This window comes from Microcebus murinus, chromosome 8 (assembly GCF_040939455.1).
Source record: "Microcebus murinus isolate Inina chromosome 8, M.murinus_Inina_mat1.0, whole genome shotgun sequence".
In the NCBI taxonomy this organism is placed as follows: domain Eukaryota; kingdom Metazoa; phylum Chordata; class Mammalia; order Primates; family Cheirogaleidae; genus Microcebus; species Microcebus murinus.
Window position 1 is genome coordinate 79,617,756 of NC_134111.1, and position 144,179 is coordinate 79,761,934.

At 41.4% G+C, this 144,179-nt stretch overlaps 1 protein-coding gene across 3 annotated transcripts; it reads right to left on the reverse strand.

Moving 5' to 3' along the window:
* Positions 1–32,606: 32,606 nt before the first annotated feature.
* On the reverse strand, positions 32,607–116,845 carry KLF7 (KLF transcription factor 7). 3 transcript variants are annotated; one of them, XM_012769126.2, is made up of 5 exons: positions 116,734–116,845; positions 116,289–116,528; positions 73,998–74,628; positions 40,466–40,589; positions 32,607–33,513 (listed from the first exon to the last, which is right to left on the reverse strand). In XM_012769126.2, the coding sequence occupies exons 2-5, from the start codon at positions 116,388–116,390 to the stop codon at positions 33,462–33,464; spliced, it is 909 nt and encodes a 302-aa protein (XP_012624580.1). In that variant the 5' UTR covers positions 116,391–116,528; positions 116,734–116,845; the 3' UTR covers positions 32,607–33,461. The 3 variants fall into 3 exon arrangements, with proteins under 3 accessions (XP_012624580.1, XP_075861988.1, XP_075861987.1); XM_076005873.1 differs by having other exon boundaries at positions 74,200–74,628; positions 116,289–116,841; XM_076005872.1 differs by having other exon boundaries at positions 116,289–116,832.
* Positions 116,846–144,179: the final 27,334 nt, after the last annotated feature.

Here is a 144,179-nt window from a genome sequence, read left to right on the forward strand (position 1 = left end):
CCCCAAACTTTGGGTGTTCTAATTCCTTGATATCTAAGTTAAAGATATTAATAACTGCTCCATTCCTCCCATCCATGTTCATGGCAATTGAGGTGCTTCTGAAAATGAAGACAACCTGCGATGATCCTGAAATATGATCTGATGTGACGTGCCACACAGTAAAATTTCTGATTAGTCATCATCAGGCCACCTAGACTTTCAGTTTACTTCTAATTGTGTTTCAGATAATGCTATTCCCAGTTAGGCAGATGATCATTGTAATTTCTGGTAATGAAATGGCTAGGGAGCCCATTCTGTACTGGGAAGAGAGCCAGAGCCCAGCACTTTATAAGAAACAAGGGTTATGGTCTAGGACAGAGAGATGAAGCCAAGGTGCAAGTTGAACATTTACAGCATGTATCAGATTGACTTCTTATCTAGTGCCCTCTCTCATACGTAAGATTGATGTATTTTCAAAGGGACATCCCTCAGCTTGAAAGCAAATCTGTAGAAAGCAAAATCACCAACAATTTCTCTCTCCCCTTTGCACTCTTTAATGTGCCAAAGAATCACTGTTGGCCTTCCATGATGGTGAAGTCATTTTCCCTCACCATGGTCAACAAGTGGTTTGACCAATACCATATACAACTGGCATTGGTAAATAATAATGGAGCTTTTTATGGTGAGTTATTAATAGGATTGTGGATGAAAGCTCTCTAGATGAAAAAAGAAAAAGAAGCAGCAGCAGCAGTTTTCCAAAAGGTATGGGATTATCAGCTTTTCTTCTTTTCCATGTTTCTTAAGATCTTATGCCTCAGGTACCTTTATAATGAAATAATCATCCAGCTTCAAACTTTTGCATCTTTAGACATTCTCACTAAAACTGAAACCCAGAATCTAAATGGCTTCTTTTCCGTATATCAAACAGTTCTTCATTGAACCTCATAGGCATGAAGAGTTCATTTTCCTTCAAGGTCAAAATCATCTCTGTTGAGTCTGTAGATATTGATGACTCTGTAAACTGTTCCCTAGATTTCTTTGTCAACAGGTTTCTGGCTAAGGTTCCTTTGGAAGGCACCAAAGGGCAGGAGGAGGGGAGAATCCCTCTGCTCTTTCTGCTTAGGTGACAGTATACAGTAATGGTAGTCTCTCTATATGGTTTGAGCTGCTCTCCCCCAGCCCCTCTGAGGTCCCAGCTCCCCCCAGCTGGTCCCTGGTTTCTGGCCTCTGTAATGTCACCTTTTCCCTGTATTTCTTCAGTCCTAAAAGTGGCAGCAGCCTCCTGCTGTTGTTAATCTCTGGGTTCTTCGCCATTTCCTGTTTGGCTTCTCCTCTCTTTCATTACCTGCATAATCAGTTCTTGCATTATTATAAATCCCCTCTGTTAAAAACACATAGCAGGGTTTTCCGCTTCCCTGACTTGACCCTATCTCAGCCCATTCTGTTTGTTTCTGGGAATCTTCCATGGATACAGTTACAGATACAGATTAAACTTTTATTCATATTTTGGGTCATCTCACCAGTAATCAAAATCAATAGTAAGAGCGAAACAAAAGCAGCAGCATCTCTCGTGACTCCACCGTATCTGTGGCATCCTGGCACATGTCCTGTGCTATGCCGAGCACTTTCCCCACGTTAGCTCCTCTGGTTCTCTCCCAGCATTCTGAGATATGTGTTATTATCATCCCCATTGCATAGATGAGGAGACTGAGGCTGAGAGAGTTTAAGTAATTTGACCATAGTCCCACAGATAACAAGCGTCAAAACATTGCTAGGAAAGTATGTTCATTTCAAGCCCCTAGTTTTTAACCTCCTGGTCATACCGGCCCTCAAAACGTTAATGACACCAATCCCACATTGTGAAGGCACAGCAGCTCCAGGGTCACTACTAAGGAGTCCAAGCAGTGTGCCTTTGAAAAACATTGCCTACTTCCCACCTTAATCTTCTGTGGTTATTCTTTCTGCTTAGGGGCATTAAAATGGATATTTTCTATGTCTCAAAGACACAAGGGAATGAACAAATGCCCAGAGTTGTGGATGACCATTAATCTCCCTCGGGGTGCTTGTGAGGGATGAGAAAACCGCCTTCCACTCCGGGCGGGCAGCCCGGTGCCTGCAGATGCCTGCCGGTCTCCCGGTCCCCCGAGCTCCCCGCAGGCCTGGGCTGCGGAGAGCTGCAGGCTGTGGAGCAGGTGCTCAGGCTCTGATCTCTCCCCACCTAAGGGCTCGGAGATAAGCTGCAGAGAAAAATTAATAAGAGTGAAGGAAGGAACAGTTGTAAGAGGAGGAGGGGAGGTTTCTGCAAACAAAGGAAGATTGTCTAGACTAGACACATGCTGCATCTTTCTGCTGGATTTTTCCCTCCTTTCTCTTTCTAAGCTTTGTTTTCAGACTGATTTTCCTAAGCATTTCTTTCTTAGCCTTTCTTTCCCCTTCCATGTCTAAATATTGGGGGTGGGGGGTTTCAGGAATGAGGACTGAATTAGCCAAATGTTTTACCTTCAGTACTGAGTGATAAAAATAGCCACCGGGTTTCAGCTCTCCGAGTCACTTTGGTAGTAGGGACGCACGCAGAGCAGCTGGACAGGAGGCAGAGCTGGGAGGAGAGGGGTTAAGACTCTCACCCTGTATTAGAGCTTGATTTATGGCATGGATCAAGTGCGTGTTCCTCTCAGGGTCTGGTTTTGAGAAAAGAAATGACAATCTGCCAAGTATGAAGTCCAAAATGGTCACATAGTGTATTAACATGCCACGCCGGGCTCCGGGAAATAGGCGTAAGTGGGAACCTGCAAGCCCACAGTTTGCTTTGAAGCGTGCGAAATGTCTTTGGTCCCTCAGCCCAAGGGTGTCTCCAGAAATAAGCATGAGCAACTTTCTTTTATCCAGGGGCAGCTTACCCACTTTGTGGGTGATGAAAATCCTTTGATTTTCCTGTTTCCTTCTGCTAACTACTTGCCTTCAACACCCTTTTTAAAGAGGTGGGCAGTGGGAAAGAATTAGGATACTAGGAAATTGGCCAGTCATTATTGCTGGCTTCTAAGCAACACTGATGCTATTTGCTTAGCTGCCCCTTTTTATTTTATTTTACTTTATTTCAAGTTCACAAAAAGTTGTTTTGAATATCAAAAAAAGCAGGAGATAACAAGGAACCCTGCAATTAAATTCCAGTTTAGGTCTCTGTGTCTAACAGATACCATGTTTTCAATCGGACTGCATGAAGGGAAAGAAGGAAAGATAGTCTTGTTTACCTTCTTGCACAAACTGGTGAATAGTCTGTGCTAGCGCTTGAGAAACCACATGTACACAACATCCTTTTACACCCAAAGCCAGCAAATGACGCAATGACTTAACACGGCAATCATAAGAGCTGTTGAGAATGCACCTTTTGTGAAAAGGGGGTATTTCAATATAAATATAAATGATGGTGTGACATGAAAAAGCAAAACACATCCAAAGAGAAAAGGTAAGCATCTGCTAGTTTAATTATTATTAAAAAGAAAAAGAAAAATAGCAGATGGAGAAAATGGAAGACACATAAGTGTGGTTTGAAAGACAAAGGAAATGGTAGTAAATGATGTCTTAACATCGAGATGTTCACCTCGGCAGCAATTATCACTGGCAAATTCTGCCCTGACAAGAGGAGACACAGGTTGATATAAAAGGGCTTTTTCATTTTTACTTCCTGGAGTTTGTGAATTTGTAGGTGACAATTACTCTGCTTCCTCCAAACACAATCCCCTACCCCTTTTGACCTCTTGTAGCATAAGCACTTAAGAAATAAAAACCCCACTGGGTCCTCCTGTGCTCTTCTTTCTCTGAATTGCAAGTCTGGCCTTGATGGTTTGGAATTTGGAGGATGGGAACAGGAATTGAAAGGCTGTGTTTAAGGGGGAAACTTCTTTTCAAAATCAGGCAGCCTTCTAACATCACATGGAATTAAACACATATTCCCTTGCCACCCTGCTCTGTAAGCCTGTCAATCAAAGACCCAGACAAGGGGCCTCATGCTCCCTTAAGCCTTTTCAGCCCTGCTGGAGTACCCGACTGTCCACATCCGAAGGTTCCTGAGGCAAGGAGGAGCTACTCATCTTCGGGAAGGTGCTAGTGCACTGTCTGGCCCCGCGTAGATACCGTAAGGTATCCGCATCTCCTTTCACGTAAAAATCTCTCCCCAGCAGTGCCATAAATTCCATCAAGATTAATTTGTAGCATTAGGGGAAAGCAATGGGCCATATTTACACTTTGTAACAACCTAAGGAGACATGATCTCAGAAAGACTGGGCTAAACATTTCTCTTTCCCCAAAGAACCCTTTTTCCTCTTTTAAGATTCCAGGATCACAGAGGAAGCTGTCATCATTAGCAGCAAGCATCCTAGTGTGAATTACCTTGTTCAAATGACATTTTTACAAGCACAGTCTTATGAAATAACATACCAACTCACTTTTTGAAGTTGCTGGAAATCTGTTGGGAGAAGGTTGGGGATGACTGTGGTAAAGGTTACGAAAATATAGGACAGTATATCTGTAACAAATAAATTATATAAATATGAAATGCTACAATTCAGAGTAGGGGTACATCATGGAAAGCCTCTAGGAGGGCATATGACTTGAATTGGAAGGAGAGATAAAATATAAGTAGAAAAAATGGTGTAATCATACAACTTTTTGCAACATTTACTATTTGGAGACTTTTCTTTGAGGGGATAATATCATGTGTGCCAATACTCTAAACAACTCATCTGGAATGCACTGGCACTGTCCTGGTTCATGCCACCAGCATCTCTCCTCTGCATTCTTATAGGCTGTCCAGCCCTCAGCTCTACTGTCTTCCCATCCATACTACAAAGAGCAGCAGAGGGCTCTAAAACTTCCACTGGGTCCTACTATGGCTTCTCCTTTGTTTCAGGAGAAAGTCCAAACCCATACACACAGTTTACAAGGTGCAACTCCAGCTCCCCCCTTCCCCAACACAGAATTGCAGCCATTCTCTTTGTCCTCCCAGCTTAGAACAGTAGCTCCTCCCTTCCTCCCACCACAAACCTAGTTAATTCCTATGCATCCTTGCAGCCTCAACCTAAAGATTATTTCTTCCAGAAACCTAATCTGACCCTCACTCCAAGACTCACTTCCGACTGTAATTTCAGCACTGTGCCGGGCCCCGTGGATGTGCTGCTGACAAGGGAGTCATGGTCCCTGCCTTTGGTGGAGCTTCCATTCCCATGGGATAAGACACAAAACCAGCAAGTAAGCACATAAACATACATGCTAATTTCACATAGTTTTCAGGACTACGATGAAAATAAAACAAGATGACAGGCCATGGAACAATGAGGGCAATGAAGGGGATGTGCCCTGCTTCAGTGGAGTGATCAGGGAATCTGGGGCCTTCCCACACATTTCTCTTATACCCTGAACTTCCCCGCCACAGGTGATAATGACCCAATGCGAAAAGAGCCATTTATTCATGAATATTCCCCCTGAGATTATAAATGCAGGGCCAAGGTCTATCCATTTCCTCATTTTTCTCTAGTTGCTAACATGGTGCCTAGAATAAAGTGCTTGATAAATATTTGTTGAATAAATGAGATATTAGAAGGGGGAAAGGCTAGAGTTGGGAGGCCATTACAGCTGTCCTGTTAGAGCTCATGAGGGCCCAAGCCAAGATGATGATGTACTAGGGGAGGGAAAGAGAGGCTGGATGTGACGAGTGCTCTTGTAGAGGAGTACCAACAGGAGCTGGTGACTAACTGGAAGAGGGAAGGTAAGAAGAAGGGACACCTCCTTCGTGTCTTTGAACACAGGTTACAGAGAGAATGGGAGACAGCTCACTGCTCACTAAGACCCGTCTACTCTCGGACACGCAGCTAGATAGTATTACCCAGCCTCCTTTGCAATTAGCCCATGTGACCATGAAGTTCTAGCCAATGAAATGTGAACAAAATGATGTGTGTTGCTTCCAGGGCTGGCCCGTGTAAATCTCCCACACGAGACTCTCAATGCTCTTTCTCCTCTTGACACCAGGATGTCAATGCCTGAGACCTCCCTGGAAGCCACACATCAAAGAAGGCAGAACCTCCATCAGCCTGGTCTCTGCATGACAGAGCAGAGCACATGGTTCTGCCATCCCTGCACACCAGGAGCTACCTGGAGCTGTTTCTAGATAAATAAATGCTCAGAAATCAAGAAATGTATGGAAATGGGGAAGTTCGGAGAAAAAGATGGTTTGGGTTTGGGTTTGGGCATGGGGAATGCTGATCAATTTAGTTTTAGAAAGTAGAGTGTGAAGTTACAGAAAGTATTCAGTCGAAACTATCTCAAAGGAAGTTGCAGAAGCTAGCCCAGAGCTTAGAACCAGGTTGGGGACATGATGTGTAGACATAGACATAGTTTAAAATGGGTGGGGAAAGTTATGGGCATAGACAAAGTTCAGAAGAGGGAGGGAAAAGAGAGAACAAATGGGAAGAATCTTTTAAGATCACTGGGTTTAGAGGTCAGGAAGGATAGACTCTGAAAGGGACAGAAGAGCAGTCTAAGAGAACCAAAATGGTAGACATTGAGGAACCAGAAACTGAGTGTCCCAAACCCTGCAGTGAGGCCCAGGAGGAAGAGGGTATGATCAGGAAATCTGATGGCGCTGGGGCCAGCGGTGGCATCAGAGCACAGTGGGATTTGAAACCAGATTGTACGCTGGTGGCAGGACAAGTATTTGGAGGCAGTAACTGTAGAATCCTTTTTTCCTCCCCCAAAATATGACAGTGACAATTTGAAAGCTATGTCAGTAGCTAGAAAGAGTTGCAGAGTAGAGAGAGAGAGTAGAGAGAAGGCTGCTCCCACTTGAGTCCTGACGGTATATGTGAGCAGAGGGGACGCTACTGAAGCCATAAGACAGAAGGAATGAGGAGTTTGGGTGGGAATGGGGTGAAGGCCATGGGTCAGGGGTGCGTCTCTGTCCACAGAGGGACTCTTCATAGGCAACATCAGTGAAAAACACACTGCTTAGACCCCGAGAGGGGGAGGGAATGTGGGAGGGCAAGGTGTCTGGCCTAGGAATTGGTGGCAGAGACTTGGCGCCACCCCCCAGGACCAGATTCTCCCTTGAGGCTGCATACTGGCAAGATCTCTGTCACTCCCCTGTTCTTGGCTCATTTCAAAGCACCTGTTCCCTTTAATTTAGAGTCTTGTTCCCCAGATCCAGGTACTTTTCTGATCACCAAGTCTCAAGATTGTGTCCAACATCGTCCGCTTTGGGCCTGAACGGTGCTTGAGTGCCCTATGAGAGGTGCTAACTGTGTGAAAGATGATACACTGGCTCAAAGTGTGGAAAAGAACCAAGTTTCTTCACACCTGTAACACGGTTCATCTGCAGCCCGTCCTGGAAAACAGACTACATCTCCGACATTGTGAAGTCTCGGGACACCACCGGGAGTAGAGAGAAAAGCTATGTTCTGCCCCTTAGTATAGAGCCTGAAACATAGGAAGAGCTCAGCTTAGGGACTCTTATTAATATTAAGAACTCTCCCGTGGGGGTAAGGTAGTCAGCCAAGAACCGTTATCACCAACATTAGAGCAATGGGGTCTTGGATTATTATAGCGGAAACCCAGGACTTCCAGGGCAGGGAAGAGGAGGCAGGACGACCACTGGGCCTGGGCTTCCCCTTAATGGAGAGGATCAAATTTACACTTTAATGATTTCAGCAAATGAGGTGGTATCTTCAGCCTCAGCGATACCCTGACAGGCCTGAAAGAAGCCATTCATCACACAACCTTAAACTCGTGTTCCATTTTTGGATCACACTGCCTATGGTTCCCTGCGAATTAATATCTTTTATGAATCTTTTAATTATCTTGTGAGATTAAATTGTATTGTTATCTTATAAAGCGTTAGTAGGTTAAATGTAAACAGAGGTTATGGGATTCAAAATGTGCTTACCTGTTTAAATGATTTTTAAGCCCTATTTTGATTTTTTTCTTCATTTTTTAATTACACGGAAGCCTAATACAGCAGAAATGAGGCCTTCTCTTGACCCATGAGTATTCTGGGCTAGAGATTAACCAGTGTAGTGATTCGTAACCAGAGTTGTGCATCTGAGTCATCTGTGGAATTTCTTGAAAAACAATGCCCTGCCCAGCCCAAGATTCTGATTCAAGAGATCTGGGGTGTGTCTGTCTATTCTGAAAACCCTCGGGTGCTCTGATCCGCAGTTCTGGGTAAGATCCACTGGTGTGGGCCGGCTGTCTCCCCTGCCTCTGCCTCGCTCCACCCACGGCTTCACAGCCTGCGTGCCATTTACAAACATATGCCCTGACTTGGAGGGCCTGGGGCAGGCGCATTTGCATTCTTTCAATATCAGCAAGTGAGTCGTTTGTTTCTTGCCATCCTTATTAAATCAGAGTCCTGAAGCAAGACCACAATGTGGTGCCTCCTAAAAGCCATGTGCATCTGGCTTCAGAAACAATTTTTTTTTTAAAAGAGCCACCTCTCTTTCCTTTTCTCTCCTTCTGTCTCTTCCTATCCCTCTTCCTCATTAAATTTGGTGTGGGAGGCACAGGTTCAAACCTTTGAATTGCTGATAAATTGCAAAGTTTGCTTTGTGGGCTGGACTTTAGTTCCTCTGCCACTGGGCATAGAAACGCAATCAGTGAATTTCTGACTTTCTTAGCATAGCAGCCCCTGAGTCCATTGTAGTTTCTCTGGATCCCAGAATTGTGCATGTCACTGTAGGGCCACTCCTCCTAAAAAGAAGCTGGAGTCAAATGGTCCTGCTCTTCCCATCCAGGACACAGAGGACGCTGGTACAGCTGTGCCTCTGCTGCTCCAGGAAAAGACCGAGCATTTGTTGACATGCCGTAGGCTCCTGAGGGACGGTGCAGGACACAGATGCTGCCTATAAAGGGATTGACCATGTGTCATCTTTGTGCTTCCAGAGGGTCATGGCACATTAGCATTGGGCCTGGTGCCTCTTGGAGGGCTAGGGCATTCTATGTCCAGATTTCATTCAAATTCTGGACTTAATGTCTGCACATCTGACACTTAATCATATCCTGTCTCGTGAAATCGATGATCTTGTCTTCTGTTGTTCTAAATTTTATATATGAGTGTATCTCATCTCCCGCACTGGATTGCCATTTCACAGGCAGAATTGCTAAGCTGCGCATCTATGTGTCCCCACACCCCATTGCACAGTGTGGGTCCAGTGATTTCAGATCAAATAGACAAAAGAGTTCAGGAAAGTCGTCCAGCTCTAATTTCTAGTTGCTGGTGCTATTAAAATTAAGTCACACCCAAAGATTAATGATCTTTAGGTCTTGTCCCTAATTGGGAGAAAAGTAAAGATCAATAAAGATCATTGCATGCACCCCTGTTGTTAAGGGTAGCTCTACAAATAAACAGACTGGGCCTTGTCCATTCTCAGGAAGTCATCTACAAACATCACCATTTCAAATTTCTGAAGTTTCTTGAACATAGCATGAAAGACAAGAATGAGGATACGCAGCAAATGAAATATATAGCTGTGGATTTTTGTCATTTTCTTGTTTTTTAAGCTTAAATAGATAGTATATCAATTGCTGAGGACTTGAGGAACTATACACTCTGAAGCATAACCAGTAGGAGTGTAAATCAGTATCAATTGGTATAAACAGGATTTATATACTTATTTAATCTGTCAATTCTTTTAATTCATTAATTAATTTTAAAAATTGACAAAAATGGTATGTATTTATTGTGTGCAACATGCTGTTTCAAAATACGTATACATTGTGGAATGGCTAAATGGAGCTAATGAACATGTGCAATCTATCAATGCTACTTCCACGAATTCATCCTGAAGAAGTAATAAGACTAGTGTATAGAGTGTAGAGATATACATTAAAGAAGTTGATGAAAATGTTGAAAAAAACACAAATGTCCACCAATAGGGGGTTGTTAAGTAATTTATGATATGGCCATACAATGCAATATTATGCAGATTATGCAGCTGTCAAAAGGTTAAGGTAGGTTTTTAATACTGTCTTCCATCATTTATAAGATGCTTCTTATTATTTTAGCATTTCTGAAATTAGAGTGTGTCTTATAAATCAGAGGAGTCTGCCGATTATAATCAGCAACAATTTTTCCTTCTTCTGGGCACATCATCTTAAAATTACAAGTGTCTTCAATTCAGTGAAGTATGGCATATTGACATGGAAATATGGCCATCGTATGTTAAGTTAAAAAAGAATCCTACAGAATAGTCCATAGATAAGGTCCCATTTATGTTAATATATTAATATATGTTGATTTCTGGAAACAGGTACATCAAATTCTTTATTGTGATTGTCTCTGGGTAGAGTTATGAGAGCTTTAACTTTCTCTGTATTTTTTTCTAAATTATTTACAACATCCATGTATTATTAGGAAAAAGAAAAGTATTTTTAAATAAGTCCGCTGCTTTGTCTCTTTCTTTCCACCCACTATGAGGCTATTACTCAGAGTGAGAAGAATTTTAGGACTGACTGCCCATAAAGGAGCCAGGGGAAGAAAACGTTGCCTTTTTTTCCTCCAACCACAGCCAGCAACGTGGGCATGGCCACGAGTCTATGGATCTTGGCTTGCTATTCCTCCATCCAGACAGCCTTTTGTGAGGTGCACTTTCATGGCTGAGCTCCTGTGAGGACCTATTTTAAGTTCAGCCTAGCAGGATTGATGCCATGCTGTCTCAGGATGAGGGAAAGGAGGCGTGGCCGGGGAAGGGCTAACTTCTATTCTGATAATGGACTAGACTAGAATAGAAGCCAGCTAGTCTGATAATGGAAGAATATGGGATGGAGAAAAAAACCAAGACATTTAGAAGCTAAGTTTGCCATTTTTCTTCTTCTGCATAAGTTTGGTAAAGGTGTGGCTTTCAGGGTGATATTACCTCCACCAGGACTGCAGGGCAATGCAGTCAAATTCTTAGGAGAATTCCGGACATGAAAGCGATCACTTAAAAGTATTAGGGCTTCTTTTTGTTAGCATTTAATTATATTACATTATTTGAACAATCATAATTAGATGATAACTGGAGTCATTTAAATTTATTTAATGTGTGATTTTTAAATTCCTAAGCATTATGGTAAGTATAATGTTGTTATCAGTGAAATTAGCATTCTTACCACTTCTGTTCTCAATAACTTTCAGCCTTCCATTGCTATTATCTGGAATTTTAGTAGCATCTCATCCATAAAGGCTCACTGTGGCTGTCCTGTCCATTCCATTAATAATTTTCTAATTAAATGAGATGACAGCTGTCCCTCCTTATCCTCACTACCTTGTCACTGTATTTCTTTCCAAAGTAATTTTTTTCTGATCTTCATTTTTGTTCCTTATTTTTTCCCCCACAGACAAGCTTAGCTCCTGGTGTCTTTCACAAATGGATCTGGAATTTCTTCTCTGATCCTCACCCCGCCTACCCCAATCTGTTCTCTCTCTGTCTTCTTGATTTCAGTTTCATATTCATTTTTCCCTTTCAAAAGATTTTCATACTTCTTGTATCTCTTGTCCTTAGTCCTTGCGATTCTCTCGGGTGCCTTTTCTGCTGAGCTCTCATTTTACCCCCCAAACTATGCAATTATGTTACCTTCCTTTTCTGTCTATTTTTCTGTGTATTTCACCTTACATTCTAAATATCCAGTCATTGGAACACGATCCTTATACAAAGAGACAAAATTAGTGCCAGCTTCATTGTGGAAGCCCCTTGTGACTTTGCAACTGTCCACATCATATAAACAATCTCCATCTCAGCCATTCGTTTATTTATTCAATTTCAAATATTTTTTCCCTAGCGATTTTTCTTAATGAGAAATGGAGAATGTTAACTTTGGAACAAGTAGTCTACCGGATTCCCAACTATAACTCCCAGGAGACTATGTTTCTCAAGTAGTTCATCTTTCAGGATTGCCTTTTACTTGAGACTATGTTGTCATTGTTTTGAAGCCTTTCCTCATGTTGGTAAGTGCACCAGCTAGGAACTTTTTGAAACATGTCTAGGATAATATTCAACTTGAGAATTAAAAAAAAGTGACTCAGGATTCACTTACGTTATCTAAATTGGCTTATCTGTTTCTGAATTGCATATATAGGAACATAGATAGAGCCATGAAAGACCTTGGTGGGTCCATGTTTTATAGATAAGGGCCCTAAGAAAGGAGAGCACTTGAACTTGTACTGTTCAACACAGTAGCCACTGGCCACATGTGGGAATTTCAATTTAGATGAATTAAAATTTAAAAATAAAATTTAGTCTTCATTAGGTACACTAACCACATTTCAGCTGCTCAATCACCACAATGACTAGTGGCTACTATGTTGGACAGCGCAGATATACATTTCCATTTTAGCAGAAAGGTGTATTGGGCAGTCCTGGATTGGGCCATACAAGGCTGAGGTTCAAGAATCTGGGACTCCTGCAAGCTAAAGACCCCAGTGCCCTATAATTAAATTTATTTTGTCATGTTGTCTTACAGCATAGGAACCTGAGAGGTCACATACAAAGGGAAACTGAATTAAATATAATTTCATAGAGTTCATCGCTCATGAAAAGATGCTTTTCAGCTTACAAGGCATTTTCACATCTATCATCATATTTGAAGCTCACAACAGCCCTGTATGATAGGAAGGACAAGTGTTCAGCCTCTTCATTTCACAGAGGAGGAAACAGCAGCTCAGAGAAATTAGGGCTTGTCCAAAGCCACAATTATTTTAAACTAAGATGTAAACCCAAGTATCCTGCTCTAAATCTATTGATCTTTCCAACATGTTAAAATGCACTGGAAGAATGGGTGTTATTTAAACAAACAAAACATGTGCTTTAAGAACATTCTAGAAGCCAGGTGCTGTGCCAAGTGTTTTCTGTGTGTTATCTTATGTTACCCCAGCCTGAGCTTTACTTTTAAATGTACAACTGTCTACTTGATCTCTCCCTTTGAAAGTCTAACAAGTTCTCAAACTTAACAATGTCTAAGAGGTAGCATCGCAATAGCCTAGACAAGAGATGGCAGCTTAGAGGAAGGTGATTTTAGTGGAAGTGAAGAAAAATTGAGACACTTGGGAGATAGTTTAAAAAGTGAGTTCAAGTTTACTGCATTTGCTTATTTGCTTGTGGGGAGGGAGAGGGAACCCGAGGAGCCAAGAATGACTCATGTTTTTCACATGAGCATTTAGATGGACACTGATGCTCTTTACTGAGAAAGAGTGCTTGCTTAAAAGTGTAAGTCAGATAAGGGCGCCCCTCTATTTAAATCCCTCAGAAGCTCCCTATTGCTCTTAGAGCAGTCCTCACCTTGCCCTACAAGGCCCTCCATGATCTGGCTGCCCTCCAGCCTCCCTTCCACCAAGTACCATTTTGCTCCCGTGCTCTGGTGCCAGGAGCCTCCTCTCTGCTTGGCTAACTGTGCAATCCAGTGCCTCTTGGGCTCTGCTCTTGCTTCCTCTGCCCAGAAAGTTCTACCCATGGGTGCGCATTCTCTGCTACCCAGGTCTTAGTTCAAACGTCACTTCCTTAGAGAAGACTTTTCTCTGTCCATTCTATCTCAAGTGCCCCCATGATCACCGTCAAGTTCTCATTATCCTGTTTATTCCCTTTGTAGCACTGCATTTGTAACAACAAATTAACTTTTTCACTTATTTTTTCCCCTTGTTTCCTATCACCTTTGCTTTCTGAGATATCCCTGGGAACCTTGAACAGTGCATATTAGCATAGTAGATGCTCAATAAATATTTATCCAATAAATATTTATTCAACAAATAGACAACCTTGGGAGTAAGTACCACCATTATTTTCATCTCAAAGCTAAGGAGACAGAGGCTTAGATAATCACTTGCCAAATGTTTCACATTTAGTAGGTGGTACAGCCAACAATTGATCCCAAATATATCTGACACCAAGGCCTATTTTTACTCACAGATCCATATTGTAACCTTATTTTTAAAAATTCCCTGTGTTCGTTTGTTCATTCATTCATCAAACATTTATTGGGCACTTACAAAGTATGAGGCATACACAGCAGGCCACCTGGGCAAATTCTAGCTTTTGAAAAATGTGATACATTCCCTGTCTTTATGTGGCTTAAAATCAAGTGGGTAATCTTTTTGTAAGATGAAAAAATGACCACCAGTTCATTTTACACATTTATGTGATTTGCATAAACCTGCATGTACTTGTCATAACAAAAGGATCACAGAAATAAGCTAGTTCTTGAAAGGTCATTTCTTTGTCCCCCTCCTTTCCCATTCCAGATGAACCTCTTCTGTTAGAGAATTTTCTGGAATGGATGTTTCAGAAATTTTTCGAATAACTGACCAAAATAAAATATATATGACTTATTTAGGACCATCCAAGTGGTTTGCCATAATAGGCTGAGTTATTAGTGACATAGATGTTATGTCTTAAATTGGCATTAAAGGAAACCCTGAGGAGGGGTAGAAAGAACAGTGAGTTGAGAATTGAAAACCTGGATTCTAGTTCCAGTTCTAACCCCAAACTAACCATTCCAAGTCACAATCCTTTAAAAATGTATTTCCTCATCAATAAAATGGAAAGAATATGTGGGTGTCCTATCTACATCGTGGCAAAACTGTGTGTTCGTGAGTTCTTGTAAAGGTGCTCTGAAAAGCCAGAAGTTCTATGCAATATGTTTCCATCCTTTCAGGGCCTCATTTGCTCCTCAAAGGGTGGGGAACGTGGATGAGGCATAGGTACAAAGGGATGTGGAGTGCTACGCCCTTTCCCAACCTCATCTTTTCCCTCCTCCATGTCATGGTTCTATGCCTCTGAGCCTCCAGACATGCTGTTCCCTCTGCTTGGAATGCCCTTTCCTCACTGATGATTTTCTTGCCATATTTCAAGACTCAGCTTGATCCTTACTTTCTCTAGACAACCTCCCTCTTTCCTCTCTCTAGGTGGAGTAATTGCTCCTTCTTCTGTGTTTTTCGAGTAACATGATAGACTCCTCTAATAAAGCTCGTGTTATAATTATAGTGTCATTTATAGACCTTTTTATAGGTCACTAGATTGGGAGCTTCACAAGGGTAGGGGCTGCCCAGCGTTCACGGGATTGTCTTCCTCACATGCCCCTTCCAGTCACAGCTCCTTTCTCCTACACCCGTGTGGTTATCACAGAATCCACCACACTGGTCCAGTGCGAACACACACCTTGCCCTGCTGATGGGTTGCGGTATGCTCCGGACAGAAGCAGAGGGTCCCACCCCACGGGCAGAGTCATTTGGTGTAGCGTGAACTCCTGGTACAAACGGAGCCAACCAGTGGCTTTCCTTGGGCATTCTGGAATTGGAACTGAGAAAAGAAATTCAGTCTCTGATTTTGAAGTGATAGGCTTCGGAGATACTGTCAGCCATGTTTTATGACAATGAGGGCAAAAGGAATGGAAGTCTTTAGAAAGAGAAGAAGGAAATAAGTGAACTGAGGGGAAGAGAGCTGAGATGGAGAGTCCTGAGCCATTGAATCCCCCGTTCTAGTTGTTCCAGAAGTCGTGTTTCATTCCTAGGGTTCCACAAAGAATGCCTAGTATCTGTATAATGAATTATATCCTAGAATCTTTATAACAAATTCCCCTTTGTGCACAGACTACTCCAAGTTGAGTTTTTATCACCATCAAAAATAAATAAGTAAATATAAGTATACAGTTCTAACTAATATAAATTGCCCTGTGCATCTTTGAATCCCCAATGTTTAACACAGTCTTTAGCTCATTGTATACTCATTAACTAAATTAGCAAATTAATTAATCCTTATCCCAATTCCTGTGTCATATGGTCTTTAACAACACTAAATGGAAATGCCTGATCTTGTAAATGACCAAATACAATAATGAAGCTATGTTTTAACTTTTAAAAATGGATTAGTAACTTTAATAAAAATGTATTTCAACTCACCTTTTGAAAAAACATCCAGAATACTTAAATAACTCAATTATAAACATAAACATCTACCAAATATTTGGACATACCAACACAGTAGGGTAAAAATTATGAATTAATGAAGTTCTGGTTAGCCCAGGGTAGATGAAAAAGAGAGTTAGTAGAAGAGTGATGTTTTCACCTCAGCTCTACTGCTTAGGATCTTTGTGACTAAACTTCCCTGGGCTTTGTTTTCCTCATTCACAAACCAGAGAGGTGATAGAGACATCGTCTTAAATAACATCTGTCCTCCTGACCTCTCAGGTTTGTTGTAACTGTTAAATGAGATGACATATTGTAGATCTTGGAGAGCTGTTAACACAATAACCAAAAGGAGTATAACTTTCGCCATTAACAATTCACTATTATTATCCTAGTATCACTAGTGATCACTTAGACAAATAGTTTTTTCTTCATTTTATACCTGTGAGAGCTATTATTAAAAATCTAAATCAAAGCAGCTTTACTATTATGGCACTGTAAGTGCTACCACCTGTGATTGGTTTGTGACAACCAATATAAATTTCCTTTTAGGAGGGGTGAGGGGAGAGGGTGAAGAAGGGCTCTGAATGCTCTTCTGAAACACTCGTCCGTGTCCTTCCCTTTTCTCTTGGCTTCCTCTCTGTCTTCAGCTTTCACTGAGTACTACTTCCCAAGACAGAAGCCTTTTATAATAATAATAGTGTGTTAGACTTGCCTGACATTTTATTTTGAAGGAAATCCAAGTCATTGAACAAGCAAGTATTGTCTCCTTTTAACGGCTGAAGACACTGGCCCAGAGAGACGGCGCTCCCAGAAAGCCACACTGCCGAGGAGTGACAGAATCGAAGGGAAAGGGCCGAATCTCCTGCTCAGCTCATCTAGAATAGGTTAACAAAGACCCTGTGCTCTCTACACGAAAATAACCGACGCCTGTCTGTGCCGCTCTCGCTGCAGCTGGGCAGGAAAGGGACGGAAATGAGTGGGCGCTGAATCACCGCTCCCCTCTGTGCCCAGGTTCCTCACCCGTCTTCCTCCCCGTGCTCTCCAAGAATTGCAGGAAATCAGGCCCCTAATTTGGAAAAAACAACACTTAGCAAGGAAAATGGCAAACATTCCCACCGGGGTTCTGTTTTCTGAGAACGCATTGATTAGCTTTTCGAGGATGCGGCGTCTGGAGAAAGGGCAGGCTGGACGCTGGAAAGCACAGGCGCTCCCGCCTCACCCGTGGGCCCGCCGTCAAGGGGTGTCTTGGCTCAGTCAGTGGGGGGGAGGCACCACAGCACAGGGGGGCCCCCAGGAGAGGAGGCGCAAGAGAGACCGTGTGCCACGAATGGAGCTCCCACCGCTGTCTCTCCTGCCCTGAGCCCAAGCCAGAGGCCGCCAGTGAGAGCGAGCAGCATGCCCACTTTCCCACGGCCTATGATCAGCTTCAGATCTAGAAACCCCTCCCCACAAAGAGTAAAGTCTCTATTAGTAACGATAACGACAGCCAGCACTTAACATGCACGTTACATGTGCCAGGCCTGACTCCCCTCATGTCCATGTATTAACTCACGTAATTCCTGAAATGGTCTTCAAGGAGCTAACAGAGCTCAGACAGAAAACATGGTGAGGAATTCATCATTAGCGCCTGGTTGCGTTTCACAGCATTTTCATGTTTATCTTGGAATATGAGGCTTCTGATGTTTTTGCACGTTATTCCAAACCACAAGAGGAAGTCCTGTCAGGCAGACCTGACCCAGAAGGGTAGGGTCTCCATCCAGTGGTGTCCACATTTCTCTGTAGCAGTCCAGTGTCACGGTTTCCATGGGTTTCCCCAGGAGAGCGAAGGCTCCAATCCTGGTTAGGGCAAGGAGAAAGAAGTCACATGTCACCCGTTTCGTAGGAGAAAACAGCATTAAACATAAAAGGAAAGTTTACCTCAGAGATATTGCAAAGTAGATGATAGAGATTTTCCTTAACATCCTCAGTTGTGCATTCCGTGAGGAATCGGATCTGTTCATCGCTGTCTGTATGCTCAGAGCCTCGCACAGAGGCCAGACAGCATGTAAACAGCATCCTTAATAAATATTTGTTGCATGAATGAATAGAATGTCTGGGAAGATGAACAATTCTCTAGCACCATTCCAATCCTTCTGCTGTTCTATATCTTTGATATCAAATATTTCTTGAAATTATATTAGCACAGAATTTAAGAATAGAAAAGAACTTTACCATTCATTTAATCCATTCTCTTTATTCTTCAGGAAAGAACCAACAAGGCCCAGAAAGGCTGAGCGATCTGCTTCAGGTCACAAGCCCATCAGAGGCCTAGCAAGAGCTAGGATGGAGATTCCTCACACACCACCCTTTCTGCCTGTGCACCAGCCACACACGACAATAAGGAAACTCACCTTTGTCCTTACTGTGATGGAATTTCGTGGTTTTCTCACTCACTGTGTAGCTTTCCTCTTGCTTCTCATGGAGCTGCCTTGGAAAGTGCTCTGATTTTTTTTTTCCCCTCCTAAATCTTCTGCAAGGAGATGCAGCACGAGTATGTAAGAGGAGGAATTGGTGATTCTGGTAAAGTGAGTGGGACAATGCAAGTGTTGAGTAGATTATAAATTATGAACATAAAAAATAGAACTATCTGCAAGGCCATGTTGAATATTCAGCCGGTAGACCCCAAGATGAAGAGGTAGGGCTCTGAGGAAGTGCACTGAGCTGCCTGTCTTTTCCTTCTTGCCCATGGCTCCCTCCAGCTCTGGAGGTGTGAACACACATGCTTTGCCTGTGCCTTGCAGCAGCGGATTCAGCCCGTGGGGAGCCATAGACCGGGGCCTGGCCAATTCAGTTCTTTCTCACGGGGACCCAGAGACTGTGTCAGCTCCTGTGGGGAGTCAGGTGACAGGTCCTGTGGAGGCTGGAACTAAAGGGGCTATTTGGAGGCAGCTGTGGTGGGAGCAACAGTGGACCATACGCAATGCGTAAGGAAGCAAATGAGTTTGTTTGTGAGAGAAAGGGCAGAACAAATATATAAAGAAAAACAAATGAAGAGAGAGAGAGAGAGAGAGAGAGAGAGGTCCTGATAAGTCTCAAATTCCCACAGGGATGATTTTTTCCCACATTAGGGTTTTCATGAAATCACTCTGCCTCTTTTTATTCATCGTTTGATCTTGATACAATTGTAGCACATTTTTGTTCTTTGCAAGGAGATGTTGATTTCTGAGTTAGAGAATCCAATAGAGCAGAGGGTCCATTTTGCTTTTAAAGGGGCAGGTGAGCTGTTGCTGGGAAGCAAAGGCAACTCTGAGAGTGAGGGAAACAGAAAGAGGCCTCAGAAACAGGACAGGGGACTCCAGAAGCCCAAGGCCTCGAGAGTGCCACAGCACAAGCCTGGCGAGGCCGACGGGAGTAGGTGACATGGCTGCCGTCCAGACTCCTGTTGACTTAGTGCCCAGCCAGTCACATTTTCTGTCCCGGAGAGCCAATCAGCTGTTCATCAGCACTGCACAGGGAGAGCATCAGAGGGATTTAATAATGGTTGGCAAATGTCAAATTACACTGAAACTAAACCAAATTCCAGACATTTAGGGCTGCGCAGTCATTAACAATCAATTAGTGCACTAGCTTTTCAGTCAAAGCATTTTTTATACCCTCTCCTTTCCATGGCAAGCAAACACATGCTTCCCCCGTACCCACCCTGCGGCTGAGCAGTGCGCCCCTCCTCCAGCTCAGTCGTGAAGGAACAATTTAGACCCTGCTCATTGTGGTTTCCTCTCCTTGTTTGCACTTCCAGGAGTGGAAGGAAGCGCTAAGTGGCATTTGTACAGCCCGTCCTGCAAACATGAGCTAAGGAAAGAGAAATCAGTCATTTTTCTCTCTTTCCTGGGAATCATGAAGTAATAAAAGGTAAAGACATGTAGAGAATCATCCAAAACCTTTTCTCTTTAGTGGGAAGCAAGGGACTCTGGATTCTGCTACCTTGAGGAGCGATGCATACCAATTACACAAGGAGGACATTACGTGAACTCATTTCACCTCTAATGGCCCGTGTTCTGATGCAGCAGGATTACATTCCAGCAGCAGAGCCGGTAAACATTTACCACAAAACAAGACGTTGCTCTATTGATTGCTGCGTATCTGCTTCATCTTCCCTTTCCAAATTAGCTCAGATTTATGGCGATTCCCTTCCTGTTCCCTGAGCCAACCACATCATCTCTGGGGTGCTGCAGGTCAGAGGAAGGAGATAAGCAGGGATCTGTCTCTGAACATTTGCAGGAAGAGCTTTCACAATCATTTTGAGAATTCCTCTTTTGCTCATATTTTTCCCTGCGAGGTCTTCCGCAGGCCTATTTTTAGAATAACTTTCTCAGAATATAGAAAAGCCCATATTCTCCAACTGTAACATGTATTCCTTCTTCACATTCAGTTGATAAAAAATCTGGACATAAAACTGGTCTTAGCTCAAAGAGCTTTGTTGACAGATAGCTGACTTACACAGAGTCCTCAATTTCTCAGTCCCAGGGAACTTCTGCATAAAATACAAGATTTTAAGCCAGGTGAGATGGCATGCGACTGTAATCCCAGCTACAGGAGAGGCTGCAGTGAGAGGAGCATTTGAGCCCAGGAGTTCAAGACCAGCCTGGGGCAAGATAGCAAGATCCTGTCTCTAAAATTAAAAAAAAAATAAACAAAAAACAAGTAAAAGTGAGCCTCAATGGCATAAAGATGGCAGTAAGGAAAGGGCAAAGGTTTAAAAAACAAGTAGGATTTTACATACAGACAGTGTCATTGGCTTCTCAAAAGCCAAAAGCAAGGCCCAGACTGCAGTCTGACACCCCAAAGAGGTAAGCCCTTTGGTCTTGGTGACAGATGCTTCTACACGCGGGTTAGGGCCTGTGCCAGGGAGCACCTCAGTTCAGGGCAGGAACTGTCAAGTCCAAAGAAATAGATTCAATCAAAACCAACAAACTAAAAACTCACTATCTCCAAAGAGTTAGCACCATAGAGATCTTTTCTAAGACAAGATCCAGGGAAAGTCCATTTCAGAGAACTCGCAGGAATGGGTTCTTAGGACTTTGCCTGAACAGCTGCCTCCTTGGAAGTTACCCAGTAGTGACTAGTGGTAGGGCAATTTTTACTGTGGCAGGCCCCAGACAAATGCAGGCCAATGAAGGACACAGCATACTCTTATAAAATCATAAGTACAGATGTTTGAAAATTCATATTTTAAAGAATAAAAACTAGAGAACACATTTACTTTATTAAAATGTTGCTTTGCTTTGCTTTACATAATGATCCTTCTACATAAGTGTTTCTCAGACTTTGAGGTGCTCTGGAATGACCCTGAGAGAACCTTTTTAAAAGGTTGCATTTTAAATGCAGATGTCCAAACCCTACCGGTAGAAGGTCTAATTCAGGTCTGGAATAAAACTGAGAAATTGCTTTTTCAAAAATAACTCTCTATGATTCCCACGCAGATGGTCATTGGCCTACCCACACCTTGAGAAACATTGCACACAGTAGGCTTCTGCATGCATTTAAGCAGAAGTCAATTTCTATTTGGAAAACAATCATGGTGTATAAATCAAAGCCCACTGATATTGTAATGGAAAGGACTATAAACTAGGGAGAAGTTTCATATTTTGTATTTTACCATCCTGACTCCCTAAGACTTATAAAATAGCTATTTTATTATGATGATATTTTTATTGCTCATGTGGCTTGTTAAGAAACATTGAAATCTGTATGTATGTGGTCAACACATCTTATATAACATGCATCCCAAGAGGATGACCCACTGCCTGGAATATCACAGTGTTTAACAAATGAAGATGTGCTGGAACCCTTCATGTCATCTAGAAACTTTTCTGTTTCTAACTGTACCAGAGGAAACCAAGAAAACAGCACAGAATCATTCTCTTAGTAGCACCGTTCTAAATTATGCTGAAGAATGAACACCCTCCAGCTGGGAGATGGTGACACCCTAAAGATGCAGTGGAAGAGGGGAGAAGGAAGAAGGAGAACCCTGGGCAGATGGGGCCAAATCACTGGGACAACACTGGAGAAGGAAGCCCAATACAGGATTCCGAGCCAGTTCTTCACAGGGATTTTTTTCTTTTTTTTTTTTTTTTGCAGACACCAGAAGGTAACGAGGAGGGAGAAAGGAAAGACAGGAAAAGAGAATAAATAGAAAAAATGAAAACAAAGAAACCAAGATTGGGAACAGAAAGTTCTCAGAACCAAAGACAACATTTAAATGTTGGCCATTCATTAATATTGTCATCATATATTATGTCTGTTTGAGTGTTCTTGGATGTTTCTAAGAAGAGATGGAAAACAATTTTTTACAAATTTGACACTGACTCAATTCATGTAAGGTTTCAAGCAGCAAATCTTTTGGTCTTTGTTTCCATGAATTCAGCAGAGTATGTAAATAAGATAAGGTTTTTTTGTTGTCATTTGTTTGTTTCCAAAAGTCTGGGTTCTTTGACCAGTAATCCTGTAATCCTAGCTTGTGCACTTCTCAGAATAGTCTGCAAACATAACCCCAAGAACATGTGTTGTTGAGCTGAAGAAAATATATCATCATTTCTTAGGTTCTGATGTTTTTTTGGAATCCACAAGAAATGAACCTTTAAATATGCTCCCAGTGCCTCAAACACATCCTCATTTTTATAAAGGGACTGTTGACTTTTTGCTCACAATAAGACCAGAACACCAGAAGTTGTTGCTCCAAAAAACAAAATTGAGGCCAGCAAGTAGGGATCTGTAATGCCATTATTATCTAACAAGAGGCCACCATTTGCTAGTAGCTGTTTCTTGTGATAAGTAAGCTCTTCAGAGTCGGGTTTCTGTAGACTCTCATTTTGATCATTTAGGAGACTTTGCCAGCAATAAAATTTTGCTTCAGACTCTTTATGAAGTCATTTGACCCTCCTGTGGCTCTGCAGTGACAGGCAAAGAACTGTCTGCCTGACTCCTTATGCTTCCCACCTCTTGAGTCCCAAAGTTGGCCCCTTTCTTCTGTATTCTTTTCCTATCCATAATCTCCATATTTCTCCTCTTTGCACTTAAAACTTTTCATATGAAAGGATGGAATAAACTCATTCCCGTATGACAGATGAGGCATAAAGAGTTACCTCTTCCTAGCTAGTTGTAGTTTAAAAACAGGGAAGCCTTTAGGCAAAAAAATAAATATTTCATAGTAGATTGCCAGCCGTTTAGAAGTTGGTTGGAAAAATATTTAGGGGGCTGAGTTATGTGCATGTGTGCACATATAAGCAGTGATGTCCCAGAAGCATACCACAAATGTGAGCACATTTTGAAGCTGTGTTTCACAGCATGGGTTAGTTTCTAGGCTGTTGATTGGGGAACTCCAGGAAAGAATAAAATGTCCTTGGAAATTAAGCAAATTTTCCCCCCCATTTCTAAGCCTCAGATTTCTCAGTTGTAAAATGAGAACTAATAAATAGTATCTATTTCAGAAAACAAACAAAAACTTCCTTAGCAGCCAATTCCTAAAACTCAGGGCTCCATTTCCAGAAAAATGGCAAGAAGTGGCCATGGCAATGAGCCCACCCACCAGGAATTCCTTTCCCTGAGGGTCCGGGTGTTCTAAGGAGGGAAAGCAAGGCAGAGAATGCACTTTACTCACAGGCCACATTGTCTTCCTCCTAAGGGACCTCTGCATCCTTAAGTAACTTCCCAGTCATCAAATCAGTCTTTATTAGATTTTCACATGCACTTAGTTTTAGATTCAATTTGAAATGTGCTCTGAGGAGCATCATATGGACTAAATAATTAGCTAAAGAGAAATGGTACTGTATAGATTTTAGAGAATGGCACAGAGCAGTGTCTCTCAAATGCCACCAGTAGTAACTGAGTGTTTTAGTGCAACACAAAGACGTGCATTTTTATTTTGAGTTATTTATTTATTTTTATCTATATTTAAAGGGAAAATAGGTTATGAAACCAGTAGTTTTGGAAGTATTTTTGCTTAGGACAAAGCTAAAACAAATATTTACGGTTTTAAAAGGTATGTCACTTTAAAGAAAAAAATACTAAGGAAGTAATTAATATCACAAGGATATCACAAGAATCTTGAAGGTTGCACTCAAGTGACTAAAGTTTAAGGAACACTGCCAAGACCAGTGGAGCATCACTGCATATCAACACTGCAGGGTTGACTCCTGTTCTGCCAAGGACATGCTGTGTGGCTGTGACCTTGGGCAAGTGGGAACTTCTCTGAGCCTCAGTTGACTCAAGTAGAATGGTGGCATTGAAGATCTCCAAGATCCCTTCCAATGCTAGCATGTGATGACTCAATTATAGGTTACCTTCTTTACTAGCGGGGAGGAAATGGGGAGAGGAAGTTAGTGTTGTCAGTTGTGATACCATGGTTGGAGACGTACATAGGCATGGAGTTAGCTCCTGGTTACCCTGAAGCAGTGGGGGGCAGAGTCAAGTCTGCTGGATGGCAGTCAGGGAACCTGAGGGCCAACTCTGTCACTGACTGTGTTCCCTGGGCCTTGACCGAGTCACCTACCCTCTTCAAACCCGGTTTCTCTATTTTTTTAAATTGTTTTTTGATTAACAAGTAAAAATTATGTATATTTGCCATGTACAACACGATGTTTTCAAATATGTATACATTGTGGAATGGCTCAATCAAGCTAATTTAACATATGCATTATCTCACATATTTATCATTTTGAGGGGTGGGAATATTTAGATCTATTCTCCTAGTGAGTTTCAAGAATACAATACATTGTTATTAACTATAGTCACCACGTAGCACACTTGATTACCTGTATTCCTCCTAAGAAAATTTTGTATCCTTTAACCAATATCTCCCAACCCCTTCCCCCTGCTCTCCCCTGCATCTCCTGGTAACCACCATCCTACTTCTGCTTCCATGAATGCAACCTTTTTAGATTCTACATATAAATGAGATCATGGAGTATTTGTCTTTCTGTGTCCCCAGTGTCTCCATTTGTGTGGGCAAATGGTCATGGTGGTGACTAAAACCTATCCAGTCTATGCAGTCTTGTTGGGCAGCTCAAATGCAGTGTGTGTGAAAAGAAAAGTTCTATGAATAATAAATAAACGTTTCCAGAACAAACATAAATATTGTTCTCTTTGTCATTTCATTCTTTTAAAATATAGTGTTATGGTATGTATAGTTATATTATGATCAGGCAGAATGTTTAAAATAAGTAATAGGTTATGTTCAAACTGATCAATATTGATAGTTTCAAAAATCACAGATAAAATATTTAATGTTGGAAAAGGAATTGTGAATTGGCTTATCATAGATAAACCAGAAAACCATCATCTACCAGCAATCTGAAAATCTCACTTCAGTTAAAAGTTTAACCATCTCCTCTTCTGAACCTGTAAGTGGAAGATGAGCTGAAAATACTAAATTATTTATCAATTCCACTGAATTCTGCTTTTTATAAGGCTCCTTTCCATCAGCCCAGCACCCCCACCTGCACACACAACCTCAGATTACAGCTGGTGCAAGGTCCGTGCACCTCACTGGGACATGCAGCTTACACTTGCAAACTGCTACCTATTGGATTCGTGCTTTAGTTATTTTTGCACTTAAGGAGTCACCAAAATTGCTTATTTGATCTGCTAGATGACAAGGAGATAAATTTTGCTTCAAGATGACACACAAAGAACTTGCCACTTCCAAAGAGGGAGAACACAGCAGACAAAGTAGAATCACCCGATAGAAAGTGTAAAGTCATTTAGTGCCGGGCAAGCAATCCTGCAGTCTGGAGTCATCCCTGAATTTACATTATATTGCAAAGACGGATGCTTAAAAAGGTGGTAAAGTGGGCAATGTATATTTAGACCTATGTTGAGCAAAAATTATGTTGTTTCTAAATATGTAAGCTTAAGTCTTCTAGAATATTCACTTATATAAACCATCTCATTTCCGTATGCCAACTAGACTAGACTTAACCACCCTCTCGTCTGAACATTTTAGCACAGCGCAGTTTGATCCCCACCTAAAATGCCCAATTCGATATCTTTTCACGAGTCAGGGAAGTGGAATAATAAACCTTATTCTAGGTAATAATGCCAAGCTATCTTATCCTTTCTCACGCAGAGAAATTTCTAGGTAAAAGATTTTTGTTATAAGAATTAAATTACTTAGCTAGCCCTGGAGCTACTGAAGGATCAGGGACTAAGAGGTAGGTCTGCATGTTTTCCCCGCTGGATCAGGAAGTTTCTTTTACTCAGCCGTGGACTGTCGCCTGGCCTGCCTGGGACATGCGGCAGCTGATATTTACATTTTCAAAGCCATTTTCCAGGCCCCTGCAGCACCCACTGTTCTGTTTACCTGGAGTGTTAGCAGGGCTAGGACAGGATCACCCAGCCTCCCTTCCACACTCTCTGCTCCACTTACAGCCGTTTTCCTGTTCAGAGGCTGAGAACTGTCTGTCCCCACACAGCAAGTTCAGTCACAGTGGCCACAGTTTCTAACGTGAAAATTTACTGAAAAGTTTGTTGGACTGATTTAATGAGGAACAGAAGTTATTTGCCGTCGTATCTGTTTCTGTAAGTCAGTCCAAAGAATGAAAAGAGAGCTTGCACAGCGCTGTGTCCCCTGTGACAAATGTGTTTAACTGTTGCTTCCCGTTAATGGCACTGCGTCCCTTGGGGGATCGCGGAGCGAGGGATGCCGGGATGACACCGCCAGTTGGATTCTCTGCCTTCCTCCTTGCTTTGATGCTCTTTCTTGGAAGGCATGTGTGGCAGAGGAGATGTTAGCATTGTTCTTTTCAGTTCTAGGAATTTTTTTCCTGGGCCTTTCATCTCCCTCTTTTCTCAGTGTCTGAGGCTGCCTGTATTCGCATCTGCCTTTTTGGACTCTGCGTAGCGGCCAGACTTTCCAGGCCTCTGGGTTGCCATTGTCTCCCCACCCTGCCAGCAACCATCTCCTGTCATTTTACTCCCCTCCCTCACCTATTATTCCCTGCGACCTGTGCCATTCTTCCCTGCGCCTGCAAACTGCTCCAAATGGTCCTTTCCAAGTATGCCTCTATTTAACGCCATCCCTGAACAAACGACCCCGTTCTCTCACCAAACAAACTGCTTTCAATAACCCTCTCCCAACCCCCTAAACAAATAACATCCCATAATCTACCTCATTCTAAAATATTGCTTTTCATAACCTCCAACCATTTGCTCCTTTTCTCCCCTTGAAGAAATAAACTGCCTCCAGTGTCCCTTCTTATTTGGGCATTGAGCCACCTCATTGGCACCATAAAATACACACACGCACCCCTTCCCAAACAAAGAAAAATGACCCAATACAACCTTTTACCTTCCTTTTCTCCAAGAAAGAAAACTTTCATGAGGCATATAAGTACCCATTTGTGTCTCTTTGAGGATTTTTTTTCCCCCTAGTGAAATCAGCTAAGGAGAAATACAGTAAGTCATTCCAAGGCCAAACACATTCTACTGTTTATTACACATATTACATTCTTAAATAAAAATGCGTCACATAACATTTTTTTGCATAGATATCTTACAATATACCAATTTAAAAAAGAATTATGAAACAGACCAGTAACAAAAATAAATTTTTTCTTCATTAATAATTTTGTAACATTAACATACCACCATCATATAATACAAATAATAGTTTTAAATCTTAAGACTTTTGTACAGCAAAAAAACTTGACAAAGTAATATATTTATATATATATATATAAAAAGCTTAAAAAAAATAAAATGTCAAAAAAAGGCATAACCGAGGGCTATAAGACTGGGTACTTCTGTGATATATTATAAATACCAGAGAAGGCCTGAGAGAATGTGACGGGGGGAGGTGGGGGAGGGGAGGGGCTGGGAGTAGGTCTCTCCAAACACACTTGTTAGACACGTCTGGCAAAAAGAAAATGTATAGTGCAAAAATAAATTTCTTCAAGCGGCTAAGAGGATAAAATAGATTTGTGAAAGGAAAGTCATGGTGGCTGGGAAGTTGTGTGGTGGACGAGGAAGTGGGAGAAGGAGCTTGGGGGAGGGGGCTGTGGAAAGGAAGGGGAGGCTTCAAAAACATTAAACATTTATTTTTGCCTCTGTGTGTTAGCAAGGAGATCTTGGCCATAACAGGTGTATTTTTCCTCCCTGGAATGAAGCAGAAGTGAAAGATAAGGAAATTAAACTAAGTATGGGTTTAGATAGGAAATGCATGCTAGGAAGAAAAAAAAAAAAAAGAGGTTGAGAACCAGCCAATGAGCCCCAAAGCCTTCAGGACCTAGGTGTGCAGAAATCATTCTGCCTCCAGTCCAAAGGCCTAGGATTAAAATGTCCCCTCTCCCCACCCACTGCCCCTCCCCTCTATGTGGAACTCCCAGTGTGGTTTCAATATACTGGCAATTATAAGCATCCATCCCCCCAAAAAGGTATTAGGCACTGGTGGCTACTCCTGTGAAACGTCAGTAGCCTGTTTTCCTTCTGCGAAGGTACAGCAGGTACATATGCACACCTGTCTAGGTGTGTGCAGACATACCACCCTCATTATTCTGACGTGGGGTCCATGTTATGGCAGTAGACAGAAGCTGGAGTCAAAGCGATTTACGATTCCAAAGCTCACAGTTGAAAAAAAAATTGTATAAACAGTCCCCACCAAAGAACGTATCAACTTTCCCTCATGACCACTGAGAGGGAGCCCTGTGTGAAAAGAGTATCTTGTTTGGGATATTTGTAAAGGGATGGCCCGGGATTTCTCTCGCCATTTTTGATACCTGTTTCCCCGAGGACTTTTACGTAAATGCAAAACACCTGCAGAATACAGTACTATATTGGAAGGATGCACATGAGAAAGTTAATTGCAGCTTTATTTTTTCCCCTTTCTGGGATCTATTAGGAACCAACAGAGGAGATTTAAGAGAGTGTTAAAAGCAAGAGAAAACCCTGAAGCCTCAGGCAGTTAGTCATGGGTTGTCACGTTATTTACAAGCAGTTTTTGCTTCTTTTGACACATTTCTGTTGTTCCGTCTCAAGTATTCCCAAAGATCCTCATTGAGGAAAGTAGGCCATCAAAAAGGCATTGATGTATACTCAGAATAGGACCTCTAGTTTTCAAACTGAGATATCACCATGTTTACCGAACTTTAATCCAGACACCCAAAATGCAAGTCCTCCCCTCCTGTCCCACACCCCCCAACTCCTGCGCTCGACAGATGGCCACTTCCAGACTATACAAGGGGAAGCCTCCAGGAGTAAATTTCAACCAGGTTCTACTTACTGGATGTTCACTTTGGCAATGTTCTGGGTGCAAAATTGCAGCCAGAAATGCTGACCATGGTAAGATTTTTTTTTTTAAAGAAAGGAAGAACAAACCTGATTTTTGTATTTAAATGTACTGAAGCTCTCTGACTTTGCCCTACCTTCTCCTAAAAATAACTCACGTGAGAAAAGACAAAAGCACTTCCCACTAGATTCTACATTTTACGAAGTGACTTCCATTGACGAAATCATTTTGGACCACCAAAACTAATCATCCAGTTTTGTTGTTCCTGCAATTTGAGTTTCCTTCTTTTGGCTTTATGGTAGAATGCAGGAGCGGAGCTAGAGGCAGAATGTTCGCGAATGCACTTAGACGAGCCACCCAAAAGTGCCATTTATTTCCCCTTTGATAATCTGGAAAGTGGATCCCAAACTAAAGTCCTTAAAAAATCTTCTCTGGCTTCAAAGAAGATTTTTTAAAGCTAGGAATCAGTTCTGCTAATCATGCATGAGGTTGGCTGTCTTTTTACCCTGTTATAATCAGGCAATCAAAGATGCGAAAGGGCACAAGAGGTGCAGGTGGGGAGGAGGTGGCCTCGAGAGAAAGGAGCATTTGAAGGGCGTTGCAAGGGAAAGCACATAGAGAGGAGGAAAAAGTGAGCATGAAGTTCATTTGGGGGTTGCCAATGTTTTTACAAAATGCAGCTTTGTCATGGAATCTGAACATCTCTTTTTCTCGACATAATACTCATCACCACCAGGTATTAAGCTGAGCCAATGAACCATTTGTGGGGCAGGAGGCCAGTAACTAGGAGCAGCATTACGATTTCAGGTTTCCATGTCTCTGACGTACAGCCATGTGGTAGGAGAAAGAAGTATGACTTGAAATAAAGAAAACTGTCCCTGGCTTAGAAACTCTTTTTCTATACGTCCAACTCTGAACCCTGGATAAGGCGTACTTGTGAGGACAACCACAAGAAACACCAGACTGGGTTCTTTCAAATCTGGGGTCCCCAGGAATGTTAGGAGGCAACAACTTAAACACGTGTGTCAAATGTCCATGCAGGTACTTTTAAAAATAACCAGCCCTCTTTGGAGCAAAATGTCTTCAGGATATTTCTGGGAAAACCTGTTTCCTCCAGAGGCTCTTAGCAACCATCTCTATCATTTCAGAGGTGATGGACATTTTATCACAAATCCATTCCCAGAATGATCAAGGCTACCCCCACCCCAGGGTTAGGAATGACCATCATTCTCAGGTGTCATCTGGACTAAAGAAGAACAGTTTCAAAGCCAACCACTTAGCACCCACCAAATTCTTGGGCCAATTCACACAGTCAATAAATGCCTCTGAAGCAAGCAAGCACCACCATGGAGCTCCAGTGCACCCTGCTCTGAGGAAGTTCAGGAGCAGATTACAAAGGACCTCACTGACACACAAGAGAGAGAAGTTACCAAACATTTCAGACACTGATGAGGACCAAAGGGTCTTTGTTCTGCCACATTCAAATGAGACCACAGATGACAATAGGGAGCAAACAAGCAATGATTACTCTTTTGCATTCTTTCTTTTTTTAAACTTTCTTTTTAATAGAGCCTTGCATTGGTCAGTTCAAAAATTAAATTAAGTATTATAAACCCTTAATAATAGCATTTCGAGAGGCAAGAGCAGCTCCAGCTTGGGAGAGAACATTTGCAAATCATGGCAGCCACGGCTCAATGCCATCACTGGTGTGTGCGTGCATTCATGCTGGAGGCTGCTAGAGAAAGGAAAATAAACCAACAAAACTTGGGGTATCTAAAGTTTCATCTAGTGCACTGACTGGAGGCGCTACAGTTTAATACAGCTGAGGTTCAAGGTTCCTCACACATCCTTCATCCGGGAAGGATGCACCACACATTCAAATATAATCCCATGGTACGCCCTGATGGACTGGCCACAAAATGCACTCAAATGCAGTAGAGAACTACGAGATTGTCAGCAAGCAGTGCTCCAGAAATTGTTTCTAAGTCATGTCTAGTTTTAAATCTTTGGAATAAAATGGATTTTTTTAATACCCTCCAACTAACATATACATAATTGCCTCTGGCAAATGGACAGATTTTATGTGTGTGTTTGGGGTGTTTTTTTTTTTTTTCTTTTCTTTTTTTCTTTTTTTTCTTTTTTTGTTTTGTTTTGTTTTTTTGGTCTAAATTGAAAAAAGGAAAAAAGAGAGAGAAAATTCTTAGGGCCAGACCTCAAAATGCCCCAAGTGTCCAATTGGCAGCTACAGCATTTGTGATAAGGAGGTTCCTTTACCCTCAGACGAGTAGTTTCGACATTTCAGTGAAAGCAAAGGTTGCAGAAAGCTGAAAAACCCAAATGCCAAGGATCTTGAAGGTTGCTGTCATATATGTGTTTGTGTTTCTTATATGATTATTTCCTTTTAAAGACTTCAGTTTTGCATCCCAAATATGTATGGGGTGGCATTTTAACAGTCAATGAGTCAAACAGTCAAAGGAGGACAGGAGAGAGCCAGCTGGTAGGGAGAAGCAGCAACCATGTGCGGACCAAATGCCATTTTTGTGTTTTAGACGTGTCTTGAAGGGATGGTCCCAGAATATACAAAATATACAATCTGTCCTAATAACCACCCCGCTTGCTTGCATAGGCCATTTGATGGTCCTAAAGGCAGTCTTTGGAGTTGAGGCCAGTGCCAGCTAGCTAGGAATGCGGGTAGATAGAGACCAGTGTTGGGTGTGTGTATGTGTGGTATGACAAGGACTGCAGACCCCCTTGGAGTCAGCTTGCAGAGTGAATGTGAGGCCTCTCTTGATCCTGGGTATTCTAGGTCGCGCGTCGTGGTGGGCCTAGCCAAAAAACCAAACAAACAAACAAACAAAAAAAATAAGAGACATGTCTTTCCTTTTAGACAGCCCATGAGAGAAACACCTCAACCCTTTCCTTAAATGTCAACCCTTCGATACCATAATGGCATTTTGAATTGTGTATCATAACAAGTGGGGTAATATGAGCTCAGTGGGTATGAGAGAGGAAGATTGGGTGATGTTTTGTGAAGCCACTAGACTTGGAGGCATCCTCAGTTTTCCCCACTCCTGGAAAGAGTGATATTTTTGGCTTTTTGTCAGGTCATAACCCAGAGTTAGATTAAATACGCAGCTGCCCTCTGACACTAGCGACATCTACGCCGTAACTGGTTATGGGGTGGCAATGACACACAGCACAGTGGTTGATCACCACGAGCTGAGCTCATCATGCCTCAGGGAGGACGAGAGAACTGTGATGTCCCATCTGATCGGCTGCTTCGAGAGCTGGACATCCAGGTGCCCGGAGAGTCCTGGAGAGCTTTTAGTCCATGGAGAAAAGATAAAACATCTAAGCTTCCAAATAAGCTTTTCAAGTTTTCGTTAGCAAAAACAGAGAGATTAAAAAGAAAAAATCTAGCACTGGCAATAAGGTGAGGCTCAAGGGATATACTGTGATTTATCATCAAGGACTTTATTCTCTTGGCCACTTTGCAGTCATGCTAGAAGTTTCCAGAATCCCTAGTGCATATGGTGTGCAAGAGTCAAAAAGTAAGAAAAGAAAACTCCTCCCTTGAGAGTGAAGTCTAGAGAAATGCAGGCCAGAAAGGTATAATAAGGTGTTATTCCAGAGTCTGCCGCCGCTAAGGCCGTTGGGATCGACGCGAAAGATCTCAATAGTACTAAGAAGAACCAAAACCCATCGACAGTTCTGTGAGGAAGTCTGACGCATGGAATAGTAGGACTTTTCACACACAAAGGACAAATAAACCAAGAGTTAATTTTGGCTACCAAACTGCAATTTGGTTTTCTAGGTCATTTTCCCCCAACTATTTAGAAAAGAAACATTAGTGCTACACATATGCAACTGTAAGACGCTGGATTCTCCTATCAAGTTGCACTGGGAGGCAAGTTAAATAAGCCCCTCGGACTGCCGTCCACCTGCAGAGACGTCACATCCATTTTCTTTGATTTCCATTGGCAACAGCGGGAAATAATTCCAATCGTGCTGAAGTGAGCAGCCAGTCTGCCTTGCTGAGTTCACCTGGTCTCCTTCTTCGTCTTCCACCATCTGGCTAGGGCAAGGCATAACGAATAGACGTATATATTTTAAATATAGTTGAGTGCATGACAGTGTGGGGGGTCTGCGTGTGAGTGTGCGTGTATGTGTGTGTGTACACAGAGGTTTATAAGTGAGAACTTTCTTCTGCGAGGCAATGGGTCCCCGCCTGAAGTCCAGCCCCCTGCTCACGGCATTTGCTTCCGACATCGGCTGACGCCATGGCAACTCTGGCCTTTCGGTTTTTTAGATATGTCTCTTCATATGGAGGGCAAGGTGGTCAGACCTGGAAAAACACCTAGGAAATAGAAACAACAACAAGGATATTAGCAAGGTCCCAGGAAAGAACTCGACTTCCATGCCTCCTTAGGAAATGATTACCTTTGCTTTATGGAGAGACAGTCACATGTGTTGGGAAACAGGGCAGTGTGTTGGGAAGGTAAGCTCACGGGTCAGACTGCTTGGGTTCCAATCTCAGCTCTTCCAAAAGCTGTGTGACTCTGAGCACATTAACCTCTCTGTGCCTTAATTTCTCCTCAGTAAAGTGGGGATAACTACAGCACTTCCCTCACAGGCTATGAGGATTAAATGAGACAATCTATGTAAGGTACTTAGAATACCGCCTGGCACATGGCGAGATCTCAGGGCATGTGAACTCTTATGATCATAATCATAATTATTAAAAAAATGAGTAGGAAAGTGCTTTTGAAACCTGTGTCATGCCCATATGCTATAAATACGGTAAAGAATAATTACCCTGTACCATCAAATGGTGCAACTCTGATGTTTCAACACCCAGATTTCAATGCTGAGCTTTACAACAAAAGCCCAGAAATACTGCCTGTAGTACCTACAGATCTATGCAGATATTCTACATTCAAGTCAAGAAAAAGAATGGAGAAGAGTGTTCACAGTTATTCTGTTACCATATGCAGGCACTTGCTAGGGCTTTCCCCAGTATTACCCCATAACATCCCCAGCGACCCGCTGCTGTAAGCATTCTCACACTCTGTGTGTGTGTTAGTGGGTTGGGGGGTAAGAACACCGAGGCTAAGGTCGTGTAGCTAGTGAATGGCAAAGTTGGGATTGGAGCCCAGGAAGATCTTTGAGCCTACTCTTTTCAATGGTTCCCTGGTACCTAAGATCCATAACTGAGTGGCTTCCTCAGGGTCCCAGTGGATACATCTTCCTTCCTCTCCTCTACCACCAGCAACATGACATCTCTTGAGTAGCAACCTTTCTGCATCCTCATTTGTATGGGGCTAACATTCCTCCTAAGGCTGAAGTTGTGGTCACAGTCATGTGGCCACAACAACTGGCCAAATAGTCATGTGACCCTTAAAGGCCAATAAGAGCCAGCCTGGGACATCTGCTAAAAGGACTGGAAGAGAGAGGCTCTCTTTCCACTGGGGCAGCTGAGATGGAAGCCTGGAGCTGCTGGTGTCCACACTGTCATCATGGGGAAGAGCATGCTTGGGAGCAAAGGCAACAGAGACAAAGGGACCGGGATATGGCAAGAGAAAGGAAGAGTTCTGATCATAACTCTTGAGGACCTGGATCCAGCCAAGTCTGAAGACAGATCTAATTCTGCTCTTCTCAGTTACCTGAGCTAATAACTAAATGCCCTGTGAAGGTAATACCAGTCTGAGTCAGGTTTCTGTATCTTAAAACTAATAGCATGGGCGTTTCCGTATCACTGCAGCCTATAATCTAAGGTTTTGGGTAGAATTCCAGTAAGGTCAGCATATAAGACAGAATCATTCTTAGCTCTGAGTGTATACTCTCCCTACAGACCTTTCTTCTGAAACTGGCCACTTTCTTACTGATGGGAAAGTTTCCGGGCTCTCTTGAAGCCTGAGATACCCGCCCTGCCCAGTTCAAAACTCTTATTAGAATGTCAGCAAACTGCCCTGTTCAGGTTAACAGGGTTTCCTGTTCAGTGCAGGATTTCCCTGTGTTTGTTCATTCTTAAAACAAACAAACAGAAAAATCCACCCTTTCCCCTGACCTCAACATTCTCCACACCCTCTGTTTGTGTCCGTTCCTTAAATAGGTACACATGCAGGATAGAATCTCAAGGAAACGAAATGAAATGGGACAAAGGTAAAATGAAAAACACATAAGAATGGGAAAGGTATGCCAGAAAACGATCTAATCCGATAATACACTGAATCACAAACATTTTAATTCCACTCCCTTATTTCAGGCCCCAATTTGGTATGAGCAAAATATTTGGATAATGCCTCTGAGGGATTTGATTTGGTATAAAACAGTGATAAGTTTTCTTTAAAAGCAAGTACTTGCTGTCAATGGTACGCAGAAAAAGCAATACAGCCTTCGGGGAATTTAGCATCTAACTTGCATAACTGTGCTGTCCTGAGGGCTCAGCACTGCCCACTGCCTGTTCTCTTTCCCTCCCTCCCTCTCTGCCTTTCCTCCTCCTTTTTCTTTCTCTCCCTCCTTTTTTTATTTAATCTCAACAACCTAGAGAAAGAAGATCCAAATTGGGAAGTTCTTTTTGTATGTATTTCTTTTTTAAAGTTAACATCCTTCCAAGAACCCTATAAAGAAGGTGTCATTCTTATCCCCACTACCAGATTAGATATTTATCAGAGAGAGGCCACGCCAGGATTTGAACCCATGTAGCCTGACTCCCGAGCCCATGCCCTTAGGCACATCTGCTTTCCAGGGCTAAGAAGGAAGGAGAGCTGAGCTATCAATTTAAGGAGCTTGTGGCAGGCAGAATAATGCCCTCCCCACAAGTGTCTACACCTAGTCCCCAGAAACTATGTTTTGTTACATGGAAAGGGGAAATTAAGGTTATGGATGGAATCAATTTACTAATCAGATGACCTTAAAATATGGAGATTAACCTGGATTATCTGGCGGGGCCCAATGCTATCGCAAGGGTCCTTAAAAATGAAGCAGGAATTGAAAGAGAGAACCAGAGAGATGACAGCGTGAGAAGGACATAACAGCTGTGGTGACGAAGGAATGAGGTCACGAAGGCAAAGAAATAGCTCTCCCCCCGCAGAGCCTCCAGAACAGGATGCAGCCCTGCCAACACCTTGACTTTAGCCCACTGAAAAGACACACGACGGTCACATAGGCATTAAGCAACGGCAATCCTCCAGGGGACCAAGGGGCTAAGACTTCTAACCTACAGCAGTGTAAGAGAATAAACTTGCAAAGTAAATAAACGTGATACTGAATTTGTGGCAACTGGTCATGGCAGCAACGAGAGAATTAATGCGGAGGTTACAACTGGTCAGGCCTGAGCAGTGAGGACCTGTGAGAAACAACAGGGCAGGCACCAGGCATCCTGCCTGACCAAGGGGGGATGCAGGAATTTGAGATCGTGAGGATGAAGAGAGGTCCAGGCAGTGCACAAAGGCCCTTTCCTTTCCTTTCTATATCCTGGCAACTTTCAGAAGAATAGTGTTCTTGATATAGAACTTTAGTTGAAAAATACCATTCAGAAATGTATGTGTTCAACTTTAATTCTGCCTCTACCAATTGCTAAGTATCTAGCAATACATGTACAGGCAACCGCCTTTATCCCTCAAGTTATTTCAGGAGAAACAGTGGGAAAAACACATCAAATCTTTAATGAGCATCATTATTTGTTCAAATTCTAAAACATATGATGTTTAAAATTAGACCAGGTTCCTCCCTCATCATTGAGGTTTTTACTTAAATTCAATATGTCAGCGAGATACTTAGCCATGATTAATTTATGTGTATTAATATATGCTGACTGAATTCCACATAGGAATAATAAAAGGTAACAGATAAACTTGGCATCTAGAAATGCAGAATCAAATGGTCTTAAGGGTAATATGCCCCCAGAAGGTATTCATAACTGTACAGCAGCCAGATGACCTCCAATCAGAAGGTCCTTAAAGATTGGTAATTGTACACAATGGACAACTAGTCAAACCCCAGAGTCATTTCTCTCTCTTGCTTAGGAAAAAGGCACACTAAAGTCACACAGGCATTAAGCAACAGCAATCCTCCAGGGGACCAAAGGGATGCTGGCTGTATTTCTTACCACCAGTAAATGGGCTGACAACGGTCAAAATGTCCCCTCAACTGCCCACGATCTTGGATGTCCTACATTGGTAGCAGCCTCCCTGGATTATAACTATGCTGAGTCACCACAACGGTGGCCTGCGTGTTACCCCTAATGGAGACAGAGGCCCATTTACCTTCAAGAGCAGCCTTCTGCTCTGTGGGCTGAGAAACGACCCATGCCTGTAGCAGCCGGTCACTCAGTGGGCTGCACCATCCAGTCTGCTGGTGAGGAAAGGGTACAGCCACCGCATTATTTTTTCTCCCAACCCAAACCTGAAGCCAGAGGTCATAAAACCCAGTGTCTGCAGGGGCCAGGCACATAAAGTAAGTGCATGCAGCAGGCCAAGCATAAGGAACACACAGCACTCTTGGACTGTCTCTTTGTACTTCTGCTAAGGCATGGATAGGAAGAAATATTGCTCTTCTTGTAAGACTAAAAGACGGAGCAAGTGTGATAATACTTGGCAACCGATGGCTTACTGTCTTGTTGTGGAGGCCATAGGAAGTGGCAGCAATGGTGGAAAAATAGTCATCACATGGCCATTGCAAATGGGTAGTGATTGCTATTCCGTTCCAGCCAATTAGAGCCACATGGGAATGTGAGCCCACTGTGGCCAGATCTGATTTTTCCAGACAAAGCCAGAAATATAGACTTTTTTGGTGTGACATTTAACGATTTTAAATGTTGGCCAAAAAACCTCATGAATTTTTTAAACTACCCTCTAGGCAAAATAAAAGCCAAAGTTAGACTTGGTACATGCTTAAGGAAAGGAAATCCAAACCCTATTTAGTTTCTAAATAAGGTAGTCTGATTGTTCAAATTTTAAGAGGCAAGAGGTAGTGCACTCACATATACTGTGCTACCAGTAGGATGCAGTGTCCTGCCAAAGGCCACAGATGCCCTCTGATTCTGAAGGTAAAAGTCTTCTAAGGAATGCCAACTCCCCGGTCACTCCAAGCTTTCCTTTCATCTGCTTTGGGACTACTCCAATTCCCCATGCACCTCCCAGACCTGCCTATTCTTAGCACAGTCGCTGCAGTGGAAACGCAAGGTGCTGCCTGTCATGAGACGCTAATGAGAGTCCAACCCCTCCTTTCTGACACCGTTGAAAATGCACTTCTGGCCTATGTCACAGGACTCTGATCTACTCAATCTCCCCCAAAGACCATGTTGTGGAATTTGTACCATTTGCTCGGCAAATTTGCAGCTCCAGAAATCACAGTATATTTTGATGAAGAACACAAAGAAAAAGACTAGCCAAATTGCCCATCTCTGACATCTCCTTCACGGAAATACCCCGTGGGTTTGCAGAATTTCTCCATATAAGTCATACAAGCGGCTAGATTTAATTCTACTATATCAACTGCTGGAAGATTGTAAATTCCTCAATAAGTCAGTTGATTTGAAGAAAGGAATATTAACGCTGGCAATTTCCCCATAAAAACTCTTTGATCGTTTCCAGGGATTATGACAACCCATAACGCTCACAGTTGCCAAGTTCACAGCCTCAACTGTGTGTACCTACTACCATTGTACTCTGACAGCTCACAAAGAGCTCATCTTTGTCTCAGTTGACACAATGGGACACTCTCCCTCCAAGGGCTGGGGACAGACAGTTGCTGTCTGTGTAGCTTCTTTATCAGCCAGGGCAGGAGAGGAGTGGACCAGGGAAGCTTGACATGGGAGTTGAAGGAACATGTCAGATAAGGGGAAACTCTACTGGAGCATACCCTATAGAACATAGCTGCTGATGCATGAAAATTCAGGAGGACTTCTAGGTAGTGACATAGAAGTTAAACACTGACTTATATTTTTGGGTAGCAGAACAAAGTTCCAAGGGACTGGGAGACAACAGCTGCGTGAACTGTACTTCCTTAGCCCTGGGTGGGAGGTTATCTCTGGGCTCCAGGAGGCATGGGGTCTTTATTTAGTTCTTAGAGAATGAAGATAAGAAGAAAATAGCCTCTTCAGGAAGCAGGAAGGAAAAAGGAGAAAAGATACTATTGGTTCTTTATAAGCATCTTCAAGGAGCACCAAGCCAACCTGTCCACCCATGAAACCTGGACGCCCCTGCCTTGCTCTCCAAACAAACACTACTACGCAGGAAGGCCTAGGGAGAGGGCGGTGCACGGCACAGGGACTGGGGGAGGCAGGATGTGAACGTGATCGCATTTCCTCCCAAGAAAAGCCAGGCCCCTGCTGCCATCCTGCACACCCCCCTCCTGCCATCCTGCGAGCTGCTGGCCCAGCCGGGGAAGCCTGAGGCTTTCAGGGGCTTTTATCGTATTAGAAGCATTTTTCTCATCATAACCGAGACCTTTAGTATTGCATTAAAAAGATGGTTAATTTTCTTAAGCTTCCTTTTAAACACAGAAATAGGATTAGAAGGATAACACGCTCAGATGCAAGCCCATTATTTGATTATGTCTAAACCTAATCCTGCCTTCACCTTGGCCTGCAGAGTCTCCATTTTGGGGTTTATTGGTTGATAATGCCAGGGCTGTCAGATACTATTACTTGGGTAGTATCTGTTGCTACGTGCTCTTTCTTCCACTATCAAATGCTGAAGGCTTGCAATTGAATTACAGGGTAAGTTCTCAAAGCCTTGCCATCTTTTGCACCCTTGTACCAATTTTCAAGGAAGAAGGAATAGTGCGCGCACCCAAAGAATGGGAACTCTCTTTGGTACAATTCATTTCCCACAATGCTTCAGAGAAAAGCTTTCTAACTAACCTTCCTTGCATTGGACAAGCTTTCTATTCTCTCATATTTTTAAGGATGAAGGAAAGTGGTATTGATGTAGGTAAAAACATCAGAAGAAGTAGCTGTAGGTGACTATTTTCTATCCTATTACTTTTCATGTCACATTAATATTAAAATGATCTGTCACATCATCTCCCTGAGGGTAGCAACTCTGTCTTGTTGATACCCAATGATGAACACGCTTCGTGGCCCAAAGCTGGTGTTTAGCAAACACTTGTATAACCGAACCAAGAATTCATACCAGCTCTTGGCTACATGCAAAAGGGGACCTCACTGGTCTTCTCTGTGGCGAAGGAAAAGGCATTCCCAGGCCCAGCACCCATGCGCCAGGCTTGTAACAAGAGCACACAGACAGCTCACTCTTCAACCCCATGTCCCCTCCCCCGACCCGGCAGCCTTCAAGTCTCTTTACCTGTCGCAGTGGTTGCATTTAAAGGGCTTTGCACCTGTGTGTTTCCTGTAGTGCCTTGTGAGCTCATCGCTTCGTGCGAAACGCCACTCGCAGCCCTCCCACGAGCACTTGTAAGGCTTCTCACCTGCAGAAAGAGATGGAAGGTCCCCGGTCAGCGAAAGGAACAAAACAGCCTCACACCTGATCAGGCCCTGCTGCCTGGTGGCCAGTCTTGGAAAAGGGCAGTTTAAATCATTCTTGAAAGACTTAGATTTCCTAACAAGGTACCCCACTCTTTTTTTCCCCCAAGTCTCCTGGTGTTTGTTGTTTTTTTGTTGTTAACCTTCAAAAGCGGTTTCACAAGATCCTCAAATCTGGAGCCGTCATTTCAGTTCCCAGAGTCAGAGCATTTCCTTCGGCTGGTGAGGGATCAATTTTTATTTATTTTCTATTCCCCAGAGCACTCTGACCCCCACAGTCCAGGCAGAAAGGAAATGTGCTATTTTCATCTGAACCACAAATGCTTCTAATTCTATTTTTCTCCAGAACCTACAGTAATTTGCCATTTCAGGCTTTTTAGTCTTCTCCCACCCCCTTTCCCTCCTGCCACAAACTGCAGCCAGGTAGCTGGCTGACAAGGCAGCAGCTCAGGCCTCCCAGAACCACTGAGCCTTCCAGTAAATGTGATGGATGGACAGCCAGGAGAAAGGACTCCAACCTGAGAGTAACACAACAATCACTCGATGATTCCTGGCACTTAGGAAAAACACTGTCACAAAAGTCTGAGTTAGAAAGCTCATAACCTAATGACTCACAGTGTTCATATTAGGGAGCAATATACATTATCATAAAACATTTTTAAAACCAATTTGTAGAGCAAGGTTTTAGCCACAGGAAAGCTGCTTATAAGCATGAAATTCGAACACTTGTGCTCAAGTGACCTTTCCATACAGTAAATACAGATGGAGGAATATGTAAGAGAAAGTACATGGCTTTGCCTTAGACCTTTTTTTTTTCTTTCTTTTTTTTTAACCCATCACGTCTGTCACCAAACATGGCAAATATTTATCCTTCCAACTGTATGGTGGGCTGGTTCTAATTAAGAGGAAAAATAATCTTTGGAATCCCGTGAAATCATGAGACTGAATTACCAAGCCCTGTCACTGAGGGGTAGGTTAGCACATGCTTAAGAGCTTTGAAGCCAACTTTCCTGCGCTCAGCTTCCAGTTTTGTCCTTAATTGTATGACCTTGGGCAGATTCATAAACCTCTCTGTGCTTCTGTTTTCTTAGAGATAATCATAGCATGTACCTCGAAGGGTTTGGAGAGCATAGATCAATGTCTATGCACATTATATATTAATTAGAACAATGCCTCGCACATATAACATTCACATAACTAGCAAATATTATAAACTGCCAAACTCAAAATTTCAGGACACACAGGTGCCAAAGTACTTTGGCTGTCCCATTATGTCTCCATTTTTAATAGCTAAACCTTTACTAGGCAGCCCTTAAGGAGACATTACCGAGCTACTATACTTGACCTATTTTTTTCCTTCCACTTTTCCCCTTCTCTTTAAACCTGACTACAAAGCATTCACAATTCTTTATTTGTATCACCTAGAATCAAACCAAACATGCTTGAAAATTTTATTTCATTAAATCGGTGCCCTAGCGAGCCACTGCTCTGTAAAACCCGCAGAGAAGAAAAATGAGAAACACAGGCATTTCTTTTAAAGAGAACCAAGGGGACATGAAGGAGGGCTGGAAGCACAGGAGGAAACCCATTCAGTTTTGGAAACCATGGAAAAAAATGAATCAATGAGCAGTGTTAAAAGTTCACCTTCTGGCTCCTGCAAGCAAAAGTTTAGAAAAGATGTGCTGGCTGAAGGGAAGGTAGCCGAGGGCAGGTGTCACAAAAACTTTGGAGTCAGCACACTGGGGATCTTGCTGAGTTCATTACAGACTTTAGGCCTCAGTGTCTTTATCTGTTAAATGGGTGAGCTTATTAATAAACCCATGTTTATTGTGAGGTTTCAATAAGTTGTGCATGGAACACATAGATTGAGCCTTGCACACAGTAACTGTTCAACTCATCTCAACTCCCTTTCCTCCCCCTGTGCTTGGGATGACAGGTCTAGGATGACAGGTCTAACTGCTAGGATGACAGGTCTAACTAGCCGTCAATAAAAACTTTCAAAGCTCACGGCTCCAGACAGTCAAGCCTGGAGTCACTCTGGATGGCCAAAATATTGGGAAACAGAGAGTCTTTTTGAGGTTTTAAATATTTTCTCAGTATACTGATGGAGAATGGATCCGAAAGACTGAGTGTTTTTTAGTACTTCTCTGAATGAGCAGGATATGGAAGGTGCAGGAAGAGATCCTGGTGCCCTCTTGGAGAGAGGTGTTGGCATCACTTACTTAATGTTATTGATCACCCACCAGGCTCTGTTATTTCAAGGGGATATCTGGCACAAACAACAAAAAAAAAAAGAATGAGGCACCTAAGACTTTATAAAGTCAAAATGCCCTGCACTCCAAAGGCCTGAAAATGTAAGTAAAACTGGAGGTGCCTGGAACCTTAGAGACCAAACAATTCCCAGATGCAGCAAGGCACCTAGGAAATCCCACGAAACTCTACAGCAACACGCAGAGATATCCAGTCCCCCAAATTAACCCCACAATCGAAGTGACCCATCAATCACAGGCAACCACATTCTGAAGGATACAGGAAAGGCAGAGAAAATGAAGAAGACTGAAGAGGATGTCTTTGGGCATTTTTTTCTTTCAAAGTGTTTGCTTTCCCTCTTGCTGAATTAACTAGTTTTATTTTGGTGAGCAATATCAAGGATTTAGTTATTTCCCAGAAAATGATGTAGATGTTTAGTTAATTCCCAGCACAAATCAATTATCCTATCTAGAAGCTATTCCAAGTGTCCTAGAGGCCGTGTCCACTGGAGAGTAATAGCAGATAGCTTGACTTGGCTCTGAATCTTATCATCCAACATTGCTTCCTGCTTGCGGTGAATGCCATGCAGACTAATAACGACGACAGGCTCCTTTGTGCTCTGATATTTTAGCCATGTTACATTACAGTGATTTATCAAACCATTTTTCCGATGTCTGGCTAGTCTACCTACAAGTTGACATTTCTGCAAATACTCACTAACAAGAAATTTAAAATAATCAAGAATACCCAATGAAGGAGCAGTGCCTGAAACAGGCAGAGTTCAGAAATGAGAAGAGCAGAAAAAATAAAAAGCATTGGGAATATGACTTCATATTTAGGGCACAGGAATTGTGGGGTTAGGCTGGCCTCATTTTCAGGTTCTATAGCACTTCCATAAACCTATTTCTACTCGAAAGGCAGGTCAGTGAAATTCTTCTGTTAGTATTTTCAGCATGGCCAAGACCATATCTCCCTAGATACCCACAGCCATGGCTTGATCTGGGGGGTGGACCCACCTCTAGCCACCATGCATTAGTTTTTGTTTTAATAGCCTACCTGAAGATTTCTATTCATTTTATAAAAACCCTAGGTTTCTTTTTTTATATAAGAAAAGAAGCAAGCCTTTCTTTCTTTGAGGGGGGAAAAGAGAGGGAAGAAAATGGCAGTTCAGTGATAACTGGAGCAAGTTGCATACAAAATCAGTTCTTCCCTCTCACTTTCCCTTCTCTTTCGCCTTCCTGTGTCCCCTTCCTCCATTCCAGATACTCCTCCCTCCTGGGCATAAAACAGAAAATGTCATAACCCTGCACTTGGAGTGATGCACACCATTCAGCTTGCTGCACCACTGGACTGCACAAAAATAGGCCGGAGAGGGCTATTTGAGACAGGCAGACAGAAGAGAGACTTAAGACTGAATGAAGGTGAGCACCTCACAGAGGCGTGGGGGAATAAGGCATGCCGCATAGCTCAGCTCACCATGCCACAAACAGAGGATACCCTTCAGGACCTCCTGACTTTCAGGGCAAATACCCAGAACCACTTTTCCTGTCTGGTAACAACCCCAGGAAACTAGTTTCCCTGGGGGAGTACATGCCACCTTAGAAGTGACAGGGGGTCTACTCAGGTGTAAACCGATTGACAGCCAGATGAGAGCTCTTAAGGAGAGGTAAGGGTACTTGAGAAACATGGCTGACATTTAGCAGGTTGAATCATGGCAAGAATTCAGTTTTCCCACAACATGGATCTGAAATGAAATGTCTAAAGCAGAGTGGTATTTTCTTAGTTTCTTATAGGGTCGCTCTCCCTGTATCAGGATCATCAGAGCTGAACAACCAAAAATCAATGTTATAAATATTTTGTGAGCATGCATCTCCGATATATGTCAATTTATTCATGAACTATGTAAATGCACTAATGTCCTAAAATAGTAGGATATTATAAAACATATACTCAATGGAGCAATTAAAAAGAATGAGGGTAAATTAAACGTAAATAGAAGTTATACATTTTTCTTCTTGCCTTCAAAAAGATTACTTCCAAGGCCACTGCCCTGTAGGATAAATAAAACAGCTTTGCTGTCCACCCCACCATCTTACTGGTCCTGGAGATTCCATTCCTGGCCCCTATAGACATTCTCCCACAGCAATCAGAGCAACCCTTTGAAAATGTAAATCAGAGCATGTGTGTCCCTTACAGGGGAACTTAATCTATGTATTTCCATATAAATGGTTTCTTTGACATCCACTGGACTTCATGCATTTAAAAACATTATTCCACAAAGGGCTCCACAGGTTTCACCACACTGCCAAAGACATTCAGGACCCACAAAAGGTTAAGATGAAATTAAAGTGTAAATGTTCCAATGGCATTCTATTATATCATTCTCAGAATAAAAGTCAAATGCCTAGAAGGTCCTAGGCATAGAGTCTACATGATCTGCCTGCAGGCTACCTTTCCAATCTCATCCCCCTGGCTGATTCACACACTGCTGTCCTGCCTGCAGGCCCCACCTCAGGGCCTTTGCACTTGCTACTCCCTCTCTGGAACACTCTTGTGTCCTCACTTTGCTCAGGGCTCTGCCTAAAATAGCGAGACCTACCCTCACTGTCTTCTGTAAAACAGCAGATTTTGTCACATTCTCCACATCACTTAATCACTTTGGGAGGAGACTGAGAATTGTTTGTGTGTAATATTGTCTGCTTCTCCGACCACAGCATTAGCTCCATGCAGGCATCCTTTTTTGCTCTCTGTGACACCGCCAGCACTAAAGCAGTGTCTGGTTCAATCCTGTTGAATACATCCAATAAATAAAGCACCCTGATTTGCAACAAAGAGCTGAGTCCCAAAGAGGGGCAGGGAAGCCTGTGTGATTTCCAGTCCCTCACTTTCTATGTACTGAACTGGTTTAAGAGTAGAAATGTTTGCTTGGTTGTTCAAACCTGACACCCCTCTTTGACAGGGCTCAAATGCAGTACTTTACAATCAAGTAAGTATTCTTTCACCATTAAAGGTTACTTCCACTTCTTCCCTGTCTCCTGGAGCCTAAAAAAAAGGGGATCCTGAAAACCCTCCTACAACCTTTATCTCACAGGTAGGATTTCAGCAACGTCCCCTCTGGGAAGCAAAGTGCATCATTATCTTATGAAACTCACGAAACTCATTGTAAAGGTTCTCTCTGAAGATGTATTTGAGAAAGCATAAGTGATATGTCAAGTGTACTGTGCTATACATTTGCTTTTTAAGATATAGACTGTAGCATGAAATGTGAACACGTGGCAGAATCTTGCACTCAGGTTTAAAGGTCCCTCATGAATAAACGTTGCTGATACAAATTTTCTACATCCCTTTCCTGATCCGCAAAATTTCAAGTTTCTAATCCAAGTCCTAAAAGAACTAGGACTCTGACATGCCCAGATTTCTGTTAAAACCAATTTTACATGTTTCCTTTTATTTATTTTTCTAAGGCGGTTCTGGACATCTGGGCATGTCAAAGTCCTAGTCTCTTTAGGACCTGGACTGAGAACTCGGACATTTTATAGATCAGGAAATGGAAAAGCAAACTGGAAAGGAGGAATAATCTGTGTCATGGGTTTATATTGCCACTGAGTACATCTATAGGGAATCTGCAAAGACCCATCAATTGCCTTCACATCACACTCAGCAGCACTAGAGGATTTAAGCAACCTGGGGAATGAAAGATGTTGTAGAGAGATGTCAATAAGCTTTCTTAACTCTAGAAATAGAGTAACCGATAAATATCACTCCATATCTTATCAGTGTCTTCTCAGGGTGTAGATGCTGCAAATGAAAAACACCCATACCAAGTTATTGACTCTGCTTTAGAAAGCTGCCTCAGAGTTCCTCTTAGATTCCAGCTGAATCTTAAATATTTTCTTTTTTCAAGGTTTTTGGCTTATCTGATTGATGGAAAAATAAGACAAGGGCTTTATTTTCTAGAATTTCAAAAGCCTTTGCTACCACATAAAATAAAATGTGTACTCATTTATGATCCATGTGGGTTTTTCATTCACCCATTACTTGTTCACTCAAAAGCCTACTAGATACTAGGACCTGAGTTATTGAATTTCACAAAGCACCACTCTACAGACCATACAAACATTTACTTTATTGTTTTTATTCTTAAAATAACTAAGAAAACAATAACTGGACTAGGACAGATTAACTCCTCAGAGTCTGGATCATCACTTTAAAATGTTTGTTCAAAAATCTATAATACAAAAATTCAAACCTTATCCTCAATGAGGTACAGTTTCTACTTCAAAATATGGAGAAAGGTAAGAAAAGATTCTTACTTCACCCCACAATTGTGGGCAATTGTGCTGTCCGAGACAGTAGCCACTAGCCACGTGTGGCTATGAGCACTTTCAATGTTGGTAAGGTAACTAAAAAATTGAACTTTTAATTTAAGTTTAATTAATTAAAATTAAGATTAAAAATAAAACAGTATAAAAATACTCTCGCTTTGGTAGGACTACATTCAACTTTCACCTTTGAAAATCTAGCATATGGATTGAGACATGCTGTATGCATATAATAAACACTGGATTTTGAAGACAGTGTTATAAAAGAATGTAAAACATATCTCATTAACACTTTTTAAAATATTGACTTAATGTTGAAATAACCATATTTTAGATACATTGGTTTAGGTAAAATATATTATTAAAAATAATTTTACCTGTTTCTTTTCACTTTATTTTTTAAATGGGGTTACTAGAAAATTTTAAATTTTATCTGTGGTTTGCACGTATTTCTATTTTGGACAGCACTAGGTGAAAATATATTTTCTACGCAGAGAACCCCACCATCAACTTAAACTTGAGGGCTCATCCTTCCTAGATTTTCCCCACATGCAGGCCATAGCCTGGAACGTCAGTGTTCCCATTTCCACGTTCCTACCCATGGCAGAAGCGCTCTTCCAGACGCAAAAGCTGAGCGTTCTTTTCTCAACTCTGAGAAAGCTAAGGAAGAGAGACTCAGTAACAAGCCCAGTTACTCCCTCTTTGTGGACTCTCTCATCTCCACCCCTTTCTTTTTCACTCTCATCACTATCAACCTCACCGTGTACAAGGCCCCTACTGTCTCTGGAGGCAACAGCAGCCCTTCCCTGTTTTGAGGGTTCCTCTTCCTGGTGTTGCATCAGGGTCACCCGAGGCACTTGTTAAAAATACACATTCCTAATTCCCATCTCGGACCATCTATATTAGAATCTTCTTTTAGAATCTCTGTGCATGGGTTCAGGATCTGAGGAAGTGACATTTAAACTGTGATATGAAGGAGGAGGAGTTAACTAGGTGCAGAGGAGAAATCTTTGCAGCTTTAAAGAGCAGTACATGCAAAGGTCCTGGGGGCACAAGGAGCTTGGAGATTTTAAGAAACATCATTAAACCCAAAGGCTCAAAGAAGCCTTCTCTGATTGTCATACTCCATCCTGGAACTTAAGGGTATGTTTGGGGTCTCTCTCCCTGGCCAGGATATGAACTTCATGAGGGCAGGAGCCACATTTGACTTGTTCTCCATTTTACCCACAGAAGGTAGCACACACTTTATGCATGGTAGAAGCTCAGATGGTATTCTTAACTTGCATAGATCACCCATGAAAGTGCCATAAGAAACCCAAAGTAATTTCTATCTTTAAACAGTTCTCATCGCCTGTAGCCACCTCTTTTATCATAAGCAGTCTTCTAGCATGCTGGTTCTAAGACTTCAGCTCCTATTAGAATCCTCTAAAGGGCTTGTGAAAATGCAAGTTAGTGGACCCCACCCTGAGAGTTTCTGATTCAGTGGGTCAAATTCACTAGGGGAGGGCCCAAGAATCTGCATTTCTAACAATTTCCCAGATAAGGCTGATGCTGCTGATTCAGGGACCACACTTGAAGGACCACTGCTCTACTGGGAAAAAAAATGAACTAGTCAGCAAGAAATAGATTATTCTAGTTCTGACTCCGCCACATAATAGCAATGTGGGCTTGTAATAGCAGTTAACTTCTTTGGGACTAATGGTTCTTAACTGCATGGGGAAGGAATTTAAAAAAAATCTATTCCACTTTCCTTGTAGTTAGGAAGAGTCTATGGAACCTACTAGTACATGAAAAGTGATTAGTCAATTAGAAAGCCCCAGATAAATGAAAGGTGTTATTATGATGGTGTTGATATCAAAAGGGAGTTTGTGGACAGACAGGAGGCCAGTGAGCACTGTGGGAACAGAGATCTCTGTTCCATGTATGAGCCAGGCAAGGACACCAGGGCTTCTCTATGAGACTCAGACCGGAGCCCAAGCAATGCACTGAATCCCTTCCTCCGCCTACCCTGCCTTGTGAAGCACAGCCAGGGAGAGACACAGGATTAAACAAATTCTTTGGGGCCATGCTCCAATTTTAATAACTCTTAACTTTTTATAAAATGTTCTTTTAGAGGCAAAGTCTTAGATTCTTTGTTTGAAATGTTGGAAGAACACTGGGTTGGTCATGAAAATTAGTAACCAACCCAGATGCTGAAGTAAGTTTAGCTGTTCAAAATTAAGAGCTTTTGCAATGTGCAACCTGTGATTCCAATCCATGTGTTTTTATATTCTGTACCGTGTTTTCCATAAGCCAAAGAATGCCATAAAATTCTTAAAGTTATTTCTTTTTTTTTTAAGTTAAAAATATGTGTAGTATTCTAACAGTTTCCAGTGGGCTGAGTAAGGTATAACCAACTGACACCACCACCCTCCCTCCAAAAAACAAAAACCTACAGAACTCTTAAGGTAGATGTTTGGATTTTTTTCTTTGTTTTACTTTGTTTTTATTCTTTCTGTGGTTGTTTTTCAAGGTTAATTTTAAAAATCATTCTTATCAGCTCTTTTTAGAGATAAATCTAAAGAAAATTTAATGCCAGCTAGAAAATTTATATATATTTTGATGAGCACCAGTTACAATCAAGCTAAAAGCTAGGTATATACTAAATTTGAAGAAAAAAGTTACTAAAACATTCACCTTTCTCCTTTCAGGATGCCAATTACACCATGTGAATTTATTTGAAACCCATTTATAGGACATTTTTTTCCATTTAGTAGCAAAGGTCTTATTCTGTAAGCCAAGTTCCTACAATTCAATTTGATATATTTAGATAGAAATTTGATTGTTAAAAAATATGAATTTTAAACTCACCTCTGGTCAATCTCTGGTGTTTTCATTCAAATGTAAAGATGGCCATATTGCAGAGAACATATGCAGGAACAGACTTACTATAACAATGATCAAACTATCAGTTTCTGAATCACTTTAAAACATTTTAAGAATGAAGAGAAAAAAAACTTTTACTTTATCTCCAAACAACATCTTCTAAGCATGGATAATAACAAAGGCATCACCAAGCACTCTGAAAGTGACGATATTGCTAAAGCACAAGAGTACACCTTTTACAAATAAAACAACATAGAACAGGAACCTTCCCCTAAAGATCTAATTGATTTCAGAAGTTGGCAACTCAGGTGCTCAACTCCATGTGAGCAGAGCAAGAAATATATTCTTTTTGCACGGAGTCTGGTAGAAAGTAAAACAATAATTGTGGAGCATTCAGCTTTCAGAAAAGGTAGGCCTATGAGACACCCTACTGGGCAGGTTTTTGGGGGGGCCAGAGACAAAGGATTGGGTGCCTGGGAATCATGAAAAACGGAAATGCATGTAGGACCAGTACAGGTACAGAGGGAAGGACACTAAAACAGATCAGAGCCAATGGTGGTCACCCATTGGAACATGTCACATTAGTTAAAGACACCTAGTTTACTGTCCTGGACACACTGAATTTTTCTTTTTTGCGAACTAAAGACTGGAAGATATAAGCCTGAATCATTTGTTACATGGATGAAAAGTTAACTTTCTGCTATATATGTGATATATATGAAAAGAGATGGACCAATGGTATAAAAAAACCCATAGGAGAGGATAATCCAAAATTATCATCTAAGATCTGCTTTTGGAAGCTATAAAACAATTGGCTTCAACATCCTGAATTTGTTTTGATTAGCTAATGATTATACAGATGCAGATGGTGGAGAAGTGGCCAAAGCATATCAATAGTTCATAAGGCAATTTGCCCTAAAATTAAAAAACACAAAAGGGAACTTTAGCAATCTTCAAGAAGGCCAAATGGGATAATTTATATACAGATAATGCAGATGAGGGCCCTCCTCTGCACTGGCTACCATTCGAGCAGAATAGATATGGATCCAGTTCTCTAGAGATTTTTAGAGGCAAATATTAAGGCAGTGAAGATTTGAAACATCAATATGTCTACATAATTCTCTTCCAACATGATCAAACATTTTTTTTCAGAGACTGAATTTCCCCATTAGCTGAAAGAACCCAAATGTGTACCTTACCCAAATATAAAGTCTATAAAAAGATTAATCCAAAAAGAAAATTTTAGTTTCTTATTTTGATAAATGATCACCCAGGACAGATGCTCTTCCCATATATTGTCTATGTACTTAGGAAAAGATGTCCACAACACCATGTCACCTGCATTTTTCTATCTTATTGTTCATTGTTCCTGATGCAAACCCTTTGCTCCCCAACAATCCTCCCCAGCTTTTCCCACTTGCTGAGATGTCCTCTACTCAGAGTGTGCCTGTTTTCCACATGTCACCCCATCCCCCAGGTATTTCTCCTCCTCTGAAATTATAGTCTTGTCTAAGTTTTCACTCTTGGGCCATTTATTTACTATTCTCTGCAGAAATGTATCTTTTTATGCCTTGATCTCTTGCCCTGCTTTTCCCCAACCCACAGTAGATGAAAAGTGCTTTTAAAACTAGGACACCTTATATCTCCAAGTGAATAAATATTGATGAAGTGTCTACTGTGTATCCAGGCACTGGACTCTCATTTGCCTCTTTGTATCACCCGCAAGTCTAGCACAGTCTCCGGCACACTGCACGCGCTCAGTACGATGTCTGCTAGTGAGACATCAGTGTTCCATCCAAAGCCAACAGTACAAAAAGCTTTGTTACCACCTTGCTTTCTGGTGGTAACCCTAACATATGTCATCTCTGAAACGCTTCATCTCTGTTCATGGGTGAGCGGGCAAAGTCAAACTTCTGGACTTCTGGTTTAATTCAATGCCAGTGAAAAGATACAGTCTCGTCAGTGTGACAAGTTGAATTCAACCAGCATTAATTGTTGGTTCTATTATAACATGGACTGACCAACAACATTGCTAGAGAGTAAAGCTGAAAGGCAAGGCTCTCTGCAGTAGGGAGTCCCCGGTGGGAAGGCGCCCTGCACGCATGCAGACAGCACCGGGCCAAGCGTGACTGATAAACCTGCGCACGCAGGCGTGTGGAGGAGGGGATCCCTAAGACTCAGGCAGAACAATTACGGGAAATGTCCCAGAGATAGATCAGCCTCCCTGAAACCTGGAGGATGCCAGGGACAAGCGCAGTGGGCGCTTCAGGGAGAGGGAACAGCATGTGCAAAGGCCCGCAGATGAGAGAGCTGTTTCTGGCCAGGAATATTAAGAATGGATTGGAGAGGTGGAAACAGCCAGACCCTGAGGGGCCTTGATGACAAACTCGTGACTCAAGAGTCTGACTGCCTTGTGACCAGAGCCTGTCTCTGTGCATATCTGTGTCCTCAGGGCCTGCCACATTGAGGACACAGGGCTTTTTGAAGTATGAGGGCCACTGAGGATACAGATATGTGGCCCTCATACTTCAAAAAGCACATCATATCTTCTGGGAAGTGGCTCCAGACCACCTCTGGCAGAGTTGGGTGTTCCTTCCTTTTGCTCATAAAACTTCCTCCGGAAGACACTGATCATATTCCTTGAGTAATTTGTTGACACGCTATAGCCCACAAAACCAAACGTTCCCTTCAAGGGCAGAGGCCAGGCTTACTCACCTTAGTAGTCACAAGACTTAGGATGCCCCAAGACCCTCGATGAACCTGGCTGAACAAACATACACACGTACGGTCCATCTTCCAACCTGCCTTTTTAAGGACTGTTGCCTGGATCTTCCTACCTCCTCTTTCTGCTGCTCCCTAATAGGAATCATTAGGAATAAAACACTATGATTGAAGCCGCCCCTGGAATCCACATTAACACACACACACACACGCACACGCACGCACACACAACCTGCCCTTCCCCCCAAATCTGCAAACAATTCAGCACAAACATATTGACACCCACATATGCAGAAACTCCCCCACACAATCTGTCAGCCCATATACTTCTAACCTCAAACAGCCTTAATTTTGTCTCTGCTAAACCCACAGCTACAAAATACTTTCTCTTCATTCTTCTATTGCAGAATGAAGGCATCCTGGGAGGAAAATGTCAATGTGATGTGACTTTATACTTCAGAGGTGGGAAAAGGTGCAAGAAATATTAAGATGTGGTTAATTTGACCCTACATGCTTGCCATCTCAAGTTATTAATTTCCCAGTCACTTCATATTATTCCAGTAATGCGATATCCTCATGAAAGGCAAAATATAAATTAAGTTTCCATTCAGAATTCAAGCCATCCCATAGGGACCTAGTTCTCACGTAGTTACGCTGATTTTGCAATATGCCACAAACTAGAATGTACTAGGATGTTCCATTCACCAAGTCATATATTTCAAATTTCAGAACTCAAATGAAATTATGTAAATTTACATTTATGTGCAAATGTCTACATTAACGTAAGGAACTATTCTTATGGCTAAAAGCCTCTCCAAGTTGTCTCCCCTTATTCAGTTTCTTCTTATCTAAAGTGGGAGAACCCCTAGATTTTAGCTGAGCTCATGGCCACCCAGAATAAAGGCTATACTTCCCAGTTCCTTTGCAGTTGCTCATTGACATATGACTAAGTTCTGGTTGATGAGATGTGCGTGGAAGAAACAAGGGAAATTTCAAGCTGCACTTTTAAAGGTTGGGACACTCCCTTTCTTTCCTGCTTTCATATTAGCTAAAAACTAGGTTGCTGGACAGCAGGCCTGGTGGCAGCCACCTTGAATTCAAGGACCTGGGCAATTCCTCAGGAATAGAAACCCTAGGGACAGGGACCAACAGTCAGGAATTTGGACTTTTCAGAACAGAGCTGTCTAAAAGTCTGGACTTTACATTAAAGAAAACAAAATCTTACATCTTAAAGCTTCTGTTAGCTTGGGTCTCTGTCACAAAAGCTTCTTTTATGATCTAATTAATCCAAAGGATAACAGAAATTTAACAAATAAAAATTCTACATGCTCCAATGGCTAATACTTGCAACATAAAAGGTATTTCACATCTCAATCTCACTTCTTTTTTTCTAGAAAGCTTCTAGAAATAGTAGCTCATGTATACAAGGATAGTTCAATGGAAAACACACGCACACACAACTTGTCATCAGGAGACCTGTGCTCTAGTCCTAGCTCTTGCTACTTTATGCCTTTGGAAAGTTACCTACTCTTTGAGTTTCACTTTCTTCCTCTGCAAAATGGAGCTAACCCCTTCTTTGATGTAGGCCTCACAGGTCTATTGTGAAGTGCAAAGAGAGATGATTTCTGTGCAAGTGCTTCATATACTATAACCCACTATATAGGCAAGGTGATTATTAAAATACTTCACATAAAAATCCTTCCTGCAACACGACTCATATCAACATGCAGTGCCTGAATAGACCTTGCTGGGGAATCCTAGGCCTGCAATCACCTGTTTCTAGCTCAGAGGGTTAGAGATCACTGTTGAGGTTTTAGCAGCAGACCACCTCCTGAGGCTGGTGTTTCACTTAATCATCAAAGATAAGACCCCAAGTCCTAGCTCCTCAACTTGCAATGTGTCCTTGATTAGAAAGCCAAAGAGTTTTGAGCAAATAGCCCAACGGTGCATATATCACCACATCTCATCCATTGAAATATGTTTGGCTTTTTCTGTTGGACATACGGATATATGAATAGAAGAATCAATCCCAGATGAGATGTCTATATTTTCCTTCCTCAAACAGATATACATATAGTAGAAAATGATGTGTGGGAGAAAGGTACAAAGTGTTATAAACAAACTAGACAATAAACGTATCTCTTCAGAAAAAATACCTTGCATGGTCATTCTGAGCCAAGACTTGTGGCCCAATTCCACCCATCTGCAACAGATGATAGTGTTTTTTTTTTTTTTTTTTACAAATACAGGTAAAATGGGTTGGCTAATATTTATAAAACCCTTACTCCATGCTGGGCACTGTAGGACCTAAGGGCTTTATGTACATTCTGTCCCTCAATCCTCTCAATGGCCCTATTATCGCAATCTATTGTCCTCCCTCATTTTCTAGATGGGGAACTGAGGGTCAGAGAAATTAAACTGCTCCCCAGGTTCACCCAACTTATCATTGGTACCATCCAGGTTTAAACCCAGGCAGTCTTACCTTGAGAGTACACATGCTTAACCACTACCTCACTCTGCCTCTTACTTAAGCGCCAACAATTAAAATAGAATCGATGCTCACATTCCCTTTGGAAATATTTTCTGATAAAACAAATGTTTCAACTAGAAAGGATGTCAGAACTATTTAGATGCATCTATATAACAACTGTCCTAACTTAAAAAAAAAAAAAAAAAGAAAGAAAGGAAGAAGCAGCAGCAAAGGAATATAATCTACCGACACTAGAAGCCAGGGGTGTGAGCTATCACTCAGTCGCCCTCCCCTAGGGACCCCAGCCTCATCTTCAGCTCACAGAATGGCACTACTTCCTGCAGGACCTTAGTGTGGGCACATAGTCAATTTTTCTCAGAGGAAAATACCCTGTATCAATTTCACCGGCATTTTTTCACTTCATTCCCTTTACCTTCTCTAAAAACATCTGTGTCACCCGACACAGCTCTAGAGAAACCAAAAATGGAAATCCCCAAGGCCAATTACAAAGCAAGGGCCTCATTCTCAGCCCACATCTAAAGGTCAGATGAGCCACGATTCATTTCCACCTGCTGCCCCTCTCTGGGGGGCGGGTCCTGACTGAGCTGGAGTGGAGGAGAAACCTGAGTGCTAACAGCTCATTTCCGGCATGTTCTCTCCATACAGGCAGCCTGATGGTGCTTTACCTGTATCATTGCACTGAATCCTTACAAGGTAAGTGGTGATTTTCCCGCCTTAGGGATGAGAACATGGAAGCCTAGAAGGGCCCAGCGATAGATATTCAGCTAATGAGTGGCTGAGTTGACTCTGAACTTGGGATCTACTCCCAAGCCCATTCTCCTGAAATATTATGCTGGAATTTCCCAGGGAAATCTTCACTGGAATGAAGACCCCACCCTCCTTCCACACCAGCCCATCCCACTTGCTGTGCTGGAACACCCTGCAGAAGTGTAAAACGGGGATGGCTCAGTGTTGAGCTATTTCCTCCAACGTTTTAGCAGGGGTGAGGCTCTCTCATCCCTCTGCTACATTCTTCTCCTGAACCCAGCCCAGAAGCTGGGCAAAGAGAAGGATCAGAGTGTGTGCCCTACAGGGACAGAATGACATCATGTGGCTAGAGAACAGGCAGGGACCAGACTGTGCAAGGACTCCCAGACCTGCACAGTCCAGTCTGGTGGCCACTGGCACAGGTGGCTCCTGAGCACGTGAAATGTGGGTAACCTGAATTGAGATATACTCTAAGTGCAAAGTAGACACTGGATGTAAAAGACTCTGAAGTGGAAAAAAAGCAAAAGTTCAAAAAAGAATCTAAAATAGCTCACTAATAATTGTTTACATGGATTACAGGTTGAAATGATAATAGTTTAAACACATTGAGCTAAATAAAATATAGTATTAGAATTACTTAGTACAATTAATTACTTTTTAAATGCAGCTGCTAGAAAACTTAAAATTATTATATGTGGCTCACATTATGTTTTTACTGAAAGTGTTCTTATAGACCATGTTAAAGAATCTGCACTTCCCCCTATGAACAATGGCAACCATTGTGAGTTTTTAAGCAGAGGCATAACATGCTCAGAACTGACATATTAAAACATCACTCTGGCTACAAAATAGAAAATGAGGAGACCTTGTAGGAGGTGCTACAACCACCCAGGAGGGAGAAGATAGTGGCTGGAACATGGATGACATTGCTCATAGCAGCAGAGACAGAGAGAAGTGGACAAATGCAAAACATATTCAGAAAGCAGTGCCCATGAGACATGGAAATTGATAGAAAGAGTATTCATCGGGGATGTCTCCCAGGGTTCTGCTATGAGCCAAGTGCATGGGCCACTCGGCATTCATCCTCTGGTATTTACGTATCTATGGAAAACATGGTCCATCGAGTATCCTGATAGTCGTAGTAGCCTGACTGCATAAAGTTCCCCTGCAAAGGGCAGGAACTATAGATACTCGGGGGACGCTGGAACCAGTGCATGCTGTTCCAAAGTGCTTTCCTTCTGAAGAGCTCCCACAACAAGTACCTCAAGATTCTGCCAAGTCAAGAAACACTTTGGAAAGCTATCGGAAATGATGATGGTAATTGATGCTAAGACCAGGAAACGGGCTGAAAGCACAGCAAATGGGATGGGACGGGTGGGGTGGAAGGAGGGCGAGGTCTTTGCTCCTGTGCGCCTTTCCTGGCTTCTTCCCTAGGAATTTCCAGCATACTATTGTAGGAGAATGAGCTTTGCAGTCATAACCAGACTTGTAAGTCAGCCTGGGCACTTACTAGCTGGGTATCCCTGGGCTCTTCTAGGCTTCCATGTTCTTGTCCCTAAGATGGGAAAAATCACCACCTGCCTTGTAAGGATTCAGTGAAATGACACAAGAAAAGCACCAGTGGGCTGCCTGATACGTAGAGAACAAGCCAGAAATAGGGGCTGTTATCACCCAGGTTCCCCCACCTCCAGCTCAGCCAATACCCGCCCCCCGCAAAGAGGGGCAGCAGGTGGAAACAAGACTTCAGCTCATCTCACCTCTCCCAGGCGCAAGCGCAGCACATCTCAAGCAAGGCTGGGCAGGCTGTTTCAGCGTTAACTGCACAGAGAGCCACACACCCACCACCAGCCCGCCGCTGCTCTGACATCGGAGGCCTGCTCCTTCCAGGGCAAGCATTATCATGAATAATTAAAGCGAAGCTCTGCTTATCAAAATAAATGAACAAAGGATGTCTCTGACATAGCAGTCCCTGCCTCCCCCCCCCCTTTTTTTTTTGTTGTTTTAGGAGACTTATTTTTTCTCAGCTACTGCTCCTACCAATTTGATCATCTCCGGAGACCTCCCTATCAATTTGGGTAAATTAGCAAGCTTCTCCTCCATATGGAGCTGAGGCCGTAAATCACAAATATGAGTGCGTGTAAAATTATATAGCATAGGCCCAATGTAATAATAAACACATTTATATTTTATAACTGCTGTTTTCTCCACATTCAAGCGGCCTCACTGCCTGGGCCCCAGAGGCTCCCAAGCACTCCCCACCGGCTCCCGTGTGCTGCGGTCTCTGCTTTGTGTGCACTTTCCTTCCCCTCCTCACAGACTGCTATCTGCCAAATGCCAGCCGGCTCTTTGTGTCGCTGCCTGCAAGGAACCATACCAGCTCCCAGTTCTCCCTGCAGCAGAACACAGACACAAATGAGCAGGTGACCTTTCAAACCGTGTCAAAACGGGCCCTTGACCCAGAGACCTCAAAACTTCAGTGGTTTCGCTGTCTAAATCACCCAACTGAAAAGACCTGTGTTTGCACAATGTGATTGTGTTTACACAAAGATTTAACGCCTCAATAGAGCAAAAGCTGTTCAGTTAATTTTAATTATTGCCTTATTCTTCTCACAACAGATTTTTTAAAAAAATGTTTCACAGTGAGCTTGCAGTAATTGATCCCATAAGCTTTGTACCTATGGTCCTTCTAGCTCATACGATGACAGTAGTGGGGAGGATGTATGAAAAGTTTTCCTTGGCTGGAAAGGATTCTTTCCAGTTTCTGGCTTTGTTCATTAAACATTCTTTTTATAGAAGAGGTACATCAAGGAAAACCACAGAAAAACTTCCAGATCTGACTGTGGGAGCAAGGAAAAAGATACACAGGTGGGTTAGAAAACAGTCTAAATGCTTAGCAGCCACTTCTAAGCAAGCAAATGCTTTTGCCAATTATAATGATGATTAAGGTTATTTCCTTGGCAGGTAGATAAAAGAAAAAGAGGAAATAAGTTTGAAAACACAAAGATGCACAGGAACACGCACACACAAATCTATAGACATACAACCCTCAAAAGAGTCGAGCATTGAGGGGTAATATGTGTTATTCCTTCCACCTTCCAGGAATTTGTCTCTTGGTGTTAATCTTTTCTTTCTTTAGAGCTCTGGGAGACAACGTAAGTGCACATTGCTCGGAGGTTCCTGTAGACCCTTTTGGCAGAATGCTAGAGCAGCTATTCTTCTTCACCATGTGCTTTTCTGAAGACAGAGGAGAGACCGCTGCACATATCAGCAAAATCATAACCTGAGTTTGGGATCGTTGCCCACTAGTGGACTTACAATTCATGTATTTTCTAAGGGTTTTTCTTCTTACAAATTTTAACCCAGCCATAAATATAATTTTAAAAAGTGGCCAATGAAAGGATAAAACAAAATTATTCTCCATTCCGCATTTATCACACAAAGAAAAATAAAGGAACAGAAATCATTTGTTCAAACTCACCCAGCAAAGCTCTGGTGTCCCTAAGACAAGAATGTACAACTTATATACTAAGATCCATCCGTCCAGAGCTTCCTTCAACTTCTTTAAGGTACTTCCATTTGGATTTTCCAATTTAATAATTAATAACAGAGGAATGCTAAGGTGCATTCTTTCAAGGGGTCAGGTATAAGTTTCTATTTACTATTTATCATCATGAATTCTCTAAAATGTGCAAATGTACTAATATGGAGGTATCATTTTGAGAATCAATACCTTGCATTTGTTTACATTCAAAATTAGCTTTCTTTCTTGAAATAGGGAAAAACAACTAAGATCAAGGATTCTTAAGTTCAACCAAAATAGAGTATAGGAATATATTAAGACAATTATTCAGTTTTCTTAGCTATTCTTAATTTGTAGTCATGTTGGACAAGTAAAATAATAAATAACTCACATGTTACCTGGTGTATGTGTGAACTTAGTAGAATGACAAACATTAAGCCATTTATTTTTCTGAATCATAAACAAAATTAAATTTATTCATATCCTGTTTTAGGTGAGGCCCCCAAAAGAATTACTGATCTGTAAAGGAAAAACAGCGCGAGGCAGGCTCTGCTATAGCTCAGCAGTGAAACCGCTGAAAAATCATTATCTGAACCCTCAGTTCCCTCATTTGTAAAATGGGTATAATGAGAATACTTACCCCACAGGTAAGTGATGGTTAAACAACGTATGTGAAAGCACCTGATAAGCTATAAAGATCAATACACGTGACACTGTTATTGCTTACTTGAGTAACGCAATAATGCAGAGGCTTGACACCCAACTGCCTTCTCGCTCCCAAAGCTGACAGGAATGCCTCGGCCTATCCTTTCTCCAGCACATCTGCTCTGGGGAGCTGACTAAATAACCATTGTATCTTCAGGTCATCAAGATAAAGATTACTAATTCCCTCCTGGGTCTAAAACTAAGGTCCAATAACAACTGTGATCCAAAACATGGCACTTACCATGACCCCACGAGGCCAGCTCGCTAATGGCAATCTCTCCAAGTGGCAAGGGATAAGCTAATCTGTGTGAAAGCCACAGATGTCACGTACTGAGGAATAAAGTCAGCAGTATTATCTCCAAACAGCAAGGACAATGCAGTACAATTATAACAGCATATTGTCCATTGTATCCGGGGATGATGCGTCTGACAATGCTATTTTCTATGCATGCGAATGTAGCTCAAAGGGCCAATGCATAATTCACAACTCCTGACAAAATGCAGGCATAAAGTATGTGGCCATTAGATAATGCCATTTAAATCCTTTTACCTGAAAGAGCAGCTTTCTCCCTAAGAACTCAAAAAGCTTCCAGTACTTTCCTCGTGGTGCCGGTGTGAACCAGAACAGTGAATAACAGGAAATGCGCTGAAGTTGCAAACATCAGGGCCATAGACAGTCTTCCCAGGAAAAGTTCTATTTTCTGACTGAAAACACGTCACTCTCATTTCTGCACTAACAGCTAATCTTCTTTCTGATAACAAGGAAACAACTGCCATAATTCACCGAGGCTGCTGCCGTCCACGAGAGGACAGGTGGAGAACGACAGCGCCACGTGCTGATGCAGACCCTCAGCGCCCGGTCAGCAAGGCCCGTTTCCTGGCCCAACGCCTCCCTCCCACATACCAGCCTGGCAGCGCATGGGATGCGAACCCCTGCCTCAGCAAAATCTCAAATTATTACAGGTCAGGAGCCTTCAGCGAAAGGGGAGGGAGGGCACGGTGCCCACGAAGGGCTGCGATCACGAATGTTCCATATGGAGAGCTAAGCATTTGGCAGAGGTGGGGACGCATCCTTCATATCATTAGGGAAACGCGGCTCCTCTTCCAGGTCCTGGCAGAAATGATAAATCATGCAATGCTTCTACTTAGTCGATATTGTTAAAGATCATAAAAGGGAAGGCAAGCCCCGGTGGGTAGTATCGGAAGGATAGGGAAATATTTTGCAAGCGGTGAGACCAACCCAAAGAGGAGGACGGCTAACTCAGCTTTCGGCCCAGGTTTCTCTGCTCGGCACTGCCTACACCGGGGCAGATGATTCTTTGTTGTGGGGACTAGCCTGTGCATTGTAGGATATTTAGCAGTATCCTGCCCTCCACTTACCAGCTGCCAGTAGCACAACCCCTCCCCCAAGATGTGACAACGAAAAATGTCTCCAGACATTGCCAAATGTCCCCTAAGGGGCAAAACCTCCCCTGGTTGAGAAGCACTGCATTAGGCCACTAATGGCCTCACATTTGGGGAGAATGGCTGGACTAAAAGGTTTACTCTCACATGTAATGGCCTCTTCAGACAGTGAGAGGCGGGTCCAATATTCCCCTTGAACTGTTCGTTGTGTGACTTCCGTGTTCCTTTGCTACCCTCACTAGTCCCAGAAGTTCTTAAAGGGTCAGGGAAGGCCCACTGGGGTGGATCGGTCCCCGGTGAGCAGGCGGCCGCCTGAGGTTTCGAGCACAGAGTATCCAGCAAAGGCCTGGGTGGGGGAGGGAATCCTGCTCTGTCCCCGGGTGCAGGGCTGCATCTGCACACGGAGAGAGTACCTTCTTCTCATTTGCACAAAAGCGGACTATGTATGGGTTAGCAGCAGCCCCGCTGGGGAACCGGCAGCTATCAGATTCCTCTTTTCCAGGTTTCTCAACGGATTTACCTGATATAAAAGGCAGTAGCTTTTTGTGGCAGGTTTTCGGGACTGAAGAGACCCCAGAGGCTGAAGCAGAGATGCATGGAATCCCTCCTTTCACCTCCCCAAGCAGGCCTGCTTGTCTGCTCCACTTTCACTCTGGCTTTGAACATGGACACCTCCAAAGAAAGAAGATCTGCTCTCCCAGAAGAGTATGAAGAGTAGCTTAGAAGTGTGCACTGACGTTCTTTTATCACTGGGACTAGCCGTGAACACCTCCAGCCTTCAAAGACCCCTGGCTTGGGGTCCCTGGGTCTTGCCAGAGCTGTATGAGGCACTGTAACCTCATCCAATCAACGGGGGAAGAATGGAGCTGGCAAGACAAACACCCAGGACTTCTCTGGATTTTTTCAATCCACATCCTGCTCAAGTTAGATAGGGATAACCCATGTTATACTTGAAAAGTTGTTATTCTGACAACCTGCTGTCCACAAAGACTAAACATTTAAATAATCAACCCCCCTCCCCCAAGTCACACTATAAGACTCGTATATTCTAACTTTTGGTAGTTCCTCATAACCGAATGGCTAAATCCTTTAATGGACAAATACATTCGAATGATTAACAACTCTGTAATTCACAGAGATAGCAGAAATAACATACCTGCTCTGCAGTTGTCCTTTGATAATAAGATTTTTCTTTTGCAGTTTGAATGCTACTGAATTAGGCTTGCTCGTCTGTGGGACAGACAGCAATATTTGTTCAGACATCCAAGTCTAGTTTGAGGCCTTCCACCTATGTTAAGGATACTTTAAGCAGAAATGATTCCACAGAGCCTGGTCTTAGCTTACAGTGGAAGGGCTTGTATCTCAGAATAGGGCTCCTCCTGCTTCACTTTTGACAGAGGATGGTACATCTCATTAGTATGGAAAACCAGTACCAGCCATTAGTGTCAAAAAGAGTTGCCTTTGCTAACTATTTCTGTGCACAGTCACACAACATGCTCTGAGTTTTCTCAATAAAACAGCTCTTTCCCAGGGGGATCAAACTGCCTCTTCAAGGGGCCCTAATTTACATACACTTTCTCAACCATTTAAAGTAAAACCTCCTTGGAGCATCACTTGACTTCTGAAGAGTCTTCCTCTTCTCACTTCCAGTGAGAATTTCAATAACGATGAAATGGAAACTTCTACTTAAACAGGAGATAACAACTATATGGAAAGTAATTACACTCTTTACATTTTAACTTGTTCTTTAAATCACAAAATTGATTTCAGATTTATTTTGCATCACATTTGTTCATTTGCTGTAGGAAAGAAGCTACGGTATAAGACATGCGTTATTTCCATGTAAATGTGATATACTGACAAAAAGTATCAAGATACGTGCTGTGCACATCAGAGGCATAAAACCCATAATGGAAAGTCCAAAGTAGACGGTCTAGAAGCCTCCCTTTACTCCTTCATAATAAATAAAATAGGAAAATCCCATTTTCTTTCTTTCTTTATATTCTGATATCAAGAAGAACAACCACAAAAGAATTTGGTCTGTTTAAGAGATAAAGTGGCACTATCCTTAAGATGTTAAAGATGCTGCCTTGTTATTTAGTTAGCAATTTTAATGTTTGCACAAATTCTATTAGTGCTTATGTCAAATATAGGGGTGCAATGTTTTGCCAGTTTTTCTTAAGAAGACAAAAATCTATCATTTAAGTGATAGAGTTTCAACTGCCTCACTTCTTTTAAACTATATTCATAAGGTATGCAAAGAAAGAAAGAAAGACTTCAAGAGTCTAATGTGTTTCCATAGCTAAAGGATTTAGTTGAGAAAGCAGGATGAGGGGCCGCAGGTGCCAGACATTGTGTAGAATTTGCACTTATGCTCCATTAATTGCCAGCATATCTTCCTCTCCCTTTTCCTCCCCTCCCCCCCAACACTGAATCCCTCCGGAAAACAGCAGAGCAGCAGGCCCAGACTGGTACCCAGCAGCAACACCAGGAGCAGAAGTAGCCAATTACCCTCCAGAATACAAAGAAGGGGGGAAAAAAATGACGCAGTTACCTAGCAACCAGAAAGAGCAGAAACAGCTGTGTAGCAGGCCCAGGCTGGTACCCAGGAAGAAACAGGATAGCCAATTAGCACACTGTATTTAATGCTGATGTGGTTTCCTAGTAACAAGCTGTACAAGTCTGTCTGTTGCATTTCTCCCTCCCTCTCTCACATTTTCCTCAATCATGCACAGTATTACTATTTGCCCTAATTACTGTTTCTCCACTGCTTCAAGCGACCATTATTTTGTCCCCAGAGAAATTGGAAGAACTCAGAAAAAAATGTTCTATAATGACAGTATTTAGTTTCAAATTCAGTTTAGCTCTAAGCCTTGAGACACTAAATAACAAAAACAAAAAATGAATAAACAAAAAGCCAGCAAATCATCCTTTGCCTAAATTTAAAAGTAGCCCATGATACCTTTTCTACATGTTACTATTTATGTGTAAGTGAAACAAAAACAATTTAATAATACATACTGTCATTTTGCTATACACTACATTTTCAAATAAGTTGGCTCCTCTGTGTACTTGAATTTATTCATATTGATTTTCTGACACTCTCTCCTGAACACTAGGAACATAAAACGTCTTATTACCCATATCAGGGAAGGGAGATGTATCTTTTGTTGCTCTTTTTAAAGTACCAATACTAGTTTCAACAGGCTCATGACCAATTGAGAATTCAATATGTGGAATCATTATTTCCTTTCTATAATAGAAGTTGAGTACATGTGAAGGATGTTGCGTGTCCCATAGTAAGAGGATTCAAAGCATAATGTTATAAGTTTATAACCAAGGAATGAATTCCATTGAGATGACATTAAAATACATGAACATACAAAATGAAGACAGAAAACTTTTAAACATGACTACTACACAGTTATTCTAAAATATCTCCTACCATATCCTGCTACTCTTATATACTGGAATATGTACCAGAGTCAACCTTTTCCTTTGGTGTTATTCATTAAAACACAGATGACATAATTCTACATTTTTAAGGCCTCCATTAGACCGCTAGTACCTCTCTCTCTTAACATTGACTTCAATATTGATACAATCTATGGTCCTTCTTACAAAACATCCCTGCTAGGAAGACAGCAAGGGCTCCAGAGGAAGATGTTAGTCACCATAACACACCTAACTGGGCAACACTCTGCCATGGAGGAAATGACTTTCTAAACTGAGGATGGCTTCTGACTTCCTGTCTGCAACAAAAGGACTAATAGCTTTTATTATCTTTAGTTCACCTAGTGAAACAGATAAAACTATTCGGTCCCAACAGCATGAACATTTTTAAAAAATTTTACATTGTTCACAATATGCACCACTTTACTGAATTCCATAGATTAAATGTTAATTATGGTAATGGAAAGAGAATACATTCTGAAGGTAGAAACAACAAAAGAAGCCTAAGTATATGTTTCATGATACCAGAGGAGTACCTTATAATGTAAAAAGAGTTTTAAATTATAGATTCATTTTATTTTGCAAACAAAATAAAAGGGGTCTTACCTGAATGCAGATAACTTTTGAAGGGAAGAAAGAAAAAGATGAAAGGTCCAAAAAGAAGGGGTTCTGCCAATGAGGCCTAGTTTAGGACAAAGCTGGACCTAGGCTTCATAAAGGATTGGAAATGGGGCAGGCTGATTTTCCATCCCTAAAAGTTTATGGGGTCCAATCCTGGGTCAATCCCTACCTCACCTACCTCCGTAGGCATAGATGGTGAAGGAGAAGGCAAGGTGAACAGAAATATGGGACAGACCGTGGTAAGCTTATTCTCACTGCAGACATCCTTAAATAATTTAAGTGGCTTGACCTGCATTACATAAGCTGCCACTGGTGACTGAACATGGGGACACTGCAAGAACAGGGAGTAACTCCACCACTGGTTCACATTAAAAAGTCACTAACTTTTGATTACTTTGAATGGTCTTACCTCTACCAACATTTAGCTTTAATAACTGTCATGCCAGTATATTACTGTAACAAAGTGTTGAAAAGAAGCCATTCTTAGAAAATGTAGAAAATCCAGCAGCAGAGAAGGGGAACAGTGCGGGGATGGGGTGGAGTGGCGAATGCTACCTCAGTTTCCAACACTCCCCCATCGTGTCTCCCTGCTTGCTGGTAGTTGCCTGAAATTCTATTAATGGTCTCGTAGAATTGGAGATTAAAAAACTAATAATAAAAGATGCAAGTGTTGTACACTGGTTGATGGATGTGTAATCCACCACCACCAACAATCCATAGCGTATTGCCACCAGATCCTTCATGATGCAAAGGCAGGAAGTGACAGGAAGTTTCAGGTATCAGGTTCTTGGGCGGGGAATGCAGAAGAAAGGAGCTGAGGTTTTAGGGAATGGGTCTGCCCAAGGCCATCCAGTTTGCCTTCATTAGGGTGAGCACAGAGAGAAATTGCCCGGTCCAAAGGGTCAGGCTTTCTCCATTTGGCACCTGCGTAGCCTAGCACAGCTTAGTGACACATGACACGTAGTGACCACCCATGGTCAATGGCATTCCTAAACAGTCCTATTTGCTTACCAGAACTCACTTGCTCACGTGAGAAGTTTGTTTCATGATGATCCATTATGAAGGTTTCAACTGCAATTTCTACTAAATTCAAGCTGGATAATTTCCAAAGGAAGATACATCATTTTATAAATATTTGTTATCTGTCCTCATATTTTAGCCTTTTTAAAAAGAAGATTATTCCCAAGTTCTAAAAAAGAGGCTTTTTAAAAATTACACATGAATTTCTTAAACTCCATTTTTTCTAATTCAAACAGAATCACTCCATTATTGTTTCAACTCCACTCACTAAGAAAATTATTGCCTACCACCAATTAATTCTTACAACATCATCTTAGCCTTCACTCTTTACAAAGCTCCATTTAACTTCCCTCAAACCTCCCAATATAATACGTACAGGATAACCATAATCATCATGGTCATTAACACTCCCATTATAATAGACAGCTTCCATATATTAGCTATTTATTAATATTAAAGGGAATAGTTATTTTAAAAGTCCACATGTGGCCTTCTCAATGTCATTCTCTCCTTTGCACAGATTCTCATGACCCTCTTTTTCTCTTCTCTATCAAACAGAGCTGGCCTACTCTTGAAATCCTAGAATTTATAAAATTCTATTACTTCCACTGCCTTTTCTGAAATGAGATTCCTCTTTTCTCTTCTCCTTTCTACCAAGTCCCCCACACTCCCAACTTCATCCATGCTATGTTTTCTTTTGAGATCAGGTTCCAAATATAGTAACTTTATGAAACCATATTTCATAAAGGCTTTTGCATCAAAAAATCAAGGTCTTCAGAGGTGGGGGGAACAGTATATAGTATAGTGGGTGTTCAAAAAATATGTCTATAATGAAACACTCATTAATTTCATGTTTTTTTCTTTCTCCTCCATTCTTATTTTAACAAACTTATTTAGTTTGTGACTACTAATTATCCATTAAAAGGACATCTGCAATAGGCATCCACAAAGCCTACATTTATTACCATATCATGATGATAAAATAAATGTGCTTGCTGTGTATATGCTGAGCTTCAGCCATTCTATTCAATATATGTTTACATTCATTTATCTTCATAAATGTTAAGAGCTACCATATTGCTAAATTATCATGTGGTAAAGTCCTAAGATTTTCCTGAAGCATAAAATTCTCCCACCAACTGTTTTCCACCTTCTCATTTTGAACCCTTTCTTTTCAAACTCCTCTTAAGCTCTTGAATATGCTAAATCCAAACTATCAAACCCTCCTATTAAACTCTCTCCACCTTGTGAACTGAACATTTAACCCTTATTCTAGTTTCCATCCCATAATCGGGGTTTAATGAGTTTCTGCCTCAACACATGGATAAACTTCATTAGCAGCCATGTGTCTCAGCATATTAAAGGCCCTTTAATGTCTTAAAATTGCCCCATTTCAGTTGCTATTGTATAAATTCAAAGAATTCTTATCTATGGCACTGAGGAGATTGGAAGTGGTCGATGGGCCCCCCTACAGTTCCACACTGAGGTATTTAATTTTATCCTGCTGATACGCCTGACCTTGAATTAGGGCTTCTATTTATATAAATTAGTGTATTATCACATTGGCATCATTTAAAAAGATGAACAGCATCAATAAACACCCTGTCCAGAAGGAGAAAAGCGACTTTTTATTCTCTGAATCTTCCATGCTGCTTCTGACTACCCTCATTTAACGTCCAATCTCCTGTTAGCTGCTTCTCAGAATGACCCGCCCTGTTCTCTTTTGCTGGGCACTCCCTGGCACGGTGCCTGACATCTACGGGCACTTAATACCTGTTTGCGGAACAAGTGCAGAACAAATCAAGTAAGAAACAAGATAATCCATTAAACACGATGCAAACCGATGGGACAGAAGACATGGGTCAAATTTTAATTTTACCAGTGGAGGGGTGGGTTACATACCCTGGGCTAAGTTATTCTTACATTTTTGGTCCTCAGTTTCCCCTATATGTGATAATGCTTGCCTTTCTTATGTCATAGGGATGGAGTATTAACATCTGTCATTTTAATGAAAACCAGGACCATAACAAGAAAGTCTCTCTTTAATTCTAAGGTTAAAAAAAATGGTAATAATAATGGCCATAATAATAGTAGCTATAGCAGTAGCAGTAACAGGGCTGGAACCTTAAGACCATTCCTTTCTCATTGCCTTGCACCTTGCACTGGTTTTCAGTCACCTGATAAGGAAATATGTTTAAGAACCTTCCTAATTCTTAATCTACTAAGAGGACATTTAAAATAGTTTTCATTGTCCATTTGTATTTAAACTGTACATTTGTCATTTCCACTTATAATAATGGGCTACTATAAAAAAAAAACCCACTTGACTTTTTTTTTCCTTCTCGTTATTAAGCATAGAAATTAAGAGCTCAGAATGGAGGAAGACTTTTTGGTTCATATCCTCGCCTAACCACGTATGGGCTGTGTGATGCTGGGCAAATTACTTAACCTCTCTGGGTCTCGTTTTCCTCATCTGCAAAATAAGATAAGAGAGTTCCTGCATCATTGGGTTAATATGAAGATTAAAAGGGCTAATATTTGTAAAAGACAACAAAGCCTGGCACATAGCAAGTGCTTTCTAGGTATTTATTGAATAAATAAAATAAACAAATTATATTTCAGATGTTAAAGAGCTTTCATTACATGTGCATATTCTTTCATTATATGTATGTTAAGAGGCATTTTGTTTGCCTCTTAAATGCTTCACTAATCTTTTTGTTTGTAATATTTTTAGCCACCTTTTCATTTGAAAATAAACTATTTCCCTAAATCCTGATTGTGCCACCACTTAGAGATTATGCCATCTCTTGGTTCAGTAAAACCTGTTTCAAAGCAGATGTAAGCAAACTACACACTTGTATTGCCTTTCCACCTGAAAAATATCCCCTTATATCCTTCAGTGTAAAATCTAGACTATCTTTATTACCATCTATGTATTAGGCAACATCAACTCCAGGCTGCAGCAAGAGCCTTCCCAGTAGCATACAGAGAAGATGGTTTCTTCACATCTCCCTCCACTGTGATCAAGAATAAAGATTAGTTGCTAGCTTTGTCCTGACTTTACCAACATGACTCACTCTTAATAATATAAATGTAGACATGCTTTCATATGAATTTTCAAATTTGAAAATTCTGCTCACTTAGCACAAAGCACCATTTCAAGTCCAGGTTTTTCCTCTCTTCTTCAGAAGTGATAAAAAAGAAATGTAGAAAATAATCCTTTCTCTTTTTGCATAGAAACCACTAACATTTCAACAAATTGATGTTTGCTAAAAGTGAGCATAATAAAGAAATTTTTTTAACACTGTAAGGGAAGGTTCCCCTTGCCTCAAAATATAAAGATTATCTACCCAACTCTAAGAAGACGGATCAAACTATGATCATAATGGTTGAATTACTGAGAAAGAAAAATATATTTCACAAAGATCAGAAAACAGAGTGGGAGAGAAAGGTCTGTAATGGCTTGGCTGCTAAGGACATATTTATGTTCATGCCAACACTAAGTGCTTTTGCCGATAAATAAACCATATGTCCATCATCGCACGCTTCCTCTTGCTGAGATCCTGCTACTTCACAATTTTCCCTGTGTCCCATTCCTTGCCTCATCTTTTTCCACCTCCAGCCCGGTCTCCTACCCCTAGCTTTACTTCCTTGGGCGACCAGAATTTGTGCCCTATCTACCAACTGGAACATCTGTTACCTGAAAAAAAAAAAAAAATAGAAAATCACCTCATTGCCTACCATCCTCCAGGGCAAAAAGTTTGAAAGATTCAGCATTCTCAAAAAACAGCCACAGAAGGGAGGGGGAAAAAAGCATTATCTTTTCCAGCTCAGTAAATTCTATCTGTATAAAGAGTAAAAGAATAACACTTTAAAAATTCCTCAATGCAAGCAAATCCATGTTATCAACAAGGTATTATCTGTCTTTATGCAGAGAAGACAGAGATCCACACATTTTATTTCATTTTTGCACTCTGGCTCCTTTGCAACATATTACCATATAGAAGAGATACAGTATAGCTTTAACTCTAGAGAACAAAATGCCAATATTTCCCTTCTTTCTCTGGGATGGTTTTCTTATCCCTTTTGTTTTTTTCTGTCCCAAAACACCTCCGCAAGTGAAAGATAAAAAAATATTTCCACTAAATTAAAGATAGTACAGTGTTAAAACAGCTTGCCTGAATCCAACCAGAGCCCATTTTTTAAAAAAAGTTCATTTCCACATTTGGTCAGCAGCTCGCCCCACTCTATTCCTTGTATCAGCAGCCTCTTTCCAACCCAAATTCCCATCGCCATATACCTCTGCCCTCAAGCTCTTACCAGTCCATTTCCTTTATATGTTTGCACTTAATTTGATTCCATCCTTCATGCTTTTTTCATTATTCTTAGTTCATCCACACCACATAAATTATCACCTTTGTTTTCAGTTCCCCATGTGTCCTATTCACACCAATTCCAAATAAATGCTTCTGATTCTCATCCATTTAATCCAAATTAATTCACATTACCTCTACCTCCCCAACCTCCATCCTTATCACTACCTCCCCTCTTGTCTGTTTCTCTTTCTTATGGCACCTACTTTTCCCTCCACGCTTGTTTCTAAGGAAGGTCTTGTAGGCAAATGCTTCTGCACGATGCAAGGCCACTGCTCCCCGTGTTGTCTGAGGGGAGCCAGGCTCTCCCTGTGTCACTGCCAATGTCAGTGGACGATGCCTGCGTGTCCAGTTCCACCCTCCACAACTGGTGTCTATGAGCATCACCACCCCACGTCCCACTGATCATCCATTGGGAGTGAGGGTTTCTAGCTTACATAAGCTGGTTTCTGACTCAATCATCATTGATCAATATCAACAATGATAGCCAGAACCATAATCAACCCCGCTACTACTGTAATGAGTTTTTACTAGCTACCAAGTATTTTGCATGCATTTAATCTTCAAAACAATCTAGGAGGTAGACACAGTTATCCCTATTTCATAGATGAGAAAATTAAAGCTCAAGTGAGACAAATAACTTATCCAGTTCATAAATCTAGGAAGTGGTAGAGCTAGGACACAACTCAAGTCCACCTGACCAAAGCCCAGCTCTCACCTACTGTGCACTACTGCTTTTCTAATAATGCACGGTGCCTCCCTGAGTAAATTCCCGTGGGAGGAGTCTTTCCACCTCAGCCCAACATAAGGCAAGTGGTTGCAGGTGCTGGGTAACATAATGAGCTCCGCCTTGGTAATCACTCGGAGTAGACAATGCTCAAAAAACAAAGCACCAAGTAACGCATGAAGCATCACAGTTACCCCTCTGACGTCTGTTTGGAAAAGGGGACCTCTGGACTCCCCCAAAAGACTCTCTGCTCTCTAGGACCTGTCCAGTCTCTACACCAGGCAGGATGCAGCCTGTCAATCATTCAGAAAGGCATCCATCACCGTAAATTCCACAGACTCAACCCAGCTCAACATTTTTGTCCCATCCTGCTTTCTCTGGCTTCCTGGGGTGGCGGGAGCAGGAGATAAGTCATGCACTGAAGCCAAGGAGCACTGCAATGTCTTGCCATTACTTCACTCATTGACTTTGGAAATAAAGGAATATAAACAAATGACTACTTTTGAAACAATATACAATATCAGAAAGGAAAAAACTGACAATAGCAGGAGGCATTAGCCTTGGTGTGTGTGGAGTATTCAAACCCCAATTCTGATAGGGAAACATGAGTGAGACTCCACCCCTGAGCCGCAGGATTCAAACATATTAGGAGACCATCCCATGCACTAAGCAAAAGCCGCATGGGAAATTAAGTTCCGAATTAGAGGAGTACATGCCTAAGTTCTGTGTGCAAGGAAGGAACATCAGTTCTCATCCTCCCATGGGAATAACTTTGAGGTTCAAAACAGTGATTTCTTCTAGTCACATATTATTCATTCATACTTCAGGAAAGTTCTTTTGTTCTGCACAAAGACAGCTCGTGGACCCCAAAACATTAGAATCAAAAGGACCCTTAAGAGAAAGACTATTTGACATGGAAATACATGGAAAATGAGGCCCAGTAAGGGAAGGAGGCAGTCTCAAGGTCACAGGACTAGTTAATGGCAGAGTTAGAACTAAAACCTAGGTTGTTCGATTTGCTAACCAATGATCTTTCCACCGTACACTTCTTTGGTGGCCCAGGCCACAAACCCCAACAGAGCACCAGACACTTCTCCTAGCTCATATACTATCACCCACATCTCTCTGAGAATGCTTTTATACTGCCACTTACATCTTTGGGGATTTTCCCTACCCAGCTTGTAGTGTACAAGCAGTATACAAAAGCCATACAGATAGATAGCACACTCTTAGAGGCTCACTTAAGAACCACCAATCAGAGTAATTGCTACTAGCATCCTGGTAGACCAAGAAAGACACCACCCCTAAGCTCTAACCTCAGAGTAGAGAACAAAGAATAGTTCCAAGAAAAATGTCGATCTCACTTTTTTCTGTGTGAACCCCACTCTTCCAAAGTATCCCATTGCTCAAAAGATCAATACGATTCCTTGGAGTCACCACACAAGTCCCGAGTAAACTGCACAGTCCCCATCCCTCCCCCACCCGCCCTTACCACACACATAGCAGTGTAATCACTTTAGCAACTTCTCAGTAACAAGCTCATTAAAAAGCAATTCTGCCATCTCTCCATAAAGCACGCGCCAGAGAACAATGCAAAAGAGGAGATGCCAATTAATTATAGAATGATCACATCTAATGAACTTTGAAACCCTCCTGCTGTTGGTGACTTTGATGAAAAATCAGGGATGCTGGGAAAAGAGTGAACAGGGATGCCCTGGCTACCTTGTTTAACTGTGAGTGCTTTCAAGGCACCTCCTCAGATCCCAGTGTTGATCAGAACTGCAGAGCTACACTCACAAAACAACACAGGGCATCGGTAGCGTGACAAGTGTCTGCGTCAAAGGCAGCTGGGAGTCCCACTGCCAGAGCCCCTTCGGCCATGCTCAGAACTGCTGGAGTCTACACTGGGGTTGGCAATGCCTCTGAAAGAAGCTCACAGCCACCAAGGGACAAGCCCATGTCCTCTGCTTGGGACATCTCGAGTCCTTCTGCTTCCCCACCCGGGCCCTCCTGCCTCGCTACCACCTCCTGGTCAGCACGGATGCTGCTCCTCGAGACAAGGAGAAGCCTTCCCACCACGAGGCTAGCGGAGGGAAGGGAGAAGAAACCACATGCGGCCGACTTGTACCACTACCTGTGTGAGTCCTCTGATGGGCCTTTAAGTGGGAGCTTTTTGTATAAACTTTCCGGCACCCGTTAAACTGACAGCGGTGAACCCTCTTCTTGTTTTCGGGGCATGCATCCGCCCCTAGACCTCCTTGGTCACTGTCGCTCTGTCCACTCTTAACGGTCCCGGCTGCCGCCACGGCCGCTGCTGCTGTCGCAACCCCTCCCACCTTTACGGAGCTGAGTGCAGCCTTCTTGGCCACCAGTTTCAACGTCACCGTGCCATCCACGGCGGACAGAGTCTGTGAGGTTTTGACCAGATGGCGGCTGAGCTCAGGGGACGATGGGGGCGTTAATGAGGTCACTGCGTTGAGCTGGGCCTGGTTGACGGCTGTGTAGCTGTCTAGAGAAGAGCTGGTTGGCTGGAGGCTGAGGCAGGTCTCAGATAGCAACTTGTCCCGAGAGAGCAGAATGTCCACTGCCGAGCTCTTCTCACAGATGGTCGCTTCCACGGGGAGCAGCAGGGGGTCTAAGCGCCGGAAGCTTTCCTCAATGCACGGGGGAGGAGAAGCGTGGAGGAAACAGTCCAAGTCCTCGCCAAAGGTCTCTGAGATCCTCCTGGGCTCCGTCTGTAGGTAGCGTTCCAATTCAAGGCATGTCTGCAGAGAGGAAGAGGGAGGGAGAGAAACAGCCATCAGAGGCAGAGAACACTATGAAGCCACATGTTGACAGGCAGAGGGGGAAGGTCCAGAGAGAATGCTCTCATGGCTGGTGTCTGCAACACTTCTGGAAAGGTCTGACCTTGCTATTTACTCTCTGAATACCCCTGAAGGGATTGTAAGGGTCATATCATACGATTTCAACTACTCTAGCTGAAGGAGAACTAGAGCCCCAGAAGGACTATCTCACGTCTTCAAGACCTCGGAGAACATCAAATGACAAAATAATGACTTCTGCCCCTCAATCCAACTCCCAGCATCTTTAGGAGCTCCCATGTGAGCAAGAAGCAAATAGCAATAGACAAAGTTTTGATGCTAAGACAAGACTTCCCAGAGTCCACCTTCATTTTTCAAAATAGACTCGAGCAAGTCACACAAATAAGGCAATTTTTTCCAACTTGCTCTGAAGAACAAACCATGTCCACTCACACTAAGAGGTGACCTCAGCAGCCATTAGCCATCAGCAGGAATGGACACTGCTCTAAAGAGCACCTACTATAAAACTTGTGAGGCTCAAGACAAAACCCTTGTGGTTCACAGCAAATTATTAAAAATACAATTGCTACATACTCTGTGGCAAGGAGCATAAATCCCATTTCAATGGGTTTAGCATCTCCAACTACACATGACAAAAGTAAGCTTAAACATAGCTACCTAAACAACTTAAAAGATAGGACTGGATATATTTCAACATAAAATTTTCACCTGGTAAAGAATTAGAGAAGGACCAAAAAGTTTAGTTTCAACAAATCTTTATCTACTGTGGTCGTTCAGTCTACGTAAGATGGTAGAAGTGATGTCATGGCAAAAGAGATACTTGAGAAGTTTGTATTCTAAAGCTCTCCTCACTTAGAAATCCTACAATTCCAGAATCTTGTATAAAACTACATTCCTCACTTGTACTATTAGCTCAATCTCTATCTTCTGGATTCAACAAAGAACCATCGATAGCAAATTTTAATGTGACTATCTCCAAATTTACTGCCCCCATAAAGTTTCTATGTTTTCAACCAATGTTCTGAATCTAGGCTTTTATTTTGTTAAGAATATTTTTTAATGATATACCTAGTCATGTTGTATCTGTCAAGGATTTTATTTTGGCGACATTTCAAAGGATTGGGTTTTAATCAGACTTCTGGTAAAACTCTGCATTACTGAATAAGAAAACTAGCTACGGTTTAACTTTGAATCAGCTTTGGGGCTCACTATAGATCTTCGATGGTATGTCCTAATGAATGGTCCCAATCTTCATGCAATGCTCAAATCATAAATGTTCATTCAACTACTGTGCTCACAGCAAGGTGCAAGGCTTTGTATGTACTATAAGGAGAAGGCACAGCAGTAGTAAGTGCAGAATAAATGATCGCAAGCCAAAAATGACATGAATTTACAAAGTGATATGATACCACATAGATACCATAATATAAAGTATGTTGATAAGTTCTTAGGGGCTAAGTGGACAATGAATTCTATACTCTATAATATGAACATATTAATCAAGGAAAGCTTATTGGGAAGGTAAATATGTATTTTGCTTTACTTACTGATTAACGAATAGCTCCAACTTAGTAGTGTCCCACCAATTTATATTAGAAACCAATACTACCACCTTCTCAGGTCTAGAAATATGCATTATCCTCACTTGCTCCTTTTCTGAACTTCACATCTCAAAAATTTCCCCTTCCTTTTTCCATCTCATTGCTAGAAATCATCATTTACTTCTCTCCAATATTGAAACCCTCATTCTTAGCTCCAGTCAATTCACTTGCAAATTATAAGATTCTACTCCTGAAACTTCCCTTAAATATCCCCTTGCCTTTTTAACCATTACCTACCCAGCACAGTGCCTGGCACCCAATAGGTACATAATGTCTGTCAAAGATGAAACCTACATTATACTATTACTTTGCTTGCTCTACCTCTTCTACTCTTCAAAAGCCATCTTCTGACACCCTGGATCATGCTGAGATCTGACCACTAATACATGTCTTCTGGAACACAACTGTAATGCTTCTTGAGCTCTGCCCAAAGAGCAGAACCAGATCTCTGAGACATACATACATTCCAGGTAAAAATCAGCTGAGTCATGGGTTATAAGATGTTCTTGAGGCAGTTCCCTGCCTCCCACAAAATGACGCGTTCACACTCAGTCACCACCGTCTAGCTTTTGTGTGCCCTGTTCCTTTACATACCTTCTAGCTCAAAGATTTGAAAGTCTAAGAAATTGTTATTTTAAAAGGCTCACATCTTTTCATATTCAGAGTTCTGAGGAACTGAGATATTCTAAATACATTTGCACGCTCTTCTGGGAGGATTAAAAAATAACCTACCCAGTATGCCCTGGTTTGAATCCCAGGAGCACATGAGTCATACTTATGATCTAAAGACAGAGAGACCTCTGATCACTAGGATGTGGTAAAATCTGGATCACTTCAGAGAGGCTATAACTCACAATCCTGACACAGGACCTGAGAATTGCAGAGGCATGAGAGCCCATCAGGATGTGTTGAACAGCCCTATGAAATCATTATAGAATAATTTTTGTCTTGAGAAATCCAATTTTTATCTGCCAGAGATGAAGGTTAGGTAGGTAGAGGTAGAAGTTGACTGAAAACCAGGGTGAGGGGTTTAAAGATGTTCTCATCAAGAGTGTGCAGATTAAAATGTTAAGAATGAGGAGGACTTTAATATTAGATTATTTCTAAGCCAATAAAAACATTTATCTACAATGTTATTTGCAAATGATTATAAGAACTCATTTAAGAAATGCCCATGATGTTTAATTGGAATTTCAGATATCAGTATTTCTTCACATATTTTATAACACACACACACACACAGAGGTATGTATAGAAATAAATATAAATGTGTGCATGCATGTGCAAGTATACACACATGTATTTCCTCACTCCATTAACTGAAAGAACCAACAAGTAAAGATACCCCTGTAGCAATGAGCAAGCTTAGCAAAGAGATCTTAGTTTCTGTCTGTCACTATTCAATAAGGGGAACCAGGGCTACTTGGAGAAATAGTTCTTTGAAGGAATGGGGCAAAGAAAATACAAAATAAGCCTAGAATATCATGTAGTACCAAAAGGCAAAAAAGTGCTCATGAAGTGATGGAAGTACATCAAAAAGACTCAAGAGCCAACTTAAAGACGCTCACCATGGCCAAATCTGGACAATTTGAGGGGAAAAAAAAAGACTAATGATAACCATAGATTATATTCCATAAAATAAAATAAATATCTACTAATTCATACTAATATAAATAAATGATTGATGAATAAACAAATGGATAGGAAGGGTCAGCTCCTCCTTACAGTAAAATTCCAATTAATAAACATAGAAGGAATGATGGAAATAGAAAATAACCATTAGGCTAACAACAAAGTAGTAATGATTTCAAGTAAGAATCACCAATGGATGCTCAAAATCAGTGATGAGAAACAAGATATCTGCCTAGTCACAAAGTATCTCCCCCAACAAGATATTTGTTTATTACAAAGACAAAAATGATAACTGTGCAGTGGAGAAGCCTGGCAAAGACCACCTTAACCATGTGATCCAAGTTAGTAGCAACAGTAACAAGTATACTGATAATACCCCTCATAGGAGATGCTGACGGGATACGGTATTATTCTGAGAGATTTCTGCCAACAATGTACAACCTCAATCTAGTCATGGGAGAACATGAGACATATACAAATTGAGGCTTCTTCTATAAAAGAACTGGCCAGTTATTCTTTAAAAGTGTCAAGGTCATGAGACCAAAGGATGGGAAGTGTCACGAATCGGAGGACACTGAGAAGAGATGACAACCAAACACAATGGATCCTGGTCTGGGTGGGGAAGCAGGAAAAGGATATTGGTGGAAAAAATAATGTAATTCCAGTGGAGTGCACAGACTGGCTAATGGTATTGTATCACTAATAATTTCCTGGTCCTGATAATTGGACTCTGGTTAGGTAATATTAGGAGAAGCTGGGCAAAATATATAAGGTAATTCTATGTACTCTTTTTGCAACTTTTAAGTATAAAATAATTTCAAAAAGAAAGACAGACAGACATACAGACTCATTAGCAAGCTAAGAGTGTCTCTAGATTATAAATTTGGATATAGAATTCAAATTTTTGTCCACCAGAACCAGAGATTTACTCTGTTTCAATGTCATGCTAGCCAGAAAATGCCAAATCTGAGTCAGCAGATGTCAGTTTAATGACATAAATTATGTCTGTCTGGTACCTCACCTTGGAGACACGAGGCTTCCCTCAGCCTGACCTGACAATACAACTTAATTGAGCCACTGGATCAACCCCCACCCTCTGAAAAATTCATTATAGTCAGCAAAGGTAAGGAAATGTTCCTAAGTACAAAGTGATTTTCCTCTATGTTTATGAGTCACAAATGAGCTTTGTGAAAACTCTGATATCTCAAGTTTGAAATGCATGGCAGCTTCTTCTCCTAGCTTCCTAATAAATATCGCCTGAAATTGGTTTTAAATGATCATCCTGAAACCTTTTTTAATACTCCCTTCATGCTTTTCATAACCTTCTTACTTGTTGAAACATGCATATTAAAAGTAATAATCCAAGACCTAGTTAAAAAAAGAAAAGACTTTATACCTATTACTGCCATGCCTACTACTTCTATGATAATTTTACTATAAGGAGATGACTCTTCCCCTCTATTTATTTATTCAATCATTGATTTGTGGATTTATAGATGTTTTAGTCTATGGATTATAATCCATTATCATCATTATTCATTTTTGTTGTTCAAGGTTCCAGAGGCAGAAGTTGAAAGAAAGAAAACAGGACAATTCAAGTCTTGTCACACATATTAAGTTTACCCAAATCTCCCTGCTGCTGGCAAGAGGTAGTTACTTTTACAAGCTTGGGAAAAATGTAAGACATTTGGTCATATATGGGCATGATGTCAAGGTTACCAAAATGCCTTTCGTTTAACCTGTGCTTATATCATCATAAATTACATGAAACTTGCCAGTCAAAATTGCAAACATCTCCTGTTGCTTTGACCATTTCCTCTAAGACACTCTCCTAACGGCTTTCCTTCACCTATTTTTCTTCTCTTTACCTCAAGTCCATATGTGCCTGAAATAATCTTTCACCTTCCTTCCCACTCATCATTTCTTCATTCAAAGCTCAAAATAAAGTCTATCCCCTTCAGGAAGCCTGGTCCCCTCAAAAAAATGGCGTAAAGAAAATATGCTGACTGCCAAGTGTTGAAGGACACCCCTCTTCACCCCTGGACAATTAAACACTACCTCCAAAATCAATCTAAGAGTCGACGGATTGGTGAGATGTCTGGTTTATTAAGACTATGATCTTAAAAGCAATGATCTATTCTTTAAACGGTACAGGTTCTCAAACAGTAAAGTTAATCATCAGGAGCTAACCCTTAACCTCTGTTTTCTCAGATGGTACAGATGTCTAAGTGTGGGAAGTTATGGAGAGTTGTAAGAGCTACAACTTTCTGAAAAAATGAGCTAGAATCATTTCACAACCCCATCCACTGCCACCACTGTAACCACAACCATGTTTAGTTGCAGACTGTAGTCTAGGCTCCTTAACGCTATCCTTTTTCAAATGAAGTATTTAGAAAATAAAAAGTTCTAATTTTTGTTTCTGGGTCCTTAAATGGAACTTAAGACAAAGCCATTATTTTTGCCACCACTCAATAACTGTGCTAGTATGAGTAATTACTGAGAATCTTTGGATCTATGTATACTCATGTTAGTAAGTTAAAAAATTTAAGAAATTATATTTTGTTAATGATTTTTTCTGGAATAATACAGAGTCAATGAAAAAAAAAGGCCACCTATTGCAACCAATGTTTCTAGTTACTTAACAGTCATTTGTGGTCCTTTAGCCAGCCACCCATAATCTCAATCATTGCACCTATCTCCCCTAAAATGGCCACAAGTTAAAATTAAGTACGAAGAGATGAAACAAATTGGGGAGAGAACATAGGTGGAAATATGGGAACATGCAAAAATATGGGAACATGCAGCTTTCCACTTCGTGGAAACTTGCAAAGTCATGCTTCCTCTGAGATCAGACCTGGACCTAATAATGATGATGATGATGACAATGATGATGATGATGATGACAATGATGATGATGATGATGATGACAATGATGATGATGATGATGATGACAATGATGATGATGATGACGATGATGATGATGCTGCTGCTTCTGGACAGGAAGGGGTAAACTCCGGTTTCCAGAAAGAATGTTCACCCAGGTAATTACGCACACAGGTGAACTGTGTTTGGCTGCCCATGGGAGCCCCTTTCTGACATTTATTATGTGTGGCTTTGTCATGTGCTATTAACCATGGTGCCACAGTCCCCAAAGAGTCTAAAGCACAGAAAGAAGGAAATGAACCCCTTGCCTTTCTCCTGGGAGGGTCCCAAAGCTCAATTACTTTTTTGTGCTTTGAACTCTTCACATACATCCAAGAATGGAAATTCAGAGTGACACAAAACAAACTACTAGTAGGAGGGAAATGTGGGCTTCTTTTTTTCAAGCCATCTTCTAAAATACTCATTCTTTTCTAACTTATTAGATCTACCTACTCTTCACATGGTTTAGCAAAAAAAAAAAAAAATTAAAAAAAAAAAAGACTGATTTCTCTGACTCCTGAAAGCAACTTGAAAAAATGTGGGATTACAAAGATTGATATTGATGGGAACTTTGTGATTTCCCCCTTCAAAGAATGATGTGATGTAATGATTCTGACATATTTCTAGTCTTTTAAAATTAAGTCAGCGTTGAAAGACAGGAAAAGATGTAGGAAGCATGGCCAGAGAGATCTGGGACCCTTTTTCTCAAGGGTTGGAGGAAGGGACAGAAACATCATCATAAACTCAGGAAGCCCGCAGGAGAACCTCAGATGCCAAGCACTTGAACTTGTTGCACACCTTCCTGGGTTTCAACATTTTAAAGTAGGTTTGAGGAAAAGAATGATAAAATTGATCCTTCCTCATGGCAGAAAAGGTGCATGAACCAGTGACAAGAATCAACCTGGAAAGACCTAGAAATAGATTCCTAAGAAGCTTTTATGCAAATATTCACTTTTTCTTGACTTTCACTATCAGAAAATATTAGGGTGGGAGGGTTGAGAATGAATTTTATCTAGAAAATGTCAGTACCAAGTAAACAATATAAGTGAAACTCTCTTACTGCATTTTTTAGCTATTAGGTTTTTAAAAAAAGCACCTACATCAATAGCACACCCCAGAGGTACAATAGTATTACACATTACTGTCAGAATTGCTGAACTCCATGAAATAACCACCACGGTACTACAAACAACATAAGATTGTATTCCTTTCCACTGTTTCTCACATCAACTGGTTGCTAGAGCTGAAACCAAATTAAACATTTCCCTCCAGTAATTTGTAAATTCTGAGAGACAATGCTGTGAAAATTAATTTAATTCTAAACAAATGTAAAAAAGTTGGGACATCTCTATCAAAACCTCTTCAGTGTTTCTCTTCTCCAAACTATTTTCAACATAACAAAGAAAATATTTGTTTGTATATTTTTCCTTGGGGAGGTAGGGGTTTGGGGGTGGGAGAGGAAGGAGACAAGATTAAAGGCCTGGGGAGAGGGGGATGTCTTTGAAATTACTTTCCCCAGGCACATGATGCAAAGTAGCCTCAAATACCCCTTTCATCTTCCAAGCATTCCTTAGTTACAGCGCATAAAAGAAATTCCCCAAACAACTCAAATCCAAATTAAATGTCAAAGCAAGCTTTAAAGTCCGTAACCTGGGCAGAGCTGGGAGGTGTGGCCCAGGTCTTATGCTCCTTGAAGGAAGGCACTGGGGTTCAGGCGCCTCCAACAACTTGGAAATGCATTTTTGGTGTTCATAATGTCTGTGATCCGCAACATTAACAGTGTCCACTAGGGACAAGACAGGCCTTCCTAACTTTGTTCAGTGTTGTTTTTCCAGATGTTACTTTTTGGAACATAACAACTGGCAGTCTACTGGCCTGGCCTCTAGGCATAATTGTAGCTAAGAACAGTCACTCACTATCACTTGGCCACTGGACTATCACTAAATTCCCACTTCTGAGTGGTCCACAGACAGCCCTGCCTAGGCACAGCTGGATCACGGAAGAGGCTCGGTCTGCTATGTCCTTATGTCCTCCACCAAGCCACTATTCAGGTTCACACACACTGGTGGAAATCCCATGAGTGGCCTTGTTGCTTGAAAGAAAATTTTATTAGATGTCCTTGTTTCGGTCATTACACTTCCATGGAAAAATGAAATCTGTGCCTTAAGAATCAATTAAAAATAATCCTACACAAACTACTAGTGAGGGCAAAGGGGCAGATCTGGGCTGAAAGTGAGATTTAAGAATGAAAAAAAATGCAGAATAGATCCCCTTGAAGGAAAAACACATCACAGCCCATGACGATGGCAGGCAAGTAGCTCCTGCCTGTGAAGGAGAGGACTCTACCCAGTTCCTTGAGGAAGCCCGAGGACTCAGGAGGGTTGGGGGGTGGGGAGCCTCTTTTCTGAGGAGCGATGGCTTCCCAAGAACAACAATGGCCCTGACGATTTTTCAGCTTCACCATTAATTTTCCATAAAGAGCAGTTTTCTTGACGAGCGCTTGTGTCAGGCAGGGCCTGATGCTTCAGAAACCTGTAATTATTCTTGGCTCCCCACCCCCCACAGCTCTGCACCTGTGTCAGGTTCGAGGCACCAGCTGGCCACGTCCTGCCTCCTGCCTCTTTGGGGGGGGGAGGGGGAGAGCCACCATTCAAAACCCAAACTCACATCACTCGCCTCTTCTTCCAAAATGCAAGAACAAAACAAAAATTTGAAACTTACCAATCTCACTCCTCCCCCCTCCCAACGGGTCTTTGCCAAAGGAAACAAATAAACATTAATTGGCTAGAGAGCCCTCATTCAAACCAAAATTACTGAAAAACACAGTAACAGGGAAAGGTCTGACAAGGGGTTATTAATCCTGTTTTACAGTCGGCTCTTGCGAACCCCCCCTCCCCGGCCCCCGCCCGCTCCTGTTAACTTTGCACACACTCACACACCCTCCTCCAACTCCCTGGGCCCCTTTACACACAGCAGCCAAGCTGGGAACATGCCGAACCAATTACATCACCTCCCCTTCCTCTCCCAAATCACTTGCACAGGCTGACTCAGGCTACTGGGATTTTTTTTTTTTTTCCTTTTTACAGCAAACTCATTTCATTGACTCTCTCCTGGAACATTGTTCTGTCCTTCCTCATTGGGTTAATTAAATATACCCTTCCCCTACCCCCCATAAAAATACATATCCATATACGATTACTGCTTGTACTCCAAACCACAGTGGTACACGTGTACAATGTTCTCTCTCGCTCTCCCACTCACAGCTTGAATTTCCCAAGAAAAAACAGGTTCAAAACCCACTGGGCCCCCAGTGGCATATGCAATGGAGTGGCTGGCCATCGCAGAGAATGCTTTCAAAATTGAGAGCTTTTAGGAACTTCCACTGTGGAATGTTACAGACAATATGGGGGCGCGAAGAGGAATGTTTGTTCTACTCCTCAGACCTCATAAAATGGCAGCCAAAGCCATACTGAACCAAGCCCAAAACTGCAGTTCCTGATGTGGATGGCTGTACTTTTACTTAACCTGAGAAACTTGGACTTGACTCCCCACAGTGTTTGGGGTGGCTGCATAGGTATACCAAGGGAAGGAGAGAGACTGGCCCTGTGTACCCCGAGAGGCAGAAGAACGGGGGGCTAAGAATGCTGTTCCTGGAGCCAGACTGTCTGGATTCCAAATCAGGTTACACTACTTACTAGCTCAGTCACCTTGGGGGAAGCTACTTAACCCCTCTGTGTCTCAGTTTCCTTGTCTGTAAAATGGGATAATAGTAGTACCAAGCACTCAGGAGTGCTATGAGAGTTCAATCAATTGATCTTAGAACAGGGCCTGGCACACACGCTAAGTATGTGGTAGTGATTACATAACCAGTGTGGTTTCCATTACACATCCATGCAGTCAGTAAAGAAATGTATTTAGGGCATGGACATGGAGAATCAATAATACCAAATAATTATCAAAGTAAAGTAAACCTGTTAAATATAAAAGTTTAAGTAAGCAGGGGACTTTGAGTCAAGATCAGCCCCGACTAACTAGCTGAGTAACTTTAACCCTTTGCACTCATTTGCTTTTTTCCCAATTCCTTTACTCTAGTCGGGAATTTTTTTTTTTTTTTTTTTTTTTGAGACAGAGTCTCGCTTTGTTGCCCAGGCTAGAGTGAGTACCATGGCGTCAGACTAGCTCACAGCAATCTCAAACTCCTGGGCTCAAGCAATCCTGCTGTCTCAGCCTCCCGAGTAGCTGGGACTACAGGCATGTGCCACCATGCCCGGCTAATTATATATATATATATATATATATATATATATATATATATTAGTTGGCCAATTAATTTCTTTCTATTTATAGTAGAGACGGGGTCTCGCTCTTGCTCAGGCTGGTCTTGAACTCCTGACCTTGAGCAATCCGCCCGCCTCAGCCTCCCAGAGTGCTAGGATTACAGGTGTGAGCCACCACGCCCGGCCGGGATTTAATTTTTTAAATACCCCAGATTTTACAAAGCGCGGCAGTAGAATAAAAAACTGGAGTTTCTATTCATACAAACTTATTTATTTGGATTTTTTTTTATATTTCAAATTATTGATACATTCAAAGAGTAATTTTAATCTCTAGAATTTTTGCTAACCGTGTCGAGTCACACTCAACATCCGAGTGCAAAGGGTTAACCTCAATGGACTCCTGGGAAAATGGGCTGAATTTGTAAGTGAACTACTAGTCTGTACTTAATGATGCTGTGAAGTAGTAACAGAAGGGTGAAGACCAGTAAGAGTGGCTCATTCAGAACAGGTTCAGAGGAACCTACACATTGTTCCGCTGGCGATTGGGTGGCAAAAGAAAAGGGTTTGGAAAACCAGGAAGAAGGTGTTCCTTGGACCTCATGGCCTGTATTATTATATAAGGCCAAATACACTCAATAATCCATATTTACAGGATGCTCTGAAACTAATTTTGTGCTTCCCCATAGATACTACCCTCACCCACATCCAAAATGTAAACTTTACTAGCATGTGGGCTCCTCGAAAACACCCAGGACCTACTACGCCTGACTTGCAGCCTGCCTCAAGTATGTGTCAAGTGAATGAATGAATGAATGAAAGAATGAATGAAGCAAGCAAGCAACTCTCAAACAATGCAATTGAAAAGCCAACAGTGGTCATAATCCTGGGTAGGCAGGGATCCAAGAGTATGATGAAAGTTAAAAATTCTTCCTTGTTCACCAAAAGAACATCAAAAACAATGTGCATGCATTTATTACCAACATTACTGGTAGAACACATTGGTATTTTAATAAGATTTAACTCTAGGTTTTATTTACTTGTATCTTCAATGTTTTTCATCTGAAAAAAGTTAAGTGCTTGCTGTCTGGGACAGATGCAGATTTCTAAACTGAGCAGCAAATTTGTGTTTCTGGGGCAGCCCTGCAAGTAGGCACCGCGTGGGGAGTAGAAGCCATTTCCTTGTCCTGCAGAATTTCACTCCCCTCTCTGCCACTTCCTCTTTGTTCCCCTGGCCTCCAGAACCCACCAGGAAGAGAAGCAATAAAGACAAGCAGACAAAATGCTATCTTCAACTCTCATTTTTTATTGGTGAGAAGAACTTGTGCCTGGGGATCGGGTTCAGTGCCTCCCTCTCCCACACCAGCCCTGCCCCTCCCAGTAAACTACTGAACCCGAGCAGAGAGTTCGCTTCCTCCTCTGCAAAATGGAGGAACCACACTCACAAAGGCCCCTTCCGGCTCAGACTCCTTGCTGCTAATCCTTCCTTGGCCTCCATCACCCCCCACTTCTTCACCAGGGCGAACGAGAACCCACGTGATGTGGCTGTACTTGTCTCCACTTGTCCCCTTCTCCCCTTCGGCCACTATACTCCTCACACTAACACACCCCACTCACACCTCTCTCAGAGCCCTGGTGCCTGCATCTGCGTCCAGGATGCAGGCGCTCCTGGTCACTGCGTCCCTGCTTCCTTTGGATCTGTTCCGTCTCAGCTCCGCTGTCACCTACTCAGAGAGTCCTCCTTTGTCCTGCCTAGAGAAACCAGCCCAAACATCCCATTCATCCTCCATCATACTGCCTCATTTTATTTGATTTTTAAAAGTACCTACCAAGTCCTGGAATGATGGAAATTATTTATTTTCATGCTTATTGTTTGTCTTTCCCTCTTAGAATGGAAGTTCCAGGAGAAGAGAGACTTCATCTTAGGTACCAATGAACCCTGAGCACCCAACATGGTGGCCGGAAAAGGCATCCAAGACATATTAGTTGAGTGAATAAATAAATCAGTGAAGCCAATAATCAATTCTGGAATTCCAGGGAAAATGTGAGCCAGCCAGGAAATCTATCCTAAAATGTCCACCTTATTAGGTCAAAAGACTCCATCATCATTTCTCCTTGGTTTAAATTTCTGTGCTGATTTTAGTGCACACTATCTGGGGGATGGGCATGGTACAAAAGCAATTCATATAACCAAATTGTTTGTACCCCTGTAATATTCTGAAATAAATTAAAAAAAAAAAGAATAGAACACAGTTCTCTTGGCTCTGAGTATAGGGCCATGGAGAAAGTTTGGTGAAGAATTCTTAAATTGTGTATTATATTAATTTTAGAAGAGACCCGTGAATGTTTGGAAATCAAAAATATATATTTTAAATGGTTTATTAATAGAGTCATGTTTGCATCTGACTCTTTAAATGAATGTCATACATTTAAAATCTTTTTATAGAATAAGCTTTGCCTAAATAAAATAAATCTATTTAGTGTGGGGGGGAAAAGTCTCAGTGCTGAGAAGGCACTCGCTGATTCACACGCATCAGGCAGGAGTAACTCGGAACCTCTTCTCTAGACAAAGAGGGGAGCCCTGGCACCCGCGCTGGCCCATTTCGAACAGGTACAAAGAGGGAATTTCTTCTCAGCAGTCCCTATTGCATCATGCGCTGTGCGTGTCACTAAAGATGAATAAAACTCACCCCTCTCCTCACCTCCATGATAGCTGCTTATTAACTGGTATCCTGAGGGAATAGATGAAGATTGAGCCTCAACCCACTTTATGTCATTTATTCCCATTTCTGTCACCTTACCTACTGGGGATCTCCCTAAGCAAGGCAACTCTGGCCACTGGTCTCTGAAACACTTGAGGGTCACATCAGTTTGTTTCCAAACATCAGAAGTCTCACCTCCATCAGTCCTTAAATAAAAGGTTCCTACATGGAAAGGCCCATTAGATCTAGCAGTCATCAAGAACTCGGAGCATCAAGGATGCTTTCTGTCAACCTAAATAGCCTCCCAGACCACTTGCACAGGTGAGGTTCTGTGAAATTCCTGTTTTGGCCCACTCTGGTGTCTGTCCCATAAATTCCTAAACATAGAAGCATTTCCTCCCCCTCATTCCCTTTAAGAACTTTACATAAAAAGATATCTCTACTGAGAGGTGCTATTTATTTCAGGATCATTATTTCACAGACACAGAACCCTCAAACACTGAACCTGGAAGTGAGCCAAAATCCAATTAAGAGGGTATGGTGTTTGAACTAGGCAAGAGCTGAGGGTGAAAATATTGAACATAAGCGGCACGGGGTTCCTACGAGCGTGTGCGTGTGTGTGCGTGTACACATGCATGCGTGCCACCGTCGATGAAATGCAGATTCTCTTTAATGTATTTTGGATGCCTTTCTCTAAACCTGTCATTGTCCCCTGAGTCACAAAGCTGTTCCCTTTCTTATTCATTATGTTAGGCAACAGGAATCTTTCACATGCTGCTTGGGAAAAGATGAGGGAGAGGGGAAGAGATGATCTCCCATCAAGTAAAGAAAAGTAAGAGCGTGCTTAGCCCATTTCTGAACCACATTACAATACTGCAGATTTCAAATTAATAATTCAATCCAACTTGACAGGGAAGAATCAAGTGCTGAGACCCTGAAGTTTGGACGCCAGTAGCTTGGCACCTCACTTAACCTTAGGTGGCTTGACTGCTATCGGATGACACGCACTTGCAGGCGCACCAGACTCTCATTGAAGAAGAGACACTAATTTGAATCATCACTGCCATCCCCACTCCCCTTTGTTCCTGTCTGAACCAATTTCCATACAGTTTCAAAGAAATCATCAGCCCATGCAAAGGGGAAATCCCAATGGAACAAGAACTACATTAGCAGCATAAGGGGGAAAATCTAATTTCCAATCCAGTTGCTTTGTTGTTTCAACCTCCAAGGAAGGTTGCTACATATGCACAACACAAATTAAGTTTTAAAACAGCACCGTGATGTAAAATTAATAAAAACTCTCATGGGGAAAAGGTGGTTCCTGCTACACATCTCCTCATACAATGAAGGTCAACTCTACCAGAGCTTGTGGGTGGTCTAGGTCTTTGAGGTCTCTATCATCTCATCCAACAAAATATTTAAGAACAGCATATATTCACTGAAACCACTCTATCTGCTATGTCTAGTTTACGGTGAATTGATTCTTAGTCTAAGGCAGCATCCACATTAAGAATCCTTAAACTACCCTGTTGACAGACCCCATGGAAATGTATTTTAATGGTTCAAATTAAGGATTCCTTTTTTGGCATGACAAGATATGTCGATGCGATTTCCTAGTGCCCTACTTACTAGAATAAAACTTATGGCAATACACCAGTGTGACTACATCATTAATTAACCTGAATCACATACCGGAACATTGCTGCTAATAAAACTCCCCTATAAAGAAAACATGTTTTCTCTGCTGAGTATCCTGGAATGTGGGCCCCAGCAGAGCCACTGCCTTAATTAAGGAGATATTTTGATGTTTGTATCTATGCCTGCGATTGCCACAAAATTTGGTCATATTTGGCTTGATCTTCAACAACTGGAGTTCTTCCTAGCATGTGCTTTTTTGGAAAAAGAAAATGAAAATGGCCTCCACACTATCAGGATTTGCTTATGACCATGTGAATGAAAAGGATCACTTCTGCTAAGGTAGGGGATGCTTTTTCTGCACTCTTCTTAAAAGCACACTCTGAGCTTTCAACCCACGATTTACTGAATCAGAGATCTATAGAAACCTTCCATTTTCTCTAGAAAACAGGCTGACAGAAATAGGAACAAAGTCATAACTGTAACACCCAGGTAAAAATGGGACCTTTCTAATCCATTCCATATGAAATAATGTACACTTTTTTTTCTTTCACAGAGAATTCTTTTGTGAAAAGCATCTGAAAATGCTTATCAATATTTATTATGTAACCTCATAACCTCAGAGAGCCCCCATGAGACCATATAGGCAGCAAGAATTAAAATCCCCATCCTATTCACGGGGAACCTAACTTAGTAAAGAAAATTGTGTTTTTCCATTGTTTTATTGCCATACTACCAACAAGAACCAAAAGTATCTTGGCTACTAACAATTAGACTTTTTGGTCCAACCCTGAACCTTCCACTAAGGATCTCAAAACATTCTAAAAAGTCAGCAAACCATCATCTCTCAGCAACTTTGGAAGATTAAGAATTCCTATAGCTCTGACTTGGGTGGTACAAAGGTAACCAAAACATTTGTACCCCTGTAATATTCTGAGATAAAAAAAAGAAAGGACATTTAAACTTAAAAAAAAGAATTCCTGCTAAAGATTCAGGATCTTCCCAAGTTGAAAACATCACCAGATCCTAAACTTCCTTTCATAAGCTTTTCAACTACATTTCTCTATGTACCCTCTCCTGGTGAAACCGGGGTAAGTGGTCTCGGTTTTGACAACATTCTTTTATTATAAGATTTCTGAGTTTCCTCTGGTCATTGTACACTTTGGTTGGATTGTTAAAAGTAAATGGGATTTCAGCCATTTCAACCTGTCAACATCAAATGTAACCACTAAGATGAACAGAAATAGAATTATTTTTGAAGATTTAAACTGAGAAAACTTATATATTAATAAATACAGTTTACTGAAGACCTTATTTTGTTTATTTGAGGAATGCCAAATACATAGAAACTCAAATTTATAAGCTTTTTTTAAAGGGGGGGGTCTGAATGTGCTAGCCAACATTTATAAAACATTTCCTAATTTTAATAAATATAAAAATACAAATTTGACTAAACAAGAGTCAACTTTTTTTCTTCACAGTGCTTTTTGGAATAGTGGTTCTTGGCTCATTTTCAATACCAGTACTATCAATCACCCTCCCTTTTGTTCAAGATTCAAACAGAAAATGCAGCTAGAAAAAGACATGTAAGAAATAGAAGCAGCAAGAAGAGAAGGAAAAATAGGAGCAATGAAAAACAGATGTCCAGCAAGTACCTCATTCCTGTACAAAAATCCTGGATGCCAATAGCTCTTTCTCATCAGTAACACTCCTCTAACCAAGAGGGTCCATCACACTTCAGGAGGCAGATCAGCTCAAGGGCAAAATTTGCACTTGGCCCTGCTCCCTACGTGGAACCTAAACATTAATTTTAAAGTGGTTTTGTCTATGATCATCTGGTGACAACAGACTAAAAAGAAGGGTGGCCAGTGGGTGAAGAAGATTACTGTGATTCAGAAATGTATGGAAATGTGGAAAGCCATCTTTGTTAAAAAATTAGGTAATTTAGCATCATCACCTTGGGAAGGGGTGCCTAATCAGTCTTAAATATTAAAATCCTTCAACTTTGGGACTTTTTTATAAGTGCATAAAATCAAAGGCAACGTGAGGCCGTGGATAGAGCATACACAAAAAGCAGGAGGACTTCTAACAGCTCCTTCTATGTAATCAGGCATGTGCCCTTCCTCAAGTCACCTCCTCTGTGGCCCTTGGTTTCTTTACCAAGAAACCAAAGGTATTAGTAAAGTGGACTAGATATATAAAATTCTTTCCAATGTTACAAAAATCCTCTGCCTATGAATATAATAAATTTTCATGACCAAATCTTGCTTGTCTAAGGAAAGCAGGTAAAAGGAAGATGGAATTTACTACTCTGATCCCTCTGCTTGTACGAGTGCCATGTCTCAATTTCAAACTCTGGACTGCAGTTTCTGCTCAGCCTCCTAGATGAAGTCCCATGAGACAAGGCCACATGATCGTCCCTGGGGTGCTGGCGTAGATAGGTGTTATTTCTGAAAGTGCTTTCCTCTAGAAGGTAACGCCCCTTCTGAGAAATCTAGGTTAGGATTCAAACTCAAATACATATGAGGCCAGGAGCATAACACACATTAGTGAAACAGTCAAGGAATGTGACGGCAGAGAGGGGTGGGGACTGCTGTAATGGACAGCATGCACCTTCTAAAAGGGGAAGTTGCTACATAGCTCCAGCTCATGGATCCACGTGGAAAATGCAGGTCCAGTGTTGGCAAATGTTTTCAAAAGAAGCCAAAAATCCAGAGAGTTTGTGTGAAATCTCCCCAATGTTTTAAATGTTAGTAACTAATATTAAAAAGTTAGAGTGTGTAAGACAAGGAAAGGGCCCACAGCTGCCAATTTGAAACTCCTGTTCCAAATGAAAGGAGAGGCGAAAGAAAAAAGCACGCACATTTGGGCAGTCCTTTCCTCCCTGTGGGCCCCAATTATGGTACGACATAACTGTCTCTTAGGCTAGATACCAGCTGGGGAACCCTAAGCCTCACTCCCCACCAAGTTTCCCTAAGCAAGCCCTTATTGGAGCAGAGCCCCAGCTGGAGGAAGTAAGATGAGCCGCACGGTCACTAGCCCTGTGCTCAGCTGCTCCTGCCTGGCGGTCATGAGCTCTCGGATCCTCGCTCTCAAGAAGAATCTTGTCACAGGAGTAAGAGACACACGGAGATGGCACCGTGAAATGTCAAGCAGGAGGAGGCAGGTTCTATGACAAATCCACAAGAGTCTTGGGTTCCAGCACCAAGTTGTCAGCTTCTTTTGGGATAAGCACCATGTTTGGCATAATCAGTAGCTGCCCAATCAATGCTTCTTCAATGAATTTTTTAAAAAGCTTAAAGATTAGGGGCCACTATTACCTTTCATTGCATGCTCTTCCCTGAGGTGACTGGGAGATTGGCCCATTGGTCCAACAGTATAACGACTGAAGAGAAAGAATGCCTCACTGGGATAAACAAGTTACACCTGCCTGAACTCTGCTGGCCTTTCAGGGGGCAGGGACTGTTTTCTTGTGCTTCTTTGAAAATAATTCCACAATTATTTCCTAAGCTTTCACTTTATATCAGACACCATGCTAGAGACGAACCTCGGGCTCAATATCTGCCTCCACGGTGCTCACGGTGTAGTAAGGACAGAGGGACAGGAATACGCAGAATGAAAGCTAACGAGCCATATGCCACTAATAACCAGGGAGAAAAAAGTGCTATGGCAAGAGCGAGAAGGAACCACTTCCTCCTTCCTGGAGAGGTCAGTGAAGGCCGTGTGAAGAAGTCACATTTGAGCTAGACCCTGACAAATGAGTGAGCTTTTGCCAAGTGGAGAAAGGGAACATTCTAAAAAGAGCACATGACATGAGCAAGGGTGTAGAGGCATGAAAGCCCCACTGTGTCTTTCAAAAGGGATGAGCAGTCGGGGGTGCTGATGCACAGGGTATATGCTACGCAGCAGCAAGAAATGCATCCCCCGGGCCTAGAAAACGTCAAATATTCTTGGCTGATAACTGCATTGCTGGTTTGTTCTGGGTTCGGCTTTGTCAAAATACTTACTACGAGGCACTGGGTGGCCGCTCCTCCGGATCCTCAATGGTAACTCAAGAAAAGATTAAAGAGCTCAAAACACAGCTAAAAAGGCCAAGTAGTCATAAAAAAGTTGCCAAATAATATGCCTGAACCTAAATGCCAAAAAAAAAAAAAAACACCAAAAACCCAATCATTTGAAGCAACTCCTTTTTTAGATAAATGCTCCCAGTTTAAAGCACACACATGACAAACCACAAAATGACAACAATACACAAAAAGGTGGAAATAAATATTACCCCCAAAAAAATCTTAGCTAAAAAAAAAAAAAAGAAAATGCTACTGAATCAAGCCCAGAATTCAATTCGGCCCTGAGTTGCCTGAAAACAATGAGTTAAGAAATTCTCGTCATCAAATAAAAGAACGTCAGTGCCTCAGAGATCAGTTGATCTGTGCACATAAGGTTTAAAGTAAAAGAAGAGGACAAGAAAACATGGAAGAGAAGAAGAACAAAAGGAAGAAATGAGAAGATTAAAAAAAAAAAAACCTCTCCCCCACCAAAAAGGGGGGGGGCAGTTGAAAGTCCCTCATTAATAAACCCTCCAACATCTCGCTGGCAGGGGGAAGGAAGGTTCAGGGCCTGGGTATGTTTTTCTCCTCTGAAGCCTCTCTCTGTTGATGTTTTTCTGGCTTTCTAAGCAAAAAGGAAACCTCACCCATTCCTGTAGACATGCATTTATGACCACACTCTCCTGGCCAATAACCCGAGCGGCTCCTGGAGGCTCTCTCAAGGCGGCGTGTCAGGAGAGCGGGCCTGGTCATGGCGCAGCCACCGCTCAGCTGCTACCGCGCAGGTTCGAGGCTGGCAAGCTCGGTGAGGGCTCCAGGGCCAGGCTCACTCGTTAAGGACAAAATGTGCAGGCACATCTGACCTTTGGAAATCCAGCCCTGGGCTGAAGCTTCTGGATTCAAAACAAAAGCTCCAGGGCTGGAAGAGAGCTGGAGGAAGCACATTGTGAGATGTGGGCCCAACCCCCCCCACGCGGTTCCCCCGTGACTGAGCGGCTCACAAAATCAATAGAGCGACATTATTAACTCCGCAATATCATAAGAGAGAGCTTCACTCTCTGCCTTGGTGGAGACAGAAGACGGGGGAAGGGCAGGGCTGGCTCCAGGGGAAAGGATGCTTCATTAAAGCCTTAACTCTAGGGAGGCAACTGCTGTGTAAGCGCAACAGATGGACCCCGTGCTGACGGGCTCCCATAAAAATCCTGGCCCTGGTCTAGGAGTTGTCACAGAGGGAAAAAGTACAGCTAGACTGAGCAAAGGCTAGATGGCAAAGAGCTGTTGTTTGGTGTAGACTTCCAAAGTGCCAGCGAGTGAAAAGTCATGCCAGGGGCTAACCCAAGGCAAAAGTTTTAAATGTATCCAACAACGTGACACTCCTTCATCTGCAGCCACAAATTTTAAAGCATCCCATTGTCATTAATTTTGCACTCTTGTGTTCTTGAGTCACCGACAAGTGCCCAAATGAGCCATTTTCAAATTTTTTCACCAGAACAAAATACAGAGCTATTGTTATACCTGCATGGAAATGAAGCCACCAGCCCTATCCTTGAGTTCCTTCTGATTTGCCTAGGACCCCCGCCCAGCTGGGTCACCGTTTACTTCCTGTAGGTCACATGACCCAGGCCTCTCTCACCAAGTCCAAATCACCAACAACTCTCATGACATCCAGTGACCAGGGGTTTGCTGAGTCTTTCCCTTCCTTCGAGGACACACACTGGTCTCTCTGTTACCCTGCCCCTATCCCCAAGCAGTGCCACTATCTGTCACTGCAGGGCTGTAAATCTGCTGACAATAAAGGCAAACAAAGTAAGTTTGCAGACACATCTTAATCTTCAAATCCTCCCTCCGATCATGCAGATCAAGTAAAAGTCTTATCTTTGTGAAGTGTGGTTGGCTGTGGCCTCTCCATTTCTGGCATTTGATTCTAGACAGAAGGTTAAGCATCCCCTGTTGCAAATCAGACTCACATCAATTCAATCCATTTGCTGTTAAAGACGCATCGCTCTTCCCAGAAACGTTTTTTTGTGCTTGTTCTCCTTTAGCCACACACCAAGCCAGAACCAGACAGAGGCAGCCGGATGCATCTATTGATATTATTCAAGTCTGTCAACAGGGGACAATGACAACTCACCAATCAGTCCTGGGCAGAATTTAAGAAATGGACCACTCATCAAATCTATATTTAAAAAACCAATTGCCACCACTGATGGCCATAACCTGCCTCTTGCTTTTACACACACAGACTTTGCTAGGGAATACTAGGCAGTACCATATCACTGAGGCCTTACCTGGCAGGCTCATGTGACATGGAGAGACCCATTAACTTTTCCTATTCTTTACTTCTCTCATTTTTCCCCCCAATAGAAGAATATAAATCTACCAAGAAAGAAGCTGAGGTTAAAAAAAAAAAAAAAAAAAAAAAAAAAACCTTTAAAAAATACTACATGTCTTCGACACCAACAATCTACCTAGAATATGAAGTAGGCAACATTTTTGCTTAGGCAAATGAGAACTCAAGCTAGATACATAGAAGGGAAGCTATAAAACCAGAAAGGAGACTGGTAATAAATGAAATACAGGTGTTTAAAAGTTGTCAGTGTTCTCAACTGTCCCTTCCATTTTAGATTCCTTTTAAGTAGTAACCTTAAATTTCCAGGAAAGTTTTCAGAACATTCTGGGGAAAACGAATAGGAAAATTCCTTGACAATGTCAGATGTGACTGTGAAAGTTACTAAAGAACATTCTCTTCTGGTGCTGTATTCCTTTCCTTGTATCCTGATCACAATTCACACTCCCATATTGATTTGTCTATCTTCTGGGTCCACCTCTAGACTCCAGGCATCACGAGAGCAGGCAATGTCCGGTTCACTATTACATCCTCAGCACCGAGCACTATGCTTGGCACATGGAAAGCCCTCAAGAAAGGAAGAGAGGGAGGAAGGGAAGGAGAAATTAAGTGAATGAAGTAAAGGGAACAAAAATATCACAGAAGAGAAATAAATTATGGCTACAAAATTAAGAATTCTCTACTTCCTTTCCAAGAATCCCAAGGGTTTATTATGAATGAATGTGATCATCTAATGTCTTCATCCCTTGTTGATGGATGGTGGACTCTCATCTTGCAAGGACCAGCGACTGCAGGACTAGGAGTTGTTCTGATGTAAAGTGACCAAGAACTAGTAGGTAGACAGGTGCATGCCTAAAGGACAAGGCAGTCTCCACAGCCAGGGTGTTCTACAAATTCTTCTGTTCTCATCTCTCCACCTATACCACCTTTCGATTGAGGCTACTGGTCTATATTCCTTAAATCCCCTCCACTTTCACTTGCAGGCTGGGTTTGGGGGATTCAAGACACACTAGAACTAAACACACCCTGATCACCTCCCTTCCCTGACTCCTCCCAGCCACCTCCAGCCAGTGTTCCGAGGCCTGGGGCAATATGCCCTTGACCCCTGCCCCTGAGTCAGACCTGCTGCTTCCTGTCTTCCTTTCTGCACCCCAGTCCCTTCCCTTGCTTCGCTGGACCCTTCCCTTCACCTCCTCTGGAATGTTCCCTCGTCTCTTGGTCTTCATTCTCCTTAGGGGAAGCCTTTCCCTTGTCCTGTATTTCCCTAAGGGGCCTCTACTTCCACAAGTAAGTATCTTCCAGGATATCCTAGAAGTAAGGCTTTCAGACTTCCTTTTTCTCCTTTCACTCACTCTTGCCCAGGAGAGAAAGTGATTAGTAATGTTGAAAGAAAAAAAAAAAAAGAGAGAAAACAATGCATGGCTCACTCATCTCTCAACCCCTTGACCTCCCCCTGGAGAGCTTGACTAGGCCCACTTCCACAAGGGAAGCACCTGGGGCCAGGACACAATGGCCCCGCTGATGCCCAAGTAGGGCAGGTAAGACGTGGAGATTCCTGGCAACCTGCTGTTCCATGCAACCTGCACTTTCCCACGGGTGGGTCAGCCAGAGGGGCTGAGAACAGGGCAAATGGGGGGAAGCTGGATTGAGACTGCTCTTGCCAAACAGGTCTAAGTCTAGCTTTATCAATAATAAAGCTGATATTTGACCTCTGTCTGCCTGGTTCCTGTATCTATTAGTATTTTCTCTGGTTAAGAGAACAGAGAAGTGGGGCTCATTTATTGTTCCCACTAAAAGAACAGCAATTGCACTATAATCATAGATAGTTGTTTTTTAATGGTCTAAATTACTGATCCTCTCAAGAAGTTTGCATTGTTTAAGATATAAGCTTTTGGAAAAAAACCCACAAACATAGGAAAACATAAGTCATCCACCATTCCATCACCTGGGTTGCTCTTAAAAAAATTAAAAGTAATGATCCTACATAGAGGTCAAAAACATTTACACAGATAAGAAAAGGTATAAAAATTTAAGATCTCCCTTTCTTTGCCCCCCTAGCATCCTCCTCTTCTCCCTCAAACTGTCAAGTGTTTATATATCCTTTTATTTAAAATGTTATGCATATCAGCATATGTAATAGACACTGTTATTCCTTCTTTTTTTCTCATTTACACAGAAGATAATTGCCTTTTCATCTGAATAGCTGAAAGGCCCCAGGTGCAGAGAAGCTGGGGTGGGAGAGGCCTGGATGGGCTTCCCTACCCCACTTCACCTGCCCCCCTTGTCCCAAAAGGGCTTCAGCCCCTTTTCTAGGCATTCCCCCTACAACACCCACCTCAGTCCCTCTGAGCAAGTGCCTCAACTAAAATAAGCCTTAAGACAGCTCTGTAAGATGTCGCCATGGGGGAAGCTGGGTGAAGGGTACATGGCCACTTAGCACTATTTCTGCATCTTACTGTGACTCTATAATTATTTCAAAATAAAAATATTTTTAAAATGAAGTAAGTCAGTGCTTGATGGTGAAAACCACAATGGAGGAACCCTAACGTGAGAGGAGGAGTAACTACTTAATGATGGCAAAGATCTTGGATAATATAATGTGCTGAATACCAACATCAGCTCCTGGCCTTGGTGGTCTCTGCTGGCCAGCGTGGTAACATCAGCCAGTTCTTGAAATGTTTTAGGACACATTTGCTTTTCTTTAAAGAACAAAACCATGTTTTCCAATAAAGCCAACTGTAGTGAACTTGGAGTGTTACCACTTGATCTGAAGCATTTTATGTTTCTTTCTTTAAAAAAATAATAATAATAATTGGGTTTCTAGCCTCTTTTTAAAAAAAATCAAAACTAGACCTTAAAAGTACATAGATATTTAATTTTGTAGAGAAAGGTATGGCTCTCCAGATGAGAAGTCTGTCCAATTCATGATCTCAGGCATTTTATGGCCACACTTCTCTGCAAATCACATTGATGGCAAAAATCCAGCTGCATACTCAAGTGTTTTGTCACATTCCCGACCCCAGAATCAAATTTCTCATGTGGGAGTTTGAACCAAAGGTATGTCCCAACAAATCCCTCCAGAAGTGGGTCGAGAGGCTGACATTCCTGTCCCTTTTCACCTCCACATACCCACAGAAGTCTGGAGCCAGGGTAAATGGCAGCTGTGGGCTTTGGAGACCCCACCCAACTCGACATAGAGTCTACCCAGGCAGGCAGAGCAAGAGAGGCCCCTGCCCCGCCACTGGGACTGCTGTCTCCCAGGGCTGTTCTAGGTGCAAATTTTCACTTTGATTGGATATATAAAGACAGAGCTACTCAACCCCCCAAAATAGATGGGCTGAAACCCTGGTAGCCTAGTGGTCAGATCCAGCCCACAATTGTTTTTCAACACATATAATATTTTTATTTTGCCCATGTTTTTTAAAAAATCAAGAAACTTGAAATAAACATTCAGATTTCTAGCCTTTCTTCAGAAAATATTTGATATAGCAATGGGTTCTGCATGTCTTTAGAGTAGCATTTGGCTAGAGCTGAGTGACAACTGCCTCTTTAGATGGGTTCTATAATTTGTATGTCACCACAGTCCCCATTTCTCTCTATTGCCTTACATTCTGCCTGCCTCACTCACTGACTTTACCAGCCTGGCTCCCCGGGGCCATCTTTGTCACTTCTGCTAAGTTTCCTTTGCCAGTATCTGCTTTGGAGGCGGAATCTCCTATTATCCTCCCACCCCCACCCAATCCTCATTCTCCAAATTCTTGCTGCCCTTACCATAGGCGATTGCCCAGTCATTATCTGTGCCCCCTAATGTTCTTCGTTTTGTTCAAGACCACAAAAACAATGGAATGTCTCCTTACACCTAACTCTTTGTTCTACCCAAAGCATGCAGTTTCCATCTGCTCTTAAGGACTGATAAATCTGTCTTTTCCCCAGTGCCACCTAGCGATGTTGATTTTGTAGCCAATAATACCAGAACTAGTGGGTTTTCTTTTCTGAGATGGGTCTTCAAAAATTTTCTGGGGAGAAAAAGTTTAAAATATGTTGAAAGCAACACCCCCACTCAAAGCTCTCTCTCCAGGAGGCTCTGACTTTGTCTTCCAGACTAGCTATACATTTTTCTAGCACTTATCACTGCCGAGGTTCAGCAGGGGTGCCAGACTAACGCAGAGAAAGGGGCCTCCTGGGCCCATATCCCAGGCTTGCCCACATCTGCTCTACTGAAAACACCAAACTTAGTCCAAGAAACTGCTGGCGATTGATCCTGGCTGACTTGTGCTCACACTCAGCTCAGCGGCGGCGCCGTCCACCCTGGGTACGGTGTTCCTGCTGCAGTTACTGGCGATGAGAAGACATCCAGAGGGCCTCTCGGACAGAGATGCAGATGTGCCTTCATTTCAATCAGCGCTCCAGGTGAGATAGAACGAGAGTGCACCTTTGCACCTGACACCTGGGCTGCCACATCCTGCCCAATATGGCACCTGTCTTCGGCAGCATGTAAATCTGGGCATATTCAGTCGAAGAGTTCATGGGATTTGGCCAACACAGTCAGCGTGGTCCTCATGTCAGAGAGTTCCCATCTGCAGTTACCCTCTACCCAGGCTGTTTCAGGCTGGGAAAAGAGTCCATGTCCCAGAGAGGAACATACTGCTCTGTCACTCCATCCCCAGAGTGGCATCAACTGGCAGGTTTCCCTAAAAGTCAGACTTAGAGGTCTTGGTAAGTCTAGGACTTCTTATGCAGGTAAGTTCCCATCTTCTTTTCATCAATGACATGTGACAGTGAATCATTGTTAATGAGTCATTTTAGCCACACAGACTTCCACTTCCAGAAGCAAAAGGTCTCCAGGTTCTCAGTTCTACCCAAACTCAGATTTCCTTCATCTCTTGGTGTCACCACATACACAGAGAGACACACACACACTCGCACGCAAATGCACGCAATTGTTTCATGGGTGTGGTAAAATATTTTAATTATTAAAAATGTACTTTAATAATAAATTAAGATAAATGTATCATAATTATCCAATAGTTCTAACATATTATGTTCCACAGACTATGTTTACTTTCTCAAAATTTAATGTGAACACATGAACCCACACAAAAGAAATGAGAAAGTTTTATATAACCATTTAGACAACCAGTAGGAAATTTTTGAAAGTGCCATAATTAAGGCACAATAACCCTATTTGAACAAATAAGAAGCTACTAAGTTTCTGCTTAGAAAACTGAAGAGAAATTAAAAGGAAAATATCAAAAAAGAAGTAATAGTCTAAGGTTTGAAACATAAGCCTCCCCTACCACAGAAAAGAAAACAATAACATTGCATAGCATGTGATAGTTTATAAAACACGTGCATATCCATATATTATTTAATTATAACAATCCTATTATTATAATCTCCACACATTTCAGATGGGAAAGCACAGTTCAATAATGCACCCTGGTTTATACTTACACAGTGAGGACTAAATTCTAGGTTTTCTGATGTTGAATCCCTTGAATTTTCTATGATATTAGTATTCAAACTAATCAAACTTCAATTTCATTTCACATTCACAGATTTTTACCAAATCAGCATTTCATCTGTACAATCATTTCCCTATTATTTTCATGTTTTAGCTGCCTCACTAGGGCATTATATATTAAGGCTGGAAGTGTTTTAAAATTATTTTCCTGAGAATGCCCATTAATAGAAAATAATCATAAAAATAAAAACAAAATGGAAACAATATTATTTACTTTTAACCAGATGTTTGCCTGTCAAAAGCTTTGAGTATAAGACATGTTCTCTTTATTTAAAAAAAAAGAAAAGTAGAAAGAAGGAAGGAGTGAAAAAAAGAAGGGAAGGGAGGAAGGAAAGATTACCAAACCTTAGAAAAGTGTTAAAGGCATGCTACAACAAAGCTGACTCTTTCTCCTTGAGTTAGGAGGACTGAAAGCGAACTGAAAAGGGAATAAAACTGCTTCCCCAGGTGATTCTGTGTTATTTAATACTGTGCTCACGAAGCCTCAATGGAGTGCAGCCCATCCTTTGAGAAGCACCGCTCTTAGCCATACTGTACCACGCACTGTGTTAAAATATTGAAATGTGTCTAAAATATTGAAAAGGGATCCACAATTCTTGAGGGTCAAATACTAGCTTGGGCTTAATGATCTCAGGCAGGTTATCTGCAAACTGAGGGGGAGCAGGAGGGATTGGAATGAGGTGTCCAGAGCCCTCCAAGTTCTGATATTTATAAAATCCTAGTCCCTATGAATAGAGAGCACAAAAAAGAGCTCGTGGATGTGTAAGCCAGAGGGAAAAGGAGGCAGGCGCATGCTCGGTACGGGGACAACTGGTTTGTAGTCTGCCTCTTCGCAGGGTAAACTGTTTATACAGGGACATTCTATGTCCACAAAATGTGTGCCTTTCCTTCTGTTTCTTTCCTCCTCCTTTCTTTCTTTTTTTCCTTCTATTTTAGAAGTATTTTTCAGATATATTTTAATAGTAGCTTATTCATTCACACAGTAAAATAAAGAGATGTTGGTTTTGAAAAACTATACATACACACACAAAATAATGACCTTGTGCCTTCACTTAGCATTCAGAAATTTTAAAAAAGAAAAGAAAAGAAAAAGTAATTAGAGCTTGGAAAAAAGGAAGAGGAATACTCAGCATCAAGTTTTTCAAACCAATGGCTTTTTTTAATCAGGAAAAGAATGACCCTAAAAAAAATCACCATCTGGTCAACCTAAATGATATCCTTACTAATAGAAGGAAGCCAATATAAAAGAATACATTTTTTTTTAAATATCCCTAATGTAGAATAGCATCCTGAAAGCATTGGAAAATGAAGGCCAAGTGCCTTGCTGGCAGTATTTGAGTGCCAAGGGTAGGAAGAAAGCAAATTACTTGGTTCTCAGGAAAGTACTTTAGTATAATACCCTGGACTTCTTCACACAAAAAGCATCACTTCCTCAGTGAAACAAGTCAGATAAAATCCACTCCCACAAAAAATAAGCAGTTAATGGAAGAAGTGGTTACTGGAATTTTGTACAACACACTTCTATGTCAGACTAAGAAAATGTGTTATATGTTTTTTTTTCCATGAAAAGGAGTTTTTCCCCCCACTGGCCAGCTGGGTCCCTGGGAGTGACAAAAGAAACCATGACAATAGCAAAATCATTTTTTTTTGTTAATGGGGATGTCTGATGAAAAAAATTTTTTTGTTTGGTAGTATTCCATTTTACTTCCATTTAGACCAAGAAGAGGCTGCATGCTCAGGAAAATCAGAGTTGGTTTCCAAATTGGAAAATGTTGCAAATACCAATAAGGAACGAACATGCTCTAGAGCAACTGCTCAGCCTGGGCGGGGGGAGGGGTGAACCAGATGGTCTTTTCCATCGCAGATTTCGATGATCCACAACAGAACCTGGATGACTAGGAAAAAGTGAGATGCAATTTGGAAATCGCTTTATAAAATAGAATCCCAAACAAAGACATTCAACAAGGCGGAGAAACCTAAAAAGAAACGAAAATGGATTGTGGGTGAGAGCAGAAAGCAAGCCAGTTTGAGATTGTGATAGAGAAATAAAGGTTGTCCCCCAAAACATAGCATTTTGGAGGGGAAGGTGCCTTAGAGAGTTGCTAGTCTGGGGGTAGGGGGACAGTCACAAACCTAAAGGGATGCTCGCCTTCCCAGAGATCAGAAATGATGCAAAGTGGAAACAGCGGGGCCAAGGTTAATTGAAGAGTGTGTGATCTATCTTAAAAGCATTCAAATTTAAAAGACAATTACAATATTTTATTTTATTTGGCATTCTGGCCAAATAAAACACATCTTCAAGCCAGTTCAGGGTAGGAGCTCCCTGTTTGTATGTGTGATAATCTCACTGTTCCTAACTCTACCCCTACACTACACATGAGGAAACTGAGGACCGCAGAGTTCACATCATTTGATGATAAGCACAGAATAGTGGGTGTATGGAGCAAAGCCCAAGTGCTAGGATTATGTTACACACGGAGAGGATGTTAAACAGAAACATTTAAATAACATTAAGGCAAAAGTCCTCTGCGTGTCTCTGGTTCAGGTATACTAAGTTCACATGGTTTATTCTTTTAAGAACAAATCAAATTATCATCTAGTTAAACATAAAGCTACTGAGAACTGGGGGGAGATATAGGGGTAGCCTGTGCTAAAAAAGAAAAACAAACAACAACTAAGTGGTCCAAGAGTCAAACATTCGATTTTTCAAAAACAATTGTTAAATCTATAGTTAAATTTGCCACAATGGCCCTGAGTAAGACGTGGCAAATAGAGCCTGTGCTCTCCATTTTACAGACAGGAAAAAGGAGGCACTTGACAATGGTCGCCTCACAGTTTGTTTTTGAAAATGCTTTTTTTTTTTAAAGTTATAGGTGCAAGTTTCCTTGTAGGTACTCCTCAAAGAACAAAGTATGCAAATCATTTCCATGCCTGGTATTGGTTAATGCACATTAAGAAAATAAATAAGCTTAAGAATCTTTTTTTTTTTTTTTTAGTATAATTCCAGGGAAAAAAATCTCATTGAGATAAATGAAGTGGTGTGAAATCTTCCCAGGAAAGTCCAAGAAGTGGAGAGAAGGATGAGGACACCCTCCCTTGGGGCAGCTGAAACAGACTAGACAAAAAACTGGAAAAGTTCCCTCAGAGAGCCCACTTCTCACCAGCCAACGGGACTTTCCTTCCCTGGTTTCTATGTATCTAAGAAAACACAAATACACGATCCACAGAAGGAGCGAAAGCAGCCTTCACATGGGGCTGGCATCTCTGAAATAAATCTCTCCATAGGTGCTAGGCTAAACCTTAAATATGAAGATATAATCTTTGAGTTTTATAGCAGCATATGCACGGTTCTTCCCCTCCCCCATAAAACTCCAAACATGAACCACCACATCAAATTATTGCTTTTCACAGGCCAATTCAAAAACACCCTATTTTATCACAGAAAGAATATTCCTTATGTATGTGAGTGCTTCCATTATGTCTTATTTGAAGGGGGAAAATGAAATAAAAATCCTATCTGAGATATTTATAGATCTCATAAAACCTGATTCACTCTCATAAGCTGCTGTAGGCTCAGTCATCAGGTAAGGCAGAAATGGCAGGTGCAGTAACCAGCACTGTATTATGTTATATATGCCTAATTCCGGCTCCTAAAAAAAAATAAATGGATGCTGGAAAAACTTAAGATAAGTAAGTCATAAGTAAGATTGGAGAGAAAGAAAGGGGAACAGGTTGGACATTCCCATGAGCAAGCCAAGGATGTCAAACTAGGTCCAGTTTCTGGGGGCAATGAGCATTGCTAGTCTTTCCCCAGTTCTATGCACAAGTTACTTAATGAGAGTTTGTCCTGTGGATGAATAAAGGAACACCATAGCAAACGCCCAGCACTCTGCCTCCCCTCATTCATTGTTTCTTAGACACTCCAGGCTCACTGGGATCTTCAAGAGACCAAAGGTACTATTTAGAGAAAGAGCACTGTGCCACTTTGTGCTATTACTGGCGGGGGTGGGGTGGGTTGGGATGGGGGAAGTGGTGAGAAAGGAAAGAGCACTTGTTGAGTGGATGCTATGTGCCAGAAATCGGGCTGGAGAGCCAATTCTTATGTACGAATTAATAACTCCATTCCACAGATGACAAATGACACTCCGAGATGTTAAGTGACTCTCTCAAGGTTCCAGTTCTGCCTGATTTCAAAGCCTCCATATAATCTGTCTACTGCAAAACACCATGACCTTAAGGAGCATCTAGCACAGTCTAGATTTTCTTGCAGATGAGAAAACCAAGGCCTGGAAAGAAGACAGACCAATGACCTGTTAGAATTCATACATGTCCACTGATCACCAGGCCATGACTTTTTGGCTTCTGCTCTAATGTCTCCTACTTAACCAGGAGTCAGTATAAATGCAAAAATTGAGATTGTTGGGCAGCCTGCCCTAGTTTGGATCCTGGCTCAAACACTTCCAAGCTGTGTGACTTTAAGCAAGCCATTCAATACCTCCAACCCAATGTCTCCACCTGTAAAATGGGGGTAAGTAGAGTATGTATTTCACAGGGTCGTTGTGAGCATTAAATGAAATGACTCATATAAGATGCTCAAATGACACCATGTTTAGGAAGTATTTGATACATATTAGATATTATTAGGGTGTTTATTTTGCTGATAGGAAGAACAACTAAGTGGAGAAAGGGAAGAGGAAAGTGTACCCCAACCACAGGTTTTGCAACTCGTTTGCTTTGCAGCCTCCGTAAAACAACTTGCTTAATCTTCCTATGCCCTAATTTTCTCACCCCTGAATGGGAAATTCTGTAATATCTGCCTGCTTGCTAGTTACCGAAAGAATGTGCCAACGACAAGAGATCATGAGCAAAACACCTCAAGCCCTTCAGAACAAAAGCTCAATACAGATGTCCGTTAGACTCTCACAAGCAAACATGAAAATTCCCATCAAGGAAGAAATCCTCTCTTGGTCCCGATTAAGGAAAGCAAGAACCCGAGCTAGACAGAAAAATGCACAGGTTAGGGCTGAACAATCTTGGCACGCAGAAGCGAAGACGACTCCAGTCTGACATTGAGCAGCATCGCCAGTAGGGCTCCGGACGATCAGTTCTGCACAGCGCCTCCTCACAGAAGACAACCTACATCCCAGGCAGAGACTGCGCTCCACTCACGGCTGCTATCGTGACCAGATGAACATACACTAAAAAGCTCAAAAGCTCAAAAGGTAGGGGTCCAGGGTAGGGAGAATCTATTTCTACTTCTTTATATGCTGAGCAAATTTTGCCGCCTCTCCAAAAATAAGCACCAACACTATGACCACTGCATTGAATTCCTGCTAACTGGGCTCTGGCAGGTGAAGGTCAGAGTGGGGTCAAGAGCAGGCAGGCATTCCCTTACAGGGCAATTGCTCCACGGCTAATTGCCATTTTCACAGCTGGGTTGAGCTTCCCAAAAGGCACCCTTCCATCCTGAGCTCTGAGCTCCCATCCTAATGTTCTTTCTTGCCAACCATACCCCCATCAAAGACAGTTTATAGATGAAAGGATGTAGCTACAGTACATACAATTTTGCAAACATCACAGTTTGAAAAAGAGGCATTTCTAAGGCTTCTTTGTGAAGATCACCACACGCCCACGGTCATTACCACAGGAGCTAAGCCTTCTAAGGGTGTAGAGGCAGCTTCCTTGCCTGAATGTTCTCAGCAGCAATTCTTCCACGGTTTATTTTTGCTCCTTTTACTAGAAAGATGGTTCCTTTGAAATTCTTTATAAACACAGTCGACTTCCAAACAGTGTGGTCGGTCATTTAAGAATATGGAGAGCTGCTACCTAACGCCCATCTGGCATCATCCGACAGATGTGCATGCAAGCACCCATCCTTTTAAAACCACAGAGCACGCTGAGGTCAGTGGAAAATCATGGCAAGGACCTACTGAGAATGAATTATTTGAAACACGGCAAGGCTTGAATTTAATGCCCAACACCACAAAGATTCCAGAAATGGAATTTGACCAGGTTAAGCAAACCTCTGGTGGGTCATAGGAAATGTGAGCCAAACAGGACTGCCTTAGACACTTCAGGGTAAGGGAAAGCAAAACAAGAAGGATGGAACAACACTTGGGCAGCTGCTACTAACCAATGAACTCAATGAAACACATGCACCAGCTCTGTCCTGCCTTATTGTAAACTTCTGGTATGCTTAGATTCCCAGTTATACAAGAAATGAAATATTTCAATATAAGGACTAGGCATCTGCAACCCCGAAATATGTTAATCCTCAAATGATTAATGGCTCAAAGTCTTGGGTGTATGTTGGAGTCACCAGGAAGCTTTACAAACAGTGATGATGTCTGGGTCCCTCCCAAAAAGATACTGATTTAATTGGTCTGGGGTGCGGCCATGTCTGAGATCCATTGCTCAAGACCATCAAATCTTCAGTCATAGTCATAACATTCTCCCCAAATAACTATGGCATGCCTATGATGTGCAAGGCTAAGAAGCAGGTTATATGTTAAAAGACGATTACCAAAACTATGTGCATCAACTACACTTCAAATTGTACAATCTAACTGGAAAAACAAGACAACAGGAAGAGAGAAAGAGAGGAGGTGAGAAAGAGATGGAATATGGACAAAGAAAATCAAGAGGAGAGACGGAAGAAGAGGAAAAGGCTGAAGGAAACAACATAAATAAAGACAGAAGCAGGAAACATGGTCACCTAATTTAGATGGCATTTACTACACAAGAAAGGGGGGAAACTTGTAAAAATTACTATAGGCCTAGTCTTGAAGTACGTTTTATAAACAAGGTTGTAACAATGTGAGTAAATACAGATAGACACAGGCCAGCCTGCAAACACTCACAGAACTAGTATTTTCTTTTTTGGCACTGTCATTCCATTGTGTTACTTTCTCTCCCCTACAAGAGTCAAGCTCCCAGAGGGAAGAATCTATAGGCCTAGTCTTGGAACACCTTGACTCTTTCAAGTTTGGGCTCATCCTATGTGTACCAGGGAGCCACTGACAGTTTGGAAGCAGGTGATGGCAGTAGAAAGACAAGTCCAGGGAGGTGACAGGAGCTGCTCCAGGGCAATGGCAAAGGGAGCGACTGATTGAACACCACAGAAGCCAAATCAATGGGATTTTTCAACTAATTTTTGATGTCAGCTAATTAGCTTTTTTAAATCTAATTTTTTATTAGATTCAAAGGAAACAGAGGAGCCATGAAGACTAGCGTATCAAACCCAGATCAGGAGAAGAACAGTCACAGTATTAAAAGAAATAGAGAAGCCAGGAAACAGAAGTGGTCCATGGAAGAAGTTGATGAGTGAGGGGTCTGGGACATATTCAGCTGAAACGATGGTGGAATAACCCTAAAAGTCTCTCTTGCCGGTGACATATTTCCAACTCAAAAATGTGGGCCTGAAGCGTGGGAGAGTATGTGGAGTTGGAGATGTAGATTATGGCTCTGAAGAAATAAAGAAGTCTCCATTTGGGAAGGAGCTGTCTACTTCTAAGATCTTAGAGATGAAAGAGATCTGTGAGATGAGAATTCTCACCATGGTAGCTACCAGAGATTGCAAGGAGTAGGAAGGGAAAAAAGTAACCAGGACAAAAAAAGTGAAGAGGATCCCCGTGTTTCCCTTTCCTCCCTAGGGACAATTGTGAAAATTGGGCCTGCTTCATCCTCCAGCCCCCAAAAGAGTTTTTTAAAAACCTCATGGAGGTTGAATTTCTTCCCAATTGCTTATTACAATATGCAGTTCTTTTTGTTTAAATCTATAAAACATTCCAACCTCACTGCCCATCCAACATCCTCAATAATTTTTAAAGGACTTCAAAAAAAGATTTTCATGAATTGGCACATGGGTTGGTGATAAAGTTTCACGCAGTCCCTTTGTTGGTGAGGCGTCAGAAACAAAGGCATTTCACATCTCACGTCTGATGCTTTCCCTGTAAAACCCCAGCTCCCTCTTCCATCCAACCCCCTACCACATATGCCTCAATGCACCCTTCACAATCCTGCTCCATTTGTTATTATTTAAGGGCTACTACTTTTTATAAGACTAGAGTTATAATTGGGGGCTTTTGTTTTGTTTTTCAGTGCAGTGTATATTTTCCAATTTACCGTAACACATTGTTAAAAGTGGAAAAGGAATTAAATTACACAAGTAAGCCTTCTCTAAAATATTCAGTAGCTTGGGCTAGGATTCAGCCAATTCCAAAATTCCAATTCCAAAATTCCATGTACCAGTACTCTTCAACATAAAAGGGTGATTTTCTTGACTCCTTTGGGTGGGGGTGATGAGAAAGGGAGGGGAGATGAGAAGTGAGTCAAGGTATTAATATATTCAGAGAGTGTCATGGAAAGAATGCAAACTGATTTGGGCATCTGAAAGTGTCTTGGGCCCTGAAACAATCAGTGTTAATAAGAAGCTGCGTGACCTTGGAGAGGTCAATGCCTTATCTGACTTTAACAATCACTTAGTCCAACCCGAGTCTTTTCGAGGTGAAGAAACCAAGACCCTTTCAAGATTTGAAATTCTGAAATTCTATGTTCCTTGCTTTGGTACAAGGCTGGGGACCTGATTTCCAATGTGACCCTCAGGAATTGTCAATACACCCATATTTAGAAATAGATAGCACATATGGCTCTACATTAATTATTTTAATTACCTCTAATCATTTCCAAATGGCACAGACATGGATGCTATTTCCTGGCCATTATGGACATGTGTATTCATATCATATACTCATCTGCCCTAAAAGTATCCAGCCCCCAACATGCCATTAGCTAAAAGCCTGTCCACAACAGAACTCAGTAAATTTGAAGCATGTTTCATAAACGAGGCTATAACAATGTGAGTAAATACAGATAGGCACAGGTCAGCCTGCAAACACTCACAGAACTAGTATTTCCTTTTTTGGCACTGTCATTCCATTGCGTTACTTTCTCTCCCCTACAAGAGTCAAGCTCCCAGAGGGCAGAATCTATAGCCAATTCCACTTTGCATTGCCAAACACAGTATTTTACACATAACACGTGCTTAAGGAATGAAGTATTTACTGTGAAATATTTTCTATATTTTAATATAAGCAAAGAAAATCCCACAAGGTGTGACTAGGTTCAGCTACCAGCTCAATCAGAAGTCACTCACACTCCAGCAGGCTGACACTAGACTCAAATCCCAAGGATGCTGTGGATGCTGGGCTGTGACACTGTGACATCTACATGCCAAGCATGTGGTGGATAGAGCAGCAGGAAGCTGCACTAATGGAGAGTGGGACCGACATAATATATTTAACAGGACTAAGTTCGTAGGGTTACACCCGATACCAAGTGAGGAAAGCCAAAAGGATTCAAGGCGGTTGAAATAATTCTGTAAATTAGCAGCAGGAAATAAGAGAAAGGTATGGGAGAAGTAAGATCATGACTAATGTCAGGTAAAAGCATGTCCAAATCATAGCAATACTTTGTTTATTTCGGGAACTCTAGACTGAATCAGGATGTGGATGTTTTAAAATGAGCATACAGCGTAACTGATAGAGGAGTGCTTTTTAACTTGTCAACATTACATATAACATTAATGATTAGTTACTATAACTTGTTTCACCAACTTTAACACCATTAGTAGTTGTAGAGTTTTCCAATCACTGTGCTTAAGTAAGATTTGGCATTTGGGGGTTAAAACATTTCCACCTGTTTATACTAAGAAAGCACTCAGCTGGTTTGGGAGAACAAAGAGATTTGTAAAGAGACCAAATCTCTGCCCCTTACCCTTCTGGCACCACTCAAGTTAAGTTGAGGAGCTGTCCTAAACTTTCAGCAAATCTCAATTCCAACACACATGCTAGCTGACGAATGAACCAGAATCACAGAGGCATTTTCTGCATTTGCCAGTCATGGGGTCCAGCAAAGGTGATTAAAAACCCATTGCATACTACTATAAACTGCAAAGACAGGGGGGATCTACCACCCAGTCTGGTATCAGAGCAACTATTCTATCGACATGAGCCAGTAGGGACTGTCCAGAGTAAACTGGGTTCTTCTTTCCCCAGTAGGCACAAAGAATGATTTAAAAAGATTGCAATGCCTTGCTGTACTCAAAAAGTTAAAATACAAGAATTCTCTGAAGGGAGAAAAATCTGAAGATTCATAAGACAAGGGCCAGTAAAAGCCCCATTAAGAGCCTCTCTAAACTATCCTCATTTAAGTGGGGAGGCAAATTAGCCCCCTCTGGCATTTATATTTAGAATGGGCTGGGAGAGAGGAAGAGCCTGCATTTGGAGACTTAAGGTCTCTGATATACTCATACACAAACCATTTCAGGGCAAGGCTGTCATCTTGCATCTTCTGCTCTGCTTTTTAAATGGATAGGACCCCAACAGCCCATTCTCCTCAGGGTAAAGAGTAAGAGTGGGAGGTTCATGATGAACAAAGAATGGTGACTTCCTTTTCCCCCTACTAAGGACAGATGTAGTAAAAAAACTGCATTACAATGTTCACTTACTTTAAAATACCAAACTACAAACAGGTAGACTGAACATTTGAGAGCCCCCAAATCTACACGATGATGTGTCTATTAAAACAACATGGAAATTAATCTATTAAAGAAAGGCCAAGTGTGTGCTTGCATTCACATGTGCTTTCATTTTTAAAGCTACATTTATTTAGTGATTGCATCCTTATAAAGAAATATCCGGATAATAGGGGAAGTTCTGATTTTTTTTCATCTACTAAGCCACTGTTTCAAATAAAAAAATAGATTTACAGTAACTGAAGAACACACAAATCACATACAAAAAAAAAAAAAGGCAGCTATTTTATCCTTTCAATGAGGCTAGCAAGGCTCCTTTGTGTCTACAAATTTCCCTGGGTGGTGCTGTTGCCAACAAATTCTAATTCATGACAAGGTTTTCTGCAAATTGGGGACAGAGGCAAAACTGCAGATGGATGGACCCCACAGTTTGCTTTGTCTTTCTGGCTGAGACAGCACCTGGCTGTTCAGGCCTGTAGAAGGCAGTGTAAAGGCAAGATCATCACATAAAAGGAGAAGCAATGTGGCTTACAGACCAAATCCCATCCCTGGTACCAGAACATTGTTCTTGGAATGCAACCATTTCTGCAGGTTTTCCCCTAGAGATGCTTTGTACCAAAGGCCCTCATAAAAAGTGTTTCAGGGTGCCTGAAACCAAGATGAAATTGCAGTGTTATGGGGACACTTTAGTCCTTACAGTAGCCAAGTATGCCATTAGTTTAAAACAATGGGGGGATGGGGGAGGAAGGAGGAATGTTCTATGATTTATTTATTTGTTTCCAGTAGCAATGGAAAATTTTCTCCGAGCAAAAAGGAGGCCTGAAACTGACCCCATCTGCCAATTATGAATCAGCATTAACAACGACCATAATTCCATAAGAGTTTTCAAGTAAACATGTCGTGCTCCTCAATGACATGCGGCTAAGCTAATTCCAAATAAGACTTGGAACATCATTACTTGACCTGCACTCATGAAACAGCAGACAAGATATAAAGAATATATAAAAATTCTAAATGTCTTTGCATTTTCTAGAAGAAAATAACTAAGAGTATGTACTGTATCAAATCCTTCTTTATTTTCCAAGTCATCATCAGTGAGTCCCAGAAAATCATGATTTCTATTGACAATAAAAGTCATGAATGGATTTCCTTCAATCCATCATCAAGTGGTACCCCATAAGCTACTCCGGCTTCTGTCCTACCCTTGACTTTTTCCCACTTTTGCTCAGACAGCTCTTGGAAAATTTCCCGCAAGTTTTCAAAGCGCTCAGGGCTGGTAGCCTTAAGAGTTGTGCGTCAGCTGAATTCCATAAAATAATAGACCACATAAGCACAGTGTAATTTACAGTTCTATGACAGGCAGAGATGATGTTACTTAGGCCAAGTGCTTAAGTATGCAGTCAGAGCCCAGGAATGGAGAGCTGTTAATGTGGGATGTCCATTTGGATTTTAAAATTATATCAGCAATGATTTTCAGCGTTGGAGCTATGTGGCTAAGGCATCAATGTCTGAAAATCCAATGTCAAAAGGATGATCTCCATGTCAGAAGGTAGCCCTGTCACAGTCAGCGACTTTGTCATAGGCTCACTATTAGACAATTATCCCATACCATAAGTTTTAAATAAAATCCCCAAATAGTCCATCCTCGATTTTCAAATGCACAGATGTTCTTGGGTTTATCATCCAAGCCACTCTTTCTCTAGAAACCAAATCAGATAATCAGAATTTCCGTATTTCGCTTATCTCCCCGAGGCCAGGTACATTGTTCACTTTAAGAGAACATCAAATAATTACTCCTCATTTGACCTCTAAAATCTGATTACCCCAGAGTATCAGGAAACTTCCTCCTGCCTGGGGTTCTTTGTAGCAACCTTCTTGAGCTGTTTTTAAGCAAGGAAGTCTCAAAATTTCATCATCTGAGGGTTGATTTGGAACTAACAGTTGCATATAACCATCACCATCCCTTATGCTCCGAAACAGCAAGGGGTTCAGGGATGGGGAGGAGAGAGGGGATAGAGGTTAGAGGTTTTGTCATCAGTGTAAACGCAGGGTCTTAGTCACCTTTATGAAAAGCAGTTATGACTATAAAGTCCAGAGCATAAAGCTCCTTAGAGTGATATCTTGTTTATAAGTGCTTCTCCACAAGTTGTGTTTCAGTATGAGCATGCCTCTGAAATAACTTGGTGAGAGGTTTTAAGGTGAGGGTGGCTGCAGTTGGAGAGGGCTAGGCAAGAAATGGGGGGATTCTGAAAATTCCTTTGCCTGCAGATAGAAACTAAGCTAGAGGTTCCTTGAAGGGGGAAAGAGATGGACGTGGAGGAGGAGGAGGGGAGAAGGAAGAGCAGAGATGGCTTCTTAGGAAACAATAGATCTAAAATCTCCTCTAATTGTCAAACCAATGATGTTCCTTTGCAGATCTAGAGTTTCTCCTGGATGGTTTAGCCAGATCTAGAAAAGCAGGTTTCCCCTGGAGAGGCCTTCCCCCAAATCAGGCTTTACTACTCTGAAAACTTGAACCAAAACAAAGTTGTGTGATTCATCAGGAGAGAACGTTGTAACAAATAAAGCCAACTTTCTTCCCTCCAACACTGCTTAACAGTTAGTCACAAACAAGGGCTGCCTTGGGCAGGCTGACTAAATCAACAGATTCCCATCCCTAACCTGTCTAGACAGTTGTTAATATGCAACCGATTCTACACCAGTGGGCTGACAGTGTGAAATGAAAGCTATTTCAGAAAATGAAATTCTGGCAACATTTTGGTTTAATTAGCATGTGAACATGTGAAATAAAAGAAGGAAAAAGATCTAGTGAGACCCTGCATGAGACAGTCTTGTTAAAGACTGGGGTAAGGATGCATTGAAGCAATGCCTTATGCTAAAAATGTGTGAATTGTGTGTTTACAGAGTCACAAGTATCTGCCAGCATCTTTGGACAGGAATGCATGCATGGACACACAGACACCAAAGGCCAGTACCTGCAGGGAAACTCACAGCCTCTGATCAGGGGAGAACAACTAGTAACAATGGTCCAGGCAGAGGATCGGCTTTGCCACTGGGCTCCTTATATTAAAAGCCAAACCCCTCTTGCTAGAGCAGCAACTGTTACATCTCAGCCTCAAGCTGGCAAATCCTGCTTTGGATCCCGGGCAGAGGAAATTCAGCCGTTCATTAGCCTTAACAAGCTCCTGTCACTGAGCGGAGAAGTTCCATGAGCAGCCACACACAGAGCCTCTCACAGCCCTCCCCACGGGCAAGCGGGTTTCTCCAGGACCGACTGTACAAGTTCACACTTCCTATGTGCAAATCCGGACTGTCTTCTTGGACTTTCCATGGTGCACACTGTAGAATTTTTAAATACCCGTGTCCCCCCCCCCGCCCCCACCCACCATCTTTCCCGCAGAATGTCCCCTCAGCAGCTCCTAATCGCTGCTGGGAAAAAACCCCCACTGTTTCCGCAGCAGACCCAGCACTTTCCACTGACCAGCACTTTCTTTATTCCACTTCACAAAGCCCAGCGAACTTGTCACCAGCCGGGCTTCACCCTTGCTGGGACGCCTAGCCAACTTGACATCCGTGCCCTTCGGCATCCCAGGAGTTTCTTAACTAGTCCTCTAAAATAAAGTCAGAGGCAGGGAAGCACACACCACCCTTTGTCCGAGGTTGTACTGTCTAACTGGAGAGGGACCTCAAACAAAAAAGAGAAACAAGGACACACACAGAGGGTGTTTTCTTTCTGGAGGCATTACACTGGGGAAACCTACAATGCATTGTCAGCCTAAGACAGATACATCTTCCTGTCCTACTGGAGTATCTTTTGTCACTGGGCTCTTCTTTCTTTTGCCTGCCTTCTAATCTCAAAATCAAGCTCCTATTCTCCATTGACATTCGCTAATTACTGAGAAAACACTCCGCTTTGCTCCTGCCCCCACCCCCCCTCCATCTGACGGTCGGTCGTAAGCACCAGTTGAAATAGATGAACCTGATTTAAGGTACCAAGCAGGTAGGGCTCATGCAGGTAGGTATGCTGTCAGCGATCGCTCTTAAAGCCCCAAGCCACCTTCCCACCCGGCTCCTCCGAACCCCAGAAGTTCGGCAGGTCTCTGACGGGGACAGGGAGCCCGACAACGTGTGCGCAAGGATGTGTGTTGGTGACTGGAACGCAGGCAGCTTGGACCGGCTGCTCAGCTCGGCACACTAAGAGGTTAGGGGTGGGTGGAGAGGTAAGCGCATATGACTGTTTCAGAAAACATTTTAAAAAACATACAGCCAAAAAGGGGGGTTAAAATCAAACAAACAAACAAAAATTCAACCCAAAGCCCACACCAACGCAGCCCCTGCGTCTCCGCCGCCACCACACGATTTACACAAGTAATTTAAATCATTCACCTGCTGCCAGGTCTCCTCCAGGGATGGCAAAGCTGAGAAGTAGCCGGTGTCGTGGACAAGTTGTAGCTCCTGGAATATACTATAACTAGCCAACACGTCCATGCTGCTGCTGCCGGGCAAAACGGGAGGCGAAACCCTCCCCCGAGCACAGTTGGGTCTGTTTGTTTGTCAGTCTGTCTGGCTCACCCCCCAAGAAGGCAGACATCCAGTGGCCCTTTTGTTTTGTTTTGTTTCAGTCAACTAAAAAGGAAAAAAAAAATCAATGCAGGAGAGGGAGAGAGGAGGTGAGAGAGGAGAGCGTGAGTGGGGTGGATGGAGAGAGGCATCCAGCGTGTACAGTGCAGACGACTGCCAGGAAAAGGGGACTTCTCCACGGGAGTAACAATTCCCTTCCAGGGCTCTAATCACTCCAGCTCGTGGATCAGGAAGGGGGATGCAAACTCACTGACACGAAGCTGCCATCTATTTCTGCAGCGCTGTTCGCTCCTAATGCAATCTTTGCTCTTTATTTTGGGAGGTTGCATTTTTTTTTTCTCGCGATCGCTTCTCTCTCCCCCCTTCTCTTCCCTCCCCACCCCCCACCCCATCCATGCTAGTTTGTAGTTCCCCCCCCTTTTCTCCTCCTCCTACTCTTCCCCCTCCCCGAACGCCCTCCCCCCGCCCGGCTCTCCGCGCAGCCGTGGGATCTCGGAGGAGGGCGTCCATTAGGCCGCGTGTGACCATGTAAGGTAAACAGGGGGCTCATGAAGTCACTGAGGACCAATGGCGAGCGCGGAGCGGGGCCCGGGGCGGGGCCTGGCCCTGGCGGCGGGCGCGGATTGGCGCGCGGCGGATCTCCCTGCTGCCTTACAAGGCGGTGCGAGGCGAGCTATTTTTAGAGGGCTATATAAGGGGGCTGAGGCGGCCGCGCGGCGGCTGGGGAGCGCGAGAGCGAGCGCGAGGGACGGGGAGGGCCGCGGCGACACTCGCGCCGGCTCCCGGGACGCCGGGGCGGCAGGGCTCGGGCTGCGCGCTGGCCTCCGACCCTCCCCTCGGTGCCCGGCGGAGCTCCGCGCGTCCGGAATCCGCACCCGTCGGAGGGGAGGGGGTGGCATGCCGCCGCGGTGGCGTGGACGCGGCCGGTCGGGAGGCGACAGTCCGGGGTGCGGGGTTAGGATGCCTCCTGCAGGAGGAACCGCGCGGGAGAGCCGCGGAGACGCCGCCGGCGGGGGCAGGCCGGGAATGACACTTTCCACTCCGCCCCCGCCCGCACAGGGGCGGGAACGCGAGGAGCGAGGCAAAGGTCCTCACGCACAAAGAGTGAACAGAACAGCAACCAAAAGGCACCAAAAGCCCCTTCACAAATTCCCCACGGGCTGCCAGGGCGCAGAGAGGAAGCTGCAGAGGAGGAAGTGCCACACAATGGGAGAGAACAAAGGGGAACGGCGCGCGGAGAGCGGCCCGCGCCCGCCCCGCGCCGCGCCAGGCCCCGCCCGCCGGCGCCGCCCCCGCGCGTTCCCGCCGCCCGGGCACGGGCCGGGCTGGGGTCAGGCGCCCGGCTGGGGTCGTTTTTCGCTGGGCTCAGCGCTCCAAAGTGTGTTAAAGAGAATGGAGGGCACCCAAGTAGACGTGGGGTGCAGGCTGGAGCCGGCTGCTTGCCAGGGGGCCTGTACGTGGGTCTCACCATGTGGCTTCCAGCGGGGCTTCTGTGCAGGGCTGAGACTATGAGAGAGGAGGAACCCGATTGCTTTCTGGAGCTGGGTTATAGAGATAGTAGGTAGAGGTCCGTTATCTCTGAGATGAAAAGGCCACACAACGCACATTGTTTGCTCGGCCAATTGTTTGCTTGACCTTAAATGGTTAGTGTGGTCAGGCTTCCCCAAAATGCACTGTGGGCTGAGCTTCTACTTTTGGAATGATTGCAAAATCCGGTACTTAGTCAGACACGAGAAACTTCGTCCTACCAGTAATGGAAGAAACACATCCATCTTAATCGTCCTCCTCGCCTTTCCCTCCCTTTGACTATGTGGGACTTGATATCACAGTGTTTGAAAGATTCTGTTTTATAAAACAAGCACAGCTTGAAATTCAGTATTTGCTGGGGTAAATTAAACGCGAATTACTGGAATTGAGAAAAGTCTGGTTTATTTATTTGTTAGTGTCTGGAATTCTGTTGATCAGATTCATGGCTTTCACTGTATAATTGATGCGTTTCCTAAATGTAGATACATGAAATGTGCAAGGATGCAGCCACTTAACTAGCTGCATGACTTTGAGCAAATTACTGGGTCAGAGCCTCTGCCTACATATCTCAGAAACAGGAATAGTGATATCTAACTTGTCTAGTTGTTAAGAAGAGTCAAAATAATGATTTTAACTCACCTGGCATAGTATCAGGCACTATTAGCCAAATACTAAATGTTAGCTATCATTTTTCTCCAGACTTTAGCTAAGTAAACTGATATGTGAACTAATGGGGCCAATAAGGGAATCTACTAGAATCTTGGAGATGGAGTGGTGGTAGAAACCCCTTGAGTGGGGGTGATTCACAGGAGCCATTGAGAAATACTAGGACAGAAAATATGTTCATGAGTAAGGGGGGGAAGGAAAGGAACTTAAATATAGGAAACTAGAGGCAAAAAGCAAGGCAAGACCAAACCGTACAAGTTGGTGTTTGAAATTCAAGTGAACTTTACTTTTTGCTTTTGTGTTACCCTATAACCACTTTTGAACAAAATGACATACATGTTAACTTTTGAGTTTGAAGATTTTATAAGTAATAGTTATTTATTAAGTGTTTACAATGTACTTTATGTACATATAAACATTTTATATGCAATGTCTCATTTAATCCTAAGGACAACCCCAAGGTAGATACTTTTATTATCCCCAACTTTATGGACGAAGATATCCAGGCTTAGAAATATTAAGGAAATTGGTTAAAGTCACACAGCCAGAAAGTGGCCAAGCAGGAGTTCAAATCCAAGAGTATCTGACTCACAAAACTACTCTCCCACCGGCTCTGCATGGTAAAAGACTTGAGTTTCTTGGGTTTTAGTCAAGATGTGTTTATAAAAATTACTTGAGTAGGGCTAAAGGTACCTCCATTGAGACTTTCCCCACTTAACTATCAGCTGTCCAACTTACAAATAATTCAACCTAAATTTTACAAAATAAATCTTATAAATCTGATGGTCTTTTTTCCAAGTTTTGTAGATTCATTCTAAGAGATTTATGCAGCCATCCAACTACCAAATAATTCAACCTAAATTTTACAAAGTAAATCTTGCAAATCTCATGATCTTTTTTCAAAGCTTTGTAGAATATTTTAGATTCATTCTAAGAGATTTATGCAACAAGATGTTCCAAAAGGTATATTTTCAATATAAGTCATATTTAGCTACTTTTTATAGCCTAGAGACCCTAGGTTCACATTGTAAAACACATGCAAAGTAATCAAATGTACAAAATCATCAAATTAAGATCACAAGGGAACTTTGGCAGTTCAGCAAACTGAAAACAAAGAGCATTGTTGTAACTACCACTTATTGAATACCTTCTTCATACCTGGCATTTTACACATATTTACATCTGATCTTCACTGCAATCCTGTGAGGGAGCTTAGAGCTCCATTTTTACAGGTGAAGATACTGAATTTCAGAGAAAGCACCTAATTTGCTCATTATCACTTGTCTATTAAGTGGTAAAAGCAGACTCAAATATAGGTCTGCCTTAAAGCTGACTCCAAAATGTGTCTTCCCTACAAGCATTGCCCAGGAGACAATGACCTTACTTCTAATAATATTACACTTTGGAAGTAATCCTACTGAAAACACCAAGAGTAAATAATAACTTAACCCCCCCAACATACAAATGAATAAAGATATTAATAAGAATAAAATAGTAATAGTAAAAATTTAATACGTAAATAAACACAATCAAGGCATCCGATTGTTACCACCAGAAAAGTTCTGCTTCATTAGTACAGGAAGTTCTTATTATCCCAGTGTGATTAGCACAGGTAAAGGCTTCTCAAAGTAAATCTACTCAACACAGGGACCAAATTTCAGAGCAGTAAGTGAAGAAAGGTTTGCTTGGGACTTTATTTGAAAATAAAACTCAGTGTTATTAAAACACATTTATGCTATCCTATACAAGCATGTCGTGTTTTATTGTGTTTTGCATATAAATTACATTTTTTACAAATTGAAGGTTTGTGGCCACCCTCTGTCAAATAAGTCTAACAGCGCTATTTTCTCAAAAATATGTGCTCACTTCACGTCGCTGTGTCACATTTTGGCAATTATTTCAATATTTCAAACTTTTTCATTATTATATCTGTTATGATGATCTGTGATCAGTGATCTCTAGTGTTTCTATTGTAGTTATTTTGGGGCACCACGAAGTGTGCCCAAATAGACAAGAAACTTAGTAAATGTTGCATGTGTTCTGACTGCTCCACTGACCTGCTGTTCCTCCATCCCTCCCTCTCCTCAGGCCTCCCTAGTCCCTGATACACAACGATATTGAAATTAGGCCAATTAATTACACTACAGTGGCCTCTAAGAGTTCAAGTGAAAGGAAGAGTGACACATCTCTCACTTTAAATAAAAATCTAAAACTGATTAAGCTCAGTGAAGGAGGCATGTCAAAAACCGAGATAGGCCAAAATCTAGGTCTCTTGCACCAATTAGCCAAGTTGTGAATGTAAAGGAAAAAATCCTTGAAAGACATGAAAAATGCTACTCCAATGAACACACAATGAGAAGAAAGCAAAACAGATTTATCGCTGATATGGAGAAAGTTTTAGCAATCTGGATAGAAAATCAAAGTGTCCACAATGTTCTCTTAAACCAAAATCCAATCCAGAGCAAGGTCCTAACTCTATTCAATTTTATGAAGGCTGAGAGAGGTGAGGAAGCTGCAGAAGAAAAATTTGAAGGTAGCAAAGGTTGGTTCATGAGGTATGAGGGAAGAAGCCATCTCCGTAACATAAAAATGCAAGGTAAGGTAGCAAGTGCTGATGTCGAAGCTGCAGTAAGCTATATAGAGGATCTAGTTAAGATAACTGATGAAGGTGGCTATCCTAAATAAGAGATTATCAATGTAGGGGAAACTGACAGGTCAACTTCCTTGTTAGTCACCAGATATTGCAGCTGGTGACTTTAAGTGGCAGCCAATTTTGAAAGTCCTAGAGCCCTTAAAAATTATACTACATCTACTCTGCCTGTGTCCTATAAATGGAAAAACAAAGCCTGAATGACAGCACATCTGTTTACAACAGGGTTTACTAAATATTTTAAGCTTTCTATTGAGACCTATTACTCAGAAAAAAAAAATAGTGATTCCTTTCAAAATATTCCTGCTTATTGACAATGCACGTAGTCACCCAAGAGTTCTGGTGGAGATGTTGTTTTCATGGCTGCTAACACAACATCCATTTCTGCAGCCCACGGATCAAGGAGTAATTTCAGCTTTTATGCCTTATTATTGAAGAAATATATTTAATAAGACTATAACTTCCATAGGTAGTGATTTTATGATGATATGGACAAAGTAAATTGAAAACTTCCGGAAAGGATTAATCATTCTAGATACCATTAAGAACATTTGTGATTCATGGGAGGAAATGAAAACATCAACATTAACAGGAGTTTGGAAGAAGTTGATTCCAACCCTCAAGGGTGACTTGGGGGTTGAAGACTTCAGTAGAGAAAGTAACTGAAGATGTGGGGAAATAGCAAGAGAACTGGAGTTAAAACAGTCTGAAGATATGACTAAATTGCTGCAATCTCATGATAAAATGGATGAGGATTTGCTTCTTATGGATGAACAAAGAAAGCGGTTTTTCGAGAGGGAATCTACTTCTGGTAAAGATGCTACGAATATTGTGGAAATGATAACAAAAGATTTAGAATATTACATAAATTCGGTTGATAAAGCAATGGCAGATTTGAATACATTGACTCTAATTTTGAAAGAGTTTGTACTTTGGGTAACATGCTCTCAAACATCATTGTATGCTACAAAGAAAACCTTTATGACAAGAAGAGTTAATTGATGCAACAAACTTCATTGTTGTCATATTTTAAGAAATTTCCACAGCTGCCCAACCTGCAGCAACCACGACCCTGACCAGACAGCAGCCATCAACATCGAGGCAAGGCCTTCCACCAGCAAAAAGATTGTGATTCACTCAAGGCTCAGATGATCATTAGCATATTTTAGCAGTAAAGTATTTTTAAGTTAAGATATGTGCATGTTTTCTACACATGGTGCTATTGCACACTTAACAGATATAGTATAATGTAAACATAGCTTTTATATGCACTGGGAAACCAAAAAAGTCACGTGACTTGTGTTATTGTGATATTCACTTTATTGCAGTGGGCTAGAACCAAACTCAGCAATCTCTCCAAGGGCTGCCTGTATTTAACAAAATTTACGTAGGAAGTACAATTATGTGCTAATTGTAGAATGAATAAGTAAATCAAAAAAAGTATTGTTGGGTTAATTTTTTTCTACAAAATGTAAACTTCCTGTTAGAATTCAAAACACAATACCTCAAAGTACAGTACCATGGCATACCGAGCATTTTGAGCTTAGGGAGATTGGGAGACCTCCTCCTGTTCCCCTTTTTTCCCTTGAAGCACGTCATAGAAGCTAAAATTCTTCTCCCTCAGAGCAAGACATAAAACCTAAAAAGATCACTCTCTGACCTCCTTCCTTTTCCCATGAAGATCCTCATGCGATAGGTGTTCTGCTCCTTACTTGGAGGCCAAGGAGAATCTGAACACCCAGGCCTTGCAAAGTTCCCCCTAGTTTATTATCATTAAGTCTTACCCCTTCTTTTGTCCAATTGTACTTCAACATGACTGTCCATTCTTCATCAAACCTAAGCATAAAAATACAATTTTTTGGTTTGGGGGTCTTTATTTCTGAAGGCTCTCATGTAACATAAAACATTAGTTAAATAAATTTGTTATGTTTTTCTCATTAATCTGTCTTTTGTTAAAGGCATGTCAGCCATGAACCTTGGGATACATACCTTACAACATGATTTATTTCATATTTGAATTTTACAGCATCATCAAAAAGAGGGTCATATTGTAAAAATGTTAATGGGCTTCATCAGTTTTCCCAAGGTTCTCAATTAATTCTTTGTATTTAAAGTATTCTCTTCCAAAGAAACAATATAGTCATCTTCCCTGTTGGTTTTTACCTTCATTTGTTAGTTTAACTCTACAGATCTTCACTTGTCAGTGGCTTTACCAACCTCACTTTCATTGATATCATAAAACGTTATGCCTTTTATAAGATCTGTAATTTCTGTTTACAATAGAATTGAATATATTTGTATTGTATAGGCTGTGTTTGCCACCATGGGAGCAGGAGAGAAGACTTATTAAGAAGGGATGTTTCAATGGGGACTAATTTGTAAATGTTCCCATCATTAATAAATCCTTTCATGTAGTAAGACTTTTGCTTCCCTTCACATTCTTACTATAATGGCGGAGAGTTTGAACAAGAGTGTCAGAGAGGTGGAGGGCAGTAAATAAGACTGCCTGGGAGGCATGGTTTGAATTTGGAAGGACATGTCTGTGACCGCTTGGGAGCTGTTTCATCATTGAGGGAAAAAAAAAATGGCAGCTTCCACAGGCTTCTCCTATCCTGGATAAAATATTCTTGGAACGCACATCTCTCTTTGTTTTCATTCTGTGCTTTCTTTCTGCTCATAATTTTGCTTCCCACTTGTTCTGCTCACAGGGGGAAAATGTGCTGTTTATAGCCACAGGAGCCTGGTCACTGTGGCAGTGCTAGCCGTTATTGTCAATTGCTACAAAGACAGTGTAGTTATGTGTGCGTTCCTTGTCAGCTTAATTAGCATAAGTCTGGCTCCCTGGGTGTGGTCAGTTTGGAGACACTAACATATTGAGGGTTCTGGACATGATGGGCTTAAAAACAATGGTCTTGGTGAATTAACCAAGAACCCTTGGTAGGTAGCCTTCTAGTCCTCTTCAGAAAACATCCCAATCTTGCCATTAACTTTTCAGAATTCTGTGGGTATGTTATAGTCTAATAAAACATTTATGTTTAAATATAATGCCAAAGCAACCCTGAGTGTTGTATCTTGCATTGCAGTGGATCATACAAGCAGGGATGGGGGAGCCTGAGGATCCTCCAGCAAGCGCTGGGCTAAGCCTTTCTGACTAACTCCAATTGGCTGATTTTCCCCATCATTGTGGGTGATGGGCATGTGGCTGGGGAGACAATTTGCTTCTTCCCTCTAACAAGTGGTCTGTTGCTTAACAAAAATTCACTTACCATAATGACAAAGGTAAGGAATTCAAGAATTCAGCCAAAGTTCACTGTCAAGAATATCCTGCCCAGACCTTAGAAAGTTAGCCATTGAATGCCATTGTGACCTGTGTTACATGATTCCTATAGAGATTAATATCAGTAATCACTTTTCTAGCTTGAGCTACCAGCACTTAAAAGTGTCAACATCCTCTAAAGAAGAACAAAATCATTTAAATTCAATCAGTCATTCAACATATATTATGTAAAGCATTCAGTCTTTAACATATATTATGCAAAGCACTTAGATTGAAAATAAAAATGGTAAACATAGACACATTACCAATATCAATCTCTGGGAAAGTACTATGTCTCAGAAGTTAGAAAAGACATTCAAAGGTCTAGTCCAGTCTTCATCAGATCCACTGCTTCCCTTTGCAATATTACTTTTAGGAGGTGCCCAGTTCCTCCAAAGATGGGGACCCCCCCCAACAAGCACTGGGGTAAGCCTCTATGATTGAACCTAATTGACTGATTTTCCCCATCTAAGAATAGTATCACAAGCTATTCAGGGGTTACTGTTCAAAGATTTTGGGAAGGAGGCCAGTGGGAAATGAGAAAAGTTTTTTTTTTAAAGAATTACTTTGCTGCATAATGATAGAAATAAATGTCCAGACAATTGTGATGTTAGTGACAAATTGTTTTAGGAATTGTTACCCTTTTTGGTATCTGAGGCACCGTTTGTAAGACTGTGCTATGTTTCATCCTGAGCATTTTTTGTTGTGACATGTTGAATACAACACTGTGTTGCTATTAATACATTAAATATCAGTGCCAATGTTTTATCAGAATATTATCATTTTTCTTTTAACAGTGCCATTTCCAATGGATTTGGTATGCAGTTAATGGGATTTAACAGCAGAATGCATCTCAGATTTTGTAATGGAAATCAATGGGAGAATAAGATTGATTTGATAGAAAGTCTCTGTCCTGCAAACTTTGCTGACAATGACCATTCCTTTAAGTGAGGGATACCTATTCTACAAGTGCCCAATGATGAGTTTTTATGTATATGATAGATCTGGGTAGTTTGAAGATTAATAATGTCAGCAGCAGTTTTTGCTGACTGGTAGCTCATTTAAATTCCACTGGATTTTCTTGACCAGAAGGATGCTTATTTGAATGGTTAGAATAGTCAGCTGAGTCACAGTTTTTAATACTGGTTACTGCGCCTCTCAGGAATAGGCTAGTCAAAGGCTTTAAGACTTGTCATTTGTGTGGTCTAAATGGGAGGAAGAATGCTTTTGTGCCCACCTCAGAATGTTTCGCCATTCTCTCCCAACTCTTATCTCTTCCTACTGCTTTGCAATGCTCAAAGATTGTTCCGAGCAAATGTGGTCATGTTTATAGAGTCATTTCATTGTGGCTTCTCCCAAGCTGCGCATCATGGGTGGCTCTTAGCCTGCTTTTGTCATTTGGGAAGCTAGAACAATCCTATTTGATGAAGGCTAAAGGCAATACAACTCAGAGAGGCTCACTTCCTCTACCCAATTGGTCCAAATGTGAAATTCCTCCTAGCTCTCCCTCTGCCACAAATTAACCTACTCTTTGCTTTCCTATAATATTGATTTTCTATCTTTGAGGAATGTGTTAAATCAGTCCCTTTTGTTTGGTCCTTTCTACATGTCCCTGTGCATCATTGCCTTTTGAGATTATAAATTCCTAGAGAACATTTGGCTGATCACCTTATAGAGAATCTACTATCTGCTGTGGTTCACATAAACTATTATTTTAAAAAAATTATTAAAGAACATACAACATATTTTTAATAATATTTAAAAATATTACTCTTTCTCCAGTATTGTTTGTGCTATATTCTGTCAAGTTGGCCTAAACAAGAGGAAATGGTATTAGTTCAAATGATGTCAAATGTGCTAGAAAGAAAATAGAAGTTCTATGGCTTCTAGCAAAAATCTCCATAATTAAAATTACCAAAATCTACACAAAGTATATGAGACACATTGTCACTTTACAGAGTGATTTAGAGATAAAATGGGTTATAGAAAATAAGGTCCTTCCCAATGTATCAGGAAACATTGGTACATTTGTTACATTTTAAGAGAGACTGTAATCTTGAATATTATAATATTTCACAAGGTAATGTAACAATAGACTTTTCTGTGAACTAGTGACAACATCAGCAAAAAGGAAAGCTAGACAATAAGAATTGGTTAAAAACAAGTTTTTTCCACATTGTCCTGGAGTAAACAATGTCCTAAGTAACCTTTAATATCACTTAGGCTAGAAATAGATCTATTTTAGTAGCTTTAAAGTAAGTGTTTGGCAACCTTGAATTTCTCCTTTCTGATTTGTCTTTACCATAGCAACCTTCTGATCTATGATTGAATGAACTGACCTATAGGAGATTGCCCTTTATAAACATGTAGTATTAATTTTCATTTATTTACATACATTGTTTATTTCTTCTACTTGCAGAGAAGCATGAATAAATACAATAAAACATAGGAACTATGATACAAAAAACTATTAGTATTAAATAAAAGACAGAATTCAAGTACCAAAGGATAAGGGAAAGAGAAATGTAACAGGTAACCATTATCATTCTAGTTGTGTCTCCCATTAAACACAGACTAAGCAATGTTGTTCTTTATACATTAGTTCCTTGTAAATTTGTTTAGTGTGAATTGATGCCCCTAGAGCACAGAATCTCACTTGGCTATGGTTATTCACTGGAAAATTCTTCCAATATTTTTATATGTTCAAAAATGTCTACAATAAATTGTTGGAAAAAAATGTAACCTTAAAGTTTCAGAGAAAAGAGGAGGGGGAGGTAGAGTAGGGAGAGGGGGAGGATAGCAAAGCAAGACCAGTTTTGAGTGAGGGCCTATGTGTGTGTGCGTATGTACCTTTTTTTCTCATTATGATACTCCTTCTCTAGGTGTTTGACTGAAGCTAGTTTAGAATAATTTGTCAAATGCTCACTAAGCTCCAAGTGCTGTACTAAATGCTCTTACATAGATTCTCCCATTTAATCCTCCAAACGCCACCAAGGAATAGATATTATTGGCATCATCCCTATTTTATTAAGAGGTTAAGTAAATTGCTCAAGATTACAAAGCACAGAAGTAGTAGAGTCTGGATTTGAACTGGAGGAGCCTGGATTTCAGATTTCAGCATCCTAACTTTTTAGCTAAAACTAACAATAAGAGTAAAAGCAAGCCCTTCAAGAGCATGTCTATTTTTTCACTCCTTTTCTGCATCCCCCAGAACCTGGCACCCTGCTTAACACAGAATAGATACTTAATAAAATGCCTATTACATGAGTATATGTCATAGAAAGAAGTAACAGGACTCATTTGGTTATATTTTTCTCTATGTTCTCCAACCTTCCAGTGTAACTTCTATCCATTGATCCATCCATCCACCCATTAATGCAATTCAGTAGTCTGTGATGACTCATGAAGAATGGAATGGTTGTCATAGATTAAGGAGATATCAGCAAAAACTGTATATATTTAAAACATGTACATTGTAACCAATATTCAAATAAATATTTTTAATTTTTTTTGCTTCTTAATGTAGACCTACCTTTCAACATATGCTATCTCAACATTTTCTATAATTGCAGTTACTATATAACACATTCCCAGTCTCCATGTGTGTCTGAATTTTGCTCACCCTTGTATAAATTTAGCTAACTTCTTCTCATAATGTTTGCAGGACAAAACTGATTAAGAACATTTCTAGCTCCTCAGAGTAAGGTGAGACTCTAGAGCAGGGGTCCTCAAACTTTTTAAACAGGGGGCCAGTTCACTGTCCCTCAGACCGTTGGAGAGCCGTTGGAGAGTGCAGCACACATTCCACACATGCGCACTGTGGGCCCGGGACAAGTCGGCTGCTAAGCAGGACAGGCAGTGGCGGCAAACACACTCACCTGGCGGCGGGCCGGATAAATGTCCTCAGCGGGCCCCATGTGGCCTGCGGGCCGTAGTTTGAGGACACCTGCTCTAGAGACTAGCATATGAATCACAAACTCAAATGCTTATAGACCAGACAGGTAACCTAAATGAGTGAGGTGGGCCAGGTGAGGATGGTAGATAAATGGAGAGGACGCATCCCATGTAAAGGACGCAGCCACTCCTCAACTCCAGCCATCTGTGACTGTGAGGGAATACAGATCCCCCATTTGCTGCTAAAGATCATATGATTATTCAAGGAAAGCTAGAAAATTGGATTTTTATATCAAATCTCTTGATTTTTTAAATTTTGCTGAAGAATCCAGATTTACTTATACTATACACACACACACACACATATTGCATGGAGAAAAAACTACACAATGTCAGACCAGATTTGGTCATTGGGCCACCAATATGTGTCCTCTGTGTGAGTAACTTACTGCTTCCTGAAAGTGTGATTGGTGAACAAATTGATTTTTCACCAGGAATTATTCCACCAGCTATGGCTTAAGCATTCAACTGAGCAGGAGCCCTTGCTTGCTCCCACCTGAAGCAGTCTATTCCATTTGCAGATAGTTCCTAATCATTTCTTTCTAAGACTGAGGTGAAGTTCACCGGGGCTCTAACTTCCTCATACTGGGCATGTTTTGTCTTATATAACCCCTACCCCATATATCTCTTTCCCCTTTCCTATGTCAGCCCTTAAAGGAATATAAAGACAATTATCAAATATTCCCTAAGTTCTCTCTTCTCCAGTTGTTCAAAATAATTCTCTATAAAATATGAGTTCAAGTCCTCTAGTGTTTCAGTTTTTTGCATATGCCTAAGTCAATATCTATAAGAATTTTTCCAACATTCTCTTCTAGAATTCTTATAGTGCCTTAGATTTAAGTCTGCAATCCATCATGAATTAATTTTTATGAGTGATGAGAGGTGTGGATACTGTTTAAGTCTTCCACATGTGGCTATCCAGTTTTTCCAGCACCATTTATTTAATAGGGATTCTTTTCCTGAGTGTTTGTTTTTGTCTGCTTTGTCAAAGATCAGATGGCAATATGAGGATAGTTTTATATCTGGGTTCTCTGTTCTGGTCCATTTGGTCTATATCTCTATTCTTGTCCCAATATCATGCTGTTTTGATTACTATATTTTTGTAATATAGCTTGAAGTCTGGTAAAGTGATGCCTCCCAATTTGTTCCTTTTGCTTAAGGTTGCTTTGGCTATTCAGGATCTTTTCTGGTTCCATACAAAATGTAGAATTATTTTTTCTAGATCTGCAAAAAATGACATTGGTATTTTAATAGGGATTGCATTGAATCTGTAAATCACTTTATATATTATAGACATTTTAACAATGTTGATTCTGCTGATCCATGAGCATGATATATTTTTTTCATTTGTTTATATCCTCTGCAATTTCCTTCCTCAGTGTTTCATAGTTCTCCTTGTATAGGTCCTTCACCTCCTTGGTTAAATATATTCCTAGGTATTTTATTTTCTTTGTTGTTACTGTGAAAAGTATTGAGTCTTTGATTTGATTCTCAGCTTGATTGTTGTTGTGTAGCAATGCTACTGATTTGTGTACATTGATTTTGTAACCTGAGACTTTGCTGAATTTATTTATCAATTCCAGGAGTCTCTTTGCAGAATCTCTGGGGTTTTCTAGATATAAGATCATATTATCAGCAAAGAGTGATAGTTTGACCTCTTCTTTCCCCATTTGGATGCCCTTGATTTCCCTCTCTCGCCTGATTATTCTGGCTAGGACTTCCAGCACTGTGTTGAATAGAAGTGATGACAGCGGGCTAACTTGTCTGGTTCCAGTTCTAAGTGGGAATGCTTTCTATTATTCCCCATTCAGTATGATGTTGGCTGTGGGTTTGTCATAAATGGCTTTTATGATTTTCAGATATGTTCTGTCTATGCCTATTTTGTTAAGAGTTCTTATCAAAAAAGGTGCTGAATTTTGTCAAATGCTTTTTCTATGTCTATTGAGAGGATCATATGGTTTTTGTGTTTGTGTATACTTGTTTTGCAATGGCTGCTGTGAGGAATTCTGACTAGAATGGGATCTGTTATTCCAAGTGTGGTCCAACTAGGGCAGCGGTAGAATTGGATTATATTTTTCTTTGTTCCCAACACTTTATTTCTGTTAAGGCAACCTAAATCTATTTTTTTGTAAATGTATCTCATGGTTAACTTATATTAGACTTACAATCAACTAAAAACCTATAGGTTTTTAATAAAAACACACCTCCATCATTCTTTCCTTATTATTTTGTCCCAAGATAAGACTTTTATTTACACTTCTTAAACTTCAGTTTTTAAAAATTCAGCTCAAGTTTCTTTTTTATCAAAATCTTTTCAAATTCTTGATTTTATGGTCTAATGTATTTGTTACCTTTCTCATTTCCATGTCACCTACAAATTGGATAGGCCTAATGATAATAGCTAACATGTATGAAGCTTGCTACCTGCCAGGCACTGTTCTGAATGCTGTACATGTATTAGTTCATGCTCACAACAATAGTCTGAATTAGCTACTAATTATATACCTATTACACATAAACAGAAAAACTTAGGCACATAGAGGTTAAGTAACTGATCCTGGGCCACAGCTCCTAAGTGATATTGCCAAGTGAGCTGACTCCAAAGCCTGAATGCTTAGCCATTCCCCTGTGCTTTGCTTCATCAAATCTCAGAGGACAATGTCTACAGACAACACTAGAATGAAGAACCCTTTTAAAGACTTCCCTCCATGTTGAGCTCCATCAAAGTACATTTAGGGGGACCTATAAAGCCAATGTGTGTTTACCATAGATCTCTCATCATCTTGTTCATGAAAATTCCATGAAAGGTTTCAGTGGCTACTTGGCTTAGATATATTGTGTCCACAATCCTTTTGCCTCTGGCTGGGTCACCTCTTAAATAAGGCCATTGTGCTGACTTCAACTTGGGGCATAGCTGCTGGTTCCTGGAAATTGTGGCTTTCCTTTCAAGGTCCATACATGCTATCAGTTTAATAATTAGTTCTAGAATTTTGCTAAGAAATGATGTCAAGAATCAAAGTATAGTCTGACCCAAGAAGGGATTTTGGTGAACCCCCAAATAGATTGTTATAAGGATACTCATAGTACTAAGGAAAATAGGATATTGGCCATGGGCCTATCTTTCAAGTACCCTTAGCATTGCTCTTCAATTTTTAGATAACATAGCTCTCTCTGTTCTAATGCCTTCTAGACAAGTCTACACCATTTGTTTATAATTGTACTCAGTTACATGTCTTTCCATCCAATTTTTACACATTCTTTTGGAGACTGAGTTTGTTGAAGATACCCCCCAAGATAGGATAGAATCTTTAGATTCCTCACATTGTCCTCAGTAGGGTTATTCCCCTACATGTTATCAGAATTTCAGTTTTGAAAACTTCCTATCCCTCTCAGGTCAGCTCCTCATTCAGTGATACAGACCTTGCTGTTCCAAGTGTGGGCCTCAGGCAAGTAGCACTGACAACACCTAAGAGTTCGTTAGAGATGCAGAATGGCAGACACCACTCAGACCTACTAAACTGCAATGTGCATTTTTAACAAAATCCCCAGGTGATTTGTGTGCACATTAAAGTTAGAGAAGTAAGCCGGGCACAGTGGCATGCACCCATAGCCCCAGCTACTTGGGAGACTGAGGCAGGAGGATCCTAGTTCAAGGCTAGCCTGGGCAACATAGAGAGACCCTGTCTTAAAGCAAATAAATAAACTTAGAGAAGCATTTTATAGGCCAAGGGCTGTAATCCATCTTTTTCTAAAGTTGTAAATGGCCTCCTCCGAAGTTCTAGAGCTGAGTCCTTCTGGCCACACCCACCCACCTGACTGCTATTTATTCTGAGGTAATTGAGTTGTTTCCTGTGGTATTAATTCCACGTCAATCTGATGATGATTTCTAAGAATTAGATTTTGAGAAACTGACATTCGCCTTTCCACTTTAACTTCTAAGAGAAGTCTACTTTGTTCCAAATTTCCTTCATTCTCGAGACATAGAAACTGAAATATCTCCCTCTTAATTATCCTTGACTACTATACATTCAAAGCTTCTTTTGTAGCTGCTGTTTTATTTGATCCTCACAACAGCTCCACAATGTTGCTAGCATTAAGATGCTAAGAGCATAGATTATTATTCCCATTTGTCAGATAAAACAGGTTAGGCTCAGAGGTTAAAGCAACTTGTGCAAAACTATACAGCAAGTAGTGGCAAAGTGAGTGCCTTGCATTCTTTCCATTGCACAACTTTATCTCCAATGTGTTACTTCAAATCTGTGACTAGCATTGGAGGGAGCATTACCCATTACATGGCCACACGTTAAGGGTAAGCATTTCCCTGATAGAAGATGCTCTTGGTTATCCCCCCACCCCTTTTTTCCTCTTGCTACCAGAATCCTAATGCTTTGGTTGGAATATATTCAACTAAATACATACTTGCCCAGCCTCTCTTATGGTTGGGGCTGCCAGAAGTACGGTTCTGGCTAATAAGATGTAAAAAGAGGTCTTCCGGGATGTATTTGTTTGTCATGACAACGTACCACAACCTGGGTGGCATAAACATAGTTCTGGAGGCTAGCAGTCTGAAACCAAGGGATTCATAAAATTGGTTCCTTCTGAGGGCTGTGAGGAAAAGATCTGTTCCAAGCTTCTCTGCTTGGCTTGGACATTCCCCATTCACATAGCATTCTCCCAGTATACATGTCTCTATGTCCAATTTCCCCTCTTTTATAAGGACACCAGTCATACTGAGTTATGGTCCACCCTGACAATCCCATTTTAACTTGATTACCTCCGAAAAGACCTGTCTCCAAATAAATTCAGATTTGGAGCTACTGGGGATTGGGACGCCAACATATATTTTTTGGAGAGGGACACAATTCAACCCATATCAAGAGGGTAGGTGGGTGGCTGGGAAAGCTTTTGCTTTCCTTGTAAAGGGGACAGCCTGCTCCTTCCCCTGCTTTGCCTTACATCCTGCCTCAGGAGTTGGAGCTACCCGGCCAGACTGTGACTATGAGAGAAAGACCAAGAGTGTCAAGGCTTTGAACCAACATCAGGAACTGCCTGGCTCTGGATATCTTGTTACATGAGAAAAATAAACCTCCATGCTGATAGTCATTGTAGTTGGGTTTTCTGTTACAGAAAAACACATTCCTAATCTATTACCACTCTCAAAAAACTGGCTTTGTATAATTTTATCAAAAAATACCAGTGAATCCAGAGCAACAGTGTTAGTTATTCTCAGGCTATGTTTATAAATGATTTAGATTGAAAACGTGGTTGAGTTAATTGAATAATGAGACTACTGTGCCTTTCTAGACATTTTGAAAACAATGTCTAAGAACAATGTGTATGTTGGAGCTGTCCACCAACCGCCATCAAACTCCCTTTTGTTGCTAGTTCTCGAAGATGACTGGTGTCTTCCGGCCCCCAGTGTTGTTCTTGACAAGCCAATATAAAAGATCCTGCTTGCTAGTCTTAGCATTTATACTGACTGGTGTGAGAGAGAATGAGGTCATGACTTTTCGCCCTCAACTGTGGAAATTTTAGCAAGTCCCTCTGTGTACTTTGACGGCTGAACATGAAATCAACTCTGCAGTTAAATTTTATAGTCTGAAGCGGACCTCTGTTTCTTCTTTCATGCTGGGTCCTGTAATGATCTCTTTTTGGAGTTTTCTTTAGGAAGTCGAAGAAGTCTGACAATAGTGGCTGTTGTGTCTCCAGACATTGTGAGTGTGAAAGAAAGCACTGGGGACAGGGCAAGGTACCCTGCCAATGAGCCAGGCAGGATGTCCTCTGAGCAGGACAGGCACGAAGGTGGGGCAGGATGGGTACACACTCTCAGTGCCGTGCAGGCACAGGCTCAGTGCCTACAGGACCTGTGGCCGAGGGGATGGAAGTGCTCCCCCTGGACACTTCTCTCGCCTCTCCCTAGTCCCAGCCCTGCCTCCGAGTAAGAGTAATCTCTGATGGACACTATCGTCCCCTTGCATTCATCTCAGTTGCTGCATGTCTGCTTCTTGATTCTAACTTGGAAGTTTTAATTAATTTTAGTTGAATGGCTATTCTTTTAACCATAATCCTCATAAGAACACATTCACAGAAGAAGAGAATTTTCTTTCTTTCATACTCAGTCATTCAATTTTTACAATGATAACACCAAATACTAATTAAGCACCTGTGTTTGAGGCACTGTACTCAAATTGCATAGGTGTGTTACATATGCAATGTGTATAACTCACTAAGAAATTCTGCCATCTAGGCATTCATAGCTCACCTTATAGACGAGACCAAGAGAGATGAATTGCCAGCCCCTCTTTATCTCCTGGTCAAATTTTTCTTACTTGACTAAAAAAATTTATTATTGCTTTGCTTTTATGAGTTTTTTTTCTCTTTTCCACTCTAAAAAAAAAAAGGAAAGGAAAGGAAAATCATTGAGTTTGAGAGTAGATCAGTATGTCAAGTTTCCTCAAAACATTCTTTAAAGCCATTTTCTGACTTAAATGTCTAGAGGGCAGAGCTAAATGGGGCCACCAGGTAAGAAAGCAGGACGGCTTCGTACACTTAGGGGGTGGTGAGAAGGGAGAAAATGGAAAGGAAAAATCTTATTAGGTTTTGTAGGTCAGGGAAATCCTTTCTAGCCTGGATTTTTAAACCTTCTGAATTTTAATTGAAAGTATTTCTCCAGGGTATTTACTTTAACATGACTGTGCACTCTCAAAAAAATATTCCCTATCCATATTAGAAAAATATTACAAATTCCAGGAAGACAAGATTGCATTAGAAGGAAGAATCTGATGATGTACCCTTTCTGCTTTGGACAGTAAGCGTGAAATTGCTGGCAACCACAAAAGCTGCCAGACTTCCATCGAGCATCTCTGCTGGGAAAACATAGTGCTTGAGGGTGTGATACATACTCCATCTCCCACCTAGAAATCACCATTAATTCTCAAAAGAAATGAGCAATACTCTTCTCAAGATTTATGACCATCCACACCAGAAAATGTCCCCAAATGAGACAGTAAAAGATTGGTTTTAATGTATCTGGGGGCTATTGTTAGAAAGGTGTGAAAGTTAATGAACAAAACTTGAAGTCATCCTGATTTCCAGTTTTGGCCTCAAATAGAAAATAATGCTTGTTCTTTGTACGCTATACACACACACACCCTCCAAAAGATAGAAATTCTCAATTGCTCCCTTATAACAAATGCGAAATCAAGTGTTAGCTAAGTGTTACACTCATCTTTTTTTAAAAATTCATGTGCACATTTTTGCCCAAACTAGAAATCACTCTATTCTCTTCTTTCTGCATGTAAACTTATCACTACAACTATAACTGTCATTATTAGTAATAATGAGGATTATAATAACACACTGGTTTAAACAGTAATTTCAGTCTTTCTGGCTCAGCTCAAAATATATTTTTATATTATATCTCCTCACCTTCATTGTGTTTCTATAAAGCAAGTTACTCATCATTTTTGATTTATAGATGTGAAATAAAAATCAGGACACTGAAAGGCAAGATGATGTGAGGTCAAATGGTTGTGAAAAATTGGTCCTTTAACCCACTCCCTATGTTGGAATTAATTAGCTTTCCTTAGAGACAGAAAATGGAGTGTAACAATACATAAGAAAGATTTTTCAGTTGTAAAAGTGATTCAGTATCAGAATGCATTTCCAAATTAGGGATCTTCTTTTCCAAATGCCCTTACCCATAGTACTGAAGACTGGGTATTTTGGATGGTTTCAAAGCTGACCCACTGGGCCAGGGCATTTTGGGGACAACTTTTTAAGGACTCTGAATGGAATTCTGATGATACTATAACTAGGTGGCCATGCCTTCCTGCCTCCCCCATCTCTTACTCATCTCCCAGCCCTCTTCTTAAGAAGAACCCCTTTACCCCCTCCTTGGAAACATCCTTTCTTGCAGTACTGCAGAGTCTCTGCTGCAATGTCCCTCCTTGACACCGTGCTCCCTGCTGTGGGGTTAGGGCTGTTTCCCTTCCAAGGGACTCCAAGCTAGAAGTTGGTCTCAGCTCTAATGAAAGATGCACAGTATATCCATTCCTCCGCCAGCTGTCCCAGTCCACGGCTAAGGGTAGGGGTGTTCCATCTATCTGGGTTGCTGTTTGATTCATAGGAGTCAAGCCCCTTCCCACCTCCCGCTCTGGTCTGCTCTACAATTCTCAGGGGTCTTTGCAGTCATAGGAGGCTCAGAGACAACAGTGTATGGGCATGGCCGTGATCTCCACTGTCAGCATTTAGAATCCAGGATGATTTAGCTCAGCCATGAAATGAGAAGGTGGATGGGGGTAGAGGGAGGGAACCACCCCAACTCCTATCACCAAGGTCCATCAAATGCTTTTAATTTAAATGTTTATTTAGTCCATTTATTTCCTGCCACTACCTTAAACCAGGGTCGTCTTGTTTCTTGTATGGATTGCTAAACTTGAGTTGTGGCACAGCCACTGAGGGAGAAAGGCAAGAGTTTTATCATTTGTTGGGGTATTGCTTGTATACTTGCTGCCTAACAAATTACCCCCAAACTTAGTGGCCCAAAATAACAATAAATGTTTATTATTTCACAGTTCCCTTGGGGTAGGGCTCAAGAGTGGCTTAGCTAGATGGTTCTGGTTCAGGGTCCTGATGAGATGACAGTCAGGATGTTGGCTGAGGCTGCAGTCATCTGAAGGCGATTGGGGCTGGAGATCTGCTGCTTTCAGCTTAGCTTGATCACATGCCTGGCAAGTTGGTGCTGGTTGTTGGCAGGAGGTGTCTTCCAAGCCACGTGGTCCTCTCCATGGCACTGTTAAGATTCCTCATGACATAGCAGCAGGCTTCCCTAGAGGAAATGGTGCAAGAGAGAAAAAGAAGCCACAATGTCTTTTATAACATAGCCTTGGAAGACATGCTTTGTCATTTCCACAATGTTCTTTTGGTTACACTGATCAGCAGTGGGGGAATAGGTACACAAGGGCATGAATACCAAGAGGCAGAGGTCATGGGATGTCATCTTGGGGACTGACTACCACAGTTGGGAACAATGAAAATTCAGTTTGGGGTGTTGGGATGTTCAGTTCTGAATATAAAGAAGTTAAATAGTATCAAGGTATAGATGGACAGTGGAGAGCTGGATGTATGGACTGTGGTTCAGAAGATAGTAATTAGGAGTGATAAGCACAAGGATAGCTGCAGAAAGCATGGGAGTGAATATGATCACCCAGGAAGAGTGAAAAGAACATGAAGGACAGAATCACCAATATCTGAGGGCAGACAAAGAAAGAAGGGGCTGCACAGAGACTGAGACACATAGAGAAGTGGAAGGAAAGCCAAGATACAGCAATATCATCAAAAGGTAGGAAAATGTCTAAGTTCCCACTGAACTCTAAAATTCTATGATCCCAGTTGATAGCTGTAATGATAGTGGGTTTTGCTAAGGAACTGATACAATTGAAATAGAGTAGGAAAAAACCAAAAGTCCTTGGAAGTGCATGTCTACTGGATTACTTAAATTTTTCATTGTCTTTGCAAACACGAATGAAGAGTTATTTTGTTTCATTGTTGGTGGAAGTGATGGATTTTGATGGGCTTTTATTTTTTGAAGTTGAATGTTTTCTTTCTCTACACATTCTATCCACATAGTTCCTTCAATTCTTTCCTGGTCATTGAAAGAATAATCATTATTATCTGGAATATGAAACTGGGTTATCAGCCTGTCATATTGTTCTCCTATTTCTTGAGGCAGTAATCATTCCATATGTCCTCTATGATTTTGAGAGTTCAAAATCATAAGTTGTGTAGAATCTCTAGACCATCTCCATGGTCTATAACATCATGAGATATCATAGTTTGTAAAAATTCTATCAGGGCCAGGATTTTGGGTTAGTTGATTGGTGCTTTGGTCACCTATAGTTGTGAAAATAAAGCTTTAGAAAACACACCTTTAATAGAACTATGAATGAGTCATAAACACATTAGATTTTTTGTTTTGTTTGTTTTTCGCCTCTGAAAGCCTTCAGATTGGGTCTGTGTGGCTTACAGATTTGTTTTGTTTTGTTTCGGACTATTTTAGTCAATCTATGATCTATTTATTTTGCACCTGACCAAATATATTTGCTCTGACCCATTTCATAGACAGCTGTTTTCTGTTTACTTTCCAGGGAGAAAAGTGCTTGGTCAGCCAAGAAAAATACTGCAAATGTTAGCAAGAGAATCTTGTATGACAGCTTAGCAAACCAATTGTATTTTGACCCTTTTCTCTATATTCAGAAGAGTTCAAGTCTCTTCAGGTGGGACTGAATCAGGAGGAAAATAAACTAAATTTGTGTTAATATATAAATCAAATTCTTTCCATGTAAATGAGACCTACAAATGGGATTAAAACCTGTACTCCTGAATATCATACAGTAGTAGTTGACAGTACTAACTTCCCCAATTTTCTTCCTTCTCCTTCCTTCATTACAGAAAAGAAACAGGAAGCACTTGATTCATTTCTGGAATATAGCCACCCCTGTTATGGAAAGCAACAAACTTTATTTAACAACTACACAATAAAGCATTTCACAATAGTGTATATAGATAGTCCAGGCCAAAGAAACCTCCTGTCCAGTGTGAATTTATCTATTAACTAGAATGCTGTTGGGATGGCTGTACAGCCATCACCTGGGGGAATGCCCCCGTTTATGGGTCGAATTGGGTCCTGCCCCAGATGCATACATATATTGAAGTCCCAACTCCTTAGTATTCCAGAATGAGACCGTATTTGGAGGTCTTTAAAGAGGTAATTAAATTAAAATGAGGTCGTTAGGGTGGGCCTTAATCCAATATGACTATTACCCTTCTAAGAAGAAGAGATTAGGACACAGACACATAGAGAGGGAAGACTGCGGGTGTGGGGGACACAGGGAGAAGGTGGCCATCTACAAGCCGAGCAGAGAGGCCCTCGGAAGAAATCAACCCTGCCAACACCTCAAACTCAGGCTTCTAAAGCCTCTAGAACTGTGAGAAAATAAATTTCTGTTGTTTAAACCACCCAGCTGGTGGTACTTTGTTATGGCAGCCCTAGCAAACGAATACAGCCACAGCGTTAGGCAGAAAGAGCTCTGCCACCTGGATGCACTGAGTGGCTGGGTCTCCAAATCTCAGAAACCCAATGAATGAATGTTGAGCAGTGTGAAGCAGAATCTCTCCGCTTCTTCCCCTGTCAGCTGGTCAGCCCTCTACTCTTCAGTCTCCCCTAAATCAGCTCTTGGATTTTGTTATTTTTCTATCCATGTATATATAACATATTACAATCTACACTAGCCCCATGATTAGGTAGCGAGAGAACTACATTTCTTTCAGTGCATGCACACACAAGCAAGCACACTTTCTGTGTTAACAACTAAGAAATATTCTAATAAATGTTCTCTTGGCCAACGAGAGGCAAATTCTCAGCAAGCCAGGCTACTCTTGTAAATGAGCTACATGGGAGAAATTCAGAGTCCATTTATGTGATTCCCCTTCAGTCATATATTAAGATATGAAGATTTAATATGAATCTGTCAGGTATAGTGAAAAGCCTCTCCTAGACATTTTTCTGGCTTCTTAATTTAATTCAGAATATGTATTTGGGAGAATGCCCACAAACATGAATTAAACACAGGAGATGGAGACCATTAACATAGGAAGTAAAATAAATGCTGTAAAATGATTTTTAAAACTGAATTACATTACCCCAGTTAATGCATAATGTTTATGGAATTTTTGCTCTTTAGGGCAACAGTGTTCTCTCTTGGCCTCCCAACTTCTCTGGATGGGAGGGGATAGAAGGAGAGGGGAGAAGAGCTTCAGTTTACAAATGGAGAGGCAAAGACACAAAGAAAGTCCTCGACCGGCTCTGTATCACCATTTAATGCAGGGGCTTGAAGTCTTGACTTGGCACTCCTACCTCTAAGAAAATGTTAAGCACGCACCCTCAAAGTACATATTTTTATTCATTTCTTTGTAAATGATGTACTACTATACTAATATGGTATATACATTATAAAGCATATACCAAAAATAGAGATTTTGTAAGAAGGAGTTTAAAATTCATTTCTCTGTCATGGATTATCTTCTGTTTTCCATGTGCATAATCTGCTTTGGAAACCACTGAATTATTGAATAGGGTGTGGGAGTGGGGGTGTGATCCTTGGGCTCCCTTGAACACATCTATTTGATCATTCTGCCTCTCTCCAGGTTTAAAAAGTAAGCCAGTCATTTTGTGTGTACAAAGGAGCGCATGCCATACACTGCTTATGCTCAGGGCCATGATATCATCTCTCTAAAAACTCCCTGTGGATCACACATTAAACACAAACATATGGACTTTCTTTTTTCTTTCTTTTTTTTGGCAAGGCAGTCCATATGCTCATGGTACCATTGGTCCAAATACTCAAGTTTAACTGGAATGATACTCTAGGTATGGTCATATATGTTGCACTTAAACATCATGGTAGCAGAAATAATAGAATGATAACAATGAGGTCAGCATGAAATTTTCTGGCCTCTGTTCCTCCTTGTAAATATGTGGGATAAGCTAAGTCAAAGAGGTCTTTTTCCTACAACAGATACTCAGAAGCAAGCACTTATTTTAAGCCTAGAAATTTCTTTTGAATTATTTCAGTTTATTGTTCTTTCTATTAAATTTGACTTAATTAAAATCAATTCTTACTGTTTAAAATAGTAAGTGTGATATTACCCAGTATAATAAAAACATTTCTATTTACCTAATCTCTCTCAAAGTAGCTTTACCTGAGCAATCAATGATTATGATTTCTGGGCTGTGGGATTTAGTGTGTTTTTGTTTGCTTCCTCTTTTTTCTCTTCTACTTTCTGCCTTTTCTGAATTGCTTAAAGTATCTTTGTAATATAAATTTATATAGTATAAAACTATAAATTACTATAATAATATAAATAAAAATAAGTAGTCAGATATTTAAAAAGAAATAAGTCCAATATTTACATCTATGTGAATGAATAAATAAATCTGAAAAATTGATTGTTTCCAATGTTGAAAGGAGACTGTGCAAATCAGAGCAAAGCAGAAGGTACTGTTCTTTGAGGGTTAGCGGCATATACTGTCCCTATGGAAATTAAAGCATGGTCAGCTTTGACACCCACCCTCTCCCCCACCAAGTGGAGCCAGGTTACACATCCCCACACTCTCTTGCACCATCTAAATCACAATCAACAGTACCCCCATCTGCAAGATAACTGGTCAGACTTGCAAGATAACTGGTCAGACTTGCCTCAGCCCTAAAACCAATTTTTTCTTTATGTTTAGCTGAATGATTCATAAAAGCCCCAAATCACAGAAAGCTGGGATTTTAAAGCTGGGTAATAGTTCAGAAATCATCTACTGATTCAATCGTCGCACTTTTTAACTGAAGAAATAACAGCCCAGAGAGACGAAGTGTCTTGCTGATGGTCACCAGCATGTTAGGGACAGAACCTGGGTGGTAAAGTTGTTTTTAATTTGAAGCTGAACAATGGCAACTACGTAGATCCTAGGCTTGGCACATTTCTGGTTCTCATTTAATTCGTGCTGGCTTGTGACTGCTTTTTATGGCTTTATTATTGTTGCAGCATTTTTAAGTAGTCTGAAACCATTTATGGGAAGAGGTGGGGGACCAACTATTTACATTGTAAAGGTCAGGACCACTCTCCTAACTCCCGATCCAGTGCTCTTTCCAAAAGAGGGTAGCAGAAGGGCTGCAGGCTCATTGCTTCTTCGCTGTCACTGGCAATATCTGCTGAGTCCGTGGGGTCGTGGGGTCCTGAAGACTGGCAGTAGAAGGCAGCACGCTGTGCACACTCCTAGGTGGCCTTCCTAAGTGGAAATTCCTCAAAAATAATTTTTAAAAATATTTCTGCAGCTCATAGAGAAAATTCATATATCTATTCAATCACTTATTTAAGAACTATGAATAAAATTACCAAAAGTGAAAATATAACAGAAATCCTTATAGAAATCATTACAATGTGGAGCTTTAAAAATGTAAAATAAGTGTCTATTGAGGGGGAAGGGAAACTTGTGTAAAGTAGTTTTGTATAGACGTAAGAACCCAGAGATAAAAGCTAAAACAAAAGAAACATTTGGTGAAGAATGGTTTGAGACAGCAACAGCAGTAGATGCAGACGAGGCTTAGAAGGTGAGAGATGCGCTTTTCTGGGAAATACACTTGATCTTCTATTACACTTCACTTTCCATGGAAATACTCTGTGATATCAGAAAGACAATGATGTGGAAAATCATAAGGTCTTTGATTGACTGCAGAATCAACAACTAAAGCCCATTTTAAATATATATATAAAACATTTGAGTGATGAGAGGACAGGGAAAAAAATGCATTGACTCTGACCCTGAAAACACAACTAATTAGCAATAACACCAAGAAGAACAGTGTTGGGCTTCCAAGACTGATAGGATATTAAATTAACAATGACTTTTAAAATCCAGTTATAATTCACTAAATTACTTCATGCTAGGTGATTGCTCATGATTTTTGTCAATAATCTTTTAACCAAGAAAAACCATAAGGAGAAAAGAACCTATTACATTAATATCTTATATATTTATACTTTTATAACCTATTTCCACTCTTTGTTTGAAAAAGCCATAACTAAGGTTGTGAGTTTTATATCTTCCATGGAACATTCTCATTCCGATAGGGAATGGTAGCCATTCTTAGAATAATCCGCCTTTAACTTATTAGTCTTAAATCAAGGCTGTCAATCATTGTTGGAACAAGACAGGATGAATTTGATGCAGTGAACACACATCCATCAAATGCAAGTTAAGGAATATAAACTCTCTGTTTGATATAGGACTTAAACATTATACAAACCCTTCCATAATCAAACACAGAAGCAGGGCTCTTAATTATTCATTCTACTTAGGGTGGGATGAGGTGGTTACAAGCTATAGGAATCAGATGTGAAGAAAAGCCAAATTCCAAAGCAAAACATTTTAGACATAAGATTACATAGGAGAGTGGCATGGTATCATTTTTATTTTCTGGATTAATATACAGAGGCATCCATCATATGGATTGAAAATACAACCCAAATATGCACATGTATATTGATTTGATCTCAATAATAAGATCAATAGAAAAAGATAATAATTAGGTAGTTGTGACACACAAAAAAGGAAAGGTTTTATGTTCTGTTATGTTAATAATAACAGAACCTCAAGGTATAGCACTAAAGAATTAACTTTTTTAAAGCAATTACGTGGGAGGCAGTTAATAAAATTACATTGACATTATATACACTTGTCCTTCCATAAGAAACACAGCAATCAAATAAAATTAAATTTAAAAGAATGCATTAAAATACTCACTACCCAAAGGTGATCAACAGATCTTCCTTAAGCATCTAGCTGTGATAATTAGGAAGATAATGTTTGATTTGCCCATAAAACTCATTATTTCTTTTTCTATTTCTGGGATTCATTTATCTCACTTACCTGTGACCTGTTTAGTATGGATCTGGGTCACTTTTAAATTAAAGAGCATGCATTTTGGGGTAATGAGAAGGCCACAAAAGGACTGTGGATATAAATAAAATG

What these genes read in the sequence shown, in the direction of transcription:
- KLF7 (XM_012769126.2), bottom strand. Translation starts at nt 116,390, where the DNA reads ATGGACGTGTTGGCTAGTTATAGTATATTCCAGGAGCTACAACTTGTC. An exon ending in TGGAGGAGACCTGGCAGCAG is followed by an intron (nt 74,629 to 116,288) that starts GTGAATGATTTA and finishes TCCTCTCTGCAG; the next exon opens with ACATGCCTTGAATTGGAACG. An exon ending in AAATGCAACCACTGCGACAG is followed by an intron (nt 33,514 to 40,465) that starts GTAAAGAGACTT and finishes TCTATTTCCTAG; the next exon opens with GTGTTTTTCCAGGTCTGACC.